Source organism: Arachis hypogaea, chromosome 13, assembly GCF_003086295.3.
Source record: "Arachis hypogaea cultivar Tifrunner chromosome 13, arahy.Tifrunner.gnm2.J5K5, whole genome shotgun sequence".
NCBI lineage: Eukaryota > Viridiplantae > Streptophyta > Magnoliopsida > Fabales > Fabaceae > Arachis > Arachis hypogaea.
Window position 1 is genome coordinate 138896070 of NC_092048.1, and position 143632 is coordinate 139039701.

The following is a 143632-nucleotide window of genomic DNA, read 5'->3' on the forward strand; positions in this document are numbered from 1 at the left end:
AACTAACTCACGGATTTTGTTTAGGAAATGTATGATAAAGCATAGCGTAGTAATTAGTAAAAATAAATTCTCTCAATATTTTTAATAATTAAAAAAATAAAATATAATTTTTAATTTTTTTAATTTTATTTATAAAATTAATAATAAAAAATTACACTTTATTTTTCCGGTGGTTAAAAAAATTTGAGAAATAAATAAATGAAAGTAAGTATTGGTAATGGTAGCTAGGGTTAGGAGAAGGGCACGTGATGCAGGTTAAAGGGATAAGAGAGGGAATCCGAAGGCAATTCCCAAGAAGAAGAACATGTACATGTGCCAACCACAACTAACACCTAGCCTTGCCCTGCCTACCCCGCTCCACCCTATCCCAATGGCCCACCACCTCCTTTTCTGTCATCATCACCATTCACCATTCGCGCACGCCACCCAACCAGCAGAACATTTCTTTTTTTTTAAATATATATTTATTTATTTATAAAATTAAATATGAAAATATGTCATATGGCTGTTTGTTGGGCTTGAAGGGCATAAAAAGTCATGGGTCTTGGTGGTGAAATTTGCACGGGTTCCTTTCCAACTTCTCTATATAACCATATAAACAAGGTTGGTATATGCCTCACTACTCGTAAAAAGATAGGGTTTTCTAGGTGCCCCTTTGAGCACTTGAGTTGAGTTGGATCGGATCGGACTCTCGGAGTAGTTCTCACTTTCCATTTACAGTAGGATCGGTTTCGAATATATACTTGAGCTAGGATGAGATGAGATGCATGAGTGCTACTAGATCTATATAAGCTAATATATATGGCTCCTCCTTATATTCTAATCACAGTTTTAACTATGATAGTCAAGGTTTAACTTTTGAAGTGCCCTTGTTCTTGCTTTTGAAACTCTTGCTGCAAGCTAGTTTGTTCTTTATTTATTTGTTTGGTTTTAGTAGGGTTTGGATGTGGAAGATGGTGATGAGTGGAGCTCCTTGAAGTCCAACAGAGGGTCTTGGTGGGTGGATTGAGCTGCTAAGCTATGGATCCCACAGTACTACCCATATATACCCCATTATGCAGTGGTAGTTCTGCGGATTCCATATCCTGGGAGCTTCATTACCTTTCCACAGATCCTTATTTGGATTGAAGGGAGCTCTACATAGCATCCTCTTTCTAATTAACTTGTACTCTTCAATTTGTTAGATTTAGTTTTTATGTTACCTCCATCTCATTTTTGTGTGGTACAGGAACCCCATCTGGCTGCAGTGGTGCAACCGAGCTAGGTGCTGCAGCTCTATATAACGCGTTATGCGATCTCCACTATCTCTCAATCAACATTAATTAGTTTGGCTTGTAGATCCGGATCACATATCACTTATCAGTACAGTGTTGCTCCAAATTCATTTTATTTTTTAGTTGCAGTTATTAACTAGTTGTTCGCCTTTAAACAACATTTGTTTTATTCATACATGCCGAGTTAATAATGTATGCTTTTATCTGGTTGTCTGATAAAGTGATAACTTGATAAATTTGGTATTGTTGTTGCCGATTTAGGGCGGTATATTGATGTATTGATATTAGGTTTAATATTGCATATTTGCATCGAAATTGTTCACCTATAAAAAAAATTAGCCAAAAACAGTTTGAATTTATTTTATTTAACATAACAATTAATGAATCTTAACTAAGATAAATTGTAGTTGTTTTTTTTTTGTCATTCTAACTTGTCGATATTGAATCAAGGAACTGAACTCTTGAGGGTGAGAGTGAGTTTGGATGACAGTAAGAGATTTGGAGATATACCCTAAATTAAGTTTCTGAATGAATGGCTTTAGATTTTAGAAGTGTACACGTATACGTATAAGATTGAGTTGGATTATATTATCTAATTTACTTTAAAATAAATATAAATATTAAATAAAATATTTATGGTTAATTATTAGATAGAATATTGTTGTATTAATCTTTTTTCTAGACAATTTAATTTTGTGTTCTTATTTTTTAGAGATATTGAAAAGAGAGAAATTTTGTATTAAAACTGAAATTTTAGTTATCAAATTAATACATTAGAGTCCTAATTTTTCACTACTTTTCAATTTAGATGTGGAAGTGAAAATGGGATAGAACCCACCTATAGAGTGTATGGATGTTTTATGCATGTCTCCCTTATCTATATCCCTCTCTTGAAGCTCCACTCTCTTCCTTTGTTCTTTTCTTCAACCTTTCTCTAGCCCCCATTTTCATTCTTTTTCGTCACCTTCAAACTTTTGAAAAAAAATTAATTACAATGTCAAAGAAGCAGAAATATAAAAATGTTGATCGTTTTATTTGTTATTTTAATTATGTAAATTTGTTTTTAAATTTTTTATATAATTGAAATATTATAAATAATACTAAAAATTAAGATTGTTAATAATAGTTAGGGCAATAGTTAAAATTATATATTTAAATTTAGTTGGTGAATATGTTAATTAATGATAATATTTAGATTAGACTAGTTTAGTAGATTAGTAAAAAATATATGTTTAGAATTATTTCTAATAATTTAGAGAATTATAACTAATTATTATTAGACCTATGTTATTATTATTATTGTATAATTTTTGTAAAGTATAATTTATAGAAGATTATATTTTTGATCGAGTAATAATTATTTATTTATTGTGAGATATTAAATTGACATAAATATATTATAATAATATTATTGTAGTTGAAATAGATTTGTCATATGGTTTAGGGTTAATTAGTTATTATTAATAGTAGGTTAGTATTTATTATTAGTGAAATAGAAATAATTATTATCCGATTTATTTATGAATAAATAAATAAATAATTATGTAAAAATTAAGTTAATAAAGATTTAGGTAACAGTTGACTAAAATATTTAATATGAATAATAATATCATAATTTTTGAAAATTAAAAATCATGTGAAATAATTTTTAGTACTATTAATAAAATTTAGAAGTTAAATTACTATTATTATTATTATTGTTGTTGTTGTAAAATAACTAAATAAATAAATAAGGAAGAGATAATAAATATAAAATATAGAAATATAATTAGATAATACTCGTAGAAATTTTCACTAGAATTACTATATCAATATAATAGATATAATTATGTATTGAATAATATTAAAGTATATAAGAAAGAGAATAATAAAAAAGAAAGGGAGAGAGAAGAATGTTGTATTCTTATTGTTGTTGTTTCTCTTGAGGCTTTAGCCTCTTATTTATAGATATAAAAAGTCAAATATTCAAAACTCCATTTAATATCATTTTGGCTTGGGAGCTTCATTTTTCATAGGGAAAATGGGCATTCACGTCCTTTTGAACTTATCACAACACTCCTCCTTGAATGATCATTTAGGATTATGCCTCATTAAAACCTTACTAAAGAAAAATTCAGTGAAAAAAAGCTTTAGTGAAGAAAAAAGAGTACAAAATCCTTTGTGATAGGGACTGCCTCATTAAAAACCTTTTCAAAAAAAATCCAATTGGAAAAAAACTTGACCAAGGAAAAAAGAGTACAGTATCCCCCTCTTGTCGACATCATTTAATGTCTCGAAATCGACGCATCCCAATCTCATGTACCAATCTTTCAAATGAGGATTTTGGGAGTGACTTTGTAAATAAATCTGCCAGATTGTCACTTGAGCGGATTTGTTGGACATCAATTGTCCCTTGATTTTGAAGATCATGAGTGAAGAAGAATTTGGGAGAAATATGTTTTGTTCTATCACCTTTGATGTATCCGCCTTTAAGTTGAGTAATGCATGCTATATTATCTTCAAACAGGACAGTTGGAGATATCTTATGATAAATCAGTCCACATGATGACAGAATATATTGGATCAAACTCTTGAGCCAAAAACACTCGTGACTTGCTTCATGAATCGCAAGTATTTCAGCATGATTAGAGGAGGTTGCTGCTGTCGTCTGTTATGTAAACCTCCATGATATAGCTGTACCACCATATGTGAACAGATATCCTGTTTGAGATCTCCCTTTATGGGGATCAGACAAGTATCCAGCATCTGCATAGCCAACTAGTTATGACTTGGTTCCATAGGGATAAAACAATCACATATCAACCGTTCCATGAAGATATCGAAAGATTTGTTTGATTCCACTCCAATGTCTTCTGGTTGGAGAGGAACTATATCTTGCTAGTAAATTCACAGTAAATGATATATCGGGTCGCGTATTATTAGCAAGATACATTAGCGCTCCAATGGCACTAAGATATGGTACTTCAGGACCAAGGATGTCTTCATTTTCTTCTTTAGGACGGAATTGATCTTTTTTCACATCCAAAGATCTTACGATCATTGGGGTACTCAAGGGATGTGACTTATCCATATAAAATCTCTTCAAAATCTTTTCTGTGTATGTCGCTTGATGAATAAAGATCCCATTTCTTGTATGCTCGATCTGCAGGCCGAGACAAAATTTAGTCTTTCCAAGATCTTTCATCTCAAACTCTTCTTTTAGAGTTTTTATAATTGTTGGAATCTCTTCAGGAATCCCAATGATATTTAAATCATCAACGTACACAGCAATTATAATGAATCCAGATGCAGTTTTCTTCATGAAAACACACGGGCATATATCATCATTCTTGAAACCGTTTTTGGCCAGATACTCAGTAAGACAATTATACCACATTCGTCCAGATTGCTTTAGACCATATAAAGATCTTTGCAATTTGACTGAGTATAACCCTTGCGAATATTCATTGTATGGTTTAGATATCTTTAGTCCTTCAGGGACTTTCATATAGATATCCCGATCTAATGAGCCGTATAAGTAGGCTGTTACCACATCCATTAAATGCATATGTAGTTTATAATATGCAGATAAACTGACCAAATAACGCAATGTTATCGCATCCACTACAGGGGAATACGTTTCTTCATAATCTATACCGGACCTTTGTGAAAAACCTTGTGCCACAAGTCGGACTTTATAGCGCACAACTTCATTTTTCTCATTTCGTTTTCTCACAAATACCCATCGGTATCTAACAGGTTTTACATCTTCAGGTGTACGGACTACAGGTCCAAAGATTTCACGTTTTGCAAGTGAGTCTAATTCAGCCTTCATGGCTTCTTTTCATTTTGGCCAATCATCCCTTTGTCGACATTCTTCGACTGATCTTGGCTCAAGATCCTTACTTTCATACATGATATTCAATGCCACATTATATGCAAATATTTCATTGACAATTGTCTTATTTCGGTCTCATTTCTCTCCTGTAAAGATATAATTTATCGAGATCTCATCATTTTCACAATTTTCAAGTACCTGAACGTCTTCTGGCGTTAAAACTATAACAGAATTTTGGACAACTGCAGGTGTCTCTACTATATCTTTTTCATCAGAAATATTATTTACCTCTTTTCTCTTTCGAGGATTTTTGTCTTTGGAACCGACAGGCCTGCCATGCTTCTGGCGTGAATTTGCTTCAGTGGCTACTTGTCCTGCTGGGACATCAATTCGAATTGGAGCATTTTCCGCTAGTATATAAGATTTAGTTATCCTCTTTGTATCGGAAAATGCATCAGGCAATTCATTTGCTATTCTTTGCAAATGTATAATCTTTTGAACTTCTAGTTCACATTGCCCTGATCGAGGATCTAAATGCATCAATGATGATGCATTCCAATTAAGTTCCTTTTCAGGAATCTTATTCTCTCCCCCTAATGTTGGAAATTTTGATTAATCAAAATGACAATTCGCAAACCGGGCTTTAAATACATCTCCCGTTTGTATCTCAAGATACCTCACTATAGAGGGAGAATCATATCCAACATATATTCCCAATTTTCTTTGAGGTCCCATTTTGGTGCGATTAGGTGGTGCAATGGGAACATATATCGCACACCCAAATATTGTTAAATGGGAAACATTTGGCTGCTGGCCAAAAGCTAATTGCATAGGAGAGAACCGATGGTAACTCGTTGGTCTCAAACGAATAAGAGTTGCGGCATGTAAAATAGCATGCCCCCAAACCGAGGTTGGGAGATTTGTTCTCATAAGTAAGGGTCTAGCAATTAACTGGAGGCGTTTAATAAGCGATTTTGCTAACCTATTTTGTGTGTGAACATAAGCTACTGGATGTTCAACACTTATTCCATTAGCCATACAACAAGCATCAAAATCCTGGGAAGTAAATTCACCAGCATTATCAAGGCAAATTGCTTTGATTGGATTTTCTGGAAATTGTGCTTTTAATCGAATAATTTGAGCCAGTAATCTCGCAAACGCGAGGTTGCGAGAGGACAATAAGCACACATGTGACCATCTCGAAGATGCGTCTATTAGGACCATAAAATATCTAAAAGATCCACATGGCGAATGAATAGGTCCACATATATCACCTTGAATCCTTTCTAGAAATTTAGGGGACTCAAATCCAATCTTTACTGGTGATGGCCTTAAAATTAACTTTCCCTGAGAACATGCAGCACAACAAAATTCACTAGATTTAAGAATCTTCTGGTTCTTTAGTGAATGTCCATGAGAGTTTTCAATAATTCTCCTCATCATGGTTATTCCCGGATGACCCAAACGGTCGTGCCAAATTATGAATTCATTTGGGTTAGTAAACTTCTGGTTTACAGTGGCATGTCATTCAATTACACTAATCTTGGTATAATACAACCCAGATGAAAGTGAGGGTAACTTTTCTAATATAACATTTTTATTTAAATCATGAGTTGTGATACATAAATACTCATGACTTCCCTCATTCATAGTCTCAATATGATATCCATTTCGACGAATATCTTTAAAGTTCAACAAGTTTCTTCGAGACTTAGTAGAAAATAGTGCATTATTTATTATGAATTTTATTCCTCTGGAAAACAAAATTATAGCTCTTCCAGAGCCTTCAATCACATTACCTGAGCCAATAATAGTATTAACACATTCTTCTTTTGGCACCAGATGGGTAAAATATATATCACTTTTGAGAATAGTGTGCGAACTTGCACTATCCGCAAGGCATACATCTTCATTACATATCCTTACCATTTTCTTCAAAGACAAATAATAATAAAATGAGTAGTATGCACAGTTAAATTGAATACTTGATCGGAATTATTTTTCTAAGAAATACTGTACATAAAAATAATGTCATATACTAAATTTTTTTTTTAAAACATGACACATTTAATAATTTCAAAATTCATAAACATTAATATTTCATTATTTATATACATCATATTTGAAACTTAAATACATAGAAAATAAAACTTAACAATAAGTTCTTTACATTATTTATTTACATGAATGCTTAATAATCTCACACATTAAACTATTCCATCATTGATTAAATGACCAATATTTCCTTCAAGATCCTCAAAAAAATCAGATACATCATAATGAGTGGTGGAATTTTTAGCATCATTTGAAACAAAATTCGACTCTTTTTCCTTGTCGTCCTTTTTCAAATATGCCTGGTAAAGATCGACTAGGTGCCTTGGGGTACGACAGGTACGTGACCAATGGCCTTTTCCACCACAACGGAAACACTTATCCTCTGTTGATTTATTCTACCCGGTATTTCTTTCTTTATCCCACTTCTGGTGAGATCCTCTCTTTTGAATATAATTCATTTTCCTTCCATAATTTTTCTTGTTATTAAAACCTTGCCATTTACCTCTTCTGGGGTAATTTGCCGCATTTACTTCAAGAAATGGGGCGGCGCCAGCTGGGCGCGCTTCATGATTTTTCAAGAGCAACTCATTGTTGCGTTCAGCAACAAGAAGGCAAGAAATTAACTCAGAATATTTTTTAAACCCTTTTTCTCGATACTACTACTGCAGGAGCACATTTGAGGCATGGAAGGTTGAGAAAGTTTTCTCCAATATATCATGATCAGTTATCTTTTCCCTACATAATTTCATTCGTAAGGTGATTCGAAACATTGCAGAATTATATTCATTTATAGATTTAAAATCTTGTAAACGCAAGTGTGTCCATTCATATCGGGTTTGAGGAAGTATTACCATTTTTTTATGATTATACCTTTCTTCAAGGTCTTTCCAAAGATCTTCAAGATCTTTTAATGTGAGATATTCATTTTTCAATACTTCGTCAAGATGACGACGAAGAAAAATCATGGCTTTGACTTTATCCTTCTGGGATGCATTATTTTCAGCCTTAATGGTATCTCCAAGATCCATTGAATCAAGATGAATTTCAGCATCTAGTACCCATGATAAATAATTATTTCCAGATATATCAAGAGCATTAAATTCAAGATGAGAAAGCTTCGACATAATAAAAATTTGTTACCTGAGTCTTCCTAAAAATTTAATCAGAGTCTCGTGCTGATAACGTGTTGTAAAATAACTAAATAAATAAATAAGAAAGAGATAATAAATATAAAATATAGAAATATAATTATATAATACTCGTAGAAATTTTCACTAGAATTACTATATCAATATAGTAGATATAATTATTTATTGAATAATATTAAAGTATATAAGAAAGAAAATAATAAAAAAGAGAGGGAGAGAGAAGAATGTTGTATTCTTATTGTTGTTGTTTCTCGTGAGACTTTGGCCTCCTATTTATAGATACAAAAAGGTCAAATATTCAAAACTCCATTTAATATCATTTTGGCTTGGGAGCTTCATTTCTCATAGGGAAAATTGGCATATATATTAATCAAATTGGACAGTCCGATTCAATCTTCTCAAAATAAAAAAAAAATTAAAACTATATTGATATCTAACAATCCGACGATTAGATATACAAAAATTTAAATTTTTTCTTCCACATAAATTAAATGGTCTGATTTGTATACCTAATTTTTTTAACCAAAAAATCAGACATTCTAATTTCTTTGCCCTATAATTCAAAAAAAGCTGTTCCATATTATGTCTAACATCACCAATTTCTATAACAAAACACAACACACAATTTATATATCCAAAAAAGTAAGCCCCTAATTTTCTCAATTCCCATTTTCTGGAAACAAAGTACTTTTATAACGTTGGGTGGGAGAAGTCAAGAAGGGTTTTGCATGCCTCTATGCTTTGTCCACCCACAATTACACTAGCTAAAACTGAAAACTTTTATTCTTCAATTAATAAAATGAAAATTCATTTAGTTTTTAACTTTATTATATATAAAAGTAAAACCTTATTTTATCCTTTAAAGGTAAATTCTCGATCTTCCTAGAGTATTGAACTTCAAAGTGAGGTTAGATTATTTTTATAATAATATAGATTTTATTAAATTCTACTTCATCTATTTTAAAAATAAAAACATTTGAGAGACTAATAATTAGTCTAAATTGTCTTGTTTAAAATTTATTAATTACTGTCAAAATAAATAGATTATAAGATATAGAAAACATGTGAATATAGATGCTATATATTTATAAATGTTTAGTTAAATAAAATAAGTTTAAATTATTATTTTTTCTATCATTACTGTTTAATAATTATCTGTTACATATTTCAGTATTTTAGTATATTTAAATTTTATGTATCTTTTTGTATATATAAAGTAGATTAGAATCACACGTTTACGAAACTGTTATATATAGTTATATAAATTTAATTTTGATACATTATACAATGTTTTATATGATTATTTATACAATTAATAAAAATAGTTATTTTTTATAATATGATATTATATAATTTGATATTAATATAAGGTTATTACTAACAATATATTAAAATTAAATTTTATATAAAAAAATGAAAAACTATCAAATTAATTATTATGTAGTTCATTAAATTAGTTATTATATATTTATATTTTTAATTAAAATAATTGTTATGCAAAATAACTAAATTTATAAAAAAATTAATCATAAAATTTATTTACATCAATATTTTTTTGAAATATCAAACAGATATATATATATATATATATATATATATATATATATATATATATATATATATATATAATTGTATTGTTAAAATCTATAGACTTCATCTCCGTATTATGATATTGAGGGTGCATATTCTTGAATAGATCTTTCAATTTGGCTAACCACCAAGTGTAAAGTCCTAATAAATTGTGGAGGCGCAGTGCTCCTAATCAAGTCCAATCTTCAGGAAAGCGTAACATGCAAAATGCATACTGTTCTTAAATGGATGATCTTAACTCATCATTTGTAATGTTTTAGTGTTTTTTTTTTTTAAACAGTGATAAGTATAATTTGGTCATAAAAAAATATAGAGCATAGATATTTGTAATTAGCACCATATAAGTAAATATTTTGTATTTTATCAATAAGAGTTAAGATCGGATCTTGAAAACATATTTTTCTTTTGTGAATGTGACACTTTTTTAAGTAGTTGAGGATTATAGCCGTTGATCAATTATGACATAGTAATTGTATTTGAAGATTGTAACAGAAACAAATAATGTTGCTATTTTGAAGAAATAGTAAGCAATTTATAACAATTACGAGTTAGATCACAAATTATATATAGGACTAGAAAACAGGATATATTTCGTTGTGGTTGATGAAAAGAATCTAGCCATTAGAATAAGAGTAAAAGCTTTTTTCGATTCTTAACTATTTATTCGATGGACATTGTGCTCTCTAACAATATAAAAACACAAATCGATCTTCATCCACTTTTGTATTTGTTCAATCTAGTTCTTGAAATCGGTTAACAGCATGTCAACACTGACGTGTCAGGTAACTATGTCTATGTAGCTTTGTCTCCTTTGTAATAGCGACAAATCATCTCCTGAGCTCCTCAACCATCTCCCTTCTCCGCTTCACCCGCTCCTTCTTTGCCATCAACTCTTTCCTCTCTCTCGGAAACTCTTTCTCCCTCCTCTTCTCCCTCTTTTCCATCGCCTCTTAACTCCAAAACCCTAACCCCAACACCCCTAATCCGCCTCACCTCCTCTTCGGAATCATCATCAAAATTATCACCACCGTAATCATCATCAAAATACCGTATTCACTTCTCCAGATCCTCATCACAATCATTATCGTCAGCACTAATATTATCATTAGAATTCAAAATTAAGAACATAATCACACTAAAAGAAGTACTTTAATCACTTGGAGAAAAAAATTTATTTGTTTTTTAAAAAAATTACTAAAATAATCAAGACTAAAAAAAGGTAAAATTTGAGTGTTAAAATAAATGAAACTCATGTGTTATGGCGGTGACAGTAGTGATGAGTGACGAAGAGAAATGAAAAAATAAAAAAGATGCAAAGAGGAAGGAGAGGAGGGAGAGAGGGTTCAGGAAAATATAAAATTTTCATTAATCATCATGCATAAATGATGGTGATAATATTATTATAATGATGATGATGATTGTGAGTGCGGTGGCGGTGGCGAAGAAGAGGGATTGGAGGGAGAGGGAGGAGTGTGAGTGCGGTGGTGGTGGAGAAGAGGGAGGAGAGAAGGAAGAAAGAGTTTTGGAGGAGGGAGATGATTGAAGAATTTAGAGGGCAATTTGTCCCTATTACGAAGGAGACGTTACCTGACATGTCAGCGTTAATCTGTTGTTAACTAGTTCTAGGGATTAGATTGAACAAATACGAAAGTAGATGGAAACTGATTTGTATTTTTATAATTACTAAAAAATATAATGTTCATCGGATAAATTATTAAGGATTGGATAGGACTTTCACTCTTAGAATGATGAAGAATTAGGGTATAATGGAATGAAGTACTAGGTTTCAAGTTCTGTTTTGTCAATTAAGAAATAAATAAATAAATCAAAAATAAGAAGAAGAAAAATACCTCTATTTAAAAGTTTTATTTACTAGGAGTGTACATGGGCCGGGCTACATCGGATTTGGTTTAACCAGACCTGACCCAAAATATAGAGCGGGTCTAATTTTTAGACTATAACCCGATCCTAGACCCGATGAAACCTACGCACCTTCGGACTTGGTGAAAACCAGGTCTTTAGCATGTAAAAATCACCTAATCTCCAACCATTATTTCACAATTCACATAGTAAAATTTACTTAAAACAATATAACAAGAACCAACCATTCTCTAAAATTAAAGCATAACGATAATCAATACTAATATTGTCTAATAGCACCAAATATTTAAATCAATACAAATAATACAATATTATGCATTAGTCTAAAGTCTTATGCATTTTAAACATAAAACATTAACTTATAATCTTATAATAACTAATAACATAAAATATTAAGGTTTACAATATTTAAATTCTACATAAGAATAAGCATCATCAATCACTAATAACAAAAAATATTAATTGTGTATGATGACCGGACCACCGGGACGAGTCTGGATGACCCGAGATATGGTCCGGACCCGACCCGAAATAATGACCGGGTCTATTTTTGAGACCCTTACCTGGCCCTAGACCTGATGAAATCACACTAATTTAGCCGAGTTAAACACCAAAGTGGTCCCTAAGATTCACAAAATGCACTGATTTAGTCCCTGACTTCCCAATTGCACTAATTTAGTCCTCCAGATTGAAAAAAATGCATCAAGGTGGTCCCCCGCATATTTTCCGGTCAGATTCCTTACCGCCGGGAGTGACGTGGCGAATGAGTGCCACGCTGGATGAACGAAAACGACGTCGTATTGGGTTTTGGCGCTAAACCCATTAATAGACGACACCGTTTCAACTCAGCATCTACAAAACTTTCAAACCCCCCTCCCCCAATATTCAAAGATCACTTCGTCTTCTTCATCTCCTGCGAACTGAAAGCATCAAACCCTGGCATTCTAGACTCCTGGCATGACTTTTCGAAGTGAAACAATCTGGAGTTCAGTGGAACCTCTTCATAGATCGGTGAAGGAAGGAGCAAAGATTCTGCGTGGAATCTCCTGTGACAGAGGTAGGCATGCAGAATATTACATAGTATTTTTCTGTTCTACGTAGTGGTAAGGTATCGTGCATTATGGATTTTACTTGGGAATTTGGTGTAGATTGATGGGAAACCATGGATGCTATGTTAGTGGATAGGATTTTTGCATTGGGTGGTGCGGGTAGGGGTAATCGGAATGCTCTGTTTTCAAACCGAAAATATGGGCATTTCTATAATGGCATAGTGACTGAAGTAGTTGTTAGGTAGAGATTTTGGAATATGATCTGTTGTTGATTGTGGGTTCTATATTTTAGTAAAAATGTTGTATATTTTTTTTTTTCGATACAGATGGAGAAGTTGCTGGATATAATGTTCCATCATGGTGGAACGTTTAAGAAGAATGCTGATGGAAAGTTGATTTACTCACCTGACAATAAAGCTTGCTTAGGTGATTTAGATGAGGATACACTTGATGTCTTCTTCATCAGGAACTATTTCAAGGAGTTGGGATATGACAAGGTAGTTGAGTGTTGGTGGCTGGTTCCGGAGAGGAGCTTGGAGGTTGGATTGAGAGTTCTGACCACTGATGATGAATTAAGGGAGATGTGCTTCCATGCACAGAGGAATGATGGCGTAGTCGATGTTTATTTCGAACATAGACTTTCAACACCTGAACTGTTGGAGGGGAAAGAAGATGTGGTGTGTCTGGATTATATTCAACAAGAGGAGCCTGGTGGTGAGTTAAACAAGAAGAACACCCCTGAGGATACCTTAAATGAAATGCCACAAGACAAAGCTGATCCTGACCCAGTTCCTCCTACCCCAATCCCCATTCCAAACAGTCCAACTGCAATCCCAGTTCCTGGTAACACTCCCATCACAAAACCTATGCATGATGACACCAAGTCCATGGCTGATCATGAGAACCCCAAACTCCATCATATATCCAACCCAAAACCCACTACAAAGCCCAATACAACCCCAACTGTCAAGCAGAATCCAAAACCCAAGCAGAACCAGAAGCCCAAGAAAACTCAACCAAAGCCCAAGCCCAAGATTACTTCCAAAACCAAGCCCAAATTTAATCTCAGGCAAAGGAACAGTAGAGTGCTAACAAAGGGAAGCAAACTTTTCATGTGGATTTAACTGGAAACAGATTCAGCAGTGATGAAGGGAGTTCAGAGGATGACTCTTATGTCCATGTGCAGGAGGCCAGCTCTAGTAGTAATGATGAATTGGTTAAACAACCAATTAGGAAAGAGGTCAAGAAGGTTCAGAAGGCCTCAGCCATGGCCAAAGGAAAGGAAAAGATGTATAAAGACACTATTATGTAAGATGATGATGCAATTGTGGAAGACTTATCTGATGTAGAGGTGGACCTTGGTTTTTTAGGAAGTCCAAGAGGGGGAATTATGAATGATGCTCTTGACCCGGGTGCAGAGTCTGATGGTGCCAACTCTTGGCACTCGGAGGAGATGAAGACTCCTCCTAATTCTGAAGATGAATTGGAATCTGATGGAGAATCGGATGAATTTCCAATCTTCCGGGAGGGACAGAGATTTGGTGAGTTGCAACTGCAAGTGGGAATGAAGTTTAATACTAAACAAGACTTCAGGGATGCTGTGCGAGAGTTTACCATTCAGGAGGGTAGAAGGATTAAGTTTGTAAAGAATGACAATGTGAGGTGTAGGGCAGTGTGCCAGGTGGAAGAGTGCTGCTGGGTTGTTTATGCCTCAAGGGATCATGAGGACTCTTGCTGGCAAATCAAGACCTTTTACGACGATCATACATGTCCGAGAGAGAATTCTAATAGGGCTGCAAACAGAGCTTGGCTGGCAAGTAAGTTGGTCAAGAAGGTTAGAAAGTACCCCAACTTCAAGCAATGTGAGGCTGCAACATACTTCAGGTCTAAGTGTGATCTCATACTGCATATGAATTCATTAGGCCGAGCCTTGGCTGATGCAAGAAATATTGTCTACGGGGATGAAAAGGCACAGTATGCCTTGTTAAGGGATTATGCTGAAACGCTGCTAAAGACCAATCCGGGATCCACTGTAAAGATTAGGGTTACTCCACTACGGCAAAGTAATGTTTGATAAAATGTATATCTGCCTGAGTGGTTGCAAGAACGGGTTTAAAGCTGGTTGTCGACCTTTAATCGGCCTCGATGGTGCATTTCTGAAGACGCAGATTGGTGGACAGATATTATCAGCTGTCGCACAAGATGCAAATCACCACATTTATGTGGTTGCTTGGGCTATAGTCAACATTGAACTGGGGATGAAGCCTATGAGAAGTTTGAGGTCCATGGACAACCAACAAACATGGTTGTCGATCTAGGCAAAAGACTATGCACCTGCCAATTCTGGATGTTAACAGGTAATTTTTGTTACATTTACATCTAATTCTGTTTCTTTCTATTTATCTTCATTTGCATTATCATTAGATTCATTTTAGTGTAATTTTTACCTGAACTTTTAACTAACATGATCTGGACTTGCGTTCTGTTTGGTGTGCTGTAGGCATTCCCTATGTCCATGCCTGTGCTGCTCTTGCACGGGTGAACAAGAGACCAGAAGATTTCTGCCACCCCTTGGTCACAATGGATTCATACACGAAGACCTACGAACATTATATCAATCCTCTTCCGGGTCAATCCATGTGGAAAAAATCAGCATATAGTAAGCCACAGGCTCCTAACATCAAACGGAAACCAGGAAAGCTCATAACCAAAAGAAGAAAGGATGCTGACGAGGGTCCTAGTGTAAACAAGAAAGCTAAGCAGACTGTTACCTTAAAGAGACAGCTCAAGCCATTCACATGCACATATTGTGGTGTAAAGGGCCACACCAAGAGGGGATGCAAACAGAAGAGAGCTGATGAGCTTGCTGCTGCTCTTGCGGCTGCAGCAGCAGCTGTGGCAGCTTCAAAGGCCAAAGCTACTGCTACTGGGAGTACACCTGCACCTGAAGCTAGCAACAGTACCAATCCGGCTACATCGGCAGCTGACATTCCACCCCAGTGTATGGACCGCAAGCTGAAGATGTTGAATTATCCCAACCAAGCTATGGTGGAATACAAGATGAGGTATATAAGGTCCCAAATGATTTGTTGTTTGTAATCCTATATTTAACTTCCCTTTTCACAGTAACTCATTTAACTTATTACACTTCAAGCAGGCACCACCACCACCAGCAACAAGGCCACCTAAGTTACCAACTAAACGGAAGACCACACCACAACCAGTAACTACTTCTGTCGATCCCATGCAAGGAGCAAGTGCAGCCACATCTTCAAGGTTGGCAAGGTTCATAAAGATGGTTCCAACACCACAGTTCAAGGCACCAAGGAAGAAAAACCCTTGATTGGGATGTTGTAGCAGCTGCTTTAACAATATATATGGGATTTGGTGTGTTTGTTGATATTTTGGATTTTTTGTTATTTCTCTAAGGGAATGGCTCTTATGTAGACTGTATGGTTTATTTTGATTTTCTGGTAGTAGATAATTTAACAGAGTTTATGCTTGAAGGTAGCTGTTTCAGTCTGTTTATCCTTATGTGGACAACTGCAACTATGTTACATTGACAATGTCTTGTTTATAATCTACAACTACTATTATCAATTTACATCTTCTGTTCATTCAGTTTGGTTTCTATTTTTGTAAAATCTATCTACAAATAACACACCAATAAGTTAAACATTTCCCATACATTCATTAACAGATGCTTTCAAACACAGTTCTTACACTTTTCTCATCACAGGTAAAACAAGTTCTTACATTTTTAACATCACAACTAAAACAACAACCAACATAGAAAAAAACAGCAATCCTAACATTTGTATCATATATTTCTGGGTCCTTAATTCAGCTTCCAAATTGCCAATCCTCAAAGCAAGACTGACGCTCACTTCTTCATTGTTGTATGCAGCAGTGTCTTCCAAATTTCCTTTATCATCTTCTCCAATGTCTACCCATCGAAAGAAGCCACACCATTTTCTTCCACTACTTTGTGAACATGAAATTTAACTGTTACCATCAAATTAGTCAGCAACAAATCTTCATGAAACACTCACGTTGTAATTCGGGCATCCAAAGAAGGGCTTATTTGGGTGGGTTTCCGTTCCAGACCATCGGAGCACAGGACGTTTCCCACACCCACACCGCTCTGGTACTCGCGTGCCTCTACTCTGACTTGGCCTCCTTGTGCTTGATCGCACAGAACTTCCCTCTCCTTCATCTGCACGTCCAACCATCCTCCAACCAGCAAAGCAATGGGTACAAGAATGAACAGGAAAGAAGAAGACGAAGAAGAAGAAGAAGACGAAGAAGAGAAGAAGACGAAGACGAAGATGTGCCGCTCCATTTCTGAGTTAGGGTTTAAAAAAGGAATCAGGGACAAAATTGGTACATCACGTTTCATTTGCCACATCATCCAACCGTTGGACACTCCAGCGTGGCACTCATTCGCCACGTCACTCCCGGCGGTAAGGAATCTGACCGGAAAATATGCGGGGGACCACCTTGATGCATTTTTTTCAATCTGGAGGACTAAATTAGTGCAATTGGGAAGTCAGGGACTAAATCGTTGCATTTTGTAAATCTCAGGGACCACTTTGGTGTTTAACTCTAAATTAGCCCCTAAAATGTTTGGGGACAGACCAGATCTTCGAGCCGGGCCAGACCATATACACCCCTACTATCTACTATTCAAATTCAGGTACAACATATAAACCATTTGTTTGGTCCAAGTCTCTGGGCCGTTGGTCCTCTCCCATCTCAAAAACGAACACTTCTTACTTTTGGCTATAATTATGCTGCATGCAAAGTTAGGTGAAGAATCATCTTTAAACTTTAATGGAACTAATAAAATGCTCTAATGAAAGGTTAATAATATTTGATTTTATAATTTTCTATCATATATAAATTTTATTATCTTATTTAAAAACAACTAAACACTTATTTTACCTCACATCAAAAGAACATAATTATTTTATTTTATTTTGTTTCATTTTTATCTTTTGGCCAAAATTGTAATTTTAACTCAAAAACCTAAAATAGGACATTAATTTTTTTTAAATAAAAATAGAGCATTTCAAATCTTAAAAACAAAAATACTAAAATGGTACTCTAACTTAAAATGTAATATGGACACACGGAAAGAAATTAGATGAGAAATATTAGAGAATTATTTTTTATTAATATTAGTCAACACTATATTTTTATACTATTAAAATTTAAAATTTAAAATATTATCAATTGTTGACCAAAAATAATAAATTTTGTTAGACATATAACATTATTCTAATTAGATATATAAATAACATTATAGTTAAATTGATTATATATATCGCGTTGCGAGCTAAGTTAATATACACAGGAGAAGTATAAAATTATGATTCAAATAGTACACCCGATACCTAAGGGGAAAAAAGACCAAAAAGTTAAGGAAATACTAATTACTATCATAAGTAGAAATCATATGGAATTTCAAGGACATCCGTAATTTCTTCGGTCTCTATCGATTTTGGAATTTTTAGACGCTTTGGGAGTTATGGTGATTTCTTTTTACGACATAAACCTAGCTTGTTGATAATCTCAATATGTCTATTATGTATTTGAACTCCTTGGCATCCATAAACCCTTTGAATTTTATCAGCAACAACGTCAGAAGTTCTGAACCAAATAAAATTCATTCCAGAAACAACACTAGATAGTTGATAAAAAACATGAGAGAACAAAAAGGAGGAGGAGGAGAAGAAAAAAAAAAGGGGGGGGGGGGGGGTAATCTCATACTTCTGAATTCGACAACGGTCTATTTTCTGTGATGGCTTCCAGGTTCCAACCTCTGAAACGAAAACAACTCATTAACAGCAGCTAAGCCATACGGATGAACTTTGATGAGGAAAAACAAAAGTTTATACCGTTCTGCTGCTTCTGTTTTCAGTTCTTTTATGCGAGCTTCAAGAGAAGCGCAAGCAATTTGGATGTCTATATTTTTCTGACACAGATCCTTCCATTGTATGGACAAAGCATTGAGCTCGCAAGCAGTATTTTGCTGGCAAGTGAATCGATGCGTTCAGCATTTAACAAATTACGAAAGGATAGAACAGAAAGTCAAAGTCATTTCACCTGATGATATTTCCTTTCACGATTTACATTTTCAATCTTTTCACCAAGTTCCTGAGCTAATTTCTGCATTCTGCAGATATAAACACAACTGTGATCAATTGACCAGCACCACATATTGATAAACAAAAAATGAGATTAGTGTTATGTTTGACACACCACATTGCACTTTTCTCCTAGCAACCACAGGACAGCTTCATTATTTTCTAACTTGCTTCTTCAAGATTCTTGCTTATTTAGCATTTATACAATCTTCTTCATTCATTTATCAAATAAAATTGCCTCTCTGAATTAGTATAACTTTATCTAACTGTTTTAGACGGAGTGAAGCTAGTCAAACCTAAACCTTCCTATACAATAGTATGAATGTAATTTCCAATAAAATATAGACCTAGATTGATTACATGAACAAACCTTGTCAAATATACTTCCAATCGATTGTTGTGTTGTTTCCAGGCATCGGTGCCATATTTTAACAACAAATCCACATTTTCCATCCTGCAGTAGAAAGCAAACAAAGGTTGTGAGATGTATAATCTTAATAAAGTTGAGAGAGAGAAAAAGATACCTGATATTCTGATATTGAAGAAGGCGTTGAGATCTCTGAAGTGCTTGCTTCCAAGAAGTTTCATCGTTCCTCTTATTGGCAGCTGGCACTTCAAATTCATAACGCGACCTATCAAGAGTAACGGGAGGCCTTCCGGCTCTTACACGCTCGTACTCTCTACCAACCATTGGGTACTCCTGCAAAATATCACAAACTCTTTACTCACTGCAACAATTAGAACGAAAAGAAACGAAAACCCTAATTCTGACCACAAAATTCAAGGTGGGAAGTGGGGGTAATTCTTTGAGGAAGTCAGCAGGCATCTTGGTACTACGGCGCATTTCTTCCTCCACGAGACGGTCAACCTCGAACTTCACTTTGGGGTCGGCGTAGTCGGAGTCGATGTAAGGCAAAGCGTCGATGATTTCCGCGTGGGAAGAACATGCTTGGCGCCCATAAGAAGGTGGAGCTTCCAGCATCAGTACATCGCCATTGTCTCGATCCGCCATGGTTGTAGACAGAGAGAGGAGAGGGGAAGGAGGGAGCGTTTTCCTCAGCGTGAGGATCCACCACCTGCACCCAGAGTAGATTAAACGATCCAACTTCCATCTGGGAAGAGCCCAAGCCTAGTAGCCTTTTTTTTTTCTGGACAGTCCTAGACCCAATAATGTTATAACATGGGAGGTGGCTAAAATAGAAAAGAGGAAGATTTTTGCTTCTTAGATTCTTCCCCTTTTGTCTTTTGAACTTCTTCCGTTACTGAGTGATGATGCTAATGGGGTCACCTTGCCCCAGAATTATTGAGTAATATTTTTGTTTTTATTCTCTTGGGCTTAGGCCCCATTACCATACCAAAAAAAAAAGAGGATTGTTGTTCATTTTTTATTTTTTATTTCTCTATGAAAACACTAAACTGATACAATTTATTAACTCAATTTATATATTAATGTAATTGTACTTCATAAAATACATATAATTGTATAAAGTATTTTAATAAATTACTTATAAAATTTTTACAAACATAAACATTTGATTGAACAAAGACATAAAATTTCAAGTAATTTTGCATTGATAAGAGATTTTTTTTTTGGTACTTACATTGATAAGAGATTTTTGTTAAAACAAGAGAAAGTATAGGAAAGTAATGAATTTAGTATACAATATGTATACAGAAACTATAATCAATTAATAATTAATTTAATTAATTTCTAATAATTTCTAATTTTAAATTTTTAAGAAATAAGAATTTAGTTATGGGAAGTTACATATCCTTTCATTTTACACTTGTGAAGAACATGTTGGAGTTTCTTTCTCTTCGACAGTCTCTTTCACTCTCTCCACACTGATGCCGCACCGTCCGCCGCCCAGAACGCAACTCGACGCCGCCCAACTGTTCGAGAACGTCCAATGAAGACACCCTCTTCGCGCACGGTGCATACGTGGTGCTGCAGTTTCTTCTTCTCCAGCAGTCTTTTCCACTCTTTCCGTACTGACGCTGCGAAGATCACCATTGTCCGCTGTCCAGTTGTCCGAGAACGTCTGATGAAGACACGACACCGTGCACGTTGCATCCGTCTCGCAGCCCCAGCAGCTGGCGGGTTTCACCGTCCCAACATTTTCATCCACGACATACAACGGGTGGGATGGTGCCACGTTTAATGTGATTTGGAGTTCGGTGGGTTGTCTCCGGTGGATGTGGTGCATCGAATTGAAGATATCAAAAAAGCAAGTACTTTGTTTTATGGTGTTGCGGATGTTTCCGGCCAACTTGACTTTCTTGGATTTCACTTCCCTTGTAGTTTTAGATGATTATTTTAATAACTACATGGATGGTTGTTTGATGGCCGATAAGAGAGCTTTTAAGATTAGAGAGGTGGAATGATTAATGAAGGTCGGATAGTAGACAGTTTGAGTGGAAGGAAGAGGGTGTTTGGGTAAATTCTTTGACAAATTAGAATTAAAATGGTTAATTTTTAAAATAACTGTTTGAGTTTCTTTTTTTTCTTCTTTGTATTAGCCCAAATTCAAAATCTATTATACTCATTTTAAAAATTTTTCATAATCTTTCTAACAAAATTCTTAAAACAATAGTGTAACTGGTGATACTTCCATTAAATCACTGCAATTTCCTTGAATCAACCATAAAAAGAAGAAAAATGATCAATTTTTTAATCAATTGTTGGACAAACTTAATTAAACTCTACTATTTGATAAGAGTAACGATTAAAAGTCATAATTCATTAATATAATATCATTAGTTAATTTGAATATAATATATGTGTGAGGTTAATTTGAATATAATATCATTGGTTAGAGAAAGGCATGTGGGTGGGTGTAGCAAAGGAAGTGTGGTGGGTGTGGTTGATAGATGATATGAAGCAACAGTAGTTGTGTTCCATTTACTCTTCAACGCCTCAGTTCTTGAAATTCTTGCATCTACCACATGCATGTATGTGTTATCTATCTTTTCATTTATGAATTTATATCTATCGGTCTACTATTTTATTTTCACACAGGTATAATAAATATGAAAAAAATAATAAAAATCAATTAATAATTAATTCACATATATTTAGGATGTATAATTTTAAATTTATTAATGTATAAATCTTTTGCTGATTGATTACTAATTTATTTTTATTTTCTTCTAAGAATAAGTATTATATTATATACCTAAAAGTCAATTCATGTTAGCTGTGTTGTCTCTCAACTTTAGTATATATATATATCCATTACTACATTCACTAATCATTAACATATGAAATCGCACCTTCCACCACAACACAAACATTCTATATAAATTCTCTATAGAGAGCAACACATGCATCATTATGTTATGTTATTTCCTCTGAATCCAGAATAAAGCTGCACAAATTCTTACCGACTGTTGTTGATAAATAATACATAAATGTTGGGTGAGTGATTTCTATGCTTTCTTTTGTAAAGTGCACATTCTCTTGCTGTATTAATCTCTATCTCGTTGTCTGTTCGACCTTGAGTCTTTTGGTATGTTAAAATTAGCACATATTATATTTTTACCTTTTTCTTAATATGTAGCATGTGAGTACTAATTTTTTCTTTGAAAGCACGATAAAAAAATATTTTTAAAAATTTGGAGTTTTTTAAATATTGTTTTTGCTCTATATACAGATCATTTTTACTATAAATATTTTTTTTTCAGTTGTCTTTTTGTATTATACTATTCTCAAGGTCGAACTCACAGCGAAATTGAGTTTCTTGCAAGAAGTGTTTGCTTCACAAGGTTTAGCATGAAAATCTTTTATCATCACCACTGATATACTTGTCCTATGTGTTGTTGCAACTTGCAACGTCTATTTGGCATGTGAAAAATCTTAAATAAGCAGGTATATAAATAGCAGTTAATAAGTGTACAAAAATTTACTTATGTTCACTTGTTAATAAAAAAATAAATACATTATTTAAAAGGAAGACTTTCTACCATTATTTTTTTTAATTATCATTAAGCATTAACCTCAAATATTCACTAATTCAAAATGCAACCACCAACTAGTTGCTGGTTCTATCGAAGTGTACCTTTAATTACAAAAAAAAAATAAAAACATAATCTATTACATACAAATACTTCTAACGTAAAAATAGTGTTATTTATTTATTTATTTATTTATTTATTATACGGCACTCAAAGGAAATCTGAAATTGCTCTCGAGTCAATCTAAATAAAAAAAAAGATTCATCAGAATTTTCAAAGCAATAAAATTCACAGAAAATGACATCATCAAATTTCAATAAGTAGTATATTCAGTGGAGAACTATTTGAAAGTTAAGATACTAATTTTTTTACAATAACTTTTATTTTTGACAATACCTGCATTTTATTAGCAGTATTTTTCCTATGCTTAATGGAGAGAATGTAAGCTATTTAATTTATTTAGATAATGCACTCAAATGTGACATGACACTAGATAATTGACCTTAATAACACTTAGTAATGTTGCTCATCATGGTTGAAATTACATAAAAGAAAAATACAAATGTCTAATTTTATTTAACCATATAATCAAAATATTTTTTATGGAAGATAATTTCATTTAGTAATTGAACACCAAATTATAGTATAATTTACAGGGTAAAGTACTAAATTAGTTATCTATATTTGGAAATAATTTTGTTTTAGTCCTTAAAATAATTTAAAAATATTTCATTTAATTAATAACTTTAATGTTATCCTGCCTGCAAAGTCAATGTTAAATAATTAGTGAAACTCAGTACAAAAAAACTTATATAACTAAACTCTTCGATTGTCGAGAGAGTTCTTCGTCGTCACCGACAAACTTTCTCAAATAATGTTTTCCATGTGCTTGAACCAAGGTCAGTAACTTACTGTGATACTCTCGAATTTGTACATCTTCTTTAAGGAAAGATATTAATTTTTAATTTGGTATTAAATAAAAAAAAATTATTTTTAAATATAACACTTTAAATTTTACAAAACAAATCAGAATTAGATCCAAATATAAAAAAACCAATTTTTAAGTTTATATTATATGAAAAGTACATTTTATTTCAAGCACCTAATGATTGTGTTTTTATATAAAATATGTTTAGAGTATTACTAGTATAACTGAGTATGCCTTACTTAAATTATACATTATTTTGAATAAATATTATTTATTTTAATTTTTTATTCCAAATAATTATTTTTTAATTTTTATTCCAAAATTAGTTAGATATACAGTTTAAAATATAAAGTTGATTATTTAAATTGTTCAAATATTTAATTTTTAATTTAAAATTAAAAATAACAATTTTAATAATTTTAAAAAATTATATTTAACAAAAAATAAATATATCTCATTGTCTATAAAAAAATTATTAATTAAAAATAATTATTTACTTTTAAAAATTTGTAAAAATTATATATTAGTGTATTCACATTATTTTTTATTAGGTATCAATAACAAATGTTAATAATACTGTATCAACACCTGTGAACTTAGATTATAATATATATAATCCAATCACTTCATATTTTTTTATGAAAATATGTAATTATTAGTTAATTATTTATTGAAAGAAAAAGTTGCATGCATTATGTAATTGTGTTTTTTATGATCTTTAATTTATATTGATAGTAATTATTTATATAGGTGGATGAATATTAAGAAGAGAAAAAGTACAAAGACAGAAATCTATATCTATATCTATATTTATAATTTCTTATATCGATTTATTATAGCAAAAAGCATATACTTGTTGTAGAAAAGTAGATAAAACATACTTGCTTAACATTTAGTTAATAACAATACTGAAAATTAAAGGAGTACATAATACTAAGTAATTACATATATTATGACTGTATGTAAACACTCTTAACATGGTTCTCATTATTTAATTTAAGGAGGATGATGCATATATAGTTGATTGATTGAGAATGATCAACGTCTCTTAGAAGCAGGCTCTTTCTGGGAGTTGAAATAAACTGTGGCGACCGGAAGTCCTAAATTGAATTGTCTGGCAAAATAGCGAGTGTTAAAACTCGCGCGTGCAGCTGGTTGTTCCACTCCCCCTAAAACTCCCTTCTGCTCAAACAATATCAGTATGTATCGGTGAATTCCCACAGGTGGCCGAGGTCCCATATAAGCTACTATCTCCTTTCCTGAGTCACATGCATGCTTGCCATGAATTCATACATTGCATGTATTTTTTTCGGATATATATATATATATATATTATATATATATATATATTATATATATATATAAAATAAACATGCATGCTACAATTAATTCAACCTAAATAAATAAATATAGCTAAATTTTGGAGCAAGTTGATCTACAATTTGTTTCGGAGCATATATTTTAATTATTATATATTAATAATTACTATATAGACTTTAGAAATATGATGAGGATGACTACCGTAATTTGTTCTACGTGTCATTGCTTTGAGTGAGAATACTCTATTAATAAACACGCGTCATCTAAGTTGTACATTTAAAATAAAATTAAAAAATACTAAAATTTGAGTTTATGACATAGGTATAACAGGAGGACTATTTGTTGGATTGAAATATCTAGAGTATGTTGAACAAAATTTTATGTTCTAAATTATTCATGTTAATGATTTGAAAGAAAAAAAAAGTGAAAATTGAAAGAAAAAAATAAATTTTTTTATTTTAAAAATTTTAAATAAATTAAATTAAAAAAATATTTTATAATTAATTTTATATATTTTTAATATATTTTTATTATAATTAATTATTTTTAATATTAAATTAATAAAAAACAATTTAAGTAACACATGAGTAACATCCAAGTTGATGAAGAGGAAAACAAACAAAATAAGAGAAAAAACATGCTGGCTAAGGTTGATTATATTAAATTTTTGTTGATTACAATGAATGATACCTTGGGTGGGATTTGTACCGCCAGGAATGTCAACAACGACCCTGTAAATTGCAAATTAAAGAGCGTAAAGAGGCCGAGTACAGTTAAGGGCAAAAAGAGGAGGAAGAGTACAGTTAAGGGCAAAGAGAGAAAGAGTAAAGAGCAGTAGAAAGGCATCCACCAATGAAGCCACTCGCGCATGGTTGGTTCACTAGGACTTGGTGCATCTGGATCAGTCATAACCTATGAATGGGTTGAAATAGAAATAAAAGTGAGTTGAAAATGATAATTTAATTTAGCATGCATGGTAATTAATTAACGAGAGACTACTGACGAGGGTGTAGAGGCTGTGAATGTTGCCGCCAGTGAGAGTAACCTTGGGTGGGCTTATAGCCATGGAAGGCTTGATGTCACACCCATTGGTCACGTGCTTTGAGCCGTAGTAGACGGACATCCCTACAGACGGAACGAACATGTCTATCACGTCTCCAATCACCCGCCCTACTACCAGAGGATCAACAGAAGCTCCCATCATGCACATACACTATATTATTATAACTGTTAATTTGTGTGTGTTTTTCATATGATCCACGGGCATGGGGTTTTATATAGACAGCATGTGTGACTCCAACTAGGAGAGGAATTAAGTAGTAACTAATGAATAGTAATGATGATGACTCAATAATTTAGTTATTTATGTATTATTTTGAAATTAAAACTCAGGATGTACTCAAATAAATATGGAAAAGTAAACAAAATACCCGTAAACAAAGTAACATTAATCATTTTATAACAATAATTTAAATTTTAATGCACACAAGTAATACAAAAATTAAATTAGAAATATCTAGTAGGTAGCCACTTCTCATCTTTAATGCAATGAAAACCACGGTTCATGCATGAGGGTAATGTCATCAGGAAATCATCTAAGATAGGAAACGGATGACACGTGTGAAGAGTGGCCCTACCTATTCGTACTATTATGCCACATGGACTGATCAGAGCCGTCCAAAGAACACACTAGGCACAAGAGTTCTGATGCATACATCAGCCATCACTCATTCATGCACCTCAATAGAAGCACTAGAGGGAGGTAGCTACAAGGATCCATAATTCCTGTTTGGTGGAGTCTACAAGAGAGAATCAAGGGGCAGTGAGAACAGACAGAGTAGCAGCAAGGCACAAATTGCAATGTTGGATTCTCAACTAAATTATTTTTCTAATTCTATAGTTCAATAACAAAAGGATTTAAACGACTAATAGTTTTCTAATTAATGTACTCTTTTTTGTTTTTTTTTTAAATAATTTGTTTCTCCTATCTTACTTACATATTAACTATAAATTAAAATAATTAACTATGTAATATATTACTCAAATTATAACTCTTTTTCAACTCTTATTACTTAGATTTAATTAGAGATTTTTTTAGTTAATAATTAGTTAATAAAAAATCAAAGTATAATTTTTTTAACTTAACAATCAAAAACAAGAAATTTAAAAAGATTTAAATGTTTTTTTTTTTAATAAAGGAAGCTCAACCCAATAGAGTGGAGCAGATAAAAAATACAAAATTCAACTAAAAATACAAGACAATGAACACAGTAAACGAAGTATGATCCGTTGTCATTTCCGTCATAGCCATCAACAACCAAACCGATCAACACTACACCACTCTCTATAGCTCAAAAACGACCTATTTATCATTCCATCAACACTTGTCTTTGATTTCTGGAATACTCTATTATGTCGTTCCAACTAAATATTCCAAATAATCACAAAGAAACCTGTCAACCACTTCTTATACTCAGTGTTACGATCAGGTCCAACTCTCAAAAAGCCCTTTGACAACCCTCAGAAATCGGAATAATCCAAACTCTATCAGCACACATCAACCAAGGGCACCACACCTGCCATGTAAACTCACATCCAAGAAATAAATGATGTACAAATTCTACATCTTTTTTGCATAAAACACAAATATTATCACTATGATGAATAATCTCTAGCCTACTCAACCTCTCTTTAGTGTTAACCCTTCCTACTAAGACAAACCATGCAAATAGTTCAACTCTTGGAGGAACCAATCTTCTCCATATGATACTAGTGAAGCTGTAGCTTATGATGTCTTCCGAGATAATCTCTTTCTCCAATACCTGCACAAATGAGTTAGTAGAAAAACACATGTTTTGTCAAATTTTCATATAAATGTATCCTCTCTATTAGACAAAAGTCTAACTAGTCTTAATCGGTCATGAAGTTGATTGAGAAGCTCTAACTCCCATTGGAATAAATCTCTCCTCCATTGAAAGTTCCAAACTCACTCTAACCCATCTCAGAATCCACAGCCCCCTGTGACAGAGCCTCGGAAAACTTACTTTCAGGGAGCCACTTTGTAACCAATCATCCTTCCAAAACTGAATATGTCTTCCATTTTCCACTTCCATAGACAGACCATTGATAATCTTATCTCTCACTTGTTGCTCATGAATATTAAGCTGGTATATATCTTCCCACGAGCCACCTCTTGTTGGTAATGTTTAGATAACATTATACTTGGGTTCAACTGTTTACGAGAACATACAACCCTCTTCCACACCGGACAATCCTCCTTAGAAAAGCTCACCATCACTTGAACAGAAGCGATGTATTTCTGATCAATGCATCACCCACCCCTAAACCCCCTAGTTTTTTCAGAGCTTGCACCAGCTTCCATTTCACAAGTGGTATACCGTTGTTCCCATCTTCTTTACTCCATAAGAACCTCCTCTGTAACCCAATTAGTCTTTCTACCACTGACTTTGGCATCTTATACAAGTTAAGGTAGTAAACCGACAAGCTATTAAAAACAGTTTTATGAGAACTAGTTTGCCAGCTTTGTTGAGAGACTTCGCTTTCCATAAGCTGAGCTTATCTTCCACCTTATCTATGATCGATTTCCAAGTCTCCACCAACTGAGGCTTTGCGCCTAGAGCGATTCCTAAGTACCTGACAGGTAAAGCAATTTCTGCACATCCCAACAAGACACACATATTCGTCACCCATTCCTGCTCACAGTTAATTGAAATCAAGTTTGATTTATCAAAGTTAATACTCAACTCAAACATCAACTCAAAACAACGCAGAAGCCTTTTATAATTCATGACTATCTTTGTTTCCTGTGGGCAAAATAAAATTGTATCATTTACAAACTGGAGATGTGACAACTCTATGTTGTCCCTTCTAACCAGCAGTAGAGAGATGCGTCCATTTCTGACTGCCTCACCTACCATCCTGTGCAAGACGTCAACAAACAGAACAAACAGAAAGGGTAAAAGAGGATCTCCTTTATTCTAAGACCTCTCTTCATTCTGAAAGGCTTGGATGTGACCCATTTATCAACACTGACATAGACGATGTAGTCACGCATTCCTTTACCCATGTCCTCCATCTAAGACCAAATCCCATCTTTTGTAGCACAATATACACAAAGTTCCATCTTACTCTGTCGTATCCTTTCTGAAAGTCTAACTTGATAATTGTCGCCTTCTTCTTGCACAACTACAGCCATTAGACTTTTTCACAAGTAATAAGAGCATCATCATGTATTTTTCGACCCTTTACAAATGCAGATTGAGTTTCTCTCACTAAACCTGGCATCACTACTCGCATTCTTCTCACCAACACTTTCGATATCACCTTATACACACAACCAGCCATACTAATCAGCTGAAGATATTTTATTTCCTTTGCTTCCACAAATTTTTTAGCTAGCACCACCTATGTTATATTAGCATCCGTTGGTAACCTCACACTTTGGAAGAGCGCCAACACAGCTGCAGCAAACTCCTAGCCAATCTCGCCCCAACATTTCTTTATGAAGTTCATATTATATCCATCACTATCTGGCGCTTTACTGGACTCACAGTCCAAAACTGCCTATCGTATTTCGTCAGGCGAAGGCATCACCTATAACCTTGCTGCCTCTTCTTCGTCAATTTGCTTTACCAACCCATTACGAAATCCAATCATAGGAGCATATTTCTGCCAATATAGTTCCTTATAAAACCCTTTGATCGCAATCTTTATTCTGGCCTGATTCTACACCAACCTTCCATTAATTAACAGGGAGTTGATTCGGTTGTTCCTCCTTCTAGCCGACGCCAAGTTATGAAAGTTCCTCGTGTTTTTGTCCATGTCTCTAGCATATTGAGATCGAGACATCTGCTTCCAATGAATCTTTTTTCTAGTATACCACTTCGCACAGCAAGTCACAAGAGCCTTCTGCTTAAGGCCTTCAGCTTATTAGTGAACTGATCATCCCTTAAATTCCTCTATTCATCCTTTACTATCCTCAGAAACCATTTATGAGCAAACTAGGAATCCAAGATTCGAAAAGGTTTAGGGCCACAGTTACCCTTGTATCTTCTAAGATCAACAGGCAATGATCTGACAGACTTCTAGGTCCCCTTTCAACCGAGTTTCTGGGAACTCCTCTAGCCAGTCTAAACTGACAAGGATCCTATCAATGCGACTACAAGATCGACCTCAAAACCATGTGAACTTCCGATCTGATAGCAGTAAATCTACTAGCTGTAAATCTTGCACCCAATCCTTAAAGTCTTTTGTAGATGCCGGTAAACTAGCAGCGCCTTTCCTTTCCTTCAACCGTAGTATCTCATTAAAATCACCCATGAAGCAAAATAGAACCTGACATAAGCCCACAATATAGCTCAACTCTTCTCATATCACCAGTTTTTCATTCCATCCTTGAGCTCCATACACCAAATAGAATGCACAGTAAAAGTTATTTTTTGTCAGCAAACCATCAACGCACAGCCATCCATCGCTTTTATAGCAATTCGAACGTTTAAAAAACAAATCATCCCACATTAATAATAAACCTCCAGAGGCACCTGCTGATTCTACATAATCCCAGCCCACAGTGTCATAACCCCACAATCGTGCTACATCAAACTTAGTCACAACCTCTCGCTTAGTTTCAATAAGTCCTAACATATTTAACCTATACTTTTTTCCTCAACTCTTTCACCATACTCAACTTCCCAGCCTCTCCTAAACCTCTAACATTCCAACAACTATAAATCATTTTAATAAAGTTTTACACACCTTGGTTTGTTTTTTGGGCCTGCTCCTCCTGGCTTTCTCCTTCTGTTTTGCCATCCTTTTTTTGCCGCAATAACTTTGTTCTAACTTTGTAAAATCGCTATAATGTCTGCATCTTCATCATACAAAACCGCACCAGACTCTTCTACCAACTGCCATGTTTTCTTATTTTTATTTAACTGTTCTTCTCTCGTCAGCCTTCGATCAGGACTTCGAGTTGTATCCTCCATTTCAGTTTCTGATCTAGCATCCTCTGTAACCAGCTGTTTGAAATTTTCATCTCCCACAACTTCGCCTTCACCTTCTATCCCTGACATATTGATCTCTGTTAAATGACATTTTATTCGTTGATCTCCATGCATAGTAATAATGCCTTCACTCCCATAGTCCCACCCTGCACCTCTGGTTCCTCCCCACGTTCAGCCCCTTCCACCATAGTCCGTCGTGTTAGGCTCTCAGCGTGAAACTCCTCCGGAGGTGGCCATCGTTTAGTGCTCTCCAGGCTTCTCGATCTGCCACGCCACTTCACCGCACTTGGGAACGCACAAAAAAATCCCCAGCCGTAGCATGAACCTATCCGCAAACCTCTGCACATGGGAGAGCGAGTGTTGATCTGCCCAACCCTTCACCAATCCAGCATCGGCCCGCCTGCTTTGACCTGATCCCGCCAGAACGTTCCTGACCCGGCCTAGCATGCTTGGCGTGTTGTGGTTGCAACTAATTTCCACCCAATGGCCCATTTCCTCTCAATAGTCCTTCTAGTCCCATTCTTGCATAGGCCCACCAGCTTCATGGCCCAAAGTATACTTGGCCTTATATGCTTGTTAGCCTCTTTATTGTTTGAACCGTGGCTTATATAATTCCTACCTTGTGACTTATTCTCCACATGTTTGGGCCCACCTTCCTTCTCAAAGAGCTCCTCAGTAACTGTTCTTTCCGAGTCAATCTTCCCCCCCATCAAATCACCTACAATCCACTCCCTCATAAATTCCATTAATTTTCAACGAAGTAGTTTTTCGTTGTACATAATTCGAAATTAAATTATTTTGATTGCACTCATTCAAAAATATATCTCGTGTTACCATTTTACCTTTGTCATTAACATCGCCTATAGCCCATGGCATGATTAGCTCATCCGCCGGATCCCAAGTCACCGCCTTCAACAAAATTCTATCGGCAACTAAACTAGAGCTTCCACACGTTGACATATTGCTTGTATCTTCCAACAAACATTTCTCTCCGTATACCTCACGTCCCACCTCTTTTACAAACACATCGAAATCACTAGTGCCTACTGTGATATGAATCCATTCATGAATGACGTCAAAAACACATGTATCAATTAAACTTGGCCAGCATTGAACGATAAAGCGGACTTTGTCACCTCATCACACTGGACTACTTCCCCCATAGACCCCCTATTTTATTGAACGTCTCCCCTGACCACACATGTAAAGGCACTCCATAACATTCTAACCATACTCTTCTAGTCTCACTACATTTTGATTCCTCCCATCTCCATGCATTTTGAAAAATTTGTAAGAGACTATTCATTTTGAAAGTAAATGCTTCCTCCGCATTCTTCACAATATCCAAAACTAATAGAGCTTTGTACGCTCCAATCTCTCAACTTCAACAACCTGAGGGAGATTCTTACTGATCGCTCTCTGTATCGATTTGAAGTTGATGGCCGACGTTGTTTCTCCTACTAAACTCCTCAACAACCAATCAAAATTATCTTTTGCTGCTGGGACTTCAATCTTCTTCGTCCAACCATTCCCATGCAGGTCTTTGACAGATGTAACCTTTTTTGTTTCTTCCACTCTTGCAAGATCTTTGCCTTTCTGAGGTTTCCTGTTCTTCACATCAATTCGTACAATGTCTCCTTCACGCATCCCTGTGTTCTTCCCCTCCATTACTTTTCTATACTAACCTCACCTATAGAGATTCTTTTCCCCCTTAAAATCATATTATGCATTTCTACTATAGCCTGTATCGCCCCTTCTTTCGTCGTATATCGTACAAACACAAATAGGTATACCTTTTCATTTTTCAGCTTTCGGACTAGATAGATATCATTGATTCGCCCCGTCCAATGAAATAAATGAAATAATTCCTTCTTCGAAAAATCTTACCAAAAATAGAAAAAAAATCTTTTTCCAATCATTGATACTCTTTTCGATTCTAAATCCTAGGATCTTTTATGTGTAAATTCCTAGTTCTATCCCACTCAATATTTTCTCCCTCACTCTTTCTCTCTTTCATCTTTCCAATCTAAGATTTAAATGTTATAGTCTTAGCATTATAATTCGGTCATAACCATAAATAATTCTAAAGCAATGGACATGTATATTATCATTTGAAAAAATAGTGAGCCTCGTATCCTCGTTATACTGATTTACAAAAATATTATTTATTTATTAAAATTAATTATTAAAAATAATTATTATATATTTATGTGTAATTTGATAACTAAAGATTTGGATAAATAATTATATGTCTAGTAATAAATTTATAAAAACAAGAAAGTTTTAAGGGGGTAAAGAGAATTTTTTTTATAAATTATATTTCAAAAAATTATATTTTTCTTTTGCTACATGAAATGTCGAGGTGTCTTTTGCTTACCTATGTTTTGTGTTCTTTGTTACCGAAAAAATCTCATCAATTGAAGAAATAAAATTTAACTTCATCAAGATGAGCTATATCTCAAAGAAATTTACCGAACAACAACAAAACGTAGAATGCTAATTAGAAAAAAGGAAAAAATATTGTAATATATGTATTTTTTTAAGAAAAAAAATTATGGACGAAGAATTATTTTAACCTTTATATTATTTTGGTTAAATTCTAATTTTATCTTTAATATTTAAAATGTTATATTTTTATTCTAAATATTTATTTTATTTTCTAGTTGAAATTAATCTTTTTCTTACCAAAAAAGTATTTTTTATTTTATTTTTTATTAATTTTGTCTATGCCTATATAATTACAATTTTTACTCTTATCTAAAAAAAATCATAATGAAGAATTCTTTTAAGAAAATAAAATTAATTTTAGTCAGAGAAACACTACAAAAAAGTACTGGAACAGCGATCGATACATAATTTTCAGGACCAAATTAATATTGGTCGTTAAATTATATTCTGCGACCGATTTTAGCGACCAATAAATTCGGTCGCTAATAGCAACCAATAAATTTTAAATATAACCAAAATAAAACCGGTCATTAAAATCGGTCCCTATTTTTTTATTTAGCGACCGATTTAGCAACCAAAATAGAAATAATGTCTTTAGAACCCTTGGTCACAAAAGCGGTCGTTATTTTTTATTTTAGCGACCGATTTTGCAACTGATAGTGAAATAGGGTGAACAATTGTTTGGTCGCTAATTCAGTCGCTAAATTAATGGTCGCTAAATTGGTTGCTAATTGTTAATTTAGCGACTGATTTTAGTGATTAACATAATCGGTCACTAATCGCCACCGAATTAGTGACCGACTAGTTTTATACAACTAGAATAAAAATGGTCGCAAAAATCGGTCGCTATTTTTTAATTTAGCGACCGAATTAGCAACCAAAACAAAAGAAGGAATGTCCTTGGTACTCTTAGTCACAAAATCGGCCGCTATTTTTTAATTTAGCGACCGATTTTGCAACCGATTTTTAGATAAATAGAATAGCGTGGTTGGTTACTAATTCCGTCGCTAAAGTTATGGTCACTAAATTGGTCGCTAATTTTTAAATTAATAACCAATTTTATAAATTAATTAGTCACAAATGCAGTTGCTAAGTTAAAAAATGGATATTATCTATTTTACCCAATCTAATCCTAAGCCAGCCACACCACTCTCATCTCCTCCAATCTTCTGCTCGCGTTGTCGTCTTCTGCGCGCCTCTTACCGCCATCTCCTGAGGTCCCGTTGGCGTCGTCTTCTCCGGTCGCGGTGCCATCTCATGAGGTCTCCTCATCGTCTTCTTCCTCCCACGGAAACCACCGCCTCCTCCACCCGTTCTGGCCAGGTTGACACATTCATCCACTACTCTCTCTCTCTCTCTCTCTCTCTCTCTCTCTCTCTCTCACTCTCTCTCTGAATTTTCGAATTCTTTTTCTAATTGTCACTTTTTTTCGTTTGTGTTGATGACAGTTCACGGAGAAAGAAGCAAATCAGATTTGTTTCAAATAAAAACGCTCTTTCTTTCAAATCAGATATGTTTTCAGGTTTTTTTGTTCTCTATTTTTTATTTCTTTGTTTTCTGATTTGATCCTATAACCCTTTCAAGAGAAAGAAATCGAGTGCTCCACACACACACTGTCCTATCATACGAACCTCTCTCTCTCACTAATACCGTCATAAAAGTCTTTCAATTAAGTTTTCGGGCACAGATCGTGGAACCTTCTCGAAGCCTCTTCCCTCTTACTATTCTAATTTTGCAAAGGTAATCGCTTTCTTCTAATTCCTTTAGCTCGGTTATTTTATTTTGGTGTTGGTGAATTTATGGGAATTTTCGTTCCGTAATTAACTTGATATGCAGTTTCATTTTTTTTCTTCTAATTCCTTTTAGTTTCGTTTTTTTTTCTTGGTGATTTAGACCTTGATTATTCCACCATGCCTATTGTTCAATTATTTACATGTTGGCTGGCACAGTAAAATTGTCACATGGAAAACAGGGAGTTAGAAGTACTACTTGATAATTTGGGGATCAAAAGAGAGATTGCAGGAGATTTCATATTGGATAATGTTGAGCACTATAAGAAGTTTTAATTAACCTCATTCGAGAGTCTTAGCTACTTGTAATTGCATAAGTTATCATACCGAAAATATATTAATTTATGAATCACAAACTATTTGTAATTGTTCACTAAATCTTATAAAAGAAGTTTGGTTTTAATTTATTGATGTCCACTGTAAAAAGATTTCACTCTTTTGGTGCTTGATCTATTGTCATCAACAGATTTTATTGTGTTTTGTGGGGATATATTTACTTCCTTAACAATTTTTTTGGATTTAGGATAAATTTATTCTGTTTTCACTATTAGAACAGGATCTTATTATTCTAAGATTACTTCCTTAACACTATACAAGACTACAATAATTTTATATTTTTTGAAGTTAACCTTTTATATTGTATTTCGATTGATATTAAGTAATATTTATATATTTTTACCTTCATCTATCGTGGCTCATATAATTTCAGACATTATTAAAGGACATTACTCTTAGTCGTGATTTTTGTGAAAAAAAATACCAGATGCTACTAAGAAATTTTGGTGGAAAAAGTCCGAAGTAGGTTTTAGAAAAACATTTAATCTTTAGTAGATTAAGAATTAGTTTTAAGTTTGAAAAATTTAATATATATTAATTTATAACTATTCTTACTTGTGTTGATTATCCAGAGCAAACATCAATTTTTTCCTTCAGATCTTTATTGGACTTGAAAAAATTTTAAGAAGCAAGGTGCGACTTTACTAAAAAATTTGTTGGGAAAAACTCGTGCTAAGTCGTGTCAAATCTCAATGAATAGGAGAGGTTGTGTGGGATGCTCTCTGTGCTTATTGGATTACAACGGATTTAGAGTGGCTCTTCATACTATTAGTTCAATTTTTGTTACCCAACATAAAACTAATATGATGATGTTATAGAAAAGTTTAGATCTTTTATATTATAATTTTATACACTTTAATTGATAATTGATATTCATAAATTTTTTAATTTATATATTTAGTAAAAAACATCATTAAAAAGGACTCTAACATGATTAGAATTGTTTGTAAAGACTCATAAACACAAAAATAAAACATGAATAGATAAAAAATCAAAACATGTTAAAGCGAGTCTATCTTAATTAAAATCCGTCTTATTTATATATACTATAGCTAGAGAATAATCCAAGTTACTTTTTGTGTTCCTACACTATTTCTCTATTACAAAATGTTCTCATTTGACACCTGTTCTTATAAATTTTGACAAAGTTTATTATTGTATATGTTCATTGTGATTGTACAAAGAAATTATTACAAAGCAGTTATGAACACGTTCATATTTCTTACTAAGCGTTACCGTAAAAGCAGTCTATATATCAAGGTTCTGAAAACCGAACCGGTTATCGAATCATTCTAGCTACTGATTTATTGGTTCATAAGTTTAATCGGTTTGATCGTAGTTGAATCGAAAAACCGTTTTATAATAAAATAATAAATAAAATATAAATAAACACATGAAAATATAATTATAGTCTAATCTAAACTTCAAAATATCATTCAAATTAAAAATACTACATAAACCAGGATGTTATAATCTCATTCAAATACAAATTCAAAAGTCAAAAAACAAAACAACCAATCAAACATAACATAGCAGCATCAAAATGATCCAAATTTGTTATCAGTCATTAAAATCCTCCATAACTTGCTGCAGATTTGCGTCATTGATATCATCACCTTCATTTCCACTACTTCAGTTTGTGACTGACTTTCGTTAGTCGCGGGAGGAAGAGAACGTTCATTCGAAGCAGAATTAGTTTCAGCATTATTATTCCTAGGTGGTTCTTGATTGATACTTTCATCCATACCTAAACATTACCAACAATCCAACCCAATAATCTCAACTCTCAAGTTCACAACAAACAACATCCAAAATTATTCAAAATTATTCACAATTATCCAACAAACAACAAAATCCAGTTTAGTAAACAAACCGAAATCAGTTCATGTTTAAGTAATCAGTTAATCACTAATCAGTAAACAACAATTATTAACCAAAGTTCACAGTTTATCATGTTGAATCACAATTCAGTTTCAGTAATCAGTTTCACTAATCACTCACTAGTCAATAATCACAGTACAGGGAGAATCACAGTTCAGTTTCATGTTTAATCTTGAATAAGTTCACAGTTTCACACTACAGTTCAAAAAAAAATTAAACAGGGAGACAGAATTTCAAAATTCACAGTTTTGGTGTTCATCATCTTGAATCACAGCTCAATTTCAATTCAAAGTAAAATACCTCCAATCAGTTTGAGTAATCAACTAATCACACTACACAGTTCAAAGAAAAATAAAACAGGGAGAGAGTGGGAGACACTGAGACAACGAAGGAACCTTCAAGGCAGAACATGCAACAGAGAGAGTGAGAGTGAGGCAGTGGGAGACAGCGAAGGCACATTCTCAATTCTACACGGCTGCTGCGGTGGCTCGACGGCGGTGGCTCGACCCGTGTGAGAGTGAGGCGTTCTCACTTCTCAGTTCTCGACGGCTCTAGGTGGCGCGATGGTGGTGTCTCGACGGCAAGCCCTTAACCCGTGTGATGCAGTGACGCCAGTGACTTCAGTGAAGCAAGCTTGCTCGAAGAAGAATCATCAACAATGGAAACCACTGAAGCAGAGAGAGCAGCGAAGCCAATTAGGGATCTCAGTCTCAGCCTTGGGAGTTTTTGTGATTTAGGGATTCAGACTTCAAAGAAAAAAAATTACCTCAAAGTCGAAGGCTTTCTCTCAGAGCTCGAAGGCACCTTCAACGCTTCAACCGAACATGCAGTAGGCCAATAGGGAGAGTGGGAGACAGACAGCGACGCCGAGTGGTGACTGGTCAAACGAGGTTACTGCGCGACGGAGGTGAACGCTCGATGGAGGTGCCTGCGTGACGGAGATGACTGCGCGACGACGAACCCGTGTGGCCGTGTGAGCCGGTGAGATTGTGATGGCGTTCTCTACTTCTCTCTGAAGCTCGATGAGAATGATGAAGGTGAACTGTAAAAGTGAAAGTGTGAACTGTGAAGGCAATTGCCAATTAGAGATTAATTCATTGATTTAGGATTTCAGAGCTCCAAACGACAGCGTTTTACTATACAACTCAAAAACCAGCCGAGTCACGATTCGATTCGACCGATCAGTTACCGGCTGGTTCACCAATTTAACTCCGATTTTCAGATTTTGCGATTTTTTTATTGTTCGAACCGTCTTTGTGATCGGTTCACAGTTTGACCGAACGATTCGAATCGATTTTCAAAACATATTATATATATATATATATATATATATATATATATATATATATATATATATATATATATATATGCCACAATGTTGGTTGGTAATGATCTAAGCTAAAGATATATGAAACCAAGAAAGCTGCAATAATTAAGAATAATATTATGCTAATGTGAAATGCTTTCTTCGTTTCTGCTGACATAAAATTAAATAAGGTTAAAAATATTTTTGTAACTAGCTGTACGTCAGTAATTTTTAGTAAATTTAGACAACATATAATCTAAGTATTAGATAAAGAAATGATTATTATCTGACCAAGGACCAGGGTGTCCAATTGTAAGGACTTTCAACCAAATTTACTTTCTTTTAAGGATGATTGATAATATTTTTAGAGAGTAGCTTTGGACTTGACTTGGAATTTCTAGTGTAAAAAGCTCTGGATTGGACTATTGATAATAGTTTATCAAGTTTATTGAGTCTTTGAATTTTGTAATTATTACTTAACATACTTTATTTTTAGTTTTTAAAGAAGTACTTAACATATACTTTAATTTTCTGCATGCATGGTAGAATGACTTTAAAAATATTATAGATCAGGCTATTTCAAAAAATATCTGAAAAAGAAAATAATATACCAAATGAAATAAATGTGCAGTGTAAAAAAGTCAGAGTTTAAAAGGAAAGAATTTATGAACTTGGAATAGGATTCACTGCAATTGACAAAAGACTTAGTTATCATGACTCCAGTTCTCAGTCATCCGATTGGTTACGAAAGTCAGAACATGAAGAACTAATGAAAAAAGTGCGAGAAGAGAACATTGACTTGAAAACTAGGTTGAAAAAAACAGAAAGAGGACTTGAACTCACTAACCGTTTGCTTCAAGAAATGATGAAAAAGCTTAATTTTAAAATTCTGATTCCTTAACTAGAAGCTGGAGAAACAACTATAAGAGAGGATGAAGATTGTGAACGTACGTCTGAAAAGTGATTACTAGTTGTAATGCTAGTTAGTTAATAGACTTTAAATGATGTAATTAGTAATATGAGAGTGTTGCATACTTATTATTGTTGTCTATGATATTGAATTGATGAGTTATTTTGGTTATTGTTTAAGTGTGTTATGATATTTTGGTTACTGTTTAAGTGTTATTTACTTTTATGTGTTAAAGTGTAGATTTTTTGTTGATGATTTTTCAATATTTGATGGCATAAATGTAAATTTAGTAAAAATAATAATTAAACAATTATGATAGACTAAAATGCTTGGATGCTAATTAGCGACTAAAATGCTTGGTTGCTAAAATACAGGTCCACACTGCGATCGAATTAGAGACTGAAATGTTGGTCACAAATTAGCAAACGATTTAGCGATCGAAATAACAGTCGCGAATTGGAGACCAAAACACTGGTAGCAAATTAGTGACCGATTTAGCGACTGAAAAGTTGGTCGCTACTTAGCGATCGATTTACTCAAAAACCAATTTAGTGACGTAAAATTTGGTCACAATTTAGCGACCGATTTGTTTAGCGATCGATATTCTTTGATGAAGGTTTGGTGGCCTTGTTAACAAATCGGTCACTAAAATCGGACGCTAACATTTAGTGACCGAAGTTGGTCGCTATTTTTTTTATTAGTGACCATGGTTTTAGCGACCACTCAAATCGATCGCTAAATCGATCGGTATTCCGGTAATTTCTTATAGTGAAATAAAATAAAATGAAATAAAAATAAAAATAAAATATTCCAAACATTAAAGACGAAATTAAAACTTAATCTAAATTTTAGGACTAAAATATTATTTTACTCAATAATTAAAAACCGGAAAAATAAACACCCTTATATACTAATATGAGTTTATCTGTTATGTGTTTTTAGAGTATATATTAACATTATAAAATAAATTTTTTTTATTAAAAATATAAAAAATTTAAATTTTCAATACACTTAAATTTTAAATATTAAAGATTTGAATATTATCGTGGTCAATGGATTCAATGTTATCTAACTGATCAACAAAATATAATATTTTTAACAAATATTTTACTAATTTTAAATATTAAAGACTAAATTATAAATTTTAAAATTTAAATTATAAATCTTAATAATAAAAGATAAGTTATTAACTCAAAATATTAACTAATATTGATAAAAAATGTTAATTCTTAGTATTTTTTTTAAAGACGCTAAAAGATCAACATAATTATAAATAATTATTTATAATTTATAATAAAAAATTTTAATAATTTATAAAAAAGATTTATAATTATTATTTTTTAATTTATTATTAAATATATTCTTTATTATATTCATTATAGATATTATGAAATGTATATTTATTGGACTCTTTATATATTTACAGCATAATAAATCGAATGGTATGGTGTCGATTTATTAATAGTTCACGTCCATGTAAATTGAAGCACTTTCAATCAATTTACTTAGTTAATAATATTATAGAATAAATTGAACTGTGCTTATTCGATTTATTAAGAGTATCATCGTTTATAAATCCTAGCTATTTAAATTGTTTTACCATATAGCCTAGTAAATCAATATGACCTCATTTGATTTACTATTAAAATTTGTAATTCAAAAAATTCTAATTTAATTTACATAAAAACACTGATAAAAATAAGTATGTAACTTTTTTACTTTAAATGATGTATGTAATATTTGCAATGCTTTAGTTTATATTGCGTCTAAGAACACATGTTAACTGAAAAGACAAGCATAGTAACTAGTAACGCAAGAGGCAATCAGGAAAAAGACTTGCCCGTCCAGTATGACAACATTGAACCTGCTAATGTGGCCAAGGAAAGTGTTAAAACTCGAGATTGAATAGGGGGACTACGGAACAAAAGTATTGATTGCTGAACCCCTTCTCCCATAACAAAATTGATTAAATCAACAATGGGCTATACTATGGAACCATATATTTTCTTTGTTCATTTTTTATGAGTTTGAAAAATTCTAATTTAATTTGATAATAAATAAATATTATTAAAAATAATTAATTACAAAATTATTAATTTGATTTTAATTTATACTTTTTTAATTAATAATTTTGTGTGTACAGATTTGTTATTGGGCCGAAAATAAAAGATAAATGTTGCAAGTCCAAGTGTGAATTTTTGTTTAGCATTGGTTCAAAAATAATTAATGAAGTGTGGCTGAAATCATGTTTATGCCAATTGGGCGAAGAGTAAAGGAAAAATCCCAAGCCCAATAAAATTAAACTTCAGCCTTGTGCAAAATTATCTTATGACTGAGTGGCTGAATTGTTTTGCTTTACTGGGCTAGATCGGATTATTGTTGCTACAAGCCCAATTATAATCTTTGCTAAATAGACCAAAGCTTGGTCCGAATTCATTAAGTAAAGAAAGCAAAGTTTCATTATTTCCAACGGATCCCACATTTCAAGTAGTGATGGATTTCAAAATTTAATTAATTTGAATTGAGCTTACAATGGGAACCATGAAAGAGAAAGTGTAATTGATTTGATTGATTGCATTAATGCTACACGCTACTCATTATAGAAGGAAGTAAAAGCAACTCTCCTTTAATTAATTCAACTTCATTTAATTGTTTTTCTTTTACTTTATCTACTCTCTCATCTCTCTTCTTCTTCGGTCATATCAGAGAAAGTATGGAGGCTATGACTAGACACCGAAAAGAAGGAGAAGCAAGTAACAAGACCATCACCATGATGGCAAGAAAAAGAAAACATAAAGTATGCTGTATTTAAAATTCTCATTCACTTGTGGTAAGATTTTGTGAAGAGATTTTGGCTTCTTCATACAAAAAATGGTAGAGAAGATCTCGGCCAGCAAGGAGAAGATCTTTGGAGGGATGGCTTGTCTCTGATCTTTTTCAATCACCACAGGAGGTAGCTATAGTGGCTACGTGATAGAAGAGGCAAAGATAGAAGCAGACGAAGCTATCATCATCATGAAGCATCAAGGGCCAGGAGTTCATCTTGGAGAGCAAGAAAAGATGAAGGGCCCGGATTGATGAAGATTGGTGACCAAGGAAGGACTAGAAGTAATTGCATATTGGGTTTTGCATGGGTTATCTCATCTCTCTCTCTCTGGCCGAACCGGTTTTGTTTTGAAGAAGAAGAAGTTTAGCTTGGTTTTTGGTTTCAACCGTGGAGGCTTCCCCTTCTCTATATAAGGGTGAATAGCCATGGCTTGAAACAAGGAGCAAGGAGTGAGAGTGCAAGGCACAGTGTTCTCAGAGCTACCTAAGCTAGCATAATTTCTTATTCTTCAATGTATTCTGTTTTGTATTTTTCTGTTTAATTTTGTTATGTCTTGAGTCTCATGAAAAAAGACAAACAGTGAGGTTTGTATGAAAAAAGCCATAGAACGAAAAAAGTCAGAGAGTGCAAAATTAAAAGAAAAAGTCATAGATGTCCTTAGAGTTCCTTTGTACATCTGTGTTGTGTGTCATGATTCTGTATGAATTCCCTTGTAAGTTGGGTTAGCACTTTACAGTTGAAAGCTTGGCAGTGACCAAGTCAAGTTCAGGATTGGGTTTAGAATTCTGGATTTGTCCCAGATAGGAAGGGTAGTTCCTAAGGAGAATTGGTGTATGTAATCAAAGTTGATTATAGTGAAATTCCATCATTGTTGTGATGGAGACTAGATGTAGGCTGCACTGCACTTAGCAGCTGAACCATGATATATCTGGGTGTTATTTTCCTTCTCTTCTACTCCATTTTTTGTTTCTGCTGTCCAGGAGATAAAAGCACAAAATATCTCGTGCCAAGTGACGAGACAAAAAGAAAAATCATGTGGCTAGGGACGAGACAAAAATCGCTAGAAGTTGTTTCAAAGAAAAGCAAGTGTTACTGAACACAAAAAGAGGTTAAGATTCAACCCCCTTATCTTAGCCACTGAAAACCATCAATTTTAAATGTAATTTTACTTTTTACTTTTACTTTTACTTTTATGAAAAATAAATTTTCAAACATATTATAAACCTTAATTAGAAAATACTTCTTTTTATTTATTTTTTTATTGCCTAAACCCAAAACATGTTAACAAGAAACAATTGCTTATATTTCTTCAATTTTCTACCGCAATGAATAGGCTCGCTATAAGAAAATAAATTTTTTGCCACATTTTAAAAACGTACCAAAAATATAAAAAAACGTGTCGATAGTTTTTCGCCACACTTTTTGAACTTTTGAAACTATTTTATCAAATAACTTCAGCAGCAAATGAAGCAAAAGCAGCAGCCAAGAAGCTGAGGTTCCAGTTGCTATCAGTGGAGACAAGTACATAGTAAAAAAAAAGTTTTATCTAAATTAAGTAGGGTAATTAATTCATATGGAGAAAATTCATAAATTCAATATTTATAAAAAGATTAATGACAATACGATAATCAACAATAATCAATCTAACAGACCAGCAACAACAATAAAAAAATATGACTGCTTTTAAAAGCATTTAAAATAAAAAATTTTAAAATTAACTTATACTTATTAAAATTAAAAAGTCTTATATAATTTCATACATTAATAAATTTTTAATTTATTCTTATAGTTATATCTAATAGTATTTTTAAATCTTAAAAATTATTTTATTAAATACAATTGTTATTGATTGAGTCATTTTTAATTTGATTTACTAAATATATATAGTACCATTTTTAAAAGACAATCTTTTAAAATATATTTGATAAACTATTTTTAAAAAATAAAAAATTTATCAAACTAATTCATAACCTAAAAGAAAAAAAAGCCATATCAATATTTTTTATGTATCAAATCATCAAGATGCATGTTTATATATATTAGTAGCTTTTTTATATTTTTTTTGACACCTATTTTCGTTTATAATTAATCACTTTATTTTATTTCACACGATTTTAGAGGACGAAAGCTAGTGCACTCCAGGTAAAGTAGGGAGTGCAACACTCTTTAAAAGTTAACCTATTATCAAAAGTTATCAGGTAAATTTAATTTATTTATTATTGTTATTATTTTTTTTGTCATAGGTTGAACAAACAAACCGGCACTAACAAAAATATTAATTCCCTCATTTAACACACGGACGACCTTTGCACCACAAAAATGCTCAGGAAAATTTGATTGAATTCCTCCATTACTCTGTTATTGTCGATGTGATGTCTTCAAGCATATTCACTGTTTTATTTGTTGGCAGGTGCTTCCATTATCGTTCTGACTAGTCACAGATTTTAACGCTCTTGAACCCACCACATTACACCTCTACCATAAATGACCTTCAAAGTCCGAAAATTTGCTGCCATAGAAAAGAAAGACGCATGTCTGTCGCTGCTGGTTGGCTAACTCCAAACGCAAAATCGATTCTGTAGAAGAATCACGGTCTCCATGAAGGCGCCATCAGATGACGACATAATCAAAGCACAAAATAGATGACAGTTACAACAAGTTCATTATCTTTTATTTCAAATTATCTTCAAATTGTACATAATAAAATAAAAAATTAAAATATAATTTAAACAATTATTTGTATTATTTTTTTATTAATTTATTCAAAAAATAATTAAATTTTAAAGTTAATTGGTATAAAATATTACAGATATAAAATTAAGAAAATTTTTTATTTGTATAAGAATGAGCCTAGTAAATAATTATTCTAGTTAATATATAATTAGGAATATTTCTTTCTTTATCAACGAGTTATAATTCAAATGACATAATTTTCATCTAAGAGTTGGTAAAAAAAAGAATACTTCTTTCTTTTATTAACTTTATTTAAACATTAATTATTTATTTTACATGCAATATAGAAATAAATGAATATAATATTTATTAAATAGACGCAGTTACGTAAAATTTTTTTATTGTCACAGTGTTTGAACCAAATAAAAGAAAATATTATTTTAAGAAAAACTAATAATATATTTTTAATAATATTCTTAATACAAAATAATAAATTTTAAATATTTTTTTAAATAATATATATTAACTAAAATAATATAATTATCCAAAATAATATATTATAAATATAATAAAATAACATATTTCAATAAAAAAATTGTTAATAAAAAATTATATAAATATTTTTTATATAAATTTTTGTTTCGCACAAAATAAAATTATTATATGTTTGTTTGCTTTTTATGTTGTATATATGTTCTTTTTAATTAAATTTATATAATACAAAATTTTTTATTTTTTTATTCATATTTAATGTTTTAATTTTGTTTCACACAAAATAAAATTATATATATATATATATATATATATATATATCACAAAATTTTTTATCATTATCTTTATATTTAATATTATAATTTTATTTCACATAAAACAAAATTTATTTAAATTTTAATATTATATATATATAACACAAAATTTTTTATCATTGTGTTTATATTTAATATTATAGTTTTATTTCACACAAAATAAAATTTATTTAAATTTTAATATTATATACATAATATATATTTAATATTTTTTTTAAGATTCTAATATATCTTTTTTTTAGATTTAGCACATGAATTTTTAACTTATTTTTTATGTATTATTTATTTTAATTCTAAAGTCTAATAACTTTTTTTTGGACAGACATGTTGTTTTTAATATTTATGTACTATTTTTTTATTTTGAATTTTAGTCCAATATCTGAGATTTACAAAAAAAAATCTAAAACTTATAAAAAAATAATTAACCTGATTAACAGATTGCCTTTTTAAATCTAGACCATTCAAATAAAATATAATAAATAAAGAGTTCATATTTAATAAATTCACAACGTGTGCAGTACTCCATACTTAACGAAGAGCGTTTAAGAATGAGTCATTTTAGAATATTATAAATAAAAAAGAGTTGTTATGATGAATAATGTTAAAGCATATTTTAGTAATCGAAAATGTTTGGAGTCAAAGGTAGTCATAATTTTGTTTTTGTTTGCTTGTATTCGTTGATTACCGCTAGAACAAATGCTTAATATTAAATATAATAAATGTATAATTATAGATGTTACATAAATAAAATTTAGTAATTTATTAATTTTAGATAATTAAAATTTTTATATAATTAAATCTAATTAAATTATGATATGTACGTATTTTTTTTTCTTTCTCTGCGTTTTTTTTTCTTTTTTTATTTGATTTTTTTATTTTTTTCTCTTTTTTTTCTTATATCATTATCATCAGCAGCATTACCACCATTCTCATTTTCTTCTTCTTTTTATACGTTTTTTTCTTGATTTTATTTATTTTTGTTTGTTTATTTGTTTGTATATTTTTAAAAATTTTATGAAGAAAAAGAACAAAAAAAAAGCAAAATACAAAAAATAATGATGATGAATGACACCAAAATTTTTTATACAACATACAAAAATAAAATAAAAATGACATCTAAATTTTTTATATAAAATACAAAAATTTTACTACAACAAATACAGAATTTGAATTGATATCAATATCACATTACAAGATAGTTTGTTATTTAAGATAGGAATATACAATTTAACCTTAAAAAATAATTTTTTTATATAAAATTCTCTATTTTTTAAGTAAAGCATAAGATATAAAAAAAATTTTTGTATTAATAACAAAACATAAAAAAGAAGAAAAGGAACTTGTTGAGAAAAAAAAAGGATAAAATTTTTTTGATGTTATTTTTAAAAAATTTCGATGCTATTTTTGTTTTTGATAACTTCTAATTAGTTAAAAAAAATTTTGTATTATCATTTAAAAATTTCGGTGTCAAATTCAAAAATTTTTTATGTCAAGCTTTAAATTTTTTGATACTATTTTTCTAATAAATCAAACACAATTCAAAATTCTCATCTTTTTCTTCTTTATCATCATTATCATCTTCTTTTTTTATATATTCTCTTTCTTATTTCACCTTTTTATCATTTTTCTTATTTTCACCGTCTTAAAAAGAACAAAAACAAAAAAAAAAGAAAAAAAATACTACAATAACACTAAAAAGAAGAAGAGGAGAAGAAATAAAAAGATACACCAACAATAATAATGAAAGAAAGACAAGATAGAGAAAACACGTGAAGAAAAAAAAAGAACGTAAAAAAAATGCATAATTTACTGTGTTAGTAATTTTTTATTAAGTTTAAATTAACTTAATTGAGAAAAATATTTAGATGTATAACAAAATTCTATAAAATTGTAAATGTTAAATAAAAAAAAGAATTATAGATATTATATTATTATCTTCTTAAAATTGTAATATGTTAATGGAGAACCAAAACTACGAACATGCACTTTCAAAGCTACTATTATTTGATATTTCATGATATATCTCAATGTGATATGTTAAAAGATTAACCTATTACAAATTTGAATTATAGTTAAGCGAATTATTGAATTGCCAACTCAAGTTAATTTGAAAACTACTATTATTTATTTGCTAATATTTTTTTATAATATCTTTTAAGTCATCATATCAACAACTAATTCACTACAAATTGTTGAATTTTTATTTGAGGCCTGCTATATATACAAGTCTTTTTGGTTTATAAGTCTTACAAGTCCAATAAAACACACGCATTACATTTAATTAACGCATTACACACTTCCACATTCAAGAGTAAATAAAACGCACGTTATTCAACAACTTTCTGTTTCCAAAGCGCGCTACTCACCATACATTATGAACGATTCTTCTTCTTCTTCCTCCATGAAAATAATTTTCTTGCCAAATTTAAAGATAATGGAACTTCAAAAATACACCCAAACAATTACAGAAATACACCCCAACAATTACAGAAATACACCCAAAGGATTAAATACACCCAAGCGGTTATAGAAATTCACCCAAAGGATTACAGAAATACACCTAAAGGATTACAAAAATACACCCAAAGGATTTAAGGAATACACCCAAAATTCGTTGAAGTACACCTTATGCATATTTCAGAACTCTTTCTCTTTCTCCTCCTCATCTTCTCCTGCTTCTTCTTTTTCAAAAACGATTTCAGAGATTGATGTAAAAGAAATGGAAATCGAGAATAACGAAGAAAGAAAATAGAGAGAAAAGCACGTAAATGAAGAAGAAGAACAGAAAGAGGAAGAAGAACGTGCAGCAAGAAGAAGAAGAAGGAGAAAGAGAAGGCAAGAAACGAAAGAAAAGAAGAAGAAGAGGAAGAGGAAGAAGAACGTGCAAGAAGAAGAAGAACGAGAAAGAGAAAGCAAGAAACAAAAGAAAAGGAGAAGAAGAGGAATAGAAAGAAGAACGTGCAGCAAGAAGAAGAAGAAGGAGAAAGAGAATGCAAGAAACGAAAGAAAAGGAGAAGAAGAAGAGGAAGAGGAAGAAGAAGAAGAACGTAGACATTGCATCGTGTTTTTAGGGTTTATTCGTTAATTAACTTGTAAAACATACAAGCCCTAATGACTTGTATGCAGAACTTTTCTCTTTTTATTTAAAGATTTATCACTAACTAATAAAATTATTACTAATAACTACAAGATTTAAATTTCAAACCATCCCATCATTATTTAAGAAGATTAATAAACTTAACCCAAATTGATTCTCAGAACAATATTCAATTCATGATACTCCATGATAAGATGTGGAGATGGACTCTCCCCCATATAAGATTCGGCCCTCCCTTATGTTTTAATAGAACCAACCCACTTGGCGATCTCTGCCCAATCATATAACCGAAAACAAGAAGTTAGTTTCTTCAAGACTTGTTACTAGGCCTAGGGCCAAGGCATGGTAATGGACCACAACATCTCAAACTCCTCATCTCATCCCAGCGTGTTCAGTACTGAATTATTACCACAAGAATCTTTCGATTGGATTTAGGAAGTATTCTTTGAGAAAACAATTCTGATAGGTAATTAACAAGAGTTTAGCCAATAACAAGTTAATAAGTATTTTTAAATTATATTTTATATTAGTTAATTAGGATTTAGATTTTTTAAATTTTAAATTTTATTTTAAAAAATAAAATGTAATCATTCACCGTTTATTTTATAAGTGAAACTAAAAAAATATATAAAAAAATTATTTAAAGACGAGAGATTATACTTTATCTTTTAAAGTGAAAATTCAAAATTTAATAGATCTAAATTTAATTAATTATCATTAATAAGTAATTATTTAAATTAATTTTTTTTAAAATATAAAATTAATAATTATTAACTATAATTATTTAAAATTAACTGATTAAAAATTATTTACCTATACTTTTTGTTAAAAAATTAGGATGATTTACAGTAGTTATTAAGAAATTTTACATGTAAATTTAATTATTTACTTTCTTTAAAAATAACTACATTTTATTTCTACCACGTAAAAAGTTGTTTAAAGGATCGAATGTTATCAGATGAACGTATAATTAAACTTGATTAAATATCATTATAACAACGTAGAATTGTTTTACAACTGCAATAAGTGTTATATAAGGAACGAAACCCAAACTTATCCCCATTGCTAATGGGAAGGGTATCATTTTCAACTTTCATGGCGAAGAAGGCCTTTCTTTTTGGATGTGGCATGTTGAAGGTTGTGCGGGGAAACCAATTCCTTTATGGTGTATGCACAACTTAACCGTTGACTAATCTTGTTTTGAATTTTCATTGGCCGGAAGATGCTAAATCTTGTTTTGAATCCTGGATCTCTATTAAAATGGTAAGGACTTGAAGGAGGTTTGGATCTTTTGTGATAGTATTGTGCATATGGAAGAAAATACATAATATAATATTTAAAAGCGAGACAACTAATTTGGAAGAGATGATGGAACAAGTCATGCTGATAAAGATCAATGGCAAAGGGAGAAGCTTGAGAAGAGACAATTCAGAGAGGAGGTGTATGTTAATGTTGCAAGTGTGAGGAGTGTTGAAATTAGTCTCACATCAAAGAAAGTAAAGGAAGAGTGAGAAATTTATAAGATAAGAGACTCATTAACTTATTACTTTAAGGTTTTGAGTTGGATGTAGTATCTTATGAATCTTTAGGTGTGTAATAGTGATGATGAGGATGATGTTGCATTCTTTAATTTAACCCTTCCACAAGTGATGAATAGAATAAAAATTGGCCATGAAGAAGGAAACACAATATTTAAAATAATGCCAGCGCAACAAGTGACGCTACATCCAAATTTTGTCCCTCCAAATCCGGGCATTGGTCACTATTACCACATGGCAATACATGTCCCACCCCATGATTTTTGTATCAAACACATGCATCAACCAAAAACAGACATTCAAATTTACAAAGTTGCCATGTTGGAGATCTATTTTATTTGTTTTTGAATTAGGTGTATAATAAAATGACAATGACATGCTGCATACCAAGTAGCGTTATCAAATAAACAAGTAACAAAGAAAGGAGGGTTGGGGCTTGCAGGATGGCTGACGAGGAAGTATCAGACATCTCGGAAGAATCGACGGCGAGAGGCTTTCCTTCGCTGCTCAGAGTGCAGGATTGAGGGTCGGATCCGTCAGCATTGAGCATCAAAGCCCGAAGAACCGCGGAAACTGTGTGAATGTATGCTGTCGTGTTCTTGGCCAGAAGCCATGTCAACCCCATGAGCTCACAATCTTTGTTGTGGATCTTGGTGGTCCTGTTCTCTGATGCTTTGCTTGAATTTGAAGAAGCCTTCTTTTTAAGCTGTGTAGAAACAATTAATACTTCATATTAGACTACCAAACATTAAAATTAGTAAATTGCACTTACACATTGGTTGGTGTAACATTCACTCACTTGGACAAATAATCAAAATTGCATGCACTACTGTTATAAAAAAAGATTCGGTTTTCTTTGTTTTCTTTCAGAAAACTAAATGGAGGCTTGACGTTTTTGCAGTGTCACATTATGCTATGATTATTTTATTTTATTTTTATTTGTTAGCAACAACAAGAATCAAATGCAACATCCATATTAATAAAAAAACATAACAATAGGATTCTGAAGAATACATAGATATTTATGTTTTGAGCATGAAATGAAAACCAAGTGCAAGGGAATCACGGCACATGCGACAAGATCTGTGCAAGTAGTAGTTGGAAATGTGAATTGTGTCAGGAAATAGTTGAATAATTGAGAGTAATTGCAAGTGGACAGGCTAAGAAAAAGAACGCTTACAGAGTAGAGGGTATGCAAGCAGTTGGAGCATGAAGAAAGAGGCGGGAAAGCAGTTGGAGTGAGACAATGATTCTCTAAGTTCAAGTTTTGGAGGGTGTGAAAACTTTGATGAGGGCAGGTGAAGGGGTGCAGCCTGATCCCGCAGTAGCAGTAGACAACATCGCAGGTGTCGTTGGGTTGCATCAGCTGGATTCCCCTGTCTTTGAGGGCCTTACCTAAACCAACAACGCACGTTTCCGAGTCATCCGGCAACAAGGGCATGTCATATGAATATGATGAAGCAGCATCAGCATCAGCAGCAGCAGCAGCATGCTTCAGTGCCGTTGAGGAGTAGGCAGAGTAAAGCCAGGCAGCCAACACGGGGCAGCACCTGCTGCGGTCCAGGCTGGATCCACAGGCATTCTTGATCCCTTGGTAGTGCTCGTCGGAGAGCCTCAGAGAGCACCCCTCAACGTTTTCCTCTTCGGGGAATGCGGGTATTGTTGCTGTTGATGCATCGCTTATCACATAGCATGGAAACACAGCGCACAGCAACAACACAAGGGCAAGTCTCTTCTTCATACTATTGAAGAGATGCTGGGGTTTATCAGAGTTTGGCACTATGATATTGCTACCTCATTTTCTTGCTTTGATTATTAATTACCCCTCTCTTATTAACCATCTCATCACATCTGTGGAATTTTTAATGAGTGGACAGAATGGGAAGACAATTATATCAATTATTTGACAATACTACACTGCACTACACTACACTACACTACAAAGTTATTCTTCTATCTTTACTCACCTAATATGATGGATGGACCCAGGTTTATGAGTTTAGTCTACGCTGATAAGAATTCCTCCTGAACTTTGACACAGATTTATCTACCCAAACCCGAAGGCCTAATAAATTGGTCTTGTCAATTGTCATGCAACAAAATTTTGGCTTCGGGATCATGTCACGTGCCCTCATTACGGATTTTAGCCTATAGTAAATAAATAAAGTGATCATTGATTCTATTTAACAAGGGTATTCCGGATGTACAAAGTTCAGCAACGTAACTGCGTCGAAAATTTGAAAAATCCCAAGTAATCCTTGTAATAGAATTCATGGAGTAGTTTGAGTGGCTCTCTGTGTTTACCAAGCAGGTTAATCACTTGTATTAGTTATAACTATACTTGATATGAGAAAGTGTTTTGACTTTTGACCGTTAATCCCAACAAGTGGCAAAAAAGAAAAAAAAAAAAAAAAGAAGCGCCAGCTGTTGCCACTATATCATTTTCCTTATCTAACACCCTTAATTAGGCCTTCGTGGTAGTGGCTGTCATGTGAACCCGGTCCCTTTAGTACTGCCCTGCATCAAGAGTGGATATGAACAAACAGCAGAATGCAACTGAAGCTTTAGTTAAAGTAATAAATCCGGTGCCTTTTAATATATTGCATTCGGATTAATTTGAAAAGGTCAAGTAGTAAATGAAAATCTTTAAATATTGTGTGTAATATGAATGAGGGACAGAAATTTAGTACACGCCTCAACTTTGGCTAACTGATAAGTATAAAAAGTTATTTGAGTCACGAATGTATTCTTTGAATATAAGCCATTGGATATATATTCACTCAATCTAAAAATCAATCTTACACCATAAGTTGGTAACATGTCACTAGTATAAGATTGATCATTAGAATGAGTGAATATGCTTATATTCAAAAAGCGCATTGGTAAGCCAAATAACTTCTAATACTTAGCGGTCAGCCAAAGTTGAGGCATGTATTGAATTTGTGACCGTGAATGAGTTTGTGATGTTATAATACTTAAGATTAAAAGATGTTCAATCTATTTGACAAAAAAAAGGCAGAATTATGCGAGAGTCAGGTCTCATTGCACTTGATGATTGCATGCTCCCTTCCAACTTCCTGGGAAGGCCTTGAAGCAGGTAAGCCCGTCACCAATATACCCTTCTTCAAATTGGTTACTTGGTTTTTTGTGGAATGGCAAATCGGTACATTCATGGATACCCATCTCCCATAACACGGTTTGATCATTTTGATGCAAATGCGGTTGTGGCTCATCTAATTTTACTCATTTTTGTTCATTTAGCAAAACATCTCTACATTTAAGGTGTCGTCCTTCTTTCCATTCAATCAATCACTTTGTAGCTTAATAAATTCTGTATGCGAGCAAGAATGAAGGTGAACGATATTCCAATGATCTTATTTGTAATTCTGATTTCTTACTCACTCTATATCTGCCACTGCACCCTCCCATTAGTATGGTTGGAAAAATTTACAGATTACAGTGAACCATTATTCGCCCTCCCCTTTCTTGATTCATGTATGATCTATCTCATTTGCATTATTCCATGTTATGTAGTTAGTTCGTGCATTTTATAAAGGTATATTGCAGTAAGTTTTCAACAAGTCTTCACCTTTCTCGAACATCAACGTTTTGTATATTGTATCTGGAACCTAACCTTACAAGACATGCGAAGCCAATTGAGGGGCAGGTTTTGCTAATGTTACAAGAAAGAAACTAACATAACTAGAACTGCCCATTCCCGAAGTTTTATAATAAATCATGGATAGTACACAATGCATTTTCATACATGTATAAATACTCCACTACAGATCAGTAGTAGTAATTCACATCGCTTGTTTTCGAGATCACAACACAAGTTGACGGGGAAGGAAGATGCCTATCTAAACATTTATAGCAGCAACTTTCTCTGTCAATCCATCTACCATATCCTCATTGACCTCCGCGATTGGTTCCTCCTAAAGCAAAACAAATACATTCAACACAAGCGCTAGAGAAATGTATTTCATCGAGTACAAATTTGAATGCAAATATTAGAGATCATCTAACTGTGCATGCTTACAACCATGGAATAAGCCAGACAAACCAAAAGAAAAGGGCAGAAAAGTAGTTTTTTTTTTAATCTGGAACAGAAAAGTGGTTGAAGAACCATATTGCGCATGCAAGGATATTGTTAGTACCTCTGGTTCTTTACTTGGTTTCTCATAACTCCTTGAACCGCTAATGCTGGCACTTTTCAAGAGGCAACGTGTGCTGTTGTTTGGCTTTGAGGGCCCATTTTCTGCATTGGTGTTTCCAGCAGCATCAGACTCTCGAGGATTAGACAAATTTGAACCGCTGGGTCTTTCATCATTTTTGTTTTTCTCATCCTTTGGAACACAAACTCGCTCTCTGGAAAACGTTGAATAGCAATAGTCAATACACATAACATAGAAAACACCAGAGGAAAAAGGAACACAGGCATTTCTGCCAACCAGCAAACATATCTGGATTAAAATTATATAAGGGCAACAAAATAGAATTAAATCTGGAAGAGAAATAGATGAAAAGGCTGCACGCTGCCAAGCTCCCCCAGATGTTTAACCAACACTTGCCTGGGTAAGGAGGCATGCTGTCTCTGCAATGGAGTGCTTCGCTCACCCTTGCCATAATGTTCCTCAAGATGTGCAAACTGTCGCTTGAACCGATCAACCCCACTATGCAACAAAATAATATAGAATTACTAACTAAAAACTAAAGCATGTAATGCTTGAAATTTCAAAGAACCCTCATTACACATTAGCTCCTAGATGACTTGAATCACAGAAAATTAACCATCGTAATTTCATAGGAATAAAAAAATCTAACTAATATAAGGATAAACATCAGCAAGAATAGATACTACCAAGGGATCATGATGATACTAGTGTAACAAATAAAACAAGTATGTTGGTGTTTTGCTACTGGAGGATCTAGTTCTAAATAGAACATTTTGGGATTCCAGAAAAAAAATCCCAGCATTCCAGCAAAATATCAGTGCAACAATAATAAGTGTGTACAAGGGCTCCTGATTGTAGCTATAAATTACTATGAATTGTGAGAAGTATACAGTAGCAGTTGAGTTAATACATTATATTTCAATAATGAAAGACCGTGCCTTGTGAAAAGAACAGACAGGCTGTCCATGCCTGTCTGATTTTGAGATATGCATCAAGCAATCAATAAACTATTTAGCATATCGGCACATCTACCTTGGATACATGAAGCTGGTTTGTTCTCCTCCACGAAGATATTCCTGGAGCATCTGGGGATGATACTCCAAAATCTGTTTGCTTCAATAGTATAATTAGTTACTATCACAATAAAGAAGCAACAATAAATAGAAGCAAGAGTGACTGAAATGCATAGTTGTACCTCTCGATAAATCAACTCTCTAACATCATCTTTGGTCAATTTCCTTCTCTCAAACTCAAACTCAAGTTTTGAAATGGGTTGAGTGGATGGCTCACGATCCACATTCGACAAGCCTCGAAAATAAGGATCGGCTAAAGCCTGCAATCACAAGCATCACAGAGGTATTGAAATTTCTCCCTTGGTGACTACCAATAAAATTTCACATTTGTAACTATATAGATAATGGAAATGGAAAATAACCTCTTCAGCTGTTGGACGATCTTTAGGATCAAATGCAAGTAAGCGCTCCAGTAATCGAAGAGCCAATGGATCTGAAGTTGGAAATTTTTGAGATAACGGAACTCGTTGCTTCTTTCGCATGCCACTAAGATATCTTCTAGCTTTCTCATTTCGAATCTGTGAAATTAGGATTAACAATGATATTCCCAAAGACAGAAGGAACAGTCAAATTTAGTGATATGATTGCGGCATGTCATATGGTTGGATATCAAACTAGACTTTGAAAAACTAACCCTTGCAATGGACTCAGGTGGAGGACTGCCAAGCAAATCGGTCATGAGATCCAATTGGTGCACCACATTTTTACCCGGAAACAATGGCTTTCCATTGAGCATTTCTGCAAATATGCATCCAATGCTCCAGATATCAATTGCAGGGGTATACTGCACAACACAAGGATTAAAAATTTACATTTACATTTAGATATTCCATTCCATTACTTTTAAGCAAACTCATCTTGTTGTATCTTGCAGAAGCAACCCAGAGGTATTGTCAAAGTAGAGAGAAGCTTACTTTAGAGAAAAAAGAACCACATAATTCAGGTGCCCGGTACCACCGAGTTGCAACATAGTCCTTAGTAAGAGTAAGTAAATTAAGTCAGCAAGAGGTTGGTAAACAAGTAACAGATTGACATGGCATGCACAATAGTACACTTACAGTCCAGAATATAGCTGATGGAGCATCATTAAAAGAAACTCGAGCAAGTCCAAAATCACATATCTTTAGTTTGCAATCAGCATTGGCAAGAATATTTTTGGGCTTTAAGTCACGATGAAAAACATTTGCTGAGAGATAAACAGTGTATATATATATATATGAGTATAAATGCGATGGCAGTATGAACTAATTATAAGAAATTAAAAAACCTAATAATACCTGTATGTATATATTTGAGGCCTCGAAGAAGTTGGTACAAGAAAAATTGGTGATGCTCAGGTGTAAGATCATCATTTGCCTTGATTACTTGATGAAGGTCAGATTCCATCAACTCAAAGACAACGTAGATATCCTTGAACTCTCGACGGGAAGGAGGAAGCATAATATGTTTAATTTCTACTATATCAGGATGGCGAAGTAAGCGCAGGAGCTTAATTTCTCTTAGGATTCTTGTAGCATCCGATACATGTTCAAAAACATCATTGATTTTCTTGATTGCAACTTTTTCCCCGGTATGAGTGTCAAGGGCAGAGCCCACGACGCCATAACTTCCTTTCCCGATGACTTCGTGGATTTGGTATCGGCTTGCCTCTCCATACTCAGTAAAAAACTCAGCTTCTGCAGAACCCTGTTTGATAAGCAGAAAATCCATTAGGGTCTAGGGTCTAGGGAAGGGGACAACAGTACACACTGGCAATGCCAATGCCAATGCTGTGATCGGGAATGACAATTACAATTACAATTAAAATTACAATTACAATCTCGAGAAGAAAGGTTTGAGATCTGGGACCTTTTTGTGGGGATCCATGGAAGAGTGTTTGAAGAAGATCTGGGTAGGGACTTTGAGGGGCTTCAATCCAGAGATATCAAAGTCATCGTCAATGGTGAGTTCAGTTTCTTGATTGCTAGTGGGAATAGAGGCCAATTGTGCCCGCAAATCTCTCACCAACAACACATCGCTCCTATTATTATTATTATTGTTATTATTATTATTATTATTATTATTATCGATAATAATACGATCGTCCCCTTTAATAGCTGAAGAAGCACGTCTTTGGAATAAGCGTCGAATCCCTTCCACGAGCGTTCCACCACCACCACCACCCATCCTGTCTACTTCGCTTACAGTACTCTTTTTATGTATTCGCCTTCGACTCTCTGCCACTCCAATCCACCATTTCTCCTTCTCTCTCTTACTTGGATTCTTTTTTGCGATGCGGAGAATCCAGGCACTCAGCAGAATCAGAGAGAGGTAGGTCAAATTCTTATTAGTAAGGGGAGGGGAATTTAGTCAATTTACCAAGTTCTAAATGTCAAGTGGTAGTAGTTATCCGTGTTAGATAATTGTTGCTTCCCTAATACTGCTTGCTACTTGATTGATGGAATAATTTATTTATTTATTTATTTAAGGATGTTGATTATTGTAACGTCAAGTGCGAATGAGCTGTTGCCATATGGGTCAGTGATCGCACTTCTCTCCCGTTTTGTCATTGCTAATTTAATTTATTTTTTTACGCGGTTGACAGGTACGTGCTAATGATGTTGTGATGCTTCTTTTTTCCTTTCTTTCCCACATGATTTCTTGTCTACCTTTATACTTTTCTTTTTTTTTTCTTTTAAATTTTAATGTATATTAACTAGGCATCTATCAGCTCACGAAGCATGAGGTGTCGCTTCCGTCATTTCTCAGTTTGGCGTTCCTAACATATGAGTATTGGACTCTCGCCCTATTGCAGTTTTAGTGACCTACTGGTGGCCATGATGCAGGAGGTGGCAGCTGCAACTAGCTTCAGTGCCATACCCTCATTTTGGCGGGGATCACCGAGGTGTTGGCGAATTATTCGTTTTTCATTCAGAGTATGTGTCAATAAGTAAAGTACATGATTTGGCTCCCATTTTAGATTTCCCGTTGCATGTTCAGTGACTCAGCACGAGTTGAAGGTTATGGTTAAGTATGCTTCTGTTTTTTTTGGGACGCTGGTATGCTTCTTTATTTTCTTGATAAGTGTGGGGAATAATTCTGGCCAGTGATCACTCGAACATATAACGTGAATTGTTGTACTTGAGTTTGTTAGTTCCCTTTGCAGTCTGTAACTTTTACCGGTCTGCTTTTAAGCTCGGGACTTTATTATTAGGTATAATTATGGTTGAAGTTTTCCAGTTTAGTAACTACTCTTACCAATTTGACCTGAATAAGTCAAATTTGATTAAAGTTGTGTTACATATATGACAAGTGTTACCAATTCGTGCATGCAATTATAAGTTTATAAATTTTAGGTACTAAGGAAGTTGGCACAAACAAACAACAAAAAAGAAGAGGAGAAGAGAGAGAGAAGAAAATAAAAAACCTCATCAAAATGAAATTTCATCTTATTGGTGTACATTGTACTACCGGTAATATATATCTGTGTAGTTTCTGTGAAACTTAAATTGCCAAGTTTAATTATCCATTAAAGCATTTTATCAAAAAAAGTATCCTTTAAAGCAATCATAGTGGGAAAAAATAAGTGACTTCACAAATTATCACGGTGAATGATTTATTAAATTTCTACTATTTTGAAATCAATTTCTCTTAAATTATCTTAAAACATAATGACTTTATCATACAAATTACAAACAAGTTGCAGGTTGTTGGCCAATATGTAGCTTTGTCTGGCCTCTTCTATTTATTTTTTAACATATTTAAACTAAGTTTGTCACGCATGAAGTCCAAATAGTAGAAAGAGAGATCTTTTATTTGCAACACACAACATTTTATTTGCTAATTTGTCTGAGCTATACTTATCCTTATAGTTAACTATTAAAACTCAATACAAAATAAAATCTGAATTATAAAACATGTCAATTTTGTTGCTTTTGAGATTTTTTGAGCTACCACTTAAAACAGAGTCAAGGCCTTAAGACTCTGTTTGAAAGAAATATTGAAACTAAGTGACTAAGATTAAATTAAATTTCTATATTATATTGGTATAAAATATATTAGATGAAATTATAATTAATATTATGTTTAATTTAAAATAAATTTAAAGATTGTGGCTAAATTTAAAATTTAAAAAGTTAAATAAAGATATTTTTAAAAATAAATATTATTAAAGTTTTAGTCTCCATTTTTTAAATTTTATTATTCTGTGTCTCTACTTTATATTTATGAAAGTACTCAAAAAACTAAAATTTTGGAGAGAGTGACTCAAATTTTAGTTCAATATCCGACATCAAATACAATACTAATCTCATGGTCTCATCTCAGTTTTACCCTTAACCAAATGCTACCTAAGAAAAGGATAAGGTGGGACCAGACCAAATTTGTGATATTTGTATGAAGCAACCTAATTGTGTTTGAGCCATACACCTATAATCTAAACACATACATGGCTACCTTCTTTAACTTCCCACCGGTCTTCTCTGCCCTCCCCTCCAGAACTCATCACCATATTCACTCATCACAAACACCACCGCCACCTCCACCATCTCAGCCCTCCAGCACAACTGGTAATGACAACCAGGAAATACTGCAGGTCTCTACCAAATCACAACAACAGAAGCCTATCAAACCCACTAAGATTGAATCCACAGATTGGATAGCTACTTCCCTCACAAGACGATTTGGTCTCGGAGCTGGCCTTGCTTGGGTTGGCTTTCTTGCTTTTGGGGTCATCTCTGAACAGATTAAGACTCGCTTTGAGGTTTCTCAGCAGCAGGCCAACACAAGGACCGTTGACAAAGAACAAGGGGTGCTCCTTCCCAATGGCATAAGGTTAGGTTGCTTCTTCAATCACATTGTATCTTTTCTTGGTCATATTCATTTTCTGAATGATACTTGTCTCTGGCCAGATACACGGAATTGAAAGTTGGAGGTGGAGCTTCACCAAAACCAGGGGATCTAGTTGTAATTGACATAGTGGGAAGAATGGAAGACAGTGGACAAGTGTTTGTGGACACAACAGAGAAGAAGCCACTGGCACTGGTGATGGGGTCAAGGCCATATAGCAAGGGAGTGTGTGAAGGCATAGAATATGTGCTAAGAACAATGAAGGCAGGTGGTAAGAGGAGAGTGATTGTGCCTCCTTCACTAGGGTTTGGAGAAAGTGGTGCTGATTTTGGCACTACTGAGATACCTCCACTTGCAACACTTGATTACATTGTTGAAGTTGAAAGAGTCTCCATTGCACCTGCTTAATAAATATATTACTCTTGTACTACTTCCACCTTCTGTTATGTATATCAAATGATTGCAATTTGATTCAATGTATACCAATTTTTTGTCCAAATACAGAATTTAAGAATAACAACTCCAAATGTATTTACTTTATTTTTACTTCACTTGGATGATGTACGAGTTTCCAACTTTTCATAGTGTGTTTTACTTTTATACATAGTTATTAAAATCGAATCGGATAGATCGATTTGATTGAAAAACTGATAAATTAGACCCAATATCAATCTAATCCAAGATTAGAACCACTTAGAATTGAGAATCGGTCCAAACCAGTAAAAATTGATCAAATTTTGTGAAAATTAGACTGGATCAAACCGCTCTGTTGCAGTTGAAAACAAATCTACCACGCACCAACGTTTTTGCAAGTCCACCGTACTCCATTCCAACGATGCCAAGTGTCAAGGTTTATGAGTTTTGGAAAATTTTCCAAAATGTCTCACATTCCAATTTCCAACCCCTTGCCCTAAGAATGCAACAAGGATTATTGATCATCCAAACTGCAATGCTTCTTTACTAATATATATAAATTATAATTAGCAATCTTTTATTTTATTTATATTCAATTTATTTTAATTTTAAAATTATTTATTTTTAAATTAATTATATTTTATTTAATAATAAATTTTATTAAATATTTACAAATTAAAAAAATAAAAAAATTTATTAATCACAATTTATTTTTTTTATGATTATATGATATCTATTAATATTATTTTTTCAATAAATATTTATAGTATATAATAATAGATAAAACTCACATGCAGTTGTCTTCATATGAAGTTAATAATTGAAAATCGTTAGATGATATTTAGTTAAAAGTTATAAAATCATCTAACGATTTTTAAATATCAACTTCATACCAAAACAATTGTATGTGAGTTTTCACCTATAATAATATAATAATAAAATAAATATAAACTAATTAATAAAATATTAAAATTTGAAAATAATAATTATTTTTATAAAAACAAAATAAAAGCATTTATAATAAGGATAAATAATTAAATTTTATATAATTATTTAATTATAATGAATTAATTGGTTCGATCAACGACCCATCGATTGAACCAATAACTTAATAATTTAGTAATTTGATCGGTTCGATCAGATTACAACTATGCTTTGATATGGTTATTCTTATTCAATTATATTTTAGAAAATTTATTAAGTAATGAGTTTAAAAAATCAGTTACACAATTTAAATTCTACAAATTATTTTGACTAATTTTTCGTTATTTCATCATTTATTTTAGTTTGACAACTATTAAAGAAAAAAAATAAATTTCTTTTCAATAATATTTTCTTATATAGCTTTTTTATATTTACTCTAATAAAAATTTTAATAAGAGATAATATTGACTCACTTCAAACAATTTAATTTCAACTTAAAAAGCATACAAATTATTATTAAATTAATGAAACTTATTAGAATACTGTATTAAATTATAGAATATCAACCTATATTTTATTACGTAGATTTTCTTCTAATGTGTATAATTGAGAAATTGTTACGTATTTTATTAGTTAAAATTAATTTTTAAAATTAAAAGAATTGTTATGAAAGAATCTTAAATAGATAACTAAATCACAAGTATTAATATCTTTCGAGTTCTGTTAGAAAATTAATGAAATATTTGTATAATATATATATAGTAGACTGTATAAATTATAAAATAAATATCATTCATAATATTCAGAATAAATATTGAGTACTAAAAATAATAAATATTTTATGTTATAAAATCACTCATTCTAAAAGTTTAAATTAATTTTGACAAATCTAAAACTTTGATACTATATGATGATATCATTCATACTAAAAACTTACACTAATAAATATTTTATTGACTCGCTGTTCATAACTTTATACAAAAAGTCTCATAATAAAATTTTAAATGAATTTATAAATAAAAGAAATTATTTTCTGACTAACGTGGTTTAATTTGTGTGAGTTGTTTTGGTCTTTTGGAAAAGATTAGAACAATAACATGGTGTCCGAAGGTGAACCACATAATAGTATCCGATTATGAATTGAGCGCAGTGCAGACTGCAGAGCGACAGGCAGGCAGCTTAGCTATGGGAACTGTGATTGACTCTCACTTCTTGGCTCTCACTGCCATCCTCACTGTATTTCTTCTCTCTCTACATGCATGCTGCTCATTTTCTTCAACAACATATTCAAGATATTCATTTCGCTTTTTTGTAGATTGGGTATCAGTTTGTGTTTTTCATCATCACTGCCCTCCTCAAATTTGACAAAGTTACTGATTTTGCCGGTATAATTCATTCACACTTCTCCTTCATTCTTCCTCCTTCCGTCTTCTTCACCCTTTTTTTTTTCCTTTGAAGGAAGTACCAATTTCATAATAATTGCTGTGTTGACCCTCCTGCTCAAGGGATCATGGTATTTTCGACAGGTACCTATGCCAATTACATTCTATTTCCATCTCCTTTCTCTTTTGTATCGTCGCTCGCTTATTCAAACGCTACCTTCACAGATAATCCTCTCTTTCTTTGTTGTATTATGGGGTCTTCGCCTCGGCCTTTTTCTCTTATTCAGGTAACCCTACAAATAATTTATATTAATACAGTAAAGTACCATTCTCTAACTTGTGATTACCCCCGTCGTCAGGATTCTGAAGTGGGGAGAGGATCGACGCTTTGACGAAATGCGGAATAATTTGGGAAAATTGGCCATATTCTGGACATTTCAGGTTTGGAAGAATGTATCTACCTTGCATATGCAAGTTGGGAGTTTGTGTTTGTGTTTGTTTGATTTAATTTCAACTATTGCAGGCTGTGTGGGTGTGGACAGTGAGTTTACCAGTTACAGTGGTTAATGCAAGCAACCGAAATCCTTTCATACAGCCTCAGGATGTGATAGGATGGATTTTGTGGGCTGTGGGTTTTATACTTGAAGGTACAGCGGATCATCAGAAGCTGCGCTTTAAACAGTCTCCAGAAAATAGAGGCAAGTGGTGCAATTCTGGTCTCTGGAAATATTCTCGCCATCCAAACTACTTTGGTGAGGTTAGTCCTTTCATCTTATTGATTTCAATCAAACTTTGAAAAGTCCATGTTTATGTTTACTCTACTACATGATTATGTTATCTTCTTCTTTCTGTGATTAATATTGCTTGCATCTTTGGTTAGAAATTCAAATTAATATTGCTCTGTAGCTTATTATATTCTTCTTTTATTTAAACCTCTAGTCAAGAATTAATGGAGCTTCATGAATACTTAACTCAGATGTTGCTTTGGTGGGGAATTTTTGTGGCATCCACACCAATACTGAAGGGAGCAGAATGGTTGGTAATCATTGGACCAATATTTCTCACTTTGTTGCTTCTTTTTGTCAGTGGCATTCCAATGCTCGAGGTTTGTTCTTACCGAATTTGGTCAAAACTACGCTGCCACCTTTTTTTGCCTTTGTCGATGATTAATTGCATAATGGAAGCAGGATTCAGCAGATAAGAAGTTTGGAAATGTAGATGGATACAGGATATACAAACGGAGGACTAGGTTTGTTTCACCTCCTCAATGTTATTTAATTTTCAGTGTATTGTTGAGAGATAACACTAAGCCAATTCAATGTTTCAGCCCTTTAATCCCGTTGCCACCACCAATCTATGGAAACTTGCCCTTGTGGTTCAAAACAACTTTCCTCTTTGAATTACCACTCTACAGTCGTAATCTTCCACAAGAAGGACTAGACTGGTGAGCAGCAATTCTAATTCCACTTGCATGACACTTTGTGCAAAAATCTATTCTGCGATGGTAGGATTCCTGAGCGTGGGTATGTCATACTTATGTTGAGTAATATTCAGGATTGTGTTCCTGATGTATCATGTAGTGTCTAATGAAAAAGTTCGAAAAGAGTTATTGACATTTGTAACTAGGATATTATTCAAAAGCACTAGATTATGCTCGAAACTAGATGATATTTTCTAAGCTTGTTTGTTATTGCATGCAAAAGCCTTAAACATTCCCAGAATCCCGTAACAACTCTGAGACCTGAGAGCCAGTCTTCTAACTATTAACTTTGTTGAGAACCTTGCATGGCTACATTGTCTTCTGATGCGGACTTGTTTACAAGTTTCACTTTCTGTTGGCTCTGAATGAATGATTTGCAAAGGCTTTATAGTTAGTGTCAATGATAAGTGTTACTAAACTATTTACTGTCTTTGTAAGGTGTAGAACAAGCAGCGGGGAAAGCAGCAATGCTCAGAAAATTGACTAGCACTTGCTTCTATCAACTCATGCGATTCTTTTGTTGGTATGCATTGTAATGATACACCATACCAATAACCAAGGTTGTAGTTGCCATCTTCGGGTTTGTTCTCATAGGTTCTTCTCTTTTATTCTTTTTCTCGCCTTTTAATTTGGATATTTACACTACACGCAATATGAGGTGCGTAAAGCGCACCGCAACTATTTCATCTTGTTATATTGCAGTTACATTCTGTTTGATGCAAATCGATAATCAAAAGTATATTTATCACATGGCATTGCCATCTCTTTCAACTTACTATACATTATAGCGAAGCCGCAGTTTTATTCGAATTATTAATGTACACGCGTCATACCATCATACGAATAGGAAATGATAAAAACAAAACGGGTGAAAAAAATAGCCTACAAATTCTGTTGAATTGAGATAATATTAAAGTTAGCAATGGTATCAACTTACGAGTTGCACAATCAAGCCTCTCCAAACATACTAGGGGGGCAGAGGGCTAATTCTGTGACCACATCTTCTGCTGCACTGTACATTAAAAAAATGATAAAAGAAAATTCCCCATATTAAGGTCACAACCACCACCAACTCCACTCATGGTTACCGGAATTGAAGATTCAAGGCCTATTCGCCCATCTTTTCCAACACATGCCAGGACATAGCGGTCTGGAGCAATGCTTCATTGGTGTATTAAATTTCATGGCCATAGTGATACTGACCTACTGTAACATTCATTACACGTCCATTGTGAGTGCTTGATGTAGTATAGGGTAAAATCAAAGAATATATTCCAGGTGACCAATACCAGAAGACCTCCTAAAAGCTGATGTAAATAAGTAAAGATATAACATGACTATCCCCCAGTGCTATTAATATTATCCAATGAGATCACAGCGCCCGACCTAGCCTCATTGGATGGCCCTGAACCTGAATGTGACATCAGGATATATATCACCCAGAAATGAAGGCAAACAAGGTAAACCAGTGCCCATAATTTTGCAGTCGAGTTCCTTCTCAAAAAGACTGCACCCGTGACAAATATATAATCTAATTGTTGAAGCAGCGAGCCCAATTGTTTCTTGCCAGAATGAATTCTGGCTTTTAAGATTGGCTTCAGCTTTGAATTGGAGAGCTCCCAAATTCCTGATTCTAAGTCACCAGATGAGGAAGCAGAATTCATATCTGGTGCACCTGATGCTGACATATTCTCATCTAGCAACCTTGACACTGCCTGCAAATTTTTATTCATAAAATTGTAACTCAAGTAGATGACCATTTCCAAGAATTAGAACCATGGCCTCAGCAGAAAGAATACCTCAATTCTGAATACGAGACTTGCCTTCTCAGAGGAGAGTGACTCAACCTGTTGACAAGAAGAATTTGTTTGAATGTAAAGTGGTCCGGAACAAGCAAGTTTATGAAGTCCTAACAAGGTATTTGAATGAAAATATCCAAAAATTAATACTTTTCTATTCATTTTTAATAAGCTGAATTCTAAGAACCAGGTAAGGAGGGTTCTGTTGACTACCAATTGGATAAACTCGGACTGGTTAGTCAAGTTTTGTTTGGAGACAGGGAGTCATGAGTAATTGTAAAAATATTACAGCCAAATGTACAAGAGATGCACCTTGGCTTGTTTCTGTATTAAATGATCAGTCATCTGTTGAAGCCTACGCTTGAGCTCAACTTCAACTTCTGTTGGTTCTTCTATCTCCTTCCTTGTCATTTCAATGTCAGCTTCCAGCTTCCGCGCCTATGACGTACAAAAGTATATCGAATATGCAGATGAAATTATTCCACGGCAAAAACGAAGCCATTCACCAGGAATGCCCGATGTGAAAATTACAAAGTAGTGTTAAATAGTGTAGCAGAGCAGCAGTTGGCAGTGCAGGTACAAAAAATAATAATATAAATACGAAATATGAAAACTTACATTTCAAATTTAAATGAAATCTTAACAAAATACTGCAATTCGTTAGAAGTAAAAAACTCCAAAATGTTCCATAAAAGTAGGAACTTTGTAAGGGGTGAGCCCTTGTAACTCTGTTAAATATGACAATTTTCCTCACATCTCAATTATTGTTAAGCACGCATTTCAGTCCATGCAAAGTAAAATTTGAACCCCATATGGGTAAACACCTTTTCTCCAATAATGAAACATGACTTGGTTAAATTTTAAAAGCAAGAACAAAGACACTTTAAAAAAATCCAAGACGTAGAATACCACTCTTAACAAAGCTTTTTCCCATTAGGTGGGGTCGACTATATAAATCTAGAATGCGACAATGCTTTTACATTAGTTGTCGCAAACCTAAGACAACTCTATACGGATCCAACAACGTCATTGCGTTGTGGTCATGCATAGGAATGCAACAAAGTTTTACGTCGGTTGTCGCAAGCCTAACACAACCTTTCTTGTTTTTCCGGGCTTGGGAGAGACTATGTAAACATAGGCTCAGTTAAGATATAGATACCACAAACTAGAGGAAATGGGATATATAGAAGACTATTCAAGAACAGATACTATAAATAATGAAACATACAGCATTTGAAAGACAAAAGCTCTTCAAGGGGGAAAAATCAAAATATAGATCAGTTAAAAAGTTCCAAAGCTTACCTTTTCTTGTAATTGTGTAACTTTATCACCAATTATAGAGTGCTCTGCCTCAAGAATTTCTCTTTCAAACTCAACTCCTTTTGAAGACATCTACAACATCAGCATAATTAAACAGATTCAGGAATCAGTATAAATGTTAAACAACTGTCAAGACTCAAGGCTATCCAACTAAAAGCCAGTGGCTATAACAATTTTAAAGAAAAATATGATAGGATTAGGGTCAATAGAAATAAAATAACAGAGACTCCCTCTCAAGACACCCATGCTCAGGAAAAGTAAACAAAAGTAATCGAAATATTTACGCACCCAAATCAGAAAATAATAGCATAACTTACTTGATTTTGTGAAGCTACAGCTTGATAAAGATTGCTCGTGCTCCTTTTGAGCTCTACAAAAGTTTAAAGCATCATGAACCTATTAGTAGACCAGCTCATTTCAACATAATTTGACTAAGCTAGGAGCCTAACAAATCAGAGTGCAACCATGTGTAAAAAATTTAATCTTTTACTGACCATGCCTTGCAAATAGAAATCCAGTATCAATACATATTCTATATCAACCATACTCCTAGGCAAGGTTAAAGAACAATCTACTTGAAGACATGAAGGGCCTGTATCGTATAGTAGCCTAGCATAACTTTGCTTCACACCTAAATGAAGTCCTTTGATTGCATACTAACCACCTATTCTGTCCAAAGCATTTAGTACTTTTGAATAGTGAATATTCACCAGTCTCTTGATAATAGAATATGCCCAAAGTAATATGTATATGATATTCAATAAGCTTGAAATTAACCTTAGGCCTAAATTAATCTTTTGCAAACCTTACTAAAAATTCTTATAATCTTCAAGATTTTAATAAATGTTCAAAGCAGGGTACAAAACTTTGGTAGTCAATAAGTCCAGTGAAAAACACTAGTATATGTTGTAAGGAAATAATGTATCACATAATGAGTTGATGAATTTGCAAAGGGGCAGTACCTTCATGAACCGACTCTTTAAATGCAATTTGCTGTCTTAGTTCAGCCACTTGTTTAATCTGGTCCAAAACGTTTAGTAGTTAATACCCATTCAGCATTGTTGCCCAGTGATAAGAATTACTCGGGGATAAAAATCATATATGAATTCAAGCAAAGGACACGTTTAGTTGATTAAATTCCAAAACAACATTCTCATTCTAATTCTAAAATCAGTTACACTTGCAGCCACATCATCTTCAGGAATTGGACTAATCAACTTCATTTGGCTTTATATTTCCAGTCCAACTAACAACTTGGGAAATTTTCTAAACCCTGTAAGAGGGTATAAGATCCTAGGATATTTGGCTCTTAGCAGCTTTCATACACAATATTAATACTCAAATCAAAATATTAGTACTCAAATAAAAATCCTTGTGATAATTAGCAGCAGGTCTGATTTTAATCACAAATTTACACATTTTATCAATACTAGCTACAAAGCTTATAATTCTGCGGATAATATTTGGTGGTGGAAAGTGATCTAAATTTAAACACACCTCTACTTCAAGGTTCCACTGCACTGCTGCAAGGGATTTCGCAAGATCAGCATTAGCAGTCTGCAACAATGCAACCAGTCCAAACTTTATCAACAATAAGCTTACCTAGATATCTGTGGAGCTTAAACATCATTATAAATTATTTACCAAAGGTGTAGCCAGTTATACTTATACATCATATGAACATTACCATTTCCAATTGATATGAATAAAATGGCTTAATCCTTAAACTAATTAAATTAACATGCCTCGAGTTTAGCTAATCGTGCAAGAACTTCCATTCTGGTATTATTATGTTTCTGCTTTTCTAACTCAGCAGCTTCCATTGTTTCCATCATGCTGGTCTGAAGCTGTGAAGCCTGAATGAAGGAAAAATGAGTTTTAGACAAATAAGCAATACAAATAAAAACAGTACCAGCAATCGGTCATCTAGTTATCTTTAAATCAATTTTAAGCTCATTAGAAGAAATTCCTATACTGAATCTGGAAAAGTCAATTTATTTCTCCTGTCGTAGCACCAAGAATACCAAGCAGGAGAAACTACAATAATTTTGCCAAGATTTGACAGTAATAATAATAAAGAACAATTTTAATAACTGTGGTAAGATTACCTCCTGTGCTTGTTGTTTTGCTCGCTCCTCTAGTATTTTCTCTATACTTTGCTTCTCCCCCTCTAATTTGGCCACCATATTCTCGAGTTCCTTGATGGTATTCATTGCTTTAGCTTCGGCTTTCTCAGCAAGGATCCTCTCCCTCTTCTTTCTCCGTTCCTCCCTCTCGCGTTCACTTTCAGAATCAGATGTTGAGTCAGAATCTGTATCTGAATCAGAACTCCCATCATCACTTGCCATGGAAGAACCCCTTTGCAAATGATCAGATGTTGGATGTCCCAAGACTACTTGAGGCCCATCCCTTTCTTTTATTGCACTTCTCAATTGACCTTGAGCAACATCTCCAGCAATCTTACCTTTGTCCACCTCAGGTATTGTTTCTGCGTCCACTTTGTCATTGGCCTGCAAAGATTGTGGCTGAGAAAGGCTCCTATAACTAAAACCATGATGATTCTGTTCATTTTCCTTGTCATCTGTCTCCACCGCAACCTTATTGACAGTGTCCTTATTACTAGTATATTCTTGTCCTCTCATCCACTTATTATCAGTCTCAGATTCCACATTGGAATGCCTCTCTGATGAACCAGATGAGGTAGACTCCTTCCCATCATCACTAACTTTCCCACTCGGTTTAACTTGTTTAACAGAGTCCAGCCTCTGCAAAGAACTTGAAGCACCATTAACACTTTTTGGGTTCCTCTTGACATCTGAAACCGATAACCCCGACGACAAACTCTTGTGCTTCCTATTATTTTTGGTCAAAGAACGAGGCGAAGGTACCCCATTACCCTGGCTGCTCCCAGGAGCCGTAGGCTGAGTTGGAGAGCTGAGGAGTTCGGTCCAATCACCATCAGTGAGTGCAGGGTTAGGATTAGGTTTGGACGAGGGCTTAGCTGCGTTAAGTGGAGCTGGCTTGCTAAAATTGGGATCACTCCGCAGCTTTCCACGGTAGTCGTTGTTCTCCAGTGGTTTCTTCTTCAACTGATCCTTGAGAGACACGGAACCCCCTGATTTGGCAGGAGCAACGTCAATGGCACTGGGTTCATCGAGTCCAAGCCTCTCGTTCTTGCGAAGAGATTCAGCAGCTTGCTGGTCGATCTGAACCGCCCGTTACGAAATTCCCAAAAATGCAATAGAGGAAAAAAAAGATTATAAACATGCTGTTAAATCAAATTAACATGTAGACATTGCTATTCCCTAGATTTGGATAATTAATTGACCATGACAAAGAATTCAAAAAATGTAGCAAAATGAGAAGGCATCATTGTTGGAATAGTATAATTTGCCTGATGGAGAATGTTCTCGGCGACTTTGAGCTTGGAGGAGATCCAATTGGCCATTGAGTTGGCTTCTAAGTTTGAGCTGCTGCTAATTCTGCGTCTGTCGAAAGAAGAGAGAATAAGCGCGTGAACCGACAAAGGAAACGGTTAAGAGCCCAAATTGGTGCATGATTAGCGTAACGCGGGATTTTGAGCACGTTCTGGGGATTGCATAAGAGAAGAGTATACGTTGGTTGATTATGTGAGAGGAAGAGAGAGATGATGATGTATGGTAAAGAAGACGAAGAAGAAGGAGGAAGAGGATGGCACAAAGAAACATGTTTCACAACTTTGGGCCTAATAAATTTGAGTGAGGCACACAGCTTCGTTTGGGTCCTACAGACACTGAGCGTTACCCAATCATCTTTCACCCGACAACGACCGAACAGCGACCTTGATGGGCTTCAATTTGGGTTTGTTATTCATAAGGCTCAAAATATGGTTGTAATCCAACTCAATTCCATTCGACATCAAACGGCCCAAGCTATACCGTTCAAGAGGTACCAATGCGCTTCTTTGACCACAAACCTCAACAAATAATCAAGATTGGGAATGGTTCAATTCTTCCTCTATAAAAATTAAAAATAGTACAAAGAAATCGTTACAAGTTAGTACAAGGTGCTTTTGTGGGACGTCTTCCAGTTTTTTTTAAGTAAAAGCTCAACACAATGAAGTGGAGCATGCATAGTTAAATAAACACCACAATTCTACTTAAACAAATAAAATTAACACAACAGATAACTAAAAATTCCCATGTCATCTTTGGCATTACTATCAACAACAAAGGAATCAACACCTGTCCACTCGTTAACGCTAGTCACGGTCATGTTGATGACCTCATCAACACCTTTGCTTCTTTTGCTTTTATTCTCAAAGATTCTCATGTTTCTTTTTAACCAAATGTTCCAAATGATGGCACAAAAGCACCTTAGCCGCTTCTTTCGATCCTCCGGACTTCTCAATTTCTCTGTCCAACTTAAAAAATGCTCTTTTATCGACCTCGGATAAGACCATTGACGGTAAAATCCTGCTATCCAAGCACTCCACACATGCCAAGTAGTAAAAGCACAGCCTAAAAAGAAGTGATGTACATATTCCAACACGTTATTACAGAAAACACAGACACTATCTTCCGGATGAATAATTTCAAACGGACTTAGCCTCTCCTTTGTATTCACCCTACCGATCACAACAAACCAAACAAATAGCTCTACCCTTTGTGGTACCAAACCTTTTCAAATGGTCTTCGTGAAACTGTAATGGGTCACCTCCTCTGACAGCATTTCTTCCAGTAGCACCTGCACAAATGAGTTAGTTGAGAAGACACCTTGCCTATCATATTTCCATACCACTCTATGTTCTCGGTTCTTTTCTAATTTCACAGATCTCAACGCCTCATGTAATTGACCCAGGATTTCCAACTCTCATTGGAAAAGCTCTCGCCTCCATTGGAAGTTCTAAATCAACTCTAGTCCATTCCAAAATCCGCAATCCCCAATAACAGATCCACATTGGTTTGAAATAGAAAAAAGCCTTGAGAACTGATCCTTCAGAGATCCACACAGTAACCATACATCCTCTCAAAATCGTGTTCGTCTCCCATCACCAATCTCCATAAATAAACCTGTAACCATTTTAACCCTTATACGTTGATTCGTGATTGGTAGTTGGCAAATATCCTTCCATAGGGCTCCTCTAGTAGGTAGCACTTGATATGACAAGAGCTCATTGGGATTCAAACCATTACACGAGCATACGACCTTCTTCCACAAGGGGCACTCTTCCTTTGCAAACCGCCACCACCACTTAAACAATAGTGCTGTGTTACGGAGCATAGCATCGCCCACTCCCAACCCGCCTAATTTCTTAGGAGCCTGCACCACTTCCCATTTTACCAATGCTATACCATTTCTACCATCCTCTTTATTCCACAGGAATCTCCTTTGCAAGGATATAGTTTCTCAACAATAGCCTTCGACATCTTGAACAAGCTCAAATAATATACTGACAGACTATTTAAGACTGATTTAATGAGAACCAACTTTCTAGATTTGGTTAGCACCTTAACTTTCTACAGACTGAGTTTCTCCTCCACTTTGTCTATAATAGACTTCCAGGTCTTCACCAACCTCGAATTTACTCCTAAAAAGATTCTAAGGTATTTAACTGTAAGGGTGTCCCCCTTACAACCCAACAAGTTGCACATGCGCTAGACCCACTGTTCATCACAGTTAATTGGAATCAAACTGGACTTGTCAAAATTAATCCTAAATCCTGACATCAGCTCAAAACATCGCAAAAAGTCGCTTGTAATTCTTAATAGTCTCCTCTATAGATGGAATAATATCATCAGTAAATTGTAGGTGGAACAATTTTATACTATCTGTTCCAACCAACAACAGTAATATAAAAAGTGTACTTTTTTATTGTACAATCATATAATTTGTAAGTAAAATAAAAATATACGAGTAAAAGCTTTTTATGAGATATTAAACTTGACAAGATAAATGAGAAAAAAAAAACAAAGGATTCACTTTGGAAAAAAAAAATCCTTTTGCCATATAATTTGTCTCTATTTTTTCAATTGAGTGATGATTGCATTTTTTTCCCTAAATATTCGGAAAAATATCGATATTCTCTCTAACATTTTTTCGTCTTATTATTTATTTTCTGAATGTAATTATTTTGTGTATATTTAAATTTAAAACTAACTCTAAGAAAATAGGTGTCATTTCTGATGGCTTTGTGTTTAACGTTATCAGCTAGGATGGCTATATGACTATATGAGCGCCGAGCTACTAGGAAAGAGACACGTGACGGGTTCACTTTCATACGGGGATATTTTTCATTAGGTTGAAGTTACGGCAAATGTGCTAATGAAAGTATGTAATTGTTTCTGTGAGTGTCATTTTTAAGAAGAAAAATCCATGTATGATATAAAAATTTAAATAAAAAGTAAATGTTAAAGAGGCCCTATTAAATCAAATATATGGCGAATACTCACTAACAAAAAAGTATTGGTATTCTAACTTTCTTTTATCTTTAAGCATATATCATCCTAACCCTAAGGAGACAAGCGATGAAGTTGAACATGTTTGAAGGAAAAGTGTGATGCACGTCTCATGTTGAACAGCAGTAATAATAAGAAGTTTGTTTAGTTGCAGTGACTTCATTAGCAGCATCTATGTGTATCTCCTTGGCATCGGAGAGAGTAATTTGTTTTTCTTGATCCGCTTTGACGTCCAAACTCTTGTGGCTTGTGCTGTCATGAATCCTTGTGATCATTTGCAGGAAAACTTGGTCCACATTCAGATTCTTGAGAGCAGAGGTTTCCATGAAGCATAATCCTTCTCTCTCTGCAAACCCTTTTGCTTCTTCTTCCTCCACTTCCCTTGTTTGTTCCAGATCGCACTTGTTCCCCACCAGAATAACCACCATGTCTTTCCCCCCAAACTCTCTCAACTCCACCATCCATTTTCTCGCGTTCTCAAAACTAGATCGCCTTGTTATGTCATACACTAGCAATGCCCCTAATGCTCCTCGGTAATATGAGCTTGTGATTGCTCTAAACCTGCACCCACATTCTATATAGTTATAATATAAGATGTAGGTTATAGTATCTATAGTTACCATAGTTATACAATTTTAACTATACTTAAAAAATTTAAAATAATTTTTTAACAATATTTTTAATTTAAAATAAAAATATTATTAAAATATAAAATATTATGACTTCTATTTTTAACTAGAGATATGACATAGAATTCACGGGAATGTAATTGTCATTAGTAATATGATTAGGAAAAATCTAGGGGGCTACTAGCAATTTTATTAAATTTTAGTAAGCATGTAACCAACAAAAGAAAAGTGAATCATTTGATTAAATCTTATACTAATCTCACACCATTAAAATCATCATTAATAACTATTTGATGGCTACAAGTCATAAAAATTACTGTCCCCTAACACTCCTCTTATGATTATATAGTCATTCTAGTCTAGAACCAATATAATCCTATCAATCAATTAATCATCAGAGACCATGTGTAAGTAATGTCGCTAGCTATTATGAGTTTCAATTATTAAAATGAAAATAAGCCATAAGAGACATTCTTCTTCCACAATACCTAATTGCTTTGGTTGTGTCTTGTGTGGTTGGATGGTCACTGCCCACCGAAACCTTCATTAGCAGCTCACGTGCAGTGATTGCCTAGTTGGACTTTCAATCACTTTCCTTTAATTTATGTGACATACATATATCTAGGCTTTAAACTTTAAAGTGAACAAGTTAACATCTTGGTTGAGTGGAGTGGACCCGACTCACCCAATATTACGCCTTAATAATTTCACTCCGTTAAAGGAGAAGGGGAAAAGCTTAGGAAATTAAAACGTAATTTCTACTCTTTCCCAACAGAGAGTAGAGTGACCGCCACTCTTTGAGTTCAATTATATATGCATGTCAATCCCATCAATTTATGATCATGATGCGGTCGTTTAACTCTTCTATAAGCAGATTGCTTAGCTTATTTGAGATGAAGAAGACAAGAGGGTGGAGGAGAGAGTTTTGCTTTCTCCTTACGAAGATGCTGCAAGTGAAAGAAGGGTAAATTGGGAGATTGTGTGTATATAATGTTAGGAAGATAAAAAAATAGTTAAAATTTATTTTATTTAATATTATTAATTATTATAATTAACTGTTGTAAGTCTGCAATAATTAATATAAGATAAATTTTGATTAATTTTAATTAATTTTTTTATTAAATATTTTTGTATAAAAAAATAGTGAAACTCTTTATTTACGGAATGGGATGAGAAAAAAAAAAGAAAGATTCATTTGCATTATTCTTCAGAATATTATTAAATTTATTTTAGTGTAAAATATTTTTTTTATTATTTATTATAATAAGTAATAACAAAAAAAAATATACACAAAATTGATGTATGTAATTTTTGTTTTAGGGAATAAAAAAAAAGGGTCATCCTAGCTAGTGAAACGTAAAATATGAATTATGAAATATGAAACGTGGACTGTGAGTTCTTCAATCAAAAGATATTTCTCTTTTTAAGTTGGAAATAACCAAAGTAAAAACATGAAAATTAAAGGAGGGTGGATGAAATTAGTAAATTACGATGAGGAAAAACGCCTCTTCGATTGTTGAAAGGTATGCACTATGCAGCATTCGTTTTCGTGAATATTGCAGTAGGGTTTAAAATATTCGTTTTAAAACTTTAAAAGGGAAATTTTTTTAAAATAAACAATTAAATTGGTTTGTGGAAGTTTATGAGAATTACATAGTATTTTTTTTTCGTTTTAAGTGAATAATTCGTGTTATTATAATAATAATTTTTTGTACTTAATTATTGTTAATAAATTTAAAAAAAATATTTGTTCAATACGCAAATAAAAAAATTCAGAAACTTCCAACGAATAAAATTAATTAATAATTAAAATATCGAATCTAAAATTTATTGAAAATTTACTAATACTTTTACTTTAATTTCCTTGTAATTTCTTTCTATAATGCAAGCTATGATGTACTCAACTGGCATTTAGCAGCTAGCCTCTTCAAATGACTAAGCACAAATTTACGGATACCCACGGGTCGGAAGTTAATGATTAATTTCTTATTTTGTCTGAGTGCATCTTTAATAGAAGAAATCCAACCTAAACTATACTATAAGTCTATAACCCTTAAAAAAATTAAATAACAATTACTTGTGCTAGTCACGGACGAACAACACACGGTTAAAAATGCTTAATTTATTTTTGTTTTTCTCTAAACCTGTTATTCTTCTCTAAGTTCACTAGATCAGTAAATAACAGGAAACACCAGAAGTTGGCTGGTTTACTTTGCTTACAAACAACAAGACTACTACTGATGATTGATGAAATCCAAGTTGTATAGATGTTCCCTTAATTTGATGGTGTATTGAAACAGAGAGATATATTGTTGCAGCTTAATTCTGATCTATAAACAACTCAAAACAGGGCTTATGCATTTCGTTCGACATTAGAATACTAACAAATAAGGAAGGAAAACATGTTACCGTTCTTGGCCGGCAGTGTCCCATATCTGTGCTTTGATGAGTTTGTCTGCAATTTTGATGTTGCGGTAAGCAAATTCGACTCCTATAGTGGGCTTTGAATCAAACCGGAATTCATCTTTTGCAAACCTTGATAGCAGATTTGATTTCCCAACCCCTGAGTCCCCAATCAGAACAGCTTTGAACAGATAATCACACTCCTCATCAAATGCATCAGCCATATATCTATCTTGTTAATTAACCTCTCCACCTGCTTTCACTTTCACCCTTCTATCTATCTATCTATGTATATGCCTTTATTGGAAATTCTAAAGGAACAAACCTAGTGACTAGTGAGGAGGTGGAAATAAAACCAAACCGAAAATAAGAATTGTTGGATATGAAAGGAGAAAGCTACAGGGTGCAAGGTCATGATCACACTTATGTAATGTTATAATTAATTAAGATTACGAAACTGGGAGGGGCCAAGACGCAATCCTTTCTTTGGATGGTATTATTATTATTATTATTATTATTATTATTATTATTATTATTATTATTGTTATTATTATTTACTTACACAGTTACACTTGAATGATTACTAGTCCTTGATACTGTCTCGTGGATGGATCATGGATCCGTCTTTAGCTATGTGGGAAGAGCCTGCCTGCCATAATACATGCTTGCCCTCTTCTCCAAAGAAGGTCCAATGGTGTTCTTCCACATGTCCCCCACCATTTTTTAAACAGAAATATAACTATTAGAATTTATTATTTTTATTTATCGTTAACATCCAATATTTAAAAGTATGAAATAAAGTTCTGTTTGATTGATATATAGGATAAGATATAAATACAAAAACGCAAACATTAAAGACATAGATATAAAATATTTGTGTCTTTGTATTGTATTAGACAAAAATAATGAACAAGGCACACAAATATTTGAAAAATATTGAATTATCGTTCATTCAACCACAAATTCTATCATCACCACTATACACCTATCACTCCAAATACTATATGTCATCACCATTAAATTTTTATTTCTTCTAATATTTTTTGTTTCGTTCAATATCATTTTAAATTATCATTCAAATATTAAATATACAATTTTTTTAAAAAATAAAAAATTAAAACCCAAAATTTATCAAAAATTAATCAAAATTCACATAAATAAAAAACTAAATGTTCAATTTAAAAAAAAACACAGAAAATCAGAGCCCAAAAGAGGAGAGAAAGAAGAATATGATTGCAAAGAAGAAGCAAAAACCTAGAAGAAGAAGATAGTAGAAAAGAGAACGACGACAAATAAAGACGGAAAGACATTTAGAAGGTGGATCTTGGATATGAAAGGTGTGGAGGAGAGACAAAATAGATTTGGAAGAAGGGGAGTGTGGTGAGGCAACCTCGACAACGACGATGAAGCAGAATGCAGAGGAATGTGCGTCCATAAATAGGTAGAGTAATGCGACGATAAACGATAAATCGGACAGTGACATTAGAGGGAGAGGAAGAGACGACAATTGAGTTTCCATTGGTGAGAGTTGAGGAAGGCAGAAGAATGAGGATTGTGACAAGTGAAAATGGAAGAGGTGGTTGTAGAATCTGAAAGAGGAAGATAAAAAATAAAGGTTTAAAGAGATAAGAGAACAAATTTTAGAAATTAAAAAATAAATTAGTGTCTCATAAATTATATTTTAGTGTCTCATTAAATTAGAAATACATAAATTTAATATCTCTGTATCCATTCATATCTTTTTGTATTTTTTTAAAATCTGTGTTTTACTAAATTAAACAACAGATATGTATCACCATGTCTATATTTCAATGAGACATAAATATCAAGCAAACTTTACTTAAAATATATTATTAAATTATTAGATTAAGTGAGGTAAAAAATAATACATTTTTTTATGGTTATTAATTTTTTTTAATTTGGAAAATGGACACTTTCATGCTTACGTGCCCATTTGCCATTGGCCTCTCGCTACCTTTTAGTATGTTCACATCATTCAATAGTCAATACTCGCTGCCATTGGCTCGCGGTTAAAAAATTTGCTTAAGTAGGGTAATGATTCCAAATTATCTTTCACTTAAGAAAAAAAAAATATAGGTTTACATGTGATCATGTATGTTTGCGGTTGGATGCAATTGCCATAATCATATTTAATTATTTATTTACAACGGGTTTGCCATTAAATTAAAGCTCAAGATGTCAGGGTTAATAATAAACAATCATTGTAGATCACTTGATTGCTGTATATGCCTCTTTGGAGTTTGGTAAATCGGATATAGGAAATTTTATATACTTTTCAAAAAATATATGCTGAGTGGTAAATATATGATGATAAATATTTATTGAGTTAAAAGTTTAAATTTAATTTAATGTGTGTTAGTAGTGCAGGTTTAATACTTTATCTTTCAGTTTAAATTTATGTTGTTTTAGCAAATTACCAATACATTAAATTGAGGTTTCAGTCCAAATGTTTATGAAGACAAATCAGAACAAAAAACATAAAGAAAGAAAGTTTTGCTATTTGCCAAAAGAAAGAAAAAAAAAAGGGAACATTTGGTATCATTGTGAAGAATGAAGAATAGTTTGAACACTATTAAGAACACAAAGGCAGCAAAGGATCAAATAAATTCAAAAGTTGGGATAACAAATACAACATGCAAAGAACAGCAGAGAAATAGTAGAACAAATTTAAAAGAGCAGAGGTGGTGGAACTAGGGGTGTCAAAATTTGTCGAGGCATGGGAATTTTCACAGAAACTGTCCCAAATAGAGACTCGATGGCGGAAAATTTTTTTTGTGTGGATGAAGATGGGAAGTAAAATTTTTTCGAGACAAGTGCGGGGATTCCCGCCCCGTCCCCGATAATTCCCCAAATTCTTGAATTTACTTAAGTACCCTTACTTTATTTCTAACATAAGGGACTTTTTAGTAATTTCACATAATAAAAACTCGAACCCTACCTTATTCAATGTGTTTACTCCTCTTCTACTACTTCAATTCTTTGTTATTATGCCGTCTCCACTCCCTAAGCCCCAACTCTCCACTTTGTTCAAAACTCTCATCACCATACGTCCATACTCTATACCCCCTCACCAGTCGCCACTCGCCAGCCGCCACTCCTGCGCCGTCACCGACTCACCGTCACAACTTCACCGCGTCGTTCTCTCTCTTCAGGCGCGACATTCTTCCCCTCTCCGTTCTCCCCTCTTAGTCGTTGCATTCCACTGCTCCACCATCTCTTTGCTGCTCATCGACGCTACAGCAGCCACTGGTTGCCCACTTGCCCCTCTTCTAGTGCCCTTCCTCCTTCCCATCACTTGACTTCTGGTTTGATTTTCTCTTCTTCTATGTACCTGAAGCAATTAGATATATAGGGTTTATAATTATGAAATAGTTAGGGTTTGATTTTGTTAATTATGATTTATGTGCTTTTGAGTTGCTGGATTTGTTTAAGATTTTGATAATTTCTTGTTAATAATTCTGATTCTATGCTTCTGAGTTGCTGGATTTGTTTAGGGTTAAGTTAACTTCTTGTTAATAACTCTGATTATGTGCTTCTCAGTTGCTGGGTTCAAATTTGCTTGTTTTGCTTAGTTCAGATTCAGTTATTTTGTGATTCTGAATTGATTTTTGGTTTTTTATACTTATTTTGCTTGTTTTGAAATTCTGTTAATAATACTGAGTCTGAGTTATTGGGTTTGTTTACTTATTTTGTTAATTTGAGTTGCTAATTTTGAGTTGATTTTGTGATTTAATTTATTAATAATTTTGATTCTGTGATTTTGAGCTGTTGGGACTATGAGATTAATATGGGAGATTTAGAAGTTAAGGAAGGATAAGAAGAAAGTGATGATGACAACAAGGAAAGATTTGGAAAATGATTCTTATTCGAAAGATGAAGAAAATTATTATCATGATGCTCACACTACAATAATTCCGGCAGATAGCGGCGTTATTTTATAAAATCGCCGCAAAATGACCATCTGCGACGCATATAGCGGCGGTTAGGAGTTGGGACTGCATAAATCAAAGTTATATTCTGAATTTATAATGTTCAAATAAAGTTCTAGCGAGCATAAATCAAAGTTACTCCTCTTTGAAGTTATGCCTTACTAAACCTAAATCAAGAAACTCTAAAAGTACATAAACATGTAAAACTGCGACCCAAATCATTAAATTAAGGAATCAACGTAATCCTTATAATAAAAGATTAAAATTTCTCTTCAACATCGTATTGACCTGGCGAAAAATACTCTGTCAATAATTTATGGGCTTCACGTTTTACAGGATTTGATATTTTATCTCCATACCATGGCTTTTTGTTTAGATTAAGGCACCTTTTCTTAACATGTATATTATCTTCTCTTTGTTGGTCTTCTAAAGTGTCATTGTCTTCGTCCGAAAGCTTATTAAGATCAAACTGCTTCGATCTGTCAATTCGAACAGAGGAGATATCATCTAAATTGTCTTCTGAATCAGACTCTTCCCCATCTAGACTGTCAGGGACTATTTCTCCAGAATATCCAGGTAATACTGAAAATATCAATATGCATACAACAAAAAAAAGTATACCCAGAAGAAACTGAGAACTCTCAAGTCATTAGATACTGACTTAGAAAAATACAGACAACAATATTACCATTTCCTTTGTTGGTAGTTTGTGCAAATTTCTTACACAGAAGCTCTGTAGAGAATGTTGTACTTGTAGAGGATGATGAAAAGTCCTCAGTTTTTATTTGTCCTATTTTACCGTCATGTTATGTTCGCTAATATTTTTAAAACGTAACACTATTGGAATTGATATTGAATATTAGATATCAAGATTATCAAAACTGCAACATTAAGAACAACAACAACTGAAACAACATTAAAGATTTAACATAAACTAACTTTTGATGAAAAAACCCGTTGAAAGAAACAAAAAATCTGCTTTTACTCATGAAAATTCACAATACAATAAATACTTAACTGCAAATCAAATATACACCAAGTTTTTTGTAACTAAAGAAACAATGTACAACGTTGAATTTATTTAACTTATTTCATGACACAAAGATCCTTTTTAAATTACGTTAAAATTCTTCAAATAAGCATTACGCAACATCATCGATATTCTCTGAAACATTTTATATGGGGTCTTATATATCATCCTCCCTTGTTAACTGTAAATCTCCAATGTCACCTTCCGCTGAATGTTCAACCCTAGCTGTGGAGAAAAATCAACTTCAGCTTCTTCATTCTCTTCTTCCATATCATACAAATCTTGTGATTTCACAAGAACCACAACACTCAATTCCTTAACTATTTCATCATCTACATAGTATACAAGCTGAGCTTCTGAGGCTAATATGTATGGTTCATCTTCTTCTCGAACACCAGTGTGTATCGGACGAGAGAAATTAACGTTGGTAAGCTTCAAATGGTCTTGTTTGATGCCTTTACTAGTAGTGGTATCAGACCAAACACATTTGAACAATACCACTATGAAAAATAGATGTGGCATAAGAGATTAGGACATGCTAACATGTTCCAAATCATTAAGCTTGTTAAAAGATGCTTTGTAAGAGGTCTTCCTAACATTAGTTTGATAAAAATATCACATGTAATGTTTGTCAAATGGGTAAATAAACAAAAACTTCTTTCAAATCCAAAGAAGATGTCTTTACTAAGAAATAATTGAAATTGTTGCATCTTGACCTATTTAGACTAACTAGGACTCGGTCTTGAAGGAAAAGGCTATGGAATGGTTATTTTGGATGATTATACTAGGTTTGGTTGGGTGTTCTTCCTAACTTATAAGCATGAAATATTTATGTTTTTGAAAAATTCGGTAAGAAAATTCAAAATAAAATAGATCTAAAAATTATTTTAATTAAAAGTGATCATGGTAAAGAGTTTGAAAACTGACATTTTGAATCTTTTTGTGATAAATAAGGCATATCACACAACTTCTCTTGTCCTAAACTACCATAACAAAATAGGATTATGGAAAGGAGAAATAGAAGTTTACAAGAAATAGCTATAGCTATGTTGTGTGAATGTGATGTTCCCAAATTCTTATGGGCTGAAGTTGTAAATATAGCTTGTTACGTTTTAAAGCAAACTCTCATAAGAAAGTTTTTAAAGAAAACACCCTATAAACTTTGGAAATGACACTCTCCTAATCTCAAGTATTTTCGTGTGTTTGGTTGCAAGTATTTTATACTGAACATAAAAAAAAATTAGAGAAATTTGATCGTAAAACACATGAAGGTATTTTTCTTAGTTATTTCACAAATAACAAGGCCTATAGAATCTATAACAAGAACTCTAAAACTGTTGAGGAGACTATACATGTCACATTCTATGAATCTAACATTATTCCTAGTGTTTGCATTGATGAAAATCCAGAAATTGAAATTGAAGTGACCAAGACTGCTGAGTTAGAACATTCAAACTCAAACTCACAAGAAACAGCACCTAAAAGCACTGAGAATGACAATTCTGCAAGAGAAAATTTGCAATTATCTCCTGTCATATATAGCTAAAAAAGGTCAAGAGAATGAAAATTTGCAAAAGGGTAAAGAGAATGAAAATTTCTGAAAAACTATCAGAGAAATTCATAATTGGTGATCTCTCAAAAAATATGACAATAAGATCATCCTTAAAAAGAGCCAAATCAAATAATATAGCTCTCATCTTAAAATTAAACCTCAAAATATCCAAGAAGATCTTGTAGATCCATCTTGGATTTCGGCTATGGAGGAGAAATTACAATAATTTAAAAAGAATAAAGTCTAGACCCTTGTGTCTGATTCGAATGGAAAGAAAGTCACGGGTACAAAATGGATCTTCAGAAATAAATTGGGTGAAGATAAAATTATTGTCCAAAATAAAACAAGATTAGTTGCTCAAGGTTATAATCAAGGGGAGGGTATTGATTTTGATGAATCATTTGCACCTGTAGCTCGAATGGAGGCTATCAGATTGCTCTTAACCTATGCAGCTCATTGTGGCTTCAAACTATTCCAAATGGATGTAAAGTGTACATTTCTAAATGGAATAATAGATAGAGAGGTCTATGTGGCTCAACCTCCTGGATTTGAAAATAAAAACTTTTTAAATTATATTTTCAAACTAACTAAAGCCTTGTAAGGTTTGAGACAAGCTCCTAGAGCTTGGTATGAGAGGCTTAGCTCATTTTTATTGAAAAATACTTTTTAAAGAAGAGCCACTGATACCACACTATTTATTAGAAATTCCAATGATCATTTTATTCTTATGCAAGTGTATGTCGATGATATCATTTTTAGTTCTGCTAACGAAGATTTATGTGCAGATTTTGCTAAGTTTATGACTAGTGAATTTGACATGAACATGATGGGAGAACTCATTTTCTTTCTAGGGTTGCAAATTAAGCAAACTGCAGAGGACATCTTTGTTCATCAAAAAAAGTATGCCAAAGAGCTTGTCAAGAAGTTTGGACTGGACTGTGCTAAACCTATGGAAACTCCTATGCATCCAAACTTCAAGCTAAACAAAGATGAACATGCTAGAGATGTAGATGAGACAAGATATAGAGGAATGATTGATTCCTTAATGTATCTTACTTTCTCAAGTCCTGATATCATTCAAAGTGTTGGTGTGTGCTCAAGATTCCAATCAAAGCCTTAGGAATCTCATCTCTTAGCAGTGAAAAGAATCATCTAATATGTACTTGGTACCACTAATTATGATTTATGATATCGCAAAACTGATTCATTTTAATTAGTAGGTTATTGTGATGCAGATTTTGTTGGAAATAAAATTGATAGAAGAAGCACTAATGGCATTTGTTACTTTCTTGAAAAATCTCTTAATGTATGGTCAAGCAATAAGCAAGCAACCATTGCTTTGTCCATTGTCGAAGCTAAGTACATTGCAACCTCTTCATGTTGCTCTCAATTATTGTGGTTAAAAACTCAGTTGGCTGATTACAAGTTGAATGCTTCTAATATTCCATTATTTTGTGACAATATGAGTGCTATAAATCTTTCAAAAAATTATGTTCTTCACTCTAGAACAAAGCACACTGAAGTTAAATTTCACTCTATAAGAGAACATGTGCAAAATAGAAATTTAAACATTCAATTTGTTAAATCAGAACATCAACTAGCCGATATTTTTACTAAACTATTGATTGAAGAGAGATTCTACAAATTGCACACTGTATTAGATATTATTGATTCATCAAATTTCTCTTGACCTTTCTGATGATCTGGTTGAGTGTTTTATCTCACAGGTCGATATGAGATAATTCTAGGCAGATGATGAGTGGACTTCGTTATTTAAGTTGTCACTACTTGGAACCCTTGTGAACATATCAGATTTTGCGGACTACTTGTGTTTGTTTCTCTATTCTTGAATAAGCCATATGTATTTGATTTTATTGGGCCTATTTTGGACTTGTATTAAAAAAAAAGCACTTGCTTTCATTATTATTTTTTTTAAATGCATTTTCTAAAATATGGTTCATTTGGTTACAGTTGTAAAAATCAATTCTTTTCAAATTTTTCAATATTTTTAAGCTGAGACCTTTGTGCTATTCTAGGTCTATATTAATGCACCACTACATGCACCGTTTCACTCATACATCTCTCCATTCATACTCCCCACTCTTCTCTTTCTGCAACTGACCAGTGATCTATAAGAATGGCTCGCAAGAAGAGAGTCGTTCGTAAAGATACTCATAGTGGTGCTCAAACTTTTCATTCTGCTCTCTCCACTACCATTTTCATAAACTCATGTTCATCCCCCTCTCCAAACAACTCTCTTTCATCTTCTCCTCCTAACAATGATCCTAAAGGAATGGCTTGCACCAAAACCACTGCTCGTCACCCTAGAGTGGCTCATAGACCAACTTCATCTCAGCCAAGTTTCTCTCGTGGCAAACGGCCCATTAGCAAGGAAGAAGAAGAGCTCCCTCCCTCTCCTACTCACCCTAGTCACGGTACAGTCAATGATTTTCAACTTCTTCCTGTTTCTGAACCAAAGTTTCCAAATCTCATTGCCTACAAATCTTTTTATGATGATTTTCCAAAAGTTTCCTATGATTTCCGTCATTACAACTCCTTCATAAACCACATGTTTTTCTGCAAAGACATTATTGATCGATTTATCTGTCCTCCTAAACTTGTCAATCTTGATGATCTTCGTCAAAATGGTCTAAACTTTATGTCTATATTTGCTTTTCAAAGATGGATTCCCATCCTCTTTATTCGTGAAAATGTCTACCCTAATCTTATGAGATGGTTCTATAGTAACATGTCCAACAAAGAAAAAAGGATTGCTTCATTTACTTCAAAGTCCTAGATTACCAGGAAAAGGGAATCAATGTGTCCTATTTTGAAGCCCTAGGGGCTGTCTGTGTCAATATTCCTCTTCTTGAAGACAAGTCACTTGGTCCAGTTCGTGCTCAGTTGCACAGAATTGTGAATCACATTATTCTGCCTCTTTTCAACGTGTTTCATTCTACGATACATTGGTTATGTTTGCTCTTCTATCTAAAATTTCTATTTCATTTGCTTATCTTTTGTTAAGGCACATGCATGAATGTGTTCGTTCGAAAAATACTTTACCTTATACCATACTGCTCACTAAAAATTTTTAATTTTATAATGTTTATTTTGGGACTAAAATTTCTAGAGAGTTTAATTCTTACATAGAAGAGGGTGGTGCAGTAAAAAGAATAGCAAGCAAGCGTCGAAGCGCTGATGAGGAGACTGAAGATCCAAAACAGAGCAATGTTCCCGTGGTTCCAAAATCAGACTCTGCCAAAATCCGAATCTTAACTAGTATCATGAAAGATGTGCTTCAAGAGTTTGTGAATCTAACTGATCTTCTCATTAGCTTTGGGGATGAAAGAAAAAGAGCTGACGGAATGGAAGAAACGACACTCAAAAAGACCAAAGGCTACATTCACATTCTCAGAAATTATGTTGAGGTTGGTTCCAACACTACTGACAGTGAGGATGATGATGCCTCAGATGACTCTAACTCTGATGCCTAGATTATCTCATATCTGATCTAGCCATTTCAAACTATCTCTAACTTCGTTTAGAGACTTGTTGGGCTTTCTTCATTTTGCTTATATTGGATGACTACATGCACCTTAATACTTTGCATTGACTACCACTTATGACTGCTATTGCTGTGACTCTAACACTCTTTTGCAGGTTCTTTGTTTTTCCTCCTTGATGACAAAAGGGGGAGAAAAATAAAAAGAGACTAAGGCTTTAAATGTTTAATACATATTTTGTCTTATGTGTTCATGAGTTCATTTTCTTGCTACATCCATTAAATATTTGCTTTGTAATATTGTTGTTATGCTACATTGCTATGTCACTAGTTATTGACTGTTTTGAGTATTCTCCATTCTGAGGGGAAGTCATGATTAAAGGGAGAGTAATGTTGACATGGAGGGGGAGCACTACTCATTCACATACAATTCGGATGATCATCAAAGAGAAGTATTCTCAACTCATTTAAATTAAATTTTAAATTTATTTTATCCTCTTTTATCATGTTTGTCATTAATGAAAAAAATGCTGAGTTAGAAGTGATTATTGGCACATATATGATGACAAATATTTATTGGATTAAAAGTCCAAACTTGGTTTAATGGGTGTGTTAGTGGTACAAGTCTAGTACTTTATCTCTCAGTCCAAATTTATGTTGTTTCAACAAATCACCAATACACCAAATTGAGGCTTCAGCCCAAATACCTATGAAGACAAATTAGAACCAAAAACATAAAGAAAGAAGGTTATGCTATTTGCCAAAAGAAAAAAGAAAGAGCAAGAAGGATATTTGGCATCATCGTAGAGAATGAGGGACAACTAGGACACTATCAAGGACATAAAGATAGCAAAAGATCAAAGAAATTTAGAAGTTGGAAGAGCAAATACAACATGCAAAGAATAGCAGAAAAACAGTAGAACAAATTCAAAAGAGCAGAGGCGGTGGAACAGCTCCTCAAACAGCAGAGTTAGTGGACCAAAATGAAAAAGAACTGCATGCCAAGGAAAACAGCAGCAACGGACAGAATGAGCAAGAAAAATGAAGAGACAATGAAACAATTTGAAGGGAGAGACTCATACTATAAAGCTAGTCTCACATCAACATTTGAAAACAAGAAAAAATATAGTAATACTTGAGTATCATCTTATACACTTGAGTTGAAATATTTTCTTATGGCTATCTAATATTATCTTTCTGTAATTGAGAAAAAGACTATTCCTAGTGAGCAAAAAATTGAAAAAGCCATGAGAGAAAATAGGCAAGAGAGAAGAAGCATAGAAAAGCCAAAAGAATTTTCTATGTAATTATTTTAGTTGAACTAAGGTTTAGTTTCCCTTGCCAAGTTGAGACCGTACTTGATGGTGGCTAGGCTTGAGTAGAAGTTAGTGGTTGATACTAGATGCATTAGGTTGTAATTCATTAGTATTGGTATATGTAATTAGTTTGATTTTAATAAAAATTTCACCATGGTTATGATGAAGACTGAATGTAAATTTCATGGCACTAAAAAACCGAACAAGGATATATACTAGCCTCATTCTCTTCTTCTCTTCTCTGTTTATTTCTAGTTTTAGAGACAAAAAAAATTCTTTTGTATAATCAACTTTTGCAAAAAATAAGTAAAAAAACTTTATTTCTAAATTTAACTTAATTCAAATTCCCTTCTCAAATTCTAGTAGTACCATGAGTATATATTAACATTTTGTTTTTCATAAATAAAAGAGTTATTGTGTTTGTAGCTTGTACTTTAGTTTTTAAAAGTTAGATATGAATAGTTTTTAAGGTTAGATTTATAAAATAAATTTAAGAAAAAAATAAATATAATTTTATATATTAATAAATATAATTTTTTAAAAACACATCGAACATTATTGTTATAACTTTTATTTATTGAAAGTATTTTTTATTTTATTAAATATAGCTACTATAATTTCAAAAAAATAAAAAAAAAATAAGTGACTTCTGAAAGGCAAGTCAAGAATAGCAATACCAAGCTCAAAGATGAGACTCACCTAAGGTTAAATTATTGTTTGACAAACTTAACAGGTTATTCTATTTTGTATTTTCTGGATTCAAACTTAAATAGAGAAAGTCAGTACAGAATTCAATGATTTAAGAATATTTGGATTATTTAATGATTCCATAATAAAATATATTTTTTAAAATTTTTTAATAACTGTTAAATAATTTTTATTTAATTTTAATTGTAAATTAATTTTTTATATTTTATTTAATTATAAAATCTATTTTTATTTTATAAATTATTGTAGTTCATATTATACTAAAATAATAATTTATAAAATAAAAAATAAATTTTATAATTAAATAATATATAAAAAAATTTATTTATAATTAAAATTAAATAAAAACTATTTAATAATTATTAAAAAATTTAAAATATATATTTTATTATAAAATTATTTAATAGTCCAAACATGTTAGGATTATCAAATTCTGTGCCAAAAAACACAACACAATTTTCTGTCATAATAAATGTCTATGTCACTTGCAATTTACCTTATAATTTATAGGGAAGGTTATCAGGTGTACCAGGAACACCGGTATTCTAGTTGTTTTAACCGTTGATTTGAATTATAAAAATTATATATAATATATATTAATTAAAATCAACGATTAAAATAACTGGAATACCGATGTTCTCGGGAACACCTGATAATTTTCCTAATTTATAGACCTGATGATTCAAAGATTCAATTTTAAAGAATTCAAATTCATTTCTCGTGATAGAGATTAAATATTATTTAACCATTAAACTATGTTTTAATTGGATTAGCATGAAATTTTTGCACGAAAATTTTCACCCACTAAAAATTTAATTGCTTTACCATAATTTGAAATTGTGACCTGAAATAACCAAAAACTAAGGTTTTTTTTAATTTAAATAAGAAATCTCCTATTTACAAGTTATTTTGCTTAATTTTTATTTAACGTCGATATACTGTTGATTAAATTTGTATCAAAAATCTCAATTTAAAAAGTAGATACAATTTTTCTATAAAAATAAGTTTTACTCGAAAATTATCGCATTGAAAATAATTTTGCAAGCAATAAAGTAATAAGAGTCTTGAACAAATAACAATGAAATTCTATAAATTAGCGTTAAACTAAAAGAACTTTTAGAGAATGCCACTAAAATATTTTAAGATATATAAGAATGAGAATTAATTAACAAACTTAGATAAAAGAACATTAAATAAAGAATAAAAATAAATTGAAAAAATACATAAATAAATAATGAAAATAAAATGATTTCAGAGTTTACACCCTCACATATACTAGTACCCTATAACATTCCTTTATGCCAATCATAAAGATATTTAGTGTAATCTGACATATGAAAGTCTATTTAAAATTTTTTGACACTCTTGTTTATACAGAAGAAACATGCGTGGATGGTTGTTAATCTCTTATCCATGTTTTTGTTCTCTAAATTTATCCACCAACATTCTTACTGTATTTTGATAGTCAAGTAATATCCTTCACATTCATCTCTATTAACAATTAATCTATTTTCTATTTGTTATTTACATTTTGATTAGTTTTAACTTATGCATTTTCTTTCCACTAAGATTATACTTAATCGACCATAAAGTACCGAATTTACAATGTTTTTAGTGAAAAAATTTAAACTCTTATTTTTGCTAATAATACTATTTATGCATAATTTTTTTTCAAAAACAGAGAAATTCGAATTCGTAACTTTTGAGTATGAAAAAAATTATACCATTTGATTTATAATTTATGGACCCATTTATACAGAAATTACAAGTGAAAATTCAAAAATAATGAGATTTATTTATCAAATCACAAATGTTCAAGGGTTTCTAACACCAATGTTGCTTTCATTCATTTTTAAGCAAATGAGATTTTATTTTAAGTATTTTTAGGAAAGAATTTTTAAATATTGAATGATTTAAAACATCATGATTGTATTAATTATTTTTTATAAATCAAATATCTATAATAATAATAATAAATATAAAATTAGTCAAATTAGTAAAATAATAAGTATTTAATATTTAAATTTCAATAAAAAGGTTTTAGATTTAATTTTTCTTTTTTTGTTGTTATTCTAACCATTTTATTGAGTAGAATATAACTTTATACCTAACAGAAAAAATATAATCTAATTTAAGAAACGAATAATTTGTACTGAAATAAAAATTTTGAACGAAAAAATTAATAACATCAGTGAAATTGATTCATACATTGTTAGTTTCACACATTTTCAAGAGGTTGTATTTTCAAAAATAAAATTACATTTCCCTTACATTCACTTGCAAACTTCTGGTAAATGCTATTCTATTTTGGCTGGTACTATTAACAAAGATAAGAGTTCAAATTTTTTTATATTTTTACTGCTATAATCATAAAAAAATATTGTAATTTAATTTTTATATTTTATGTCTGTTAAAATATTATTAAATATATAAATTAATAAATTTTTGTATGATGATGTATACTAGTTAATAAAAAAATTTATTTAAATAAAAAAAACTTAAACTAAGTGAACAATTTATTAACAAAATCATTATTAGAGTTTTTTCTCTGGACAGCTGAGTACATTTGGACCATTCTCGCAAATCAGGCCCAAAAGCTTTTGGATTTGATAACAAATGATAACAAATTTAAAGATTGTTTTGGTTTTGGTGATAAAGGTAGTCAAATTATACTAGATGTTATAAAGGGTTAGAAGACCAAAAAAACAAAAGAAAATTACACTAAAACAGAAATAGTTCTAAGGAAAGAACACTTTCTCAAATTCTGAAAATAGAATAAGATAAGACACTAAGAATGAGACACAAATAATAGAGACACAAAAATTAGTATTCTTATATTTTATTTGATGATAAAATAGAATAAATTATGAAATTTAAATTTATTTTCATTTTTTTCATTCAAAAAATCTTAAAAAAATATATAATAATAAAAAAATATAATTATAAAAAATTAATAAAAATAAAATAAAAATAAAAAATAAATTATAACTTAGACTGACATTGTGTATACCTCATCTGCTAAATATAAATTTATACTTCTGTATCCCTATTTTAGTATTATGCACAAATTTGGACAAAGATTTAGATGAAGTGGTGACATGTTCCTAAATTCAAAAACTGTGGGTAATCAATTTATTGGGATCGGAAAAAAAGAAGGGGAGGAAATAGTAGGGTGGCAAACAGGCTAAAACTCGTTGGGTCAGCCCGTGTAACCGTTAAAAAAGGGGTTGGCTTGAAAATTTGAGATCGCCAAACTTAAAAAGTCTGCCTAACTTACACAGCCTAATCCATGACTTTAGCGGGCTTTGACGGGAACAGGATGGACTTCTCCGGCGGGCTAAATATTTTTTCGTGGCGGCCATTTTTTAACAAATTTTTATGATGCTATTGATCCATAAAAGGATAAAGATTTTTTTTTCAAAGTCAAATAATTCTATTCATGAAATAAAAGAAATATATAGGTGTCCATATATGAGACAAGCAAAAGAAACGGGAGACTTCCAATACTTTACTATAGAGGTAACATCATATAATAATCTAATAAGAGAAATAAAAGAAAGTAAAGAGTTCATCAATTAGGAATTGGGGATTTGTTGAAGCTCCTTCTGCAGCTTTAAAGTCGACGATATTATCTCTTCCACACTAGTTGATATATTAACAAAGATGAACATGTTCTAGCTTTTCATAAGGACCAGCTTCAAATCACCATCATCAACGTTTGAGATGAGCTATTGTGTCGGGTACGCAAGATCCGATTCTCAAGTTCCACTGAACATAAAATCAGAGTCTTCGGTGCCCCTTCTAGCAGCCGGTAAATCCATTTTTGACCAAATCTCCTTTGATTTCTCACAATGAAAGATACAATAATTGATTATTTCTAGAAATTGTAAGAATCTTCGGCAGGTGGATTGAATCGATGGGATGCGATGATAAAGCTTTTGTAGCATTAGAAACTTTTCATGAAAGTCCTTCTAAAGAAAAAATCTTAATCTTTGTTGGAATTTTCAGCTTTCACCTCGTCACAAATTTCATTGTCTCATAATTTTTGGGTAAAATTCAATGAGAGGATGCGAGAATCGATAAACCACATGGTACCCAGTACTCACTTCATACAAACCACTTTTATTAAGGCTCAATAAATTTTATCTTCTCCACCCCCAATTGTTGTTCCTTGCACATGCTGACTAGTCCCCTAAAAAAAATACTTTTAATTAGAGTTTGATTCCATAGACTATTAGAAAGTATTAAGTCCTTGACCATCAATAGTGGGTTGATTTTGCAGATTGAAAATTTCATATGGAGGGCCAACAGAAGGATGTGGAGGAGCAAGCCAAGGATTGCTTAAGATTCGGATACTGGACTCATCACCAACTCGCAAAACCAGATCCTTTTCAACAACCTTACGCCCTTCTAATATGCTATGCCACCCTACGAAGGTAATGTTCTAATCTCTACATTCATTATAGAGTAGTATCAAAAATATTGACCTTTGAGGAGTCTAGATAGGAGTGATTGTGGTTGAGAGACAACTTTCCAACATTGTTTTGCTAATAGCACCAAATTCTGAGCCCCTAGATCCTTAAAACCTAATCCACCTTCTAATTTCGGTCTTGTCATAGTATCCCAACTAACTCATGCCATTTTTTGCTCTGTACTTTTTTTTACCACATCAAAATTGGAAGAGTATGTGAATCTACCTAATTAAAGTGTCAAGAAGACGAAAACATGATAATGAATAAATTGGGATAGCCTCCCCAACAGCTTTGATTAGAACATGCCTGCATGTAGAGGAGAGAAAATTCCTTTTTCACCCTTGAACTCACTTCCTCACATTGTCCTTAATTTCTCAAAAGGTAGCCTTCTTTTATTTTTAGATTGTAGATGAAAGACCCAAATATTTATCATGTGCACCAATATAAGCAATTTTCAATTTCCGAGCCAATAGTAATCAAGCAGCAAGAGGAATATTATTACTAAAGAATAAGTTGATTTATACAAATTAACTTTTTGGCCACTGAACCCTTCGTATGATTGAAGAAGATTGAGAATATTTTCACAATTATTTTCTGACGCTTTGCAAAAAAGGATTGAGTAATCCGCAAACAATAAATGATTAATAGTAGTACATCTTCGGTTGATCTGAATAGACCGTTTTGCTCTGCCTTATTTAACAAAAAGGATAATCCTTCTCCACAAAAAAGAAAAAGGTAGGGAGATAGAGGATCTCTTTGACAAATATCTCTATTTGGTTTTAAAAAATCAAAAAGTTGATCTTCAACAACGACAAAATAAGAAACTGTAGTCACCACCTCCTGTGTCCAACTAATCCACCTAGATTCAAATCCCATTCTCCAAAATGAACCAAAAAAAATGCCATTCAACAAGCTTTACTCATATCCAATTTAATATTCATTTCAGTCGATAGGTCCTTCTTCTTTGTCTTTAGATAGTGCATACATTCATTAGTAACTAGAGCATTGCTTGAATCAATCTACCCTTAATGATGGCACTTTGATTAGGGTTGATTAGCAAAGTCATAAATTTTTGTTACCGATGGATTAGTACTTTAGAAATAATCTTATGAGAAAAGGCTTATGGATCTAACCTGTGTCATATCCTTTACATAAGAAATTTTAGGAATGAGACAGGTTTGTGTATTTTGTCATATCCCAATTAATCATGTGTCATACAAGAGGATGAAGATGATAATTAAAGATGTTCTAAGTTATATTTTAGATTATATTTTATGTTTAATTTAATTATAAATTTAAAGATGTTTAATTATATGTTTTAATTTTTGAATAATATTTGTTTCGTTTTGGACAATATAAATTTTATTATTTTATTTCAAAACACTTAGTTTATGATTATGTTTATTACATATTTATAATTATAAAAATTTTAATGTTTGTGAATTTAAAACTTATAATTTTTTTATGTTTTTAAAAATTATAAATTTTAAAAAATAATTATAAATATATATATTGTTTAATATTTAATAATTTATAAAAAAAATAAAATAATTTGGCGAGCTTGACTCGCCATTAAGCGAAACCAAAAAGAAATTCAGAACCACCTGACAAGACGAGTTGGACTTCCCGTTTGCACCCTAGGAAAGACTTTATATGCGTGAAATAATATTTTTCTTGAGAAATAAAATGTGCCTAGTTTTTTATACATTTTTTAATTTCTCCTAGCATTTTTTTATGTAAATAAAATATTTGTTAATATAAATAATTTTAGAAATTTTTTTTATTACAAATCTCATTTATAGAGAAAATATAAAAAAACACACATGTTATAAACTAGATAAGTAAGAATTTAGTTATCCATATTAATTTAGAAAATAAAATGAATATAATTTTTTATAATTTAAATTATATTAATTTTATAAAATTCATAAAATTAATAAATAATTAATTAATAAATTAATTATTATTTAAAAAAATTAGAAACACGCTGAACTTGTTCAGCCAAGGGAAAGAACATGAAGGAAGACCCAAATTCTCACCAAATCTTTAATTTCACGTAACTTTCTACTCCAAACTCCAATTACCACATTGTTTGTGACCACGCGATCAGCGCGATGAGCTCTACAAAACTCAGTAACTAATTTAGTAAGAAATTCACTTCTCAGTTTCAATTTTCTTCTTCCCAAATTTTGAAATTGAATGTGTAATTATGTTTAATTTTGTATAATTTCAGTGTTTAGCTTCGAATTAACTTGTAGGTATTATCAAGTTTAACTCGCTTGAGTTGTAAGTCAGGTAAACACCTTCAAAATTCTTGTGTAACGTTGAATTAGTAAATTTTATATTGATTATGGTGATAATTGTGTTGTTAGATTAAGATTGATTGTTGGTTGGAGTCAAAGTGAGGATTTGGAACCTAGAGATCAAGCTTTGGCGGCTAGAGGGTTGTTTGGTGAAGTCTTGGAGTCTTAGAAGCTTACACTGAGTTGTGAGGTGTTCCAGGCATTAACGAGAAAATCGACCAAGGTATGGTTTCGGTTTTTCGTAACTAAAATATAATGTGTCGTGAAAATTTAGGTTAGTTGACTGTAGGATAAATTTGAATTATTTATGATGTTGATGATTGAAATTGGTGGGTATGTATTAGGGTTAGCAATGCTAAGATTGTGGTTGAGGTTATGATGTTGTGATGTGTAATTAATTTATTGTATGTGAAAAGTGATGAATGATAATGATGATGTTTATTGAGATGTTGATGTTGTTGATGATTTAGGATTGGTTGGTATTTATGAGGTTTGGCAAATTAAGGTTGTTGTTGGTGAAATAATGTAAATTTTGTGGAGATGGATGAAGTGTATATGCATGTTGTTGATGATTTTATATAATGTTGCTTTGGATATAGATTATGGTGTTAAAATGGAAATATAATTGTAAATTGGTATGTATGAAGAAGATAAGGGGTGTTGATGAAGGGTTGAACTTGGTTGGAGACACATTTGGTAAGTTTTAATAAGGGTTTGGATTTAAATGTTTTGAAAGTTGAGGTTTGTAAATTTAATAAAATCTTTGATTTTTGGCCAACTTTGATGGGTCTTAACTCGGCCTCTTAACCTCCGATATTTATCAAACTTGTCTAGAATGAAAATTTGGTCTGAGAGGTTTACACCGTTCAAAGAATGAATGAAAAATGTTTTAAAACAAAAAAGTTATGCACGTCGGAAGTTTAGTGTAAAACTGAAATTCTACAACACTTACAATTTTGACCACCCTGCATAACTCGCGTACGTGAGCCTCACACGCAGCTTGGGCATTATGTTCAGTTTGGATGTCCCGCGTACGCGAGAGGATGCATGTGTACGCGAGCGGGGCGAAAACGCACCTTTACATACGCGGGTAGGGGGACGCGTACGCGGATCCCTGTTTTTCCAAAACATGACGTTTTGTTTTTAAAAGCATTCCTTCAACTTTCAAAATCCTTGTCACTCTTGTTTAAAGTCTGGTAGGTGAATTTTGGGTAGTAGAATATAATTAGGGCTTTGAGGAAGGTAACTTGTTAGTGAAAAAATTTTGGGGTATGATGGATTATGATTGAGGAAGTGCAGAAGTGCTATATAATTGACGAATTTTGGCTATACGATATTGAATAAATGAATGTAAATGATAATGAATGAATATGATAATTGAAGTCTGAATGAGATTGTTGATGATGAGTATGTTTGAGTTTTTTCTCTGTTGTAAAGTGTGTCGGGCACTATATCCCATGAGTGTGGGAGCACTTTACCCTGAGAAATGTGTCGGGCACTATATCCTATGAGTGTGACAGGCACTATATCCCGAGAGCGTGGCGGGTGCTATATCCCAAGAGTGTAAGAACACTTTTAACCCAGGAAATGCGACGGACATTATGTCCCATGAGTGTGGCGGGAACTATATCCCGAGAGTGTGACGGACACTATATCCCAAGAGTGTGGAGGCATATTAGAGAGACGATATCCAGATTAGCTGCCGGATATGTCAGGTTCTGGCATTATAACCGACACGTGAGCTCACAGCCAGTAGGATAGACATACATCTTATGCATATGTGTGCTTTGTTTGATTGTGCATTAATTGGACCTGCCTATGTGATTATTATGCTTACTTGCTAAATTTGCTACCTACTGTAATTGTGTTCTACTTGTATTTGCTTTGTCTGTTTGTTTGTCTGTGTGGTTCCACTGGCGTTGGAAGATTGAAGGAAGGCGGAGATTTAGAGTTTTGATTAGAATTTGGTTAAGTTTAGGAACCTTAGAGAACCACCCCTATTTATGGTTTCTGTTTTAAATCTTTAAGTATTATAATATGACGGAGTTCTAAGATTGCCTCTCGCTTTCCCAAGACCTTATATGTTAGTTATGTTGGCACTGTACCATGCTGAAGAACCTCTAGTTTTCACCCTATACATATTCTGTGGTTTTCAGATGTAGAATGTGAGACACCTCGTTGAGGCATATTGAGAGCTTCTAAATGCGAAGAATTTTTGTGTTGTGGGACTTTATCTTAGTTTATGATGTATATACGTAGATACTCTTATATATCCATTGTATGTGTATGTTATGTTTATCCTTATTAGAAGTTGATTTGGAGAAACATGTTCTATAAATTGTATGTTGGGCATTTTGAGTTTATTTTGTATATATATATATATATATGTATGCTCTGTCCGATTTAAACTTCGCGAGCCAAGTCAAGAACTTTGTTATCTGTATCCTTAGAAGTCTTCTATTGTATATATTTTTAACGCCTTGTTTTTAACTTTTCAAAAGGCTCTTAGATAACACCATTTTTCACTTATACTCTTAGAAGTCGTAATACCTCGACATCTTTGTCTTAGGACTTAAGCATAAGACTATGTGTGACAGGGTATTACAGGTTTGATTTTATCTTTTAATTTAGTTTAATTTGAAACTAAGATTTAGTCATTTAAAAAATTAAATCAATACTAAATTTATTATACAAAAATAATATTTTAAAAAATTATAAATTATAAAATTTTTAAAATTTAAAAAGTAATACCAAATATACCATATGAGTACACTATATAAGTAAATATTGTCCATTTATATTCAATTTTTAAATAAATAAAATTTAAATTATAAAATTTTTAAAATTTAAAAAATCAACACCAAACTTGTTATATGAGTAAAAAAGATTAATATTGTCTATTTAAATTCAATTTTAAATTAAAAAATAAATTAAAAAACTTGCTATATGAGTACATATGAAAACAATTAAATTTGAAAAATGATAATATTACTTTTACTTTTGTTTAAAATTTTAAAAGTTTGTAAATTAAATTATTTTTTTAATAATTTAAAAATTTTAAATTGATTAAATTAAAATAAATTAAATTAAAAAGTGAAAATAAATTCAAGATGATCCAAAGTAACTAAAATCATACTGCAAACATTTTTTATTGTATATAATAAAAGATTGTTTTTTATTTTTATTCTGTAGTTTAATTGTAAAGAAAGATCGTTATATGAAAAATATTTTATATAATACTAAATGACTAAATGTTATTAAACTCAATAAAAAAAATAGAACCAATCCTATCAAGTATCAAAGGATAAGAATAGCTTGTATAAACAAAAACTATGGCCATGTAACACAGTAGCAGCAAATCCAAACAAATCTATTTTTTTTTTTTGCAATCAAAAGTTTAGGAATTTCAAAACAGAGAACAGAGACGAACCTATTGTCTATTTTAAGTGTGGCTCTCCAAAGAAGTTGAACATTAACAAACAAAACCATCCAACACATTGATAAGTAAGAAAGGGGAAAATAAACACAGTAGATCTCACATAAAAATTATTGTTAGTTTTTGTTATTTATATGAAGAAATACAACAAAGTACAAACACAGATCTATCAAGATAAAGTGAAAAAATGCATAAAAACTTGCATATTTCTTCTTTTATAGGACAGAGTCATTAACATTACCATTTATGCGGTTGTTGCTCATCATCTGCTTGAACTCCTCAAAGTTCACGTTGCCATCTCCGTCAGAATCCACAGACTTTATCATGTTGTGACATTCCTCCACAGAGCACTTCAAACCCAGGCGGTTCAAGACAAGATGCAACTCGGCGGAAGATATGAGGCCGTTCTTGTCCTGGTCATATAGGTTGAAGGCGTCCCGGAGCTCAGTGGCACCTCCGTCGGTGGTATCAGAGCGGCAAAAGACAGCAAATTCGGAAAGGCTTATGAAACCATCATGATCGGTATCGAGATCGTTCATGACGCGCTGTAGTTCATCCGGTGGAACACTAGAGCCTAAGGTGCTAAGGACGTTGTTGAGCTCATTAACTGAGATCTTGCCATCGCCGTTAGAGTCAAAGCGATTAAAGACTCTTTTAAGCTCGTCCATGTCCTGGAGGTAGATAAGGTTAGAGTTGGATTTGGAGCTAGGGTTTGTGTCGGCAGTGACGGGTGTCGCCATTAATGTTAAACTGATATTTTGAATATGATGGAAAGTTGAATCACAAATGGTGAGACATGGAACACCGTGTTTGGCTATGGTTTTATACTGGTTTATTTTGGATTATTAAATAAATTTATTTTTAATTTTTTGGATAAAATATTTAATATTTTATTAATAATTTTTTTAATTTTTTAATTCAAAAAAATTATTACTAAAATAACATCTTGTAACTATTTTCCTATTATATTATTTTACTAAGATGAATATTATATTGTACTCATCAATCTGTGTAAGTCTAATATTCATTTATTAATATATAAAAAAATTGAAATATAAAGAGTTAGATTTTTAGAAAGCATTAAAATATATAACTAATATTTAGACAATATCTAAGAGACTCGTTAAAATAATTATATTCACAAATATATAAATTCATTAAGTACTCATTTAAAAAATCTCTAGATAATTTTAATAACATTCAAAATTTATTTTACAATATTCAGAATACTACACAAATTGCGCATCATCCTATGTCAAAACATTTGTTTGGCATAATCAATATATATCTAATACAAAGAATTTTATTGATAAATTATAATAAAGTTATATTTGATATTTTATTAATTTAATATACAAATTAACTTTATAATATTTTAATGATTTGTTAAATAATATAAAAATTTAAATAATTTTTTTATTGATAATAAATAATAAATATTATTTTTTTAACTCATTAACAAAAATATAATTCGTCAATGAGTTACAAATGTGTCTAACATAGACAAAAAAATTAAAATTCCACAAAATATTCATGCTTCATCATTAATAATTAATTAAAATGATTTTTAATTTATTAAAAAGAAAATTATTTTTAATAAAGCATGATTTAGTAATAGTTTATAAATATTTATATACTTTTTGTTCTATTATTGAAAAATATCTTAAATAAATCTTAAAAAAATTTAGTCTAATAATTTATTTTTTAAAGAATTCTAATAATAATATTAATTACCAATTTTTTATTTTATTAGAAAAATTAATATTTGTCACATTTAAAAAATTTGGTCTAATAACTTATTTTTTAAAATAATTATAATGATCATATTAATTATTAATTTTTTATTTTTTTAGACAAATTAACATTTATGTCTCATTTTTTATTAGAAATTAATAAAATTTGTCTATATAAAAAAATTAATTCAATATTTAAAAAAATCAGACTTTTTTTCATGTCTGAGATAGTGACTAATTTAACTAAATTTATTAATTTATAATTGAATAATATGACGTAAAACATTATTTATCTAACATAATAACTATTGTAAATGAATTTAACAATAAAAATTTAGTAAGAATTAAGTGTCAAATTAAAAACTTTGTAAAATATTATATAAGTTTGGAATATTATTCTCTTTTATCAAGTTTCACTTTTTCTTTAAAAGGCCGATCTTTTGTACTTTAAATGATGATTTTGTTCTTTTATATTTTTACCTAAACACAAATTATATGTTTAAAATTAAAACATATACTTTTCGTATAGCCTAATCAAATGTTAAAAAAAAAATGTTCTGAAGGACAAATAATTCATATCATACATGAACAAACAACTTTTGTACTTTATATTTACTGCACATGTTTATGAGATTTTAAATAATATATACCAAATAATACCTAATAAATAGATAATCTAAAGGTGAAACCTAGGCCCTATAGATCATAACTTACTTTTTTTTTTTCAAAACTAGAAATAAGATTTAAATCCGTAACCTTTTTGAAAAAATAAATAAATAAGTTAATCATAAATAAACAAATAAATACTAAATTACTTAAGGAACAAAATAGAAAATACATAAATATTCTTCTCATAAATACAACTCATAAGTTAATCATAAATACACACAAATGGATGAATAACAAATCCTAGGGATTAGGGAAGAAGAGGCAGAAAAAAGGTGGATGAAAATGGCATGTGGCATGTGCTAATATGGACAAATTATAATGCTTGCATATCTCCTATGCAAAAGAAATATTGAAGTTGATATCTATGACATTTTTTAATAAATAAATTATATTTTAATTAATAAAATAATTTTTATTTTCTTAAATATAAGATAAACTAATTTCTTATGTTTTAAAATTTTAGAGGATATATTACATCAATAATACTTTTTTAACAAAATAAATTTTTATTTCTTAAATATCAGATAAATTAATTTCTGATGTTTAGTTTTGGATAATATAATCCATCAATAATATTTTTTAAGAAAAATAAACATTTATTTACAGTTATTTAAAAATTAAAAAAATCATTTGTATTTTTATTTTATAATAAAATAATTTGTTTAATATTATAAAATCAGACACCAAATTATCAAATTTTCTAACTAAAAGTTGAATTTAATTTTGCTACATTAAATGTAAATATTTTATATAATCATATAATAAAAATAAAATGCTTAACTTTTAGATAATTATTTAGATAATTATTTATATAATTAATAAAATATTATTTATTTTTAATAATATAGTGTTACAAACAAAGATTTTTACACTATTAAAATTAAATTTTTGAAAGTAAATTTGCTAAAAACAAAAAGCATTACGTTATAACAGTAGTGGTGTAGGAATACTTTTACTACATTTGGAAGACGCGTTGAGTAAGGACAAAGGAATACACTTTATGTATGACACGCGTAAAATGAACGCGGGTTGGACACGCTCGTGACTTTAAAGAAAGAAATGAGAAATTGCTGAATCAAGAAGAATAGTACGGTACCCTAATGTATATGACTTTTACTTTTAAATAGGAAAAAGTATTATTCGTTGCTTTAAGGAAGGGAAATCATATTTATATTTCACTAACTTTCCTGATTTTACAATCATGGGATGGAAAAGGGAACAACGTGTAATTTATGACATATGGATCTGCATCCGCATCTTTATCTTTATTTTTTTCATGGAATTTTTTTATCTTTGGAACTCAACCTAACAGGCCCAATTCTATTTCTAACGCTAGGCACATCTTTTGACCTTTTTCTTCTTTTGTTTTTAGTCCTAGTCCGTGTGTCCCTTCTTACTAAAAGTGCTATGATGTTACAAAATCCCTAATAGATGGGCCTGGATCAATACCCAAAATCCAGAGAGGTGGCACCAAAAACTGTAGCACTATGATGGGCTTTGACTGTATTGGCCTATGTCGTTATGAAACTTGGGAGTACTTCAGCCCAAACAAAAGTTGTGATGAGCGCAAAAAGAAAGAAAAAAGAAAAACAATGAATAGCTTAGGTAATACAGTAGTAGTAAGACATGTTTGTATTTCTTGTTTTCTAGAAATTCAGGAAAAAATTTTCCCGTTAATAAGTAATTAATTTTTTTTTTCCTTCTAATCTTTGTTCATTCAAATTTTATTGTATCTTTCGAAAAGGAAAAGGAGCATGTGGATAATCAATAATGTTAGCGCAACAAAAAATAGGAAGAAAATCATGCAAAAGGAAAATAAAGAATAGTCCATGAAAAACTATAAAGAATTTCCAACGTTAACCAAACAGGACAAGCTTTTTCGGACGTTCTACTGCTATCCACCCTGTCAACCCCTTCCTCCCCTCCCTTTTCCCTTCAATCTATATGGAAACAAGTTAAATGGTGTTTAAAGTAAAATATAGTAGTTCACACTTCACACGCAAATTCCTATAAAATTGGGGATGGGCGGGGGAATATGTAATTGTTTCATTGTCCAATTTCATTGCAAAGGAAGGCAAGATAAACATCATACGAAGCAATATAGACTATTGTCCAAGGTCCAAACAGACAAGGATTACTTAAAAAAGAGAGTGACGTTTGTGAATCCAATTTCTCATTGGTTGTGTGGCGAATATGCTTTTTAGGGTGTACAGTATATCAATATCAGGCTGGAAACCAAATAGACGAATTGATAGTAGACAAATCCGCAAACCCATTAGCGATAAGAAATGTATCTAACAAGTGCTTGCTACTTGCTAGTATGAAATAACCTACTTTTTTACTCCAAGATAAAAACATGGCCATAAATGACAACAATGGAAGCAAAACACCTGACAAACCAAACAGACACGCGGTAGTAGTAATTGTAATATGAATTAATACAGAAGACCTAGCTAGTACACATTAACATACTAAAGTAACGGAATAAGAGAGTATTGGGTAGTACTAATGCAAATGCAAATGCAAATTGTTATGACATAATGATAATGATGATAATAATGGTAATAGTGGATAGGGATAGGCCAAGAGAATAGTAGTAACTATTAAGTATTAAGTAGTAAGGAATTAAGGAGTAGTGTGCTTGAGATCAGCGGCGGCGAGGGCAGAAAGTGAGCAAGTAGTTAGCGCGAGTGCAAGTGGCGATGCTGGTGGGGTCATCGTAAGCGTAGGAGTAGGCCTTTGGGCATGCGGTCTTGAAGATCCTGGAGTAGGCAGTGGGCTTGCAGGCCTGTGGGCTTCCATAAGTACCCGTGCAGCAGTAGCGAGGGGAGTTGAAGGCGGAGCAGGCACTCTTGCAGGCCACCACGCGCTTCTTGTCGCGTGAGCGCACCTGCAGGCCCACGGGGCACATCATGTTGAGGTCGCTCACGCACCCAGCGTAGCTGCACTTTCCAGATCCCTTGAACGGTGTGATCGAGATTGGAAGGTTGTAACCGTCCACCAGGCTCACGTCGTAGAAATCCTGCTCGTTTCCCAGCGTGAACTCTGCTAGGGTCGCCGGCGGAGTTCCGCCGATGCCGTTGCAGAACAGGGACCCGCCGCAGTCGCCGGTGGCGCAGCGGCCCCGTCCGGAGCCATCGAAGGCGCAGCCGTGGCGGCCCCAGAAGCGGCCCGACCAGAGGGCAGGGAGTTGGAGGGAGTAGGCCTTGTTTGGTGGGAGTTTGAAGCCCCCGCGGGCCAGAACGGGCTTTCCTGAGCTGGGCTGGATGCCGGGCCACACTGGGTGGGGGCACTTGTTGTAGAATATTATTGATGCCCCTGAAGCCTTGAGCACTGTTAGTTGGCAAGAACAACAAACAAGCAAAAAACCAGTCACATACACTGTTCTTTAGTTTCAAGTATAATAGTGTATAAAATGCTCCTTAAAATGCAAGCATGAGAGCGGCATTGTAATGGAGAGAGAAAGGAGGGTAGATACCTGAAATGTGGAAGACGAAGAGGAAAACGAAGAGGGGTCTCAGTATTGAGGCCATTGATGTTAGTTAAAAGAGAGCAGAATGAGTTGCAGTCCAGGCCTTGCAATGGTATTATATGGACTTATGCCGCAATGATAACCACATTACCACAAATAAACCGAGCTAAATCACGAGGGTTGGGCAAAATTCACATCGACTGAAGGAATAATTCCGTTTCATTCATTTTCTTGGAATGCGGGCCATACTCATATATACTGTAGTCACTAATAAAGTAGTAATTTTGATTTTGAATTTGAAGTGTTAAAATCAACTTCTTGCTGTAAAAGCTTCTTTTCTCAACCCCACATACATCTTACCGCCTTGCCGGCATCACTCCGTTGTTTGAGAATAATATCTATCTACTTCATTTTACTATCTTATACGGGATTTAAATATTTGTGATATAAAAAATTTAAATATTATTTAAAAATTATTGTTCATACCATGACCCAACGATAAAGGCCCAGGTCCAAATAGAAGGCCTAACCTGAAGGGTTACGCCTAGACAGAATACCGACCTTCACATAAGAAGTCGGTATCAATCACGACTTGGTCTGAAGAAGTCGGGTAAGAGATTAGCTGGCAGATAAACACTCATTCGAATGAGTAACCGCCCCTAAAATCTCTCTAACCACTTCATAAAGCCATATCTTAACCTCCCCAAGATAATGGGGACGGTTAGCACCCTAAAGATACGGCACTACACCAACGGTGGTTATTGGCTCACCACTATAAATACACTGACACCCCTCAGGTATCTCTAAGTTCCAATACATTCTAAACCTGCTTAACCCCATGCTGACTTAGGCATCGGAGTGTCTTTGCAGGTACCACCCCCCATCTCTTGGAACACACAACTCGGAGGCAGCTCCCAGACGTAAACCAAGTCGGAGACCACACTCCTCCAGCGCTTGGGCCTCAGACAAGCCCAACCACCGTCCGGTTCTAGGTAAGCCCCGGAACATTGGCGCCGTTGCCGGGGACCCGAGAGATCATTCATCGATGGCGGAAAGATCCCACGAAGAAGGCCGTGCGGAAACAGATTCTGGGCAAGAGAATCTAGACACGGGTAACAACAATGGAGACATGGCCCAGCACCGGGATAACGACCAACACAGAGAAGGTACCTCCAGAGTAAAGAATCCGAAGGTCAATTCCTCCGATGGGCGTGAGTCAGAAAAGAGCGGACCACCCCACGTAACCGAGCTGATGGATTTAGTCCATAGCCGCCTAGAACAACTGGAGAAGGAGCGGGAGAGACAAAAAGAAACCGAAAGGTACCTCAAAGAGGAGATGGAACGGCAAAAAGAGTTAGAAAGAAAACTCTTACAGCTAGAATCCTCCCTCAAGAATTCCCGCGACGAACAAGAAGACCAGCTCCCGGGCGGAGAAGACCCTTTCAGCGAGGACATAATGAGGGCAAAAGTTCCAGGGAACTTTAAAAGCCCCGATATGGACCTCTATGATGGAACTACGGATCCAAAGCATCATCTAAGCAACTTTAAAAGTCGGATGTATCTAGCTGATGTCTCCGACGCTACGAGATGCAAGGCTTTCCCGACCACTTTGTCGAAAGCAGCGATGAAGTGGTTCGACGGCCTTCCCCCGAGATCCATCACTAGCTTTGAAGACCTCTCAAGAAAGTTCTTGATGAGGTTCTCAATTCAGAAAGATAAAGTAAAACATGCACCGAGCCTCCTGGGAATAAAACAGGAGGTCGGAGAGTCTTTACGAGCCTACATGGAAAGGTTCAACAAGGCATGTTTAGAGATCCAAGACCTGCCCACAGAGGCAGTAATAATGGGGTTAGTCAATGGACTTAGAGAAGGTCCCTTCTCACAGTCCATATCTAAAAGACATCCCGTTTCTCTAAGTGATGTACAAGAAAGGGCCAAAAAGTACATCAATATGGAAGAGAATGCAAAATTAAGAGACCCGAGTTGGCGACCTGGACCCACTTCCTCATCTAAGGAGAGGGAAAGGGAAGTCAAGAAGAAGGAAGAACTCGGTCTCGAGAGGCCCAGGAAATATCACTCTTATACTCCTCTAAAGACTTCTATAGTGGACGTATACAGAGAGATCTGCAACACTGAAAGGCTGCCACCCCCAAGACCTATTAAAAATAAAAAAGGGGGAAGCCGCGGCGAGTATTGCGAGTACCATAAAATATATGGTCACTCCACCAACGACTGTTACGACCTCAAAAATGTGATAGAAAAGCTGGCTAGAGAAGGCCGACTTGACAGATATCTCATGGAGAGGTCGGACATCCATGGAAAGAGAAAGCGAGATGATATGGATAGGAGAGATCCACCACCACAGACCCCTGAGAGACATATCCATATGATCTCAGGAGGATTTGCGGGAGGCGGAATCACTAAATCTTCTCGCAAAAGACATCTCAAGAGAGTCTATCAGGTCGGGGAAGAAACACCCGACCTCCCTACTATCTCATTCACCAAAGAAGATGGGCAAGGGATAATCCCCGGGCACGATGATCCCGTGGTGATAACTATGATCCTAGCCAACGCCCATCTCCACAGAACCCTAGTAGACCAAGGAAGCTCGGCGGACATCCTTTTCAAGCCCGCCTTCGACAAGCTAGGGTTAGATGAAAAAGAATTGAGAGCCTACCCCGACACCCTCTACGGACTAGGGGATACGCCGATAAAACCACTAGGATTTTTACCCCTTCACACCACCTTTGGAAAAGGGGAAAAATCAAGGACTCTAAGCATAGACTTCATAGTCATCGATGAAGGGTCAGCCTACAATGCCTTAATTGGCAGGACTACCCTTAATCGTCTTGGAGCAGTGGTATCTACTCCCCACCTTTCCATGAAATTCCTGACTCCAGGAGGAATAGCAACGGTGAGGGGAGATCAAAAATTGGCAAGGAAGTGCTATAATGAAAGCCTAAATCTGAGAGGGAAGGGCAAAGAAGTCCACACCATAGAGCTGGGCGGCGCAAGGACCAGAGACGAGTTGCGACCCCAACCGGGAGGAAAAACCGAGGAAATACAAGTCGGAGAAGAGGAAGGGAAAAACACTTACATAGGAGCAAACCTGGGGGAAACCCTAAAACAAAGGTTGAGTGAACTCCTAAGAGCTAATTCCGACCTCTTCGCCTGGAAGGCTTCCGACATGCCCGGGATTGATCCCAAGCTCATGTCCCATAGGCTCTCGATTTACCCAGGATCCCGACCTATACAGCAAAGAAGACGCAAGCTCGGCCCAGAGCGAGCCTCAATAGTAGAAGAGCAAGTACAGGCGCTTCTGGAAGCCGGTTTTATTAGAGAGGTCAAATACCCAACGTGGCTAGCCAATGTAGTGCTAGTCAAAAAACAGAATGGTAAATGGAGAATGTGCGTCGACTATACCGACTTGAATAAGGCATGTCCTAAGGACCCTTATCCTCTACCGAGTATTGATACCCTGGTGGACTCCAGCTCGGGGTACCAATACCTATCGTTCATGGACGCCTACTCGGGATACAACCAAATCCCGATGCACGAACCCGACCAGGAGAAAACATCGTTCATCACACCGAGAGCCAACTATTGCTACGTGGTCATGCCATTCGGGCTAAAGAATGCAGGAGCCACGTATCAAAGGCTGATGAACAAAGTGTTTTCCCCCCATCTAGGGACCCTAATGGAGGTATACGTCGACGACATGTTAGTAAAAACCAAGCAAGAAATCGACCTCTTAACCGACCTCTCACAAGTCTTCAACACTATAAGGTTGCATGGGATGAGGCTAAATCCCGCAAAATGCGCCTTCGCAGTAGAAGCGGGGAAATTTCTAGGCTTCATGCTAACACAAAGAGGGATTGAGGCCAATCCCGACAAGTGCAGAGCCATCCTGGAAATGAAAAGCCCGACTTGTTTGAGAGAGGTTCAACAGCTGAATGGCCGACTTGCAGCCCTCTCCAGATTTTTGGCAGGATCGGCACTAAAATCCCTTCCATTATTTTCCTTATTAAGGAAGGGATGCCAGTTTGAATGGACTCCGGAATGCGAGGAGGCGTTCCAAGAGTTCAAAAAATTCTTAAGCCAACCTCCTATCTTAACCCGACCAGTACTGGGAAAAGACCTTGTCCTATACCTATCCGTGGCAAACAGGGCTGTCTCATCAGCCCTGATCAGAGAAGACGAGGTCGGTCAACACCCGGTCTACTTTACCAGTAAGGTCCTACAAGGCCCTGAACTAAGGTACCACAAACTAGAGAAGTTTGCCTACTCCTTAGTGATAGCCTCACGAAGACTACGACCTTACTTTCAGGCTCATACAATAAGAGTCCGCACAAACCAACCCATGAAGCAAATCCTCCAAAAGACGGACGTTGCCGGGAGAATGGTTCAATGGGCGATAGAGCTCTCCGAGTTCGATTTGAGATATGAAACTCGGACATCAATCAAAGCCCAATGCCTCGCCGACTTCGTTGCAGAATATGCAGGAGAACAAGAGGAAAAACTGACTACATGGGAACTCTATGTAGACGGATCCTCCAACAAAACAGGGAGCGGCGCAGGCATAATATTGGTAGATGAAAAAGGAACCCAGATAGAGGTCTCCTTAAAATTTGAATTTCCGGCTTCAAACAATCAGGCAGAATATGAAGCCTTGATCGCCGGATTAAAATTAGCAGAAGAAGTTGGTGCTACAAAGGTGATGATCTACAGCGACTCACAGGTGGTGACCTCCCAAATAAGCGGAGAATATCAGGCAAAGGATCCCAATATGAAGAGGTACTTAGAAAAAACCTTGGAGCACCTTGGACACTTTGCGGAAACCGAGGTCAAACACATAACTCGGGATCTAAATAGCAGAGCGGATGCCCTATCCAAGTTGACAAGTACCAAACCAGGAGGAAACAACAGAAGCCTGATTCAAGAAACCCTCCAAGAACCCTCAGTAACAAAAACGGAAGACAAGCAAGAGGTACTTGAGGTAGTCGGCTTGAACCTCGGATGGATGAATCCCTTGGTCGAATACCTGAAATTCGACATCCTCCCCAAGGAGGAGAAAGAAGCTAAAAAGATCCGAAGGGAAGCACAGCATTATACTTTGGTGAGGAATGTCCTTTACAGAAGAGGGATATCAACACCATTGCTGAAGTGCGTACCGACCTCAAGAACCACCGAGGTGTTGGAAGAAGTACATAGTGGAATCTGCGGAAACCATCTCGGAGCAAGGTCGCTTGCCAGGAAAGTAATCCGAGCAGGATTCTATTGGCCGACTTTGCAGAAAGATGCCACAGACTTTGTGAAAAAATGCCAACCATGCCAGATGCATGCGAATTTCCACGTAGCTCCACCAGAAGAGCTCATCAGTATCACTTCCCCCTGGCTTTTCGCAAAATGGGGAATGGATTTGTTAGGTCCTTTTCCCCAAGCACCAGGGCAAGTAAAATACCTGATCGTGGGAATAGATTACTTCACAAAGTGGATAGAAGCAGAACAATTAGCCACCATCACCGCCCAAAGAAGTCGCAGGTTCCTCTACAAAAACATTATCACAAGGTATGGAATACCTTATTCTATCACCACAGATAATGGAACCCAATTCACTGATGCCACCTTTAGAAGTCTGGTAGCCAGTATGAAAATCAAGCATCAATTCACCTCGGTAGAACACCCACAAGCCAATGGGCAAGCCGAGGCAGCTAACAAAGTCATACTGGCAGGATTGAAGAAGAGATTACAGGAAGCAAAGGGAGCTTGGGCTGAAGAGCTCCCCCAAGTGCTGTGGGCTTATAGGACAACCCCTCAATCCGCCACAGGAGAAACACCCTTCCGACTAGTCAACGGTGTAGAAGCCATGATTCCCATAGAAATCAATGAGCAAAGCCCAAGGGTAATTCTCCATGATGAAGTCGGAAATGTACAGGGACACAAAGAGGAGCTCGATTTGCTCCACGAAGTCCGAGAAGATGCCCAGATAAGAGAAGCGGCACTAAAGCAAAGGATGACTACCAGATACAACAAGAAAGTCATTCGAAGAACATTTGCCTTAGATGACTTGATCCTAATCAGAAACGACATTGGCGTCAACAAATCAGGAGAAGGAAAGCTCGCCGCAAATTGGAAAGGGCCATACAAAATCAAGGAAGTGTTAGGGAAAGGTTATTATAAAGTAACCGACCTAGACGGCACTGAGCTACCAAGGTCGTGGCATGCTTGTAATATGAAAAGGTACTACAGTTAGAAGCGAACTCTACTCCCTGATGTACTCTTTTCCCAGCTTCACGATTTTTTCCCAAAAAAGGGTTTTTTCTGGAGAGGGGTTTTTAACGAGGCATCATAGTAGAGGCTAAGGGAAAACATGCTGTCAAGACCCTTAGTAGCAAAAAGGTACCTTCCCAATTAATAAAGATCTTTTTTACAATATCTCTCTTAAAATCCTCCTTTATTTTCATAAGTCTTTCTACGAAACGCGCCGACTTAAGCTCAACAAAACGTGAAAATCCCATGAACCGACCTAACATGGTCGTCAGGATAAAACGACGAGGTACAAGTCGGCGTAAAGAGGTTATATGAGTTGATCGTATTAAACTCGGGAACAATCCGACTCATGAGTCGAAGACAAGAACCCGAGTAGAAAAACTCGGATATATTCCGAGTAAATGAAAAACGCATCGCAAAAATAACCTAAGTCATAAAAACTCACTAAAGCAAAAGTTGAGTATAAAGGATAATAAAAGAGATATCAAAACCTGGAAAAAGTTCAAAGGTTGCATGCAAGCCTTTGAACTTAAAGGGCTCGAGAAAATAATACAAGCTAACAAAAGGTTTTTTCCGAAAAGATCAAACATATCCAAAACAGAAAAGCATGTACACGCACAAGGTAACTTAAAACCCTTATCCAAAAAAGGGTATTTATTTTGTTTTAAACCCTTATCCAAAAAAGGGCACGGATCGGAATATTTTGTTGACGGCCTTAAAAGGCCAGAAAGCAATTGTTCACAACCACCAACAGAGAAATAAAGTTTAAAAAAGGGGGGACCCACAGGCCGGGCCCCCATATAGCCATAAAAAATAATAGAAGTCATTTTTTGATCGGAGTAGAGGAATCACCACCACCAGGGGAAGCGCCACCAGGACCGGGAGGAGGAGCCGAAGAGGAAGTCGGGGCAAGGATTGAAGAACTCGGAGCATCTTTGGAACGAGGAGGAGACTCTATAATCCTCTGCCCCCGAGTCTTTAGGTCTGACTCGGAAACGACCTCGGGGACAGGAGAGTCAACGATAGCGCCATCGATAACTACCTTGTCAGGATGTAAAGGAGAAAGGTCCAAGTCGGGAGCGATAACTCTGACTTGTTCCAAGAAAATTCTCCAAGACTCCTCGGCGCCCTCGGCGATAGAATCCTCCAACTCGGCGTATGCGTTCTGGGAATTCAGCAAGTCCTTCCTCACAGCAACAATATCTTGAAAAAGACTGTGATAGCTCTCTTGCGCTGTTTTCCTCAAATTTGCCTCCAAGGTGCATTGAGCCCGCAGCTTACCCTCCTCCTCCTTAAGGTGATCCCTCTCCTTCCTCAGTCTATCTCTCTCCTCTTTCAATTCTTTCTCATGTTTTTCATAAATGAGAAGTCTCCCCTCCAACTCCTCAACCCTCGAGGATGCCCCCAAAGAGCTGAGGGGAGCCTTCTCAAAAATGTCCAAGAGTTTGTTACAAACACCCGCTGTCCTAAAACTCTCCTCGGCCATGGCGGTGAGGTGGTTTCGAACAGAAACATCATCCATACTTATAAAAGGATAGATGTTCTTTCGGACGAATGCCAAAGCATCCGCCTTAACCCCGCCATCAAAAGAAGAAGAGCCAGACTCTGAAGTCTTGCGCTTCTTCTTCTCGGGCTCGGAGAGAGTTTGGGCAGAAGGGGGTGGTCGGGGCAAACTTGAGGAAGAAATGACAAGGGGTTGAGAGGGAGTACCCACATTCTTAGGAGGAGGAGGAGGTGGAGAGATGACCGTCTTGGCCCTAGCCCGGGACTTTGCCTTAGCCTCCTGGACCCTTTGGTAGGCCTCCTGAGCGTTCCTTTTTGCCATATCTACAAAAGAAAGCAACTAACAAAAGTTACAAGTCGGTAGAATGTAAGTCGGCAGTAACAAAATAAAGAATGCATGCACTACCTAGTTGAGATTGAACAAAAGTTGGAGTTCCTTGGAGGATTTTCCTGGTATCCAAGTACGGAGCCCTCCCCCATGCTTCTCGGAAAAACCCTACAATGGCCGCCTCCACCTCGTCTAGGTCATCTAGACCAATCTTTTCGCAAGGGGAGGCCGGCAACCAGTAAAGGGGAAAGCGAGGGGAGGAACGCTCGTCCAGGAAAAAAGGGTGGTGACCCTCTACGGCTTGAACTTTGAAAAAGAAGTTTTTGAAGTCGTGGAAAGATTCGTCAAAAAGGGTGAAAATCCTCCGACCTTGAATGGCTCGGAAGGATACCCACTGCTGCTTGTTGTTTAGCCCACTAAAGGGCTTAGTCATATGAAAGAGAAAGAAAAAAATCCTCAAAGAGGTCGGGAAGTCCAGAGCATGGCTGATAAACTGATAAATCTTCAAAAAACCCCAAGAATTGGGGTGAAGTTGAGTAGGGGTAACTCTACAGTGATGCAAAACAGATATCTCGAAATCGGAGAAGGGAAGAAAAACACCCAAACGGGTGATCATACATTCATACATAAAGAAAAAATGAGGGGCCGCCTCATTTTCTCTCCCAAAACAGACCTGGTCTTCAGGACCCGGGATTATCAGTTCATATTTTGGCTCGTCCTCCTCCGAAGTACAGAGCCTGTGATGAGTACGAAGATGAGTAATGAACTCAGCATCGACCAACGGTTCCTCCCCAAGAACCGTAACGTCAACCCACTGAGAAAGAGTGTCTACAGAAGCCATTTTTTTATATATAAAGAAAAAGTGGCAGAGACCTACAAAAAGGAAAAAGAAAAAGAAAAATCAAAAAACAGGGCCCCTAAAGAGGAGAGACATGAAGCTAGAATCTACAGGACAACCTATCCACTCGCAAAACAAAACATGCAAACATAAAGCATGACATGAAAAAACAAAACTAACCTTTATCCGAAAATGAAGGTTGGAGAAGAACAGAAGTCTTCGAACGCAAGAATGCAGTACGAACAAGATAAGGAGAAGTTTGAAAGATTGTAGAAACGGAAAATAGAAAGAGGGGGAAAGTATTTATAAATACACCTAGGGGCATAACGGTAAAAACGGAGCAGTCATTAATGAGATTGCACCGTTACCAAAGCCCTCAACACTTCCCCAACGGACACGACGCTTGAACTGACGTAACTGTCAGAAACAAAAGGTCGCGAAAATCACGTCGGTTTCTAAGACCCACGTTTTCTTCAAACAAGTCGACTACGTACCCGAGTTGAATACTTGAACCCAAACTTTAAAGAAAATTTGGGCTCAAGTAGGGGCACTGTTCATACCCTGGCCCAACGATAAAGGCCCAGGTCCAAATAGAAGGCCTAACCTGAAGGGTTACGCCTAGACAGAATACCGACCTTCACATAAGAAGTCGGTATCAATCACGACTTGGTCTGAAGAAGTCGGGTAAGAGATTAGCTGGCAGATAAACACTCATTCGAATGAGTAACCGCCCCTAAAATCTCTCTAACCACTTCATAAAGCCATATCTTAACCTCCCCAAGATAATGGGGACGGTTAGCACCCTAAAGATACGGCACTACACCAACGGTGGTTATTGGCTCACCACTATAAATACACTGACACTCCTCAGGTATCTCTAAGTTCCAATACATTCTAAACCTGCTTAACCCCATGCTGACTTAGGCATCGGAGTGTCTTTGCAGGTACCACCCCCCATCTCTTGGAACACACAACTCGGAGGCAGCTCCCAGACGTAAACCAAGTCGGAGACCATACTCCTCCAGCGCTTGGGCCTCAGACAAGCCCAACCACCGTCCGGTTCTAGGTAAGCCCTGGAACAATTATTAATTTATATTTTTATAATATTTAATTTAATTTTGATATATTTTAATTTTATTTATTTAGTTATTAAAATAAATTTTATATTTATAGATTTAAAATTTTTTTTATTTTAACATAATAAAAAATTATAATATTTTATAAATTATTGTAATCGTTATATAGAATAATTATAAAAATATTAAATATTTTTAATTTTGTAATAAAATTGAAGTGTGAATAAAGAAAGTTAAATGAATCTTCTCTTATTATATATTTTATATAAATATCAATTTAATGACTAATTTTAACAATATAGCGTAGTTAAAAATTTTATAGACTCTCTCTTTAAATTAATACGCATTCACTAATTAGAGGGATTTTCATAGAAAGTGTAATAGCGTTTATTGGTTTAAAAAGTGTGGGAGTGACATTGTTGAGGGGTCAGCCGCTCAGGTCCAGAGGGAGGGATTGTCAGAGAGCCGGTGGGGAAGGACATGGTTGTCCGCATGTTGGAACCAGTAAATGAGCGTAGCAACAAATTCTATTAGCCAGCCTTTGGTTATAGCACTGGGATATTAAAACAGAAATATAAAAATATAAAATCGTATATATGGACGGAGATATAGTATTTAAAGATATTAAATTAATTATATTTTATAATTATTTTGATAAAATAATATAAAAATATTAATAAAAAATTTTATTTATTTTTTATTATTTTTTCAAATTTTTTAAATTAAAAATATAAAAATAAATTAGATTTTTATAATTTATTTTATTTTATTACTAAACAGAATACAATGACATCAAATTATGTGTTTTTGTTTTTTATGTCTTATTTTCAATATTTTGTCTTATTCTATTTTCATAAACAAACACATTTTTAGAAATCAAATCTAAAATTTTTTTTAAATAAATAAAATAAATATTTTAATTACGCATATACACATTTTTTAGAGTATTTGTGTATTTACACAATGTGCCTTATTCGTTTACAGTCTTGTTTACCATGTAAACGAGATAAGACACACACCCCTCAATATATCACGTTTGCGAAAAGGCGGGTAATGCATATCTCATTTACATTGTCATATCTCGTTTCCACCATAAACGAGATATAATAGGACAAAAATCAAACATCTATAAAAATATCAATAAACCTTTGGTATTTTTCACAAAACTATCAATTCTTCTTTCTCTTTCCTTTTTCTTCCTAAAACTTAGAAAAAAAATGTCCAATAGCAATGATTTTTTTGTTGTGATGGTGTATCCCAAATGAAAAACACTGACAACATGGTTATATTTGAGTGCAAGAGTCCAGTGTTGTTCCAAAGTTGAAGAGCACTTTCGTTGTTGGAGTTAAAGAGTATTATATTAACGCACGTCGGTGGCGGAAAGAAAAAAGAGGTTGGTCGAGTTGAGTATAGGATGCTAGCACCGATGAAAAAATGGGGTGTTTCGATTTCGTCTGTTTTGCCTCGAGATGAGCATGTGCACCTTGTTTTTTATTTGCACAGGAGAATTATGGTTGAACAAATGATGGAGCTTTCAGCGGAGATTCGTGAGGTTGGTGGCGGTGGTAGTGGTAACTCGAACTTTTGTACCAGATGACCTTCCTCTCGCACCACGTCCATTGCACTATGCTAGTCCAATGCAGGACATAAACTTTGAGGGTGAGGAATCAGACAAAGAGTATGTTGCCGATAGTCACGAAAGTGGTTCATCTAGAATGATAACGAAGATGAGTTCATACCAGAGATTCCCGTTGGTGGATCACGTCGATACCTTTTGCCTGTTCCGATTCCAATTCAAGAGTTATCATCTGTACTCAACAACTACCACACATTGGATTTGGATGCGATGCATGAGAAAACTCAATACTCGAATATGGGGGCGACAATTACAACACAGATGGTGGTGTCGAGTTTAGAGTTGGTCCCAGATTCAGGAACAGAAAGGCAGTGCTGCAAGACGTGAAGAATTACAACATTCAGTGAAGTGCAGAGTATCGAGTAGTAGAGTCGAACAGGCTAAAATACTACGTACGATGCCGAAAATTCACTAATGGTTGTCCTTGGAGCCTCCATGTTACCCTCTGACAAAATCTCGGATATTGGTGAATGTTATAGAATTTTACTTCGTTGTTAAAAATCGTTGTTGTTTGGTTAAATTTTAATTCGATGATACCTAAAATCGTTAGAAAAGTGCGTAAATTTGGTAGACCACATACGTGTCTAGTCCCCACCATGTCTCATGATCATCGACAGTTGGACAGCCACCTCACATGCATACTCATCTTGCCGCTCATACAGTCCAGTTCATCAGTTTCCATCCCTGTTCTACAAAGTACAGTGAGGCAGAGCTATTACTTCAAGTCGTCGTATAGAAAGATTTGGATGGCAAAACAAAAGGCAATTGTGCATATATATAGTGATTGGAAGGAGTCGTATAATAGGAGTCGCTAGCATGTGCCGAACTCGGTCCCTGATCCAGGTCATCTTGATGCTAAACGACTCCTTCCTCTGCACGCCCTGCTGCACTGGAAGGGACGGTCTGGCACCTAGGAGCTCCTCCACGTACTTCCATGTTGGCTACTGGTGCCAAATCTGAAAGTCACGCAGACACCCACCGACTGGCTCTCCGAACGTGGTATACAACATCCTGCAGGGTGATGATACACTCACCCCATGACAGGTAAAAAGTGTGGATCTCCGGACACCACCGCTCCACAAATACAGCGATCAGGAGTTGTCAAACATAGAGTCCCTGACTTGCACCGTGTCGCAAAATCCAGCTTCCCTCAGATAAGCAACGATGAAGTCTGGAAGTGCAAGTGTGTGACTAACCCGCCTAGGCAATAAAAAGCGAGGCCTTTGTTTAAAAAAAATTATAAGTACAAAACTTTAAACTAACTTCTCTAGCATATTCAAAACTATTTTAAAAAAATATAAAGTGCAACTCAGATAAATATCACAACATAATAAAAAGCATAAAAAAGTACTTAAAAATCCTTCCCAAATCCAAAACAATAAAAATAACTACTAAAACCTTTAAATTAACGAATCAACTCAAACTTATTAGTTGTTTAGCCTTTATTGTTAATAAAAATTTCACTATGAATAAACTTAAATACTTATAAATGTCTTAAGCCCTATTTGTCAACTAACCTACTATGTATTATCTAAATATCATTCAGTCTATTCATTAGTTAAGTAAATCGCAAATAATTATTAATTTGAACGATAAAAGATAACACCAATCTCAAAGTCGATGTCTCCCGCAATGTGTCAACTAGCGTTCAAGCGATTAATGTTAGAGTTATGTGCCATAACGTCTCGAAAAATTCAGAAATATCAATAAAATGGCATGAGAAAGAGAGAAATAAGAGATGGGGATCAGAAATAGAGTCAGAAACGCTGTTAACGAATTCTATTTATAAGCATCAATGTGCCTTATTTAAGTGTACACGTGTCATAACGTGTTTATAAATGTAATGCATTGAAATGTTTTCGTGTGTGCATGATTTATCTCATTCAGAGTATAAACAAAATAAGGTACATTATGCAAATACATAAATATTTTTAAAATATATATATATATATAATTAAAATATTTATTTTATTTATTTAAAAAAATCCGACCAAATCCTTATTATTGTACGATTATAATTGATTATAAGTATTTATTAGACATTGTTAATATATATTTTAAGAAAACATTTTAAAAAATATTAGATATATTCTTTTTATTATATTCTTAAAATATATTTTTAAGATATCAAATAACTAAATCTTTATCTATTTATTTATCATCTTTTCTCTTCGCTTTTTTTTTCCCCACAGTTCTCTTTCATTGTTCATGGTCAATTCACGAGAGAATCACTCTGCCGAACTCCACTAACACACCAACCAAAATGCAAACTGGGAAACACTCCCCCCTTCCACCAACAACGCATATCAATTTCCGCATATATCTCAAGTAGGTGAATTCTATGGTATTTAATTTTTGCTAACTTATGTGTTATAATAAATTTTAGATATTTAAAAATTATTTATTTTTATATTTTTTAAATAAAATATTAATTTTTATTTTTTATTAAATTAAATACTATTTTTTAAACATCATAACAAATTAACAATCACGAGTCACCACTCAATAATTCCATGGAATCTTTTCTGCCCCCTCAAATTTCCCTGTACCTGCACCTGATGAGAATAGGTTTTGCATCCTTCCACTCTTACACAAGGTGCCAATTTCCATTTCCGTTTTCTACATTACGAATATATTAATATTGTATGAAAAAAGGTCATTAATACCACACTACTTATTGAGTATTTTAAAATCACATAAAGGGTTATAAATTAAATCACGGATATAATATACAAAACCTTAAATAGTATACATAGAATAAATATTTACAAGTTTTAGAAACAAAAATAAAACACATACGGTGAAATAAAGAGAATAATGTCGATATTTTTATTTGTTTGAAAATTTTTACTTTAAGAAAGAAAAATGAAAAATTGTTCTTCTCAAATTTTTTTTTATATTCACGAATTTTAACTTTATTTAAAATTTTACTGATTAATAAATTATTGCATAAGAATTTGAATATTTAACCAAAGCTAACCAATGAGCTAATTATTTGCTTGCTTTCCTTTTTGTATAAACGCGCAACAGAATGCTTCACATGGAAATTGGAATCAGTTTTTTGAGAGTGCATAAAATGCCAACCAAGAACAGTCTCGTGTCTCGCGTTGTAAAATCAGGAAGCTCACTCGCTGGTGAGCGCGTACACATAACATTATCAAACTGAAATGATGGATTGGTAGAACTCAGGTGGCACTATTTACGGCTAGGATGAGCATTGTTCGTGAAGAAAGAGCACAGCTGCAATGAGAATTGAGAACATACATTATTGTAACATCTTGTAATGCCTACCTTCCAATCGCATGTTATAAGAAAGAAAAAAAAAACCCTATAATCAAATTGTTTATCTAATTAGCTCCAACTAAATTGTATTCTTCTTTTCTTTTTCTTTTTTTTTTATTAGACTGCTATTTTTTCTTCTTCTCTTCCTTTTTATTTATCTTTTTTTGTTATTATTCATGGTTGTTGACTTGTTGTCACTACCACCAAAGTCATCTACTCCTCTTCTTCTCTCTTCTTTTTCATTAATTTTTCTTTTTCTTTTATCATTATTATGATTCTTGTCATATATTTAAATTTAAAATCTCTATATAATTATAGTATTTTTTATGTAATTTAAGCTATGTTATGAATTTTTTGGTATTATCATTTTCAAGTTTTGATATTATTATGATTTAGATTCATTGTGGTTCATGTTTTTATGGTTGTTTTGAGTTTAACTTTTGTCGTCATTATTTTAAAATGTTGGTATTATTTTGTTTTAAATTTAGTATAATTTTTGTTATAGGCTTGATTTGAAATCTATATATAGTTATAGTGTTTTTTGTGCGATTAACCATATTGATGAGTTTTCTGGTGTCATTCTTTTTAAATTTTGATATTATAATGAGTTAAATTTAATATGATTCATGTTTTTTACTTGTGTTGAGTTCTTTTTTTTCTTGTGTCACCGAACCATATTGATGAGTTTTCTGGTATCATCCTTTTTAAATTTCGATATTATAATGAGTTAGATTCAATATGATTCATATTTCTTTACTTGTATTGAGTTCTTTTTTTCTCGTGTCACCATTTAAAATTTTGGTGTTATTTTGATTTAAATTTAAATTTAGTGTGATTCTTGTCAGGAGTTTGTGTCTATATATAGCATTATTGTCTTCTTTTTCCTTCTCCTTATCGTCATAAGAAGAAAAAAAACCAATTAAAAAATAATAAATACATAATACAGCAACTACATAGAAAAAAATTAATTAAAAAAATACATAATACAGCAACTACATAAAGAGGAAAGAGAAAGAACACAAAGAAAAGGAAAGAACGCCAAAAAAGAAAAGAAATGTTCTCATAAAACTGATTTTTTAGACTTAATTGTCAAAAAACTTGAATAAATAGCATTAATTAGATTTAATCGTAAAAAAACTTAAATGTGTAACATAATTTTATAAAAAATAGATTTTTTTTTATTTTTTATAAAATATAATTTTTTATTATATATTTTTAAGTATAATTAAAAAATATATAATAAAAAGAATATTAAATAATGAAAAATAAATTTTATCAGAAAATTAAAAAAATTAAGGGAACCTATTTTGTGTGATTTGTGGCATCATGAGCCATTGTAATTTTTTCCCTAATTGGATTAGAGTATCAGTTTATAATAAGAGAAATTCTCCACATACAAACGTTTTTTTATACAAGTCTTTACAAGTTATCTATATTAACGCATTTCAAACTGTTTTCACTGCACTTCCTTCTTCTTTTTGCTGCGCATTCTTCTTCCTTTTCCTCTTCCTCTTCTTTTCTTTCGTTTCTTGCCTTCTCTTTCTCCTTCTTCAACCGTTACTGCACGTTTTCACTGCACATTCTTTTTCTTCTTGCTGCACATTCTTCTTCCTCTTCTTTTTCTTCTTTTTCTTTCGTTGCTTGTCTTCTTTTTCTCCTTCTTCATTTACGTGCTTTTCTCTCTGTTTTCTTTTTTCGTTATTCTCGATTTCCATTATTTTTTGACATCAACTCTAAAATCGTTTTTGAAGAAGAAGAAGCTGCAGAAGATGAGGAGGAGAAAGAGAAAGAGTTCTGAATTATGCATAAGGTGTACTTCAACGAACTTTGGGTGTATTTCTTAAATTCTTTGGGTGTAGTTTTGTAATCCTTTGGGTGTATTTCTATAATCCTTTTGGTATATTCTTATAACCGTTTGGGTGAATTCCTGTAACCGTTTAGGTGTATTTCTGTAATCGTTTGGGTGTATTTCTGAAGTTTCATTATCTTCAAAATGATTTCAAAGTTTGATTTCAGAAACTATGAAAATCGGAAAAAAAAATGAAGCAAGAATACCAATGATAAACGCAGGTAAAACAACGAATGAAAAGGCGAAGAGAATAACTAAAAAAAGAAGAAGAAGAAGAAGAAGAGGAAACATGGAGGAAGAAGAGGAAGAGGAAGAGGAAAAGAAGAAGAAGAAAAAGAAGAGTTCATAGCGCTTTGAAAATAGGAAGCGGTTGAATAACGCATTAAAAGACCCGTATGTGTAGCAACTTGTAAAACTTGTAAGTCAAAAAGACTTGTATGTGTAGCGGGCCTCGTCATAGAAGTTTAATCGCTTATATATCATTCGGATTTAAGTGAAAAATAAATAAAGCTGGGATGATGCATGATTGAATTGAGTTTTTTTTTTTTGTTGGCACAACTGAATTTTCGTTGGATATTCCATTTATTAGGATCCACTTGTGGGAGGAATACTGAGTTGCGACGTAGAGACTCTACAGAAGATTATATTCTACTGAAATTTTTGTCGTATTGTAATTAAAATATGGGATTTAACCTAAACCAAATTCTGTAGTGCTTAGAATTTTGATGTCCAAATTACCAAAATTGTTTTTTATAGTAAATTTTAAATATTAAAATATTTTTTATTTTTATATTTTTTAATTTAAAATATATAAACATATTAGCACACACCTTAACATAACAATAATTGACATGAGTCTTAGTTAATTAAATAGAATTTGAATTTTTTATATTTTAAATTTTGTTTTAAAAAAATGTTATTTTTTATGATTTATTTTATAGGTTAAACTAAAAAAAAAGAAAAAATTATATTTTATTCTTTAGAATAGAAATTCAAAGTTTAAAATATTCAAATACGAGAGGTTAAGTTAGAGGGCAACTAAATGGTGCATAAAACCTGCAAGAAGTGCACTCCCACGTCCCATGGGCCTTATTGCTGTTAACCGAGTTTTTTTTTTTTTTTTTGGTCAAGCTGTTAACCGAGTTCATTTTCATGCCAATTTGCCGATCAATGTTTTCGCAGCCCAATGTTCTTTCTTTCTTCTTTATTTTTATTTTTTCCCCCAAATCTTAACACTGCTAAAACGAGTAGTGCTCCAGGACCAAAAAAAAAAAAAAAACGAGTAGTGCTCATTATAAAGTGCAGCAACTAGTAACATATAGATCAAAATCGCTATCAAATTATAATTTAAATGGTATAATTTTTTTATTTTTATCTAAAAATTTCGAATTTAAGTTTCATTCCTAACTTGAAAAAAATATAGATCAAAGTCATTTAGTCATAAATACCAAACAAAAAAAGTTGTTTAATCATATTAAAAGAATAACATTGCCAATAATAAGAGAGTAAAAATTTTAATTTTAATTTCCTTTTTGAAAAAGAGAGTAACTATCTTTTTTTGGTGATTAGAGTAACAGTATCTTTGTTTCACTTAAAATGAATTTAGATATAAATGAGGTTTTTAATGCATTATTAATTCATAAAAGCCTCCAATCTATTATATTATTCTTTGAATTTTAGTTTGTATTTTTGTTAAAGGAGCCTTAATTTAACAATGGTCACAAATTTCATAGTAAAAAAGATCACGTAAAATATATTTAAAAAAAATGTATTAGCTAAATTTTATATAATAATTATTAAGATCGTTTAATTTTTTTTTATTTTTTTAATATATTAGCTAAATTTATTGTATACAATTAAAAATATTAATAATTTTTAAATTGATTTACTTATAAAAATTAAATAAAAAATATATTAGTGATTATACATAAATATATTTTGAAAAGAGATCATTAAAAAAGAGGTTAATCAGTCTCACAAAATTAAATATTAAAAATCAAAAAGGATATTTTTTTTTCAAAAATCTCATAGTCATTTGAAAAAAAAAATATCATTTCCAAATAGTTTAGGTTATTGAGCACGCTCATGACTTTGGAGTAAAAAAAGATTCATTAATTTTGAATTCTTTAATGAGGTTTAGTTATGTCTTGTATCTTATTTATAGAATTCAAAAAATGTTTTTGAGAGTTTTCAAGATAAATAACTAAGATCAACATTCTAAGTCGTTTGTATACTAAATACACATTTTTTATGTCTTGTACATTTTCTGGTTGTAGTAAATTACTTAGGAAAACATCTAAGTAGAAATTGAATAAATTATTAGGTTTTTGGGTATTAGTGGGTTGGACCTTTTTTGGAATATAAGAATTAGTTTTAATAAAAAACCTAATATCTTAATATATAGCAATTTATGTTTTAAAATTTGATCTACTAAATCCTACATGAATATTATGTTCAAATCTAAATGTAGTAATTTTATATAAATAAAATTAGAATAAATTTTTATTAAAAGTTTTTTTTTTTTAAATGAGAGAGAGCTCAACACAATAGAGTGGAATAAAAAACAACAACAAAACAAATAACTAAACATAAAAAATAAAAAGAAAAGTATGAGAAACCAATGGAATATTTGTACAATGCGTACAATGGAGGTTTAGGGAGCATTAGAGATATAATAATTAGTGTTACATTTTTCCATCAGCTGAAGTTTTTTGGATGAGTGGTATCATGACATGGTATTAGAGCGCTAGATCCGAAAGGTCAAGAGTTTGATCCTTGGTGAATCGCAAAATCAGTTTAAGTTTTTGGGAAGATGTTTATTATGCCTAGTACTCGGATGATTATTCTAGATAGTACGAGGGATGTTCATTTTGTAACTCAATAGCCCATTGTACACATTGTACAAATAGTCCATTGTCTTCCTAGCGGGACTCAAAATAAAAATTAATTCTTTTGTCATCTGGGACATTGCCATTAACAACAAAAGAGATTATCAATGCTCCAATCCTTGTAGCTAAAAAATGATTTGTTAATAGTTAATCCCACACATGCCTCCTTATTCCTAAATATCCTCTCATTTTTTTTAGCCATAGATTTCAAATAATCACAAAGAATCCCGTCAATCACTTCTTACGCTCTTTTTTTTTTGTAAGAACTCCTATCCAACTTTTAAAATGATCCTTTAATATACCTGGAAAAGATCACAATTGTCTAAATTCAGATAGTCATGCGCACCACACCTGTCAAGTAAATTCACAACTAAGAAATAAATGGTGAATATATTCAACATCATTTTTTACATAGAACATAGACATTATCTCCGTGAGTAATAATTTCAAGTCTACTCAATCTTTCCTTTGTCACTATGCCAACCAAGACAATCAGCAAACAACTCTACTCTTGGTGAAACCAAGCCTCTCTAAATTATTTTGGTGAAGCTATAACTTGTGACGTCCTCTAAAAGCGTTTCTGCTTGCAACACCTGTACAAATGAGTTAGTAGAAAATATCCTTTCTGTATCAAATTTTCAGACGACCTTATCCTCTCTAACATTTGATATCTTAACAGGTCTTAATGTATCATGTAACTAATTTACTAATTATAGCTCTTACTAGTATAACTCTCGCTTCTATTGAAAGTTTCATATCCACTCTAATCTATCTCAAAATCCACAATTCTCTATAATAGATTCTCTTTGATTTGAAACTGAGAAAAATCTTGAAAATCGATCTTTCAACGAACCACCATATAGCCAAACATCCTCCCAGAATCAGGTCCTCCTTCCATCACATACCTCCATAGCCAATTCAATAACCATATTATCTCTCACATATTGTTCCTTAATCTGTAACTGAAAAATATCCTTTCATAAACCTCCTTTAGTAGGTAAAGTCTGATTGGATAACATCATATTTGGATTTATATTATTGCATGAGCAGTGTATCTTCTTCCATAATAGACACTCCTCTCTAGAAAAATGTCACCATCACTTAAACATAAGAGCTATGTTATGATCACTACATCCCCCACTTTCAATCCACTTAACTTTTTTGGAGCTTGCACTACTTTTCACCTAATCATCACCATGCCATTCTTAAGTAGTACACTGCCAAGCTATTTATCACTAATTTGATAAGAACCAACATGGCAGTTTTATTAAGAACCTTAGATTTTTACAAACTGAGTTTCTCCTCCACTTTGTCTACTATTGACTTCCAAGTCTTTACTAACTTTGGGTTAGCTCTTAGAGAGATTCTAAGATATTTAATTGGAAGATTAGCCTCCTTGCATCCCAACAAGCTGCACATACTCTGTATCCACTGTTGATCATAATTAATTGAGCTCAAGTTAGATTTATCAAATTTAATACTCAACCCCAACATCAACTCAAAACACCGTAGGAGTCTCTTGTAATTCTTGATGACCTCCTCCTCAGGTGGGTAGAATAATATAGTGTCATCTGCAAAATCTATATATTATCCCTTCCAACTAATAGAGATGATATACATTCATTTCTAGTTGTCTCTTCCATAATTCTATGCAGCACATCAGCAACAAGAACAAACAAAAAAAGAGATAGTGGATCCCCTTGTCTCAAACTCCTTTTCCATCTTAAAGGGTTTAGATGGTGAACAATTTATCAAAACAGACATAGAAGCTGGACTAATATACTCTTTAACCCACTGCCTCCATCTCAATCCAAAGTCTATCTTCTGTAACACGATGTCCACAAACATCCACTTGACTCTATCATAAGCCTTTTGGAAATCAAGTTTAACAATTACAGCTTCCTTCTTTCTCATCTTAAACCACTACACTGTTTCACACGCAATAAGTCCCCCATCACGTATCTTCTGACCTTTAACAAACACACTCTGAGTCTCACCTACTAGACTTGGCATCACTGATCTTATTCTTCTATCCAAAACCTTCAAAATCACCTTATAAATGCAACCAACCATACTTATTGATCGAAAGTCTTTGATCTATTTAGCTCCAACAAACTTAAGTGCCGACGCCATCCATGTAGTATTTGCATAAGAAGGTAATCTAGATGTCTGAAAGAAATCTATCACTGCTATCATAAAATCTGAGCCAATCTCATCCCAACACTTTTTAATGAAGTTAATGTTGTACCCATCACTTTTTGGCGCCTTAGAAGATTCACAGTCCTACACCATCTCTCTAATCTCTTCTGCTGATGGCATCACCTCCAAAGCTGCAGACACATCTACATCAATTTGATTCACCAATCCATTTCTAAATTCCACCACATGAGATCTTTCCTATCGATACAATTTCTTATAAAACTCCCTGATAGCAATATTTATTTTATCTTGGTTTCTGACCAACCTTTCATTAATTACAAGCGCATCAATTCTATTGTTTCTCCTTCTTGCCGAGGCTATGATATGGAAGTGTCTAGTGTTTTTGTCCATGTCATTCGCATGCCAAGACATCGACATCTGTTTCCATTGTATTTCTTTTCGCATATATGATGTGTGAGCATATTTCCTATCTTTTTCTAGTGAATTTGTATCTAATTTATTGAGTTTAATAAATAATTAATTATCTGTTAGCCAATATGGACGCTACTTTGAGTCTTTTGCAATTTTGTTTATTTTAGGTAGCATTCGGTTGGATTTGATAGAGTTTCTGTAGCACAAGAATCAAAGAAGATGACAGCGATGAGCGACGCGTACGCGTGACTGTCGCATACGGATGATTTGGAGCTTTTCATGGCGACGCGTGCGCGTGACTGACGCGTACGCGTGATTTGAAGATTTGCACAGCGACGCGTGCGCGTGACCGACGCGTCCGCGTGACTTGCGAAAAAGACCATCGACGCGTATACGTAACTGACGCGTACGCGTGACATGCGCCACGTGCAGAAAACGCAGAAAACGCTGGGGGTGATTTCTGGGCCCCATTTTAGCACCCAAGTTAGGCACGGATCCAGTGAAGTCAAGTGGTCCCCACGTTGCAAGATGCGGAGTAGTTAGTTAATTCTGATTTAAATTCAAATTTGATTTTAAAAGAGAAAAATATATTATCTTAATTTTAGATATTAGATTTTAAATTAATTAGGATTAGTTATAAAAAGGGTAGACTTCTCTTCAATTAGAAAGCCCTGGGAGAACTTCCAATTCTATACAAATTTACATTCCGCATTCCATGAGCAACTAAACTTCCATTGTTAAGGTTAGGAGCTCTGTCTATTTTTATAGATTGATTTTATTGCTTTTTCTATTTTAATTCATGAATGGATTTATAATTTAAAAATTGTTTTCGCTCTCCATCTTATGAATTTGGGTGGAACGGAAGTATGACCCTATTTCTATTTGAGTTCTTGTAAAACTTGGAAAAGCTCTTTACTTGAACAACAGCTTGAAAACATATTCTTCTAAATTTTAATTATCTGGATTTAACGTGATACGTGACATATAATCCTTTTATTTTTGGATAATTAGAGTTTTGTGGCATATAAACTGGAATTTGATCATGCAGCTTCTAATTGGAATTAATTGACCAAGGAATTGGCAGTTAATGAATTTTAGAGGAGACTAGAAAGGTCTAAAGAATTAGGGTCTAGTCACATATAGTTTGTCATAAATTAAATCCTACATGATTAAAATAGTTAGTAAGAAAAGTTAATCCAGAAAAAATAGATAACTCTGAAGTCTTAACTGTTTCTCCAATATTTTATTTTCAACTTATTTACTTGCGTGCCTACCTTCTGATATTTTCAAATTTAAACCTTTTGAATATCTCAAAATCCTTTTCTGCTTGCCTAACTAAGCCAATCAATCAATCATTGTTGCTTGATCCATCAATCCTCGTCGGATCGACCCTTACTCACGTAAGGTATTACTTAGTACGACCCGGTGCACTTGCTGGTTAGTCTGTGGTTGTAAAAACACCGCACCAATATAACATCTCTCACAACACCTCACCAACGCCTTTCTTCCTGCCTCTACCATTCCATCATAAACCCCATTGCTCACCATATCATCTATTTTCTTAATCTCTTTCTCAAACATTCTTATTTTTTTATTCATGTCACCAAATTTGTCCCTATGCCACCTTTTCAAAGAAACCGTAAGAGCCTTCAATTTATCAGTAAATTGCACATTCCCTAAACCTCTCCATTCTTCTTTACTATGCTAAGAAAACCCTCATGGATAAACCAAGAGTCTAGACTCCGAGAAGGTCTTGGGCCGCCAACCCACTTAGTATCTTCCACTATTATCAGACAATGATCTAACAATCTACGAGGTCCACCTTTCAGTTTAATCTCTGGAAACTTCTCAACCCATTTCACACTAACTATAACTCTATCAATACAGCTACAAGATCGACCTCTAAACCAAGTAAACTTGCGATCATTGAGTGGTAAATCTACTAGTTGCATATCTTGCACCCAATTCTTGAAGTCTTCCGCAAATGCAGTTAAACTTATTGTCCCTTTTTTTTTCCTCAACCAACACAATCTCATTAAAATCTCCTATATAGCACAAAGAAATCTGACATAAACCTGCTATTTAGCTCAGCTCCTCCCACAGTCCCATACAACAAGCTTCTCATATCTTGTATGAGCATCGTATACTAAACGAAAAGCACAATTGAAATTACTTTTTAACAATATACCTTCAACACACAACCACCTCTCTTCTTTGTAACAATTACTCATTTTAAACATCAATTCATCCCATATTAACAATAAACCACCAGATGCCCCTCGAACCCAACATATTATCAACTTGCATGATTAACTCCCCAAATTTGTGTTACGTCAAACTTTGTTATTACTTGCTTTTTAGTCTCAATCAACCGTAACATATTCACTCTATGTTTTTTTAAGGTCCTTCACCATATTTAATTTACCATTATCCATCAACCCCCTAATATTTTAAGAGCTAAAAATTATTTTAAAAATTTTATTACACATCTTATGGTTTTTGGGCTTGCCTCTTCTTGCTTTTTCCTTTTGCTTTGCCTCTCATCTTTTTCTAACAATTTTCTCATTTTGTGCTTATAGAATTACCATAATATCATCTTTCTCATTGTACATCATTGCACTTGACTCCACTGCTAAGTTTCATGTTTTCTATTTTCAAGCATCTGCTCTTCCAATACTAATTTTTAGTCATCTTTGTGTGTCTGTCTCCCAGCATCTATATAGCACCATCAACGGCCACACCTTTCCTCCCACCATCATCTTCATCATACTTCGAAACCATCCTATCCCCATGAGCTACATTTATATCATCCCAACTTCTTTCTTCACCGACCTTACCCCTTTTTCCTGAATCTGCTCCACTATCGGCATCATCAACATTAGCCCCAACATCAGCTACATCGTCGTCCCCATTATTATTGTGGAAGGTGTTCATTAACTCCAACCTCATCAATGGTTGTACCTCCATGCCACCGTGTCTAGAGCCATCTTCTACTCGTGGAGCCAGCTAAACGCAAGGTGTAAGGTGTGCAGACCCATTGCTGTCACTACTACCCTGTCAGCCTTCACTGGCGTTGTGGTGAAACACTCCCTAGATGTGTTCAACGTCGCCTCTTTCAAGTGTAATTGGAGCTCTCAAGTTGTGGCTCAACCAAAACCCTTTCGTCCAAGTGTTAATCGTCCGACCTGACTCCAAATCTCCCGACCCATCTCCTTGGCGTGACCCATCACCCCCAGTCCAAGTTGTTGATGAGCTTGGGCCAATCGAATAGCCCTTCCCCCTTTTTTGCTCCATTTATCTTAGTGGGCTTTGCACAAACACCCTTTAATTTCATATTATTATTCCTTATGCCCCCAACTTTCAGCCTATCATGCCACTATAATCCTTAGTCACCGTTTTTTTCAGAGTTTGCCTCGTTACTCATAAAATCATATTCCAAAGAATCAGCTTTATCTTCAATACTTACAAAACCTGAATGATATGTTACATAATTTTTATTATTTTGTTTTGAATGCTCATTAATCCACTCATGCAAAATTGATTCTGGTATTACAACTCTATCTTTCTCCTCTCCCACCTCCCTTGACATTTGTACCACCACTTTTGTCGCCTGATCTCTATAGTCTTCCAGTGTGATTGTCTGTGCATTCCTTATATCCATAGTTGTTTATGGATAGGTCCGGCTTCAACATCTGTTTTTAAGTTACAACTCAAGCCATATGTATCACGACCAACTCATTCACCAGGACATCAAAGACACTCGTGCCTAATGTAATATGGACCCATTCATTAATCACATCCATGACACTGAAGAATAGCACGATTCCGTCACTTTATTGCATCTAACTACTTTCCCTCATTGACTTCCTATCGTTCTGAAAGTATCCACTGATCAAGCATGCAGCGGAACCCCAAAGCATTCTAACAACACTCTCCTAGTTTCACTTTGCTCCACCTCATCCTATCTCCATACACTATGGAAGAATTGTAAGAGACTATTCACTCTAAAAGTGTAAGCCTCTTCTACATGCAACATATTATCAAAATTCAGAAGGGCTTTATATACTCCGAGCTCCCTAACCTGAAATCAATTAACTATACAATAAGATCAATTACATGTCACATGAGTGAATGTGTTATATATCACATGTTAAGTATACAATAAAATTATTTATTAATATAACATACAAATTAAAAATAAATTAAATTATATATGTATCCATATATAACTATATAATAATTAAGCATGATGATCAATTTTAATATACATGTAACATATTTTTTATGTGTCAAGTGTAAATAAATTGTATAGTGCTTTTTCTTTGTGGGCACCTCATCTTCCTAATCAACTTCCCACCTTAGCTTACTTTTCTTTTCGGCTCTCTCACGTTTACTCCTATCATATCCTTCAAAGAGTTATAATCAATGACCTTCGCTGTTCCGCCCACTAAACTCCTCTGTAGCCATTCCAGATTCTCCTTGGCCATTGATACTTCAACTTTTTTCGTCCATTCATTCCATGAGGATCTTCTTTGTTTGTTGCCTTCCTTGATTCTTTGACATCCATCCCTGAGTTTCTTTGGTCCACTCCTCATTTCGACTAGTCGTTTATAGTTTTCCAATTCGCCTCTACTTCTTGAACCCTCGTCCTTCCTTTCAATCTCATTCGGTTCATTTTCGCTGTAGCTTTCAACGTTCTTCCCTTTGTTGTATATCGTATGAATGCAAAAATGTATAAATTATCACTTTTTTGTTTTCGTGATAAATATATGTCATTTATGTGTCCAATCCAATTGAACCGATAGAACCATTTCTTTTTCGATATGTCTTCTAAAAAATTGTTAACAAAGAGAAAGATTCATTTTTCAATCGCTGGTACTTTTTCCGAAAACCCTCAAATCCATCGTATTTGCGCTAGTTCTACCCCATCCTATATTTTTCATCATCTTTCTTTCCCTCATGTCGCGTGAATTTTTTAGGACAATCTAATTTTTTTAAATAACTATATATGTAAAAAAACCTTTAATCTTATATATGTATATCTATAGTGAATTGGCATTTTGTAAGTATTTTTTGTTGTCTATTGACTCTATTCACCAAAATTATTTTTCAAGTCTGCTAACAATAAAAGGATTTAATTACCGAATACTCAACGAAGTTATAATAAAATTTGTTCTGAAACAATTTAACTTATATATATATATATATATATATATATATATATATATATATATATATATATATATATAATTCTAATAAGTGGGAATGTGGGATAAATAAGTATCACATTTAATAGGTATTTTTTAAGAAATTGATACTGAATTTAAATGTTAATAATGGAAAATAATTTTATTATATTTTATAACACTTAATGTTTGAAAAAAAATATTCCAAAACAATATTATATGATAATTATTATGGTATTGGTATCTTATAAATATTGCCTAATTTTTTAAAATAGGTAGCTAGTTAATATTTTAATAAATTTTAAATATTTAATTTTTTACTATAAAAAATAATTTAAATAATTTAAACATTAAAACAAAAGACAGTGTAAAATTTATCATATTATATATTCATTGTTATTAGATCTAATAATAGATAATATATAAAAATATTAAAAAATTATTAGAATTTATTATTTTTTGTTATTATTTTTAATTATTAATTTAATTAAATAATATATTTTAATTCATGTTTTTAATATTAATAATTAATTAATAAAAAATAATAAATTTTAATAATATTTTTATTTGGTACAGATACAAATCATCGAAGTCAGAAGAAGTAGTGAGTGGTAATTGTTTCATAACTTTATTTCCCGAGAAGACAAAGTCATTGTAAAATGTTAAGAATTAGTATAAAATATTGAGGAATACTAATTAGTAATTTGTATGATAAATTGATATTTGAAAAGAGGTTTTTACTTATATACTGGATAGGAAGAAGAGAAGAATAAGAAAGGCGGCGGATGCGAGGCGAGGGGAAGAGATAGAAGAAGAATAAAGAAGAGGAAGTAGTCCCCATTCTCATATCCACAATTCACAAATTAGTTAGGCTTGGATGGTCAGTTTGGTCACTGTTAGCATAATACGCAGCTGAATAGCTATTACTGTTAGGTTAGGCTAGGCTGGATTGCCAATCCTATCTTTGTTTGTTCCTTGTACATTAGGATTGATGGCTTCTCAATCGGCGAATGTTTGGGTGCTGCTGGGGCTGGGTATCGCCGGCATCTTGCTCCTTACCAGGAAGCTCAAGCACACTGTCAGACAGGATTTGGGCGCTTTCATTCAGAAGCTTCAGCTGCTCCCTCCGCCCCAGCCCGCTCCTCCCAAGGCTCCTCATCCTCTCACCGCCCTCACTTTCGCCCTTTCCGACCTGTATGTTTTCATTCTCTCTCTCTCTCTATCTCTCTCTCTCTCTCGACTTGACTTACATACTTGATTACTTACCAGATTTGACATAGAGGGACACGTCTCCACTTTCGGGCATCCTGATTGGGCACGCACCCATGAAGCTGCTTCTTCCACTTCTCCCGTAGTCTCCGCTCTCGTTGAAGGCGGTGCGACCTGCCTTGGTACCACTCTTGTCGATGACCTAGCATACGGGTTCGTAACGTTTCCTATTATTATGTTGCTTGTACTCTAAGTCTATGCGATTCATAACTCTAAGTCTATGCTTGGTACCACTCTTGTCGATGACTTAGCATACCACTCTTGGCCTTCCTGGGGTTATGAAATAGTAAACAACATGACATGCACTGCTGCACGGTATTGTGTGATTATAATTTCTTCCTAACATTACGCATTTGAGTGAAAACAAGTTGTTTTGGGCATCCTTATTTGCAGTATCAGTGGTGAAAATAAGCATTATGGAACGCCAACCAATCCTTCTGTGCCTGCTCGTGTACCGGGTGGATCCTCTAGTGGGGCTGCTGTGGCTGTTGCCGCCAATTTTGTGGATTTTTCATTGGGTGAGCATCTTAATGTCTTTTTCACTCCAATAGTTTTAGCATACATAGTATCTACTTCCATGACGTCAAGCAACTTTTCTGGGCACTTTGTGATTTTTGTGTGCCTGTGCCTTTGTTCCTTCTATAATATTATTTTTATGAAGGCTTGGTGCATCCCTTGCTTTTGTATTTATTCTTAGAATCAAGAATAGGGTTTTCTTAGTTGCAGTCTAGATTCATGCAGAAAGTACTTCACAAAGATGTTTAAGACATTAAAGGTTCAGACATGGTTCATGTTTGGGCTATTTTGGATTGATGGGAGTTAAGGTGTGGAGTGCAATGGATTTTAAAGGAGTGGAGTTATTATTCTACTCCATTGTTAGGACGAATTTGGGCATCCACTCTAAACACCTTAAAGGAGTGGAGTTATTATTCTACTCCGTTTGTTTGATAGCAGTTAGTTGTGAAAAAGATGATAGAATCTTGACTAGTTGTTTGTTCAGGTAACTTGACGATCTATAAAAGCTCCAGCATGAGTAGAATGGGTAGCCCAGTAGAGAGAGGTAGAGGGTGTCCAAGAAAATATTGATAAATCCATTAAGAAGTAAGTGGATTGCCTATATACGTGGCTATGATAGGAATGGTGTTGTCATTTAGTTTCAGATAATTGATCCTATCTAGCCCTAAAAGGAGGTGTTGTTGTTACCGCCTTACAGCCACTCAGGATATTTTCAATTCAAAAGTGAAAGTGTATTCCTTCTATATTTGTTATTTTTGTTTAGTATTACAATATAAGTTTTGTATAATATTGACCAATGCTGATTTATTGCACCATATCTAACAGGTATTGATACTGTTGGTGGGGTGAGAGTGCCTGCTGGGTTTTGTGGCATTCTAGGATTTCGACCTTCATATGGTGCTGTTCCTCATGTGGGAATTATACCTATTTCAACAAGTCTAGATACTATTGGTATGAATGATCCAATTATATATTATGATCTGATCTTTGAGCATGTGTATATCGGTGGCTGTTACATCTATTTATTTATTCGGAATGATTAGTATACTTTCTTGGCTGAAAGATCAACCAGACGAGAAAATATATCTTATAATCACTTTTCATTTAAACCTCATGTTCATTTATTTGTTTTTAAAATTAGTAAATTCACTTGGTTGAAAGATCAAGCAGTGGAGAAAATAAATGTTCTATTAAGGTTACTTTTTGTTTAACTTTCTTGTATAGCTACTGTCATTGTTTTGGTTTATCAATATGGATCCTTTTATTATGTCATTTCTGCATTTCTCTATTTCTTTTTAATTCTGAAATGCCCTTTACAGGTTGGTTTGCTAAGGATCCTCATATTTTGTGTCGTGTTGGTCATGTACTCTTACAAGCACCATTTGTAACTCACCGGAATCCCCGGCAGATAGTTGTAGCTGATGATTGTTTTCAGCATCTAAATGTTCCTCTTGAAAGGAGTTTGCAGGTGGTGATCAAAGCCACTGAGAAGCTTTTTGGAAGTATGTCCTGCAGGGTGTTTGCTCTTGTGTGCGTGTTGTTTTTAAGCTAAATTTTGTTGCTTATTAACTAACAGAACAATAACTTATAAACATTGGTTGTCTTAGGGCAAGTATTGAAGCACATAAATCTTGAGGACTATATAAGTGCTAAAGTTCCTAGCTTGAAGGAGCACTCTAACCAGAATACAAATGGTGAACTGAAATCTTCTTCATTAAAATTACTTGCCAACATTGCTCAATTCCTACAAAGGTTAGTTGTTTTTTTGTGACGTGAAAATACTGTTATAATTTGTAACTTTTACGGTAAGCACTTGATTAACAAGAATAAGTTGCTTTTCAATGTCGTTTGAACTTTTCATTTTCATTTGGTGTGTATTAATCACATCTGTGGAAGTCGTCAGTTATATAGTGTGATTATTATCAACCTATTGTACAGGCATGAATTCAAACTTAAGCATGATGAATGGATGAACACAGTAAACCCAGATCTTCATCCAGCTGTCTCAGCACAATTACATGGAAAGTTTGAGGTATCCGATGCAGAGATAGAAAAGTCCAAATCTGTTAGAAGTGACATGCGTGCTGCTCTAAATATGCTTTTGAAGGTAATGATTGTATCCCTCTCTGTATCCAACTTTTGTCAAGTCCTAATTTAACATAAGTTTTCGAAGTGGATTTGATCTTTAATTTGGCTGCATCTCCAAGTCCACAGTCAAATTTATCTTCAAATTCTGTTGCTATCTTACAAATTCTTATAGTGCGAAAAAAAAAGGGTACCCGATGCACAAGCATCCCGCTTTCGCTACTCAGGGTTCGGGGGAATGCCTCTCCCAAAGGGAGTGCATAATAGTGTGTGATTGTTCAAAATTAAATTTTGCTGAATTTCCGCAAACTTAGGAAAAAGGTCACTTAAAAAAACACAGATTGAGAACAGATACCATTCTAAACAAGTTACTGAATTTATAGTCCAGTCATACCAAAATCAAATTCATTTTTCTATAAAAAAGCAGTCTTGATATATTAAACATGATTGTGCCGAGTATAATTTGTTTTGATGCTTTTAAGGATGATGGAATTTTGGTGATCCCAACTGTAGCTGATCCTCCTCCAAAATTGGGTGGGAAGGAGATCCAGTCAGAGGATTATCAAAGCCGTGCATTTAGACTGCTTAGTATTGCTAGCTTGTCAGGTTGCTGTCAGGTAAAATTCTTCAGGTTTGGTTAATAAGTGCCCTTGGTGACTAGTGTACATGTTAAGGTTTCTAATGTAGAAATCTATAGTTGAAAACTAGAATGTTCCAAGTTTTCAAAGAATTTATATATAAAAAATATTTTAGAAGTTTCTATCATGAGTAACCTTAAGATGTGTTGGCACTTCCACACTTGCCAGCAAAAACCCAAATTTTTACCATGCCAAGGGAAAAAAAAATTCAAGTCATCATCTGGTGCTCTTTTTAGTCGCTTTTCTGACCATGCTATTCAACTTTTCTCTATATTCTGCTGTTTTATCCTTTCAGGTCACTATTCCACTAGGATTTTATGATAAGTGTCCTGTTTCAGTGTCCTTAATAGCTCGTCATGGTAATGATCTCTTTCTACTGGAGACTCTAGAAACCATGTATACAACTCTTCAAGAGCAGGCAGATGTTGCTTCCAAGGCTAAATCATCAAGAAATGTTGTCAGTAAGGAAGAGTCTGCTGAAATAGCAAAAGAGAAGGTATTGCTGTTATGTGAACAGAGGATATATTCAGTATTTGTTTCAATTATGGTTGTGTGATGTGATCTTTTATTTATAAATTAATGTAGTTTAGCATGTCTTTTTTTTTTAAGTTTGTGGTGTGGTTCCTATATTGCGGTGTATTTTTTATGTGATGTTGATGCATTCATATGAATATTTACAACATTCATCTACTACATATAAGATTCTCACCTATGGTTAACATCTTTAAGTGTATACCTTCCTTCTCTTCTGCCTGTATCTTGTATGGAGCCATGGAGACAATTCTACTGCAATTAATTGATGAATTTCTGATCACCGTGCTCTTAGCATTTTTCCTGTAGCACAAACTTGGTTATCAATCCGCGGAATCTTTATGATGATGCTGTATGACAGAACTATTCAAACTGAAAAGTGAACTTTTGGTTCTCCATAAATGTTGAACTCAAACTTTGATGGGAATTTAGGTGTTAACCTTGTCTATTCAAACATGTCAAACCATAAATAGTCAGAAAAGCTGAACTATCATAAAATTATTTTATATTATCTGTGTAGGTCCTCTCATCACCATGGGTAACCTCAAAATATTCTTTGTAAGCCTTCAGTCCTTAAAGAAATATCTGCAATAACTTCTGCACTTACATTTTTCAAAAGATTCTTTGTAAGCCTTAAGCCAATAAGGTGTATCTGCTATTATTTCTGTACTTGGATAAGTATATTTGATCATTGAACTGGTTGGTTTTCATAAGCAGCTCCTGGAGTTTTTATTGATCTCCTGATTCATTTTATCATTATTTCTCACTTTGTTTATGTTCTTCTCCTTAATCCCTCTTTTTTCCTCATCACTTAATGATTCAGGGAAACCAGGCCTACAAAGATAAGCAGTGGCAGAAAGCCATTGGATTTTATTCAGAAGCTATCAAACTTAGTGGCAATAATGCAACATACTACAGTAATAGGGCTCAGGCTTATCTAGAACATGGGAGGTAGCTTCTCACTCTTGCTAATTTTCTTCTCAAAATTGTATTACAAACATTTTGATGTTCTTTTCTTGGCTTATCCAGTTATCTCCAAGCTGAGGCAGACTGTACAAAAGCAATTAACCTTGACAAAAAGGTGAGTGTTTTCAGATAATGTTGAACTTGGAAGTGTATGATGTCATTGTGATTTGTGACTGATGATTTGTCGTCATAGATTATGCAAGAACTCGTAGACTTCTTGGCATATGCATGGATGACATTTTGTGGCAAAATAGAATAAGATTCTTTGTAATTCTGAAGATATTTACATTGTATATTGGGTGCATGCCATGGTTTACAAAATTTATCTACTTTGCTATGACACAAATAATTAAAGCTTCGAGAAAGAGAGATTTAGTAGCTCTGCTTCTTCATCAGTTGATACTTGCAATGAATAATTGAGCATTGAGCATGATTATCAAGCAATTTGTTGGTAACATCCCTTCAATACCTTCATTTTACACAGAATGTAAAGGCCTATTTCCGTAGAGGCACAGCTCGAGAGATGCTAGGCTACTACAAGGATGCAATTGATGGTAAGATATTTCCTCCTTCTAACATTTATGAGAACCTTGTCAATATCATTTCTTTCATCCCTTCTGACATTCATGGTAGATGTCCATTCTGGAGTATTATTTTACACATACATGTACATCATACATAAGATTGATCCCCAACCACTAGGTAGTAAATGGATTTAATTTGTTTTTATTTCTTTATTTATGTGCTTCGACTATACTTCAAGTATTTCTTTTAATTTTTTGAGATGGGTTTTAAAACATTATGTTTTGCTGAAGATTGAACCGTTCCTATGCTTGAAATTCAATGTTTGTGGTGAAATTGCATTTGAATTGTCAAATTTGTTGTAGTATTAGACAATTACATGTGTGTATGTCTAAATAAGTTTCTTGTGTTAATCCTAATTACATGTCGATAACATTAAATTTATTCTGCAGATTTTAAATATGCCCTTGTGCTTGAGCCAACGAACAAAAGGGCAGCTGCAGCTGCTGAAAGGCTGAGGAAGCTATTCCAGTAGGCTTATGGCTGTGAAATTTGAACACAAGGTCGAAGAAGGACAAAAGAGAAGGGGTTGGGGACTTGGGGGTAGGGAGTAAGTGATCTTAATGGTCTTTGTAGGGATGGACAGTAATACCCCAGAACCATTTAGGCCTTGAAATGATTGATTGGTATGCGGTCCTAGTTGCAGTGCGATAATCACACAGGAGTAATTTGATATGTGGTTTCTTGCGGAAAAAATGATGATGATTCTTTTGTTGTTCACGGCAAAGGCTAATTATAGACGTTGAAACTTGAAAACGTGTATTCTTAGGTGTTATTGACACAGTGACGTGTTATTTCTATTTGCTAGAAGGATCCCCAATTTTGACCACGGTTAATTTAGTTGTATTGTAATATAGTATCAGATATTAGTCAAGTAAGTTGGATGCTTTTTCCCAATCAATAATTCTATGTTGCTTATTGTGCATCTGCGCTCTTTTCCTTGGGTTGCATTTAGTTGGAACTGTGTGTTTGCGCCCGCCGCGGGGGGGGGGGGGGGGGGGGGCACGAGCAGTGGATACCTGATTACTTGTCCGAACCCGAATCGAACCAATTAAATTGGGTTTAACCCGAATCAAACCGATGGTTTTTGTTAGTGATTGGTTCGGGTATTAGTTTTTGGAGTACGGAATCTGAACCAACTCGTGAACTCAATCATATATTAATTAAATAAAAAAGTTGGTGTTTAATTAAAAAATTTATAATTTTATTAGACAAAGATTATTCATTATTAATATGTTTAGATTTTAATGAGTTTAGTTTTTAATGTATTTAGTCTTTAACATGTTTAGATTATTTCTATTGATGTTATTGTTGAATTTTTAAGATAAAAATTTGGTTTTTTATGAATTTTAAAGTTATCGGATACCAAATTATCCGAACTGAATCAATATGTTCTTAATTGATTTGGTTTGGTTCGGATATATATACAAAAAAATATAAATCCGAATCAAATCGAACCAATTACATTTTAATCGGTTCGGTTCTAATTTTATCTTGAATCCGAATCAAACCGACCCTCAGGCTTTGTTGGAACTTGGGACTTGGGAAGTTAATGGGTGAAAATCTTAATGAATGAATTTTAAGTATATTGTTACGTAATAGAAATCTGGAACATCAATGGCAGATTTCAACAAGGTCAGTAAGACGGTAACCTCACTGGGATTAGAAAGATGCCCGTGTTCCAGAATATATTCGTATGGAAACATTTACACAAGAGAGAAGAACTTGGAGATCGTCATCTCGTCTTAAGCTAACGTTTGCTTGGACGATCGACAAACAAAATAATCGTCTCAATCAAATGCTAGAAGCTCATCCAGCTGTTCGTCTGTCCAATGCGGAATTGTATTTTGTGGATTTGAGATCACTCTTTGTCCTTCTAAGTGGTTTTTTACCTCGGTTTCTACACCAGCAGATATATGAATCGAATTTTTTGTTAAAGAACCACCGCCTCGAGCACTGCATGCTAGGTTTAGATTGTCTCCTTCAGCTGATTTAGGTGGATTGTGCTGGCCGTTCAACTCAGTTTGGAGCCCATCACCACAGGTTACTTCTTCAGGTCGAACATTATCCTGTTTAAATAATAAGTTCTCTCTTTCGAAAACAGATTTTTGGTTTCTGTTGTTTCCATCATCAGAGTGACAGCTTGGTACAACTAAATCTTCTCCCATTTGTTTGTGAATATCTACTCCTTCTATAAACTTTGAGCCTAAGCTGAGGTTAGTCATGATTCCTTCAGTTCTTTCCTGTGGCAGAGCAAATGTATTGTCCATCATCCGTGACTCTTCATGTCTTTCTTCTGTAAGAAACCTTGAATCTAACCTATTACCAATCAAGATTCCTTCAGTTCTTTCTGGTGGTAGAGAGAATGTCTCAGCAGGCATCCTTGACTTTTCATGCCCTTCTCTTGCAACGAGCCTTGATTCTATTCTGTGATCTTCAGTTCTTTCCTTCTCTGACAGAGAGAATGTATTGCCCAGCGTCCTTGGTTCTTCATGCCTTTCTGTGGCAAAAGGCAGACAACAAATGAGCAGATATGGATTTTCTAAGACCTCAATCTTGTCAGTTAGCCATTGAAGTGAGGGGGAATCACCACTTCCGAAGGCAAAGAAGGACCAAATTAAGGAACTTGAGCTATATCACTGACATATATAAACATTAAGTAAATACCCATATCTGGTGTAGTCTGCCTCGCTGAGATAGAAGGATGAATTTGTCCTGATAGAACTCCGTTGTCATTGCAGAAAATCTGTATAGCATAAACAATCAGAAGCAACATGTAGTCATATAAATGACCTCATTCTTCAAGGAAAAAGGAATGAGTCTGGATCCAATTATCACAATCTAGTGAGTAGTGACATAACTGATTAGTTTCTTTACTCATGAAGCCAATCCATCAACATTCCGCACTAACGGAATGATATGTTGGGAGGTAAAAGTTTAATGGAGGAGATCGATAGATAAATTTAGAAATCAAACTCACCCATGAAAATTTCAACCTCATTTTTTAAGTTTCCAAACTAACTAACTCTTAGTTAAGGTACGAGTGTAAATATGGAGGTTAAACTTTTGTAGATTAGCTTTGCTATATAACTATACTTACAAGTCCAAATCCCAAGTCCCAATACCCTAAACCCAATCCATGAAATTTTCTACCCTTATATGACACATATATGAGAGAAATTTGGCTCAACTCAACGGTTGATATGTGCTGAGAAATGGAAAACCCATGTTTCTACTTACAGAGAATAAGGGATAAAAAGCTGAGGTCAAAACATAGATGATCCCATACCTTGAGTATGTTACGCAATGTTATGTTGAGATAACAAGTCGAGCGAGTGGGAGCAAATACAGCCACCTGAATTGGGGAAGGTTTTCACGCAAGCAAGGAAGCAAAAAAAGTAAAAAAGATCAATACAAATCATGAACCAGAAACGAACTCAACATGTGTAGGATTCAAAGAGCCAAGCAAAGAAATTGACCTTTTGGAGGACTACAACTGAACCAACAGTTATATCCTTCCCATATTCACTGTCGGAGAAGGTTTTATGGTGAACACTGGCACTAATTGTTCCCGTAGGGTCCTGAAATCAAAATTTAGAGACTCATATATGTGTAGGTAAAGCATGAGTTTAGTTTACGAGAAAGTAGGGGCAAAACCTTGAGGGTGACCATCATGTCTCCAAAACCATTGGGATTGCACGATTTGATAACAGCTACGATCAGAGGAACTCTCACGACATTGAGATGCTTCTTGATTGAGTTCAAAGGCGTCACAGAATCACTCTCTCTGTCCAGGGAACGAAGGAAATGGAAGG

At 33.7% G+C, this 143632-nt stretch overlaps 12 protein-coding genes and 1 long non-coding RNA gene across 22 annotated transcripts in view; 4 read left to right on the top strand and 9 right to left on the bottom strand.

Moving 5' to 3' along the window:
- Positions 1–18423: 18423 nt before the first annotated feature.
- LOC112792085 (pre-mRNA-splicing factor SPF27 homolog) lies at positions 18424–20199 on the bottom strand. Its single transcript, XM_025835171.3, has 6 exons — positions 19736–20199; positions 19488–19663; positions 19334–19417; positions 18923–18992; positions 18715–18848; positions 18424–18638 (listed from the first exon to the last, which is right to left on the bottom strand). Exons 1-6 carry the CDS (start codon positions 19973–19975, stop codon positions 18581–18583), a joined length of 762 nt encoding a protein of 253 aa, XP_025690956.1. The 5' UTR covers positions 19976–20199; the 3' UTR covers positions 18424–18580.
- Positions 20200–24712: 4513 nt separating this feature from the next.
- Positions 24713–26486, bottom strand: LOC112792086 (protein MOTHER of FT and TFL1). The gene is made up of 4 exons (XM_025835173.2): positions 26169–26486; positions 26016–26077; positions 25856–25896; positions 24713–25104 (listed from the first exon to the last, which is right to left on the bottom strand). The coding sequence occupies exons 1-4, from the start codon at positions 26373–26375 to the stop codon at positions 24884–24886; spliced, it is 531 nt and encodes a 176-aa protein (XP_025690958.1). The 5' UTR covers positions 26376–26486; the 3' UTR covers positions 24713–24883.
- A 7997-nt stretch (positions 26487–34483) lies between these two features.
- On the top strand, positions 34484–35830 carry LOC112792087 (uncharacterized). The gene is made up of 2 exons (XR_003197345.3): positions 34484–34956; positions 35082–35830. It is a non-coding gene; the product is annotated as an uncharacterized lncRNA (long non-coding RNA).
- Positions 35831–50924: 15094 nt separating this feature from the next.
- Positions 50925–53213, bottom strand: LOC112792089 (uncharacterized GPI-anchored protein At4g28100). Its single transcript, XM_025835176.3, has 2 exons — positions 51978–53213; positions 50925–51503 (listed from the first exon to the last, which is right to left on the bottom strand). The coding sequence occupies exons 1-2, from the start codon at positions 52536–52538 to the stop codon at positions 51147–51149; spliced, it is 918 nt and encodes a 305-aa protein (XP_025690961.1). The 5' UTR covers positions 52539–53213; the 3' UTR covers positions 50925–51146.
- Positions 53214–54387: 1174 nt separating this feature from the next.
- Positions 54388–58528, bottom strand: LOC112792088 (mitogen-activated protein kinase 9). 2 transcript variants are annotated; one of them, XM_072213246.1, is made up of 11 exons: positions 57894–58528; positions 57323–57731; positions 57104–57231; positions 56960–57019; positions 56680–56829; positions 56408–56563; positions 56168–56305; positions 56005–56078; positions 55378–55470; positions 54955–55174; positions 54388–54732 (listed from the first exon to the last, which is right to left on the bottom strand). In XM_072213246.1, the coding sequence occupies exons 1-11, from the start codon at positions 58209–58211 to the stop codon at positions 54658–54660; spliced, it is 1821 nt and encodes a 606-aa protein (XP_072069347.1). In that variant the 5' UTR covers positions 58212–58528; the 3' UTR covers positions 54388–54657. The 2 variants fall into 2 exon arrangements, with proteins under 2 accessions (XP_072069347.1, XP_025690959.1); XM_025835174.2 differs by having other exon boundaries at positions 54955–55165; positions 55369–55470.
- Positions 58529–60353: 1825 nt separating this feature from the next.
- Positions 60354–61371, top strand: LOC112792090 (peptidyl-prolyl cis-trans isomerase FKBP17-2, chloroplastic). Its single transcript, XM_025835177.3, has 2 exons — positions 60354–60857; positions 60935–61371. The coding sequence occupies exons 1-2, from the start codon at positions 60472–60474 to the stop codon at positions 61278–61280; spliced, it is 732 nt and encodes a 243-aa protein (XP_025690962.1). The 5' UTR covers positions 60354–60471; the 3' UTR covers positions 61281–61371.
- A 1774-nt stretch (positions 61372–63145) lies between these two features.
- On the top strand, positions 63146–65820 carry LOC112792093 (uncharacterized). 2 transcript variants are annotated; one of them, XM_025835180.2, is made up of 10 exons: positions 63146–63446; positions 63526–63595; positions 63669–63736; positions 63818–63879; positions 63952–64033; positions 64116–64349; positions 64569–64697; positions 64780–64841; positions 64920–65036; positions 65517–65820. In XM_025835180.2, coding segments are annotated over exons 1-10 (876 nt in total). In that variant the 5' UTR covers positions 63146–63395; the 3' UTR covers positions 65518–65820. The 2 variants fall into 2 exon arrangements, with proteins under 2 accessions (XP_025690965.1, XP_025690964.1); XM_025835179.3 differs by having other exon boundaries at positions 63186–63446; positions 65511–65820.
- Positions 65821–65950: 130 nt separating this feature from the next.
- On the bottom strand, positions 65951–71949 carry LOC112792091 (golgin candidate 2). The gene is made up of 10 exons (XM_025835178.3): positions 71586–71949; positions 70300–71397; positions 69937–70047; positions 69689–69748; positions 69154–69211; positions 68509–68561; positions 68174–68263; positions 67184–67309; positions 66872–66919; positions 65951–66787 (listed from the first exon to the last, which is right to left on the bottom strand). The coding sequence occupies exons 1-10, from the start codon at positions 71637–71639 to the stop codon at positions 66410–66412; spliced, it is 2076 nt and encodes a 691-aa protein (XP_025690963.1). The 5' UTR covers positions 71640–71949; the 3' UTR covers positions 65951–66409.
- A 2577-nt stretch (positions 71950–74526) lies between these two features.
- Positions 74527–78168, bottom strand: LOC112792094 (ras-related protein RABA6a). Its single transcript, XM_025835181.3, has 2 exons — positions 77667–78168; positions 74527–75189 (listed from the first exon to the last, which is right to left on the bottom strand). Exons 1-2 carry the CDS (start codon positions 77882–77884, stop codon positions 74739–74741), a joined length of 669 nt encoding a protein of 222 aa, XP_025690966.1. The 5' UTR covers positions 77885–78168; the 3' UTR covers positions 74527–74738.
- Positions 74527–100732, bottom strand: LOC112792095 (probable calcium-binding protein CML26). 6 transcript variants are annotated; one of them, XM_072213247.1, is made up of 2 exons: positions 100171–100732; positions 74527–75189 (listed from the first exon to the last, which is right to left on the bottom strand). In XM_072213247.1, exons 1-2 carry the CDS (start codon positions 100667–100669, stop codon positions 75149–75151), a joined length of 540 nt encoding a protein of 179 aa, XP_072069348.1. In that variant the 5' UTR covers positions 100670–100732; the 3' UTR covers positions 74527–75148. The 6 variants fall into 6 exon arrangements, with proteins under 6 accessions (XP_072069348.1, XP_025690970.1, XP_025690969.1 ...); XM_025835185.3 differs by lacking the exon at positions 74527–75189 and adding an exon at positions 80258–81012; XM_025835184.3 differs by lacking the exon at positions 74527–75189 and adding an exon at positions 81684–82089.
- A 3990-nt stretch (positions 100733–104722) lies between these two features.
- LOC112792097 (thaumatin-like protein) lies at positions 104723–106196 on the bottom strand. Its single transcript, XM_025835187.3, has 2 exons — positions 105810–106196; positions 104723–105664 (listed from the first exon to the last, which is right to left on the bottom strand). The coding sequence occupies exons 1-2, from the start codon at positions 105862–105864 to the stop codon at positions 104979–104981; spliced, it is 741 nt and encodes a 246-aa protein (XP_025690972.1). The 5' UTR covers positions 105865–106196; the 3' UTR covers positions 104723–104978.
- Positions 106197–133836: 27640 nt separating this feature from the next.
- LOC140178080 (translocon at the outer membrane of chloroplasts 64-like) lies at positions 133837–140742 on the top strand. 3 transcript variants are annotated; one of them, XR_011870262.1, is made up of 14 exons: positions 133885–134424; positions 134500–134652; positions 134893–135017; positions 135841–135966; positions 136335–136517; positions 136623–136767; positions 136954–137122; positions 137583–137717; positions 138034–138234; positions 138790–138827; positions 139093–139220; positions 139299–139350; positions 139720–139789; positions 140210–140742. XR_011870262.1 is itself a non-coding variant. In XM_072213251.1 (14 exons), exons 2-14 carry the CDS (start codon positions 134222–134224, stop codon positions 140290–140292), a joined length of 1773 nt encoding a protein of 590 aa, XP_072069352.1. In that variant the 5' UTR covers positions 133937–134110; positions 134217–134221; the 3' UTR covers positions 140293–140742. The 3 variants fall into 3 exon arrangements, 2 of the variants coding, with proteins under 2 accessions (XP_072069351.1, XP_072069352.1); XM_072213251.1 differs by lacking the exon at positions 138790–138827 and having other exon boundaries at positions 133937–134110; positions 134217–134424; XM_072213250.1 differs by lacking the exon at positions 138790–138827 and having other exon boundaries at positions 133837–134424.
- Positions 140743–141366: 624 nt separating this feature from the next.
- Positions 141367–143632, bottom strand: part of LOC112792098 (uncharacterized) — a 2759-nt gene continuing 493 nt past the window's right edge. The window contains exons 1-5 of the mRNA XM_025835189.2: positions 143475–143632; positions 143297–143398; positions 143107–143172; positions 142485–142563; positions 141367–142317 (exon numbers count right to left, since the gene is read on the bottom strand). The exon at positions 143475–143632 is cut by the window's right edge and continues 493 nt beyond it. Coding sequence (XP_025690974.1) covers positions 141608–142317; positions 142485–142563; positions 143107–143172; positions 143297–143398; positions 143475–143632 — 1115 coding nt within the window. The 3' untranslated portion in view covers positions 141367–141607. The remainder of the gene's footprint in view (positions 142318–142484; positions 142564–143106; positions 143173–143296; positions 143399–143474) is intronic.

Bases quoted from the DNA above. Each gene is read 5' to 3' on its own strand.
- LOC112792085 (XM_025835171.3), bottom strand. From the start codon at position 19,975: ATGGCGGATCGAGACAATGGCGATGTACTGATGCTGGAAGCTCCACCT. The intron at 18,849-18,922 runs GTGAAATGACTT...TTCACTTGCCAG, and splicing joins GTGAAAGGAAATATCATCAG to CAAAATACTGCTTGCGAGCT. The intron at 18,639-18,714 runs GTATAAACTTTT...TTTTCGTTTCAG, and splicing joins AAAACAGAAGCAGCAGAACG to AGGTTGGAACCTGGAAGCCA.
- LOC112792086 (XM_025835173.2), bottom strand. From the start codon at position 26,375: ATGTGCATGATGGGAGCTTCTGTTGATCCTCTGGTAGTAGGGCGGGTG. The intron at 26,078-26,168 runs GTCAGTAGTCTC...ACCCATTCATAG, and splicing joins TTCACAGCCTCTACACCCTC to GTTATGACTGATCCAGATGC. The intron at 25,105-25,855 runs GTATCATTCATT...CATGTGACTCAG, and splicing joins CGGTACAAATCCCACCCAAG to GAAAGGAGATAGTAGCTTAT.
- LOC112792089 (XM_025835176.3), bottom strand. From the start codon at position 52,538: ATGAAGAAGAGACTTGCCCTTGTGTTGTTGCTGTGCGCTGTGTTTCCA. The intron at 51,504-51,977 runs GTAAGCGTTCTT...GTTTCTACACAG, and splicing joins GCTTGCATACCCTCTACTCT to CTTAAAAAGAAGGCTTCTTC.
- LOC112792088 (XM_072213246.1), bottom strand. From the start codon at position 58,211: ATGGGTGGTGGTGGTGGTGGAACGCTCGTGGAAGGGATTCGACGCTTA. The intron at 57,020-57,103 runs GTAAGTGTACTA...ACTCTTACTAAG, and splicing joins CATCAGCTATATTCTGGACT to GACTATGTTGCAACTCGGTG. The intron at 54,733-54,954 runs GTACTAACAATA...GTTTTGCTTTAG, and splicing joins AACCAAGTAAAGAACCAGAG to GAGGAACCAATCGCGGAGGT.
- LOC112792090 (XM_025835177.3), top strand. From the start codon at position 60,472: ATGGCTACCTTCTTTAACTTCCCACCGGTCTTCTCTGCCCTCCCCTCC. The intron at 60,858-60,934 runs GTTAGGTTGCTT...GTCTCTGGCCAG, and splicing joins CTCCTTCCCAATGGCATAAG to ATACACGGAATTGAAAGTTG.
- LOC112792093 (XM_025835179.3), top strand. From the start codon at position 63,396: ATGGGAACTGTGATTGACTCTCACTTCTTGGCTCTCACTGCCATCCTC. The intron at 64,698-64,779 runs GTTTGTTCTTAC...TAATGGAAGCAG, and splicing joins GTGGCATTCCAATGCTCGAG to GATTCAGCAGATAAGAAGTT. The intron at 64,842-64,919 runs GTTTGTTTCACC...TCAATGTTTCAG, and splicing joins ATATACAAACGGAGGACTAG to CCCTTTAATCCCGTTGCCAC.
- LOC112792091 (XM_025835178.3), bottom strand. From the start codon at position 71,639: ATGGCCAATTGGATCTCCTCCAAGCTCAAAGTCGCCGAGAACATTCTC. The intron at 66,920-67,183 runs GTGCATCTCTTG...TCTTGTCAACAG, and splicing joins TAATACAGAAACAAGCCAAG to GTTGAGTCACTCTCCTCTGA. The intron at 66,788-66,871 runs GTATTCTTTCTG...AAAAATTTGCAG, and splicing joins GTCTCGTATTCAGAATTGAG to GCAGTGTCAAGGTTGCTAGA.
- LOC112792094 (XM_025835181.3), bottom strand. From the start codon at position 77,884: ATGGCTGATGCATTTGATGAGGAGTGTGATTATCTGTTCAAAGCTGTT. The intron at 75,190-77,666 runs GTAACATGTTTT...ATGTGGGTGCAG, and splicing joins GACACTGCCGGCCAAGAACG to GTTTAGAGCAATCACAAGCT.
- LOC112792095 (XM_025835182.3), bottom strand. From the start codon at position 100,669: ATGGCGACACCCGTCACTGCCGACACAAACCCTAGCTCCAAATCCAAC. The intron at 88,402-100,170 runs GTAATGTTAATG...TTGTCTTCATAG, and splicing joins GAGCAACAACCGCATAAATG to GTATTTGGGCTGAAGCCTCA.
- LOC112792097 (XM_025835187.3), bottom strand. From the start codon at position 105,864: ATGGCCTCAATACTGAGACCCCTCTTCGTTTTCCTCTTCGTCTTCCAC. The intron at 105,665-105,809 runs GTATCTACCCTC...GCCAACTAACAG, and splicing joins CTTCGTCTTCCACATTTCAG to TGCTCAAGGCTTCAGGGGCA.
- LOC140178080 (XM_072213250.1), top strand. From the start codon at position 134,222: ATGGCTTCTCAATCGGCGAATGTTTGGGTGCTGCTGGGGCTGGGTATC. The intron at 134,425-134,499 runs GTATGTTTTCAT...ATTACTTACCAG, and splicing joins ACTTTCGCCCTTTCCGACCT to ATTTGACATAGAGGGACACG. The intron at 137,718-138,033 runs GTAAAATTCTTC...TTATCCTTTCAG, and splicing joins GCTTGTCAGGTTGCTGTCAG to GTCACTATTCCACTAGGATT.